Source organism: Bidens hawaiensis, unplaced genomic scaffold, assembly GCF_021521415.1.
Source record: "Bidens hawaiensis isolate Kalapana, Puna unplaced genomic scaffold, B.hawaiensis_p1.1 tig00016775_1, whole genome shotgun sequence".
In the NCBI taxonomy this organism is placed as follows: domain Eukaryota; kingdom Viridiplantae; phylum Streptophyta; class Magnoliopsida; order Asterales; family Asteraceae; genus Bidens; species Bidens hawaiensis.
Window position 1 is genome coordinate 109585 of NW_027492544.1, and position 143767 is coordinate 253351.

The 143767-nt window shown below is 35.7% G+C and overlaps 12 protein-coding genes and 4 pseudogenes across 16 annotated transcripts; 11 read left to right on the plus strand and 5 right to left on the minus strand.

The window, feature by feature from the left end:
- The first annotated feature begins 4353 nt into the window (after nucleotides 1-4353).
- LOC143552108 (eIF-2-alpha kinase GCN2-like) lies at nucleotides 4354-16103 on the plus strand. Of its 4 annotated transcripts, XM_077042400.1 has the most exons (29): nucleotides 4378-4599; nucleotides 5831-5899; nucleotides 5991-6050; nucleotides 6282-6387; nucleotides 6582-6680; nucleotides 7121-7459; nucleotides 7985-8125; nucleotides 8203-8289; nucleotides 8632-8718; nucleotides 8797-8911; nucleotides 9038-9155; nucleotides 9378-9432; nucleotides 9867-10033; nucleotides 10519-10703; nucleotides 11537-11682; nucleotides 12272-12521; nucleotides 12762-13044; nucleotides 13281-13374; nucleotides 13538-13618; nucleotides 13688-13744; nucleotides 13850-13981; nucleotides 14094-14177; nucleotides 14305-14413; nucleotides 14500-14636; nucleotides 14727-14834; nucleotides 14941-15029; nucleotides 15133-15235; nucleotides 15348-15470; nucleotides 15751-16103. In XM_077042400.1, the coding sequence occupies exons 1-29, from the start codon at nucleotides 4481-4483 to the stop codon at nucleotides 15868-15870; spliced, it is 3663 nt and encodes a 1220-aa protein (XP_076898515.1). In that variant the 5' UTR covers nucleotides 4378-4480; the 3' UTR covers nucleotides 15871-16103. The 4 variants fall into 4 exon arrangements, 1 of the variants encoding a protein (XP_076898515.1); XR_013138589.1 differs by lacking the exon at nucleotides 15751-16103 and having other exon boundaries at nucleotides 4354-4599; nucleotides 14727-14814; nucleotides 15348-15427; XR_013138590.1 differs by lacking the exons at nucleotides 15133-15235; nucleotides 15348-15470; nucleotides 15751-16103 and having other exon boundaries at nucleotides 4370-4599; nucleotides 14495-14636; nucleotides 14941-15028.
- Nucleotides 16104-17871: 1768 nt separating this feature from the next.
- LOC143552109 (serine/threonine-protein kinase-like protein ACR4) lies at nucleotides 17872-20835 on the minus strand (annotated as a pseudogene).
- A 9120-nt stretch (nucleotides 20836-29955) lies between these two features.
- Nucleotides 29956-35552, minus strand: LOC143552099 (uncharacterized). The gene is made up of 6 exons (XM_077042393.1): nucleotides 35532-35552; nucleotides 32974-33044; nucleotides 31738-32472; nucleotides 31565-31602; nucleotides 30496-30685; nucleotides 29956-30042 (listed from the first exon to the last, which is right to left on the minus strand). Exons 2-6 carry the CDS (start codon nucleotides 33016-33018, stop codon nucleotides 29956-29958), a joined length of 1095 nt encoding a protein of 364 aa, XP_076898508.1. The 5' UTR covers nucleotides 33019-33044; nucleotides 35532-35552.
- A 6706-nt stretch (nucleotides 35553-42258) lies between these two features.
- Nucleotides 42259-44772, plus strand: LOC143552091 (protein IQ-DOMAIN 5-like). Its single transcript, XM_077042389.1, has 6 exons — nucleotides 42259-42401; nucleotides 42498-42725; nucleotides 42810-43025; nucleotides 43097-43210; nucleotides 43277-43715; nucleotides 44494-44772. The coding sequence occupies exons 1-6, from the start codon at nucleotides 42318-42320 to the stop codon at nucleotides 44556-44558; spliced, it is 1146 nt and encodes a 381-aa protein (XP_076898504.1). The 5' UTR covers nucleotides 42259-42317; the 3' UTR covers nucleotides 44559-44772.
- A 4350-nt stretch (nucleotides 44773-49122) lies between these two features.
- LOC143552092 (small ribosomal subunit protein uS17-like) lies at nucleotides 49123-51722 on the plus strand (annotated as a pseudogene). Its single transcript, XR_013138587.1, has 6 exons — nucleotides 49123-49189; nucleotides 49290-49330; nucleotides 49429-49529; nucleotides 51146-51298; nucleotides 51369-51458; nucleotides 51541-51722. The product of XR_013138587.1 is annotated as a small ribosomal subunit protein uS17-like (transcript).
- A 1183-nt stretch (nucleotides 51723-52905) lies between these two features.
- Nucleotides 52906-57279, minus strand: LOC143552093 (J domain-containing protein spf31-like). The gene is made up of 9 exons (XM_077042390.1): nucleotides 57096-57279; nucleotides 55515-55605; nucleotides 55355-55415; nucleotides 55091-55168; nucleotides 54215-54288; nucleotides 53834-53947; nucleotides 53614-53721; nucleotides 53469-53507; nucleotides 52906-53168 (listed from the first exon to the last, which is right to left on the minus strand). Exons 1-9 carry the CDS (start codon nucleotides 57200-57202, stop codon nucleotides 53082-53084), a joined length of 759 nt encoding a protein of 252 aa, XP_076898505.1. The 5' UTR covers nucleotides 57203-57279; the 3' UTR covers nucleotides 52906-53081.
- Nucleotides 57280-65788: 8509 nt separating this feature from the next.
- LOC143552100 (uncharacterized) lies at nucleotides 65789-69248 on the plus strand. The gene is made up of 2 exons (XM_077042395.1): nucleotides 65789-67627; nucleotides 67972-69248. Exons 1-2 carry the CDS (start codon nucleotides 65793-65795, stop codon nucleotides 68855-68857), a joined length of 2721 nt encoding a protein of 906 aa, XP_076898510.1. The 5' UTR covers nucleotides 65789-65792; the 3' UTR covers nucleotides 68858-69248.
- A 4899-nt stretch (nucleotides 69249-74147) lies between these two features.
- Nucleotides 74148-76464, plus strand: LOC143552110 (uncharacterized). The gene has a single exon (XM_077042402.1). The coding sequence runs from the start codon at nucleotides 74200-74202 to the stop codon at nucleotides 76048-76050; it is 1851 nt and encodes a 616-aa protein (XP_076898517.1). The 5' UTR covers nucleotides 74148-74199; the 3' UTR covers nucleotides 76051-76464.
- A 4755-nt stretch (nucleotides 76465-81219) lies between these two features.
- On the plus strand, nucleotides 81220-82838 carry LOC143552094 (protein SHORT-ROOT pseudogene; annotated as a pseudogene).
- A 3342-nt stretch (nucleotides 82839-86180) lies between these two features.
- On the minus strand, nucleotides 86181-90554 carry LOC143552095 (prolyl 4-hydroxylase 1-like). Its single transcript, XM_077042391.1, has 12 exons — nucleotides 90398-90554; nucleotides 88863-88910; nucleotides 88719-88787; nucleotides 88402-88454; nucleotides 88009-88074; nucleotides 87820-87894; nucleotides 87650-87724; nucleotides 87486-87556; nucleotides 87342-87393; nucleotides 87164-87253; nucleotides 86981-87073; nucleotides 86181-86481 (listed from the first exon to the last, which is right to left on the minus strand). Exons 1-12 carry the CDS (start codon nucleotides 90459-90461, stop codon nucleotides 86374-86376), a joined length of 864 nt encoding a protein of 287 aa, XP_076898506.1. The 5' UTR covers nucleotides 90462-90554; the 3' UTR covers nucleotides 86181-86373.
- Nucleotides 90555-91489: 935 nt separating this feature from the next.
- LOC143552117 (pentatricopeptide repeat-containing protein At5g59600-like) lies at nucleotides 91490-93488 on the minus strand (annotated as a pseudogene).
- A 4415-nt stretch (nucleotides 93489-97903) lies between these two features.
- LOC143552122 (polyadenylate-binding protein-interacting protein 11-like) lies at nucleotides 97904-101102 on the plus strand. The gene is made up of 9 exons (XM_077042414.1): nucleotides 97904-98242; nucleotides 98936-99046; nucleotides 99124-99168; nucleotides 99245-99317; nucleotides 99416-99528; nucleotides 99635-99742; nucleotides 99837-99905; nucleotides 100379-100440; nucleotides 100663-101102. Exons 1-9 carry the CDS (start codon nucleotides 97967-97969, stop codon nucleotides 100718-100720), a joined length of 915 nt encoding a protein of 304 aa, XP_076898529.1. The 5' UTR covers nucleotides 97904-97966; the 3' UTR covers nucleotides 100721-101102.
- A 6479-nt stretch (nucleotides 101103-107581) lies between these two features.
- Nucleotides 107582-114838, plus strand: LOC143552111 (PH, RCC1 and FYVE domains-containing protein 1-like). The gene is made up of 9 exons (XM_077042403.1): nucleotides 107582-107940; nucleotides 109560-109646; nucleotides 109788-109877; nucleotides 110087-110167; nucleotides 110301-110492; nucleotides 111075-113216; nucleotides 113287-113433; nucleotides 113514-113878; nucleotides 113976-114838. Exons 1-9 carry the CDS (start codon nucleotides 107887-107889, stop codon nucleotides 114106-114108), a joined length of 3291 nt encoding a protein of 1096 aa, XP_076898518.1. The 5' UTR covers nucleotides 107582-107886; the 3' UTR covers nucleotides 114109-114838.
- Nucleotides 114839-127872: 13034 nt separating this feature from the next.
- LOC143552118 (eukaryotic peptide chain release factor subunit 1-3-like) lies at nucleotides 127873-130611 on the plus strand. Its single transcript, XM_077042409.1, has 3 exons — nucleotides 127873-128557; nucleotides 129872-130458; nucleotides 130555-130611. Exons 1-3 carry the CDS (start codon nucleotides 127873-127875, stop codon nucleotides 130609-130611), a joined length of 1329 nt encoding a protein of 442 aa, XP_076898524.1.
- A 3049-nt stretch (nucleotides 130612-133660) lies between these two features.
- Nucleotides 133661-137966, plus strand: LOC143552112 (uncharacterized). Its single transcript, XM_077042404.1, has 6 exons — nucleotides 133661-133898; nucleotides 135441-135598; nucleotides 135959-136436; nucleotides 136524-136671; nucleotides 136754-136864; nucleotides 136981-137966. The coding sequence occupies exons 1-6, from the start codon at nucleotides 133886-133888 to the stop codon at nucleotides 137942-137944; spliced, it is 1872 nt and encodes a 623-aa protein (XP_076898519.1). The 5' UTR covers nucleotides 133661-133885; the 3' UTR covers nucleotides 137945-137966.
- A 32-nt stretch (nucleotides 137967-137998) lies between these two features.
- Nucleotides 137999-140486, plus strand: LOC143552128 (uncharacterized). Its single transcript, XM_077042419.1, has 5 exons — nucleotides 137999-138264; nucleotides 138331-138403; nucleotides 138542-138720; nucleotides 139976-140042; nucleotides 140141-140486. The coding sequence occupies exons 2-5, from the start codon at nucleotides 138394-138396 to the stop codon at nucleotides 140296-140298; spliced, it is 414 nt and encodes a 137-aa protein (XP_076898534.1). The 5' UTR covers nucleotides 137999-138264; nucleotides 138331-138393; the 3' UTR covers nucleotides 140299-140486.
- Nucleotides 140487-143767: the final 3281 nt, after the last annotated feature.

Genomic DNA, 143767 nt, shown 5'->3' on the forward strand with positions numbered 1-143767 from the left:
TTGATTCTAGGACACTTGAGGCGTATAAGGTTCGTCGGTCTGGAGGGCATTGGGTATGGAGGAAGGTGTTCTCAATTTTCTCGAGCCATTGGAGCATTACGGTGGCTCCTTCAAGCCCTGTGAATTTCGGAGGGTTACCCGCATTAAAGGATTTAATATTGTATCCGGAGGGGTTGGTATTATTTTGGTTTAAGGCTTGGGCTATTGCGGCGGCCATTTCCTGGGAACGTTGCTGCCTACGTCTGCGCGCGGCTTCTCTCCTCTGATAACGAGCTGATAGCGGAGGCATTCTATAAAAGTTTTAATTTTTGTTAATATCTTGGTATGAGAAATCGTTTTAGCGCAAAGTATATTGTCGTAAAGCTTGTTTCGCGGAGTTAAATGCTATCAAATTTTGAAGTAAAATATGAATTTAAATGCAAACTTAATACAGGTAATGAATTCGAATTGAAAATCGACAATTCATGCATCACCATGACTTTCCGAATTCTCAATTTAAAATATCGAGTAAATGAATATTGGAGATTGACAATTCATGTATCACCATGACTTTTCAAATCTTCAATTTAAAACATAAAGTTAATGGGGATTGAAAATCAACTATTCATGTATTGTTGATTTTCGGATTTTCAATGCTAAATCCCAACAACAAACGAATATGTACGTAAAGAAATAAATTGAAATTTAACAATAAAAATCGAAAGATCGCGGATAAAACACGAAATCATGTGCTGCGTATGCGCAAGCATATTTTATAAATATCGAGTAATTAACAATTAGCGCGCAAACATGAGATATTTCTCATGCGCGAGAAGGGACTCTTAGGTATTCTAGGTTGTTACGTCTAACCACCTATCCTAAAGTCACGGAGCTCTGATACCAATCTGTAACACCCCGACCGATGGCGGATTATACATCGGGGCGCCACGTATTGTTTCATTACTCGTGACACTATTTGGGTGTCAATATTTAATAAATACATTTTCATTGCGCACGCGCAGAACACAAATCGTAAAGTAACATAAATCATATCATAACTTAAAATATTCGAATAACATAATTTGTCTTGTTACATTTTAATCTAGGTCCAAAGAAAAAGAAAACATCCTACGTGTCCTTGAGATTCCCAAAAGCAGCTACAGCAAACCTGAACATGCGTTAAAATAAAACGTCAACACTTGCGTGTCGGTGAGAAATCAAGTTTAATAGATATAAATAGATAATAATAAACACTGCGCGCAACATGTGCTTAACTGGGGTTTAACATAGGGTGTAATCAGATTGTGATCAAGCCTAAATAGATCATAGCTCATAGTTCAATCCGTGCTCCCAATCGAGCACAAAAACAAATAATCATACGTGCATGTGTAAACAAAACAAGAAAACCGTAAACGATAGGTCTCCCGTGTTCATCTAATGGATCCATGAAAACTTCGGAATAGGCCGAACAAAGCGGTTAATGATTCACACATACAAATAAACAGCCAAGTAAACGTCCATAACACATGGGGTTTTGCGCACATAAATTTCATAAACAAGTTTAAGACTCAAGTTGTACGAACACATGAACATCCCAAAACATTAAAAATAAAAGGGGATTAAGTACGAGATTACTCACTTGTAAACGGTGCGTTGAAAGATAATGCAAGGATCCAATTTTTAAACAAGCACAAGTTAACCTATAAATAAGAGGTTATTGGTTTAACGATTGGTTTTTATGTCTTGAATATATGCAGTAAGTATCGATTTTTTGTTAGTTAAACAAATTAAAACAAAATATATATATATTTATATTTACCGAGATTCTGGGCAGAACAGAAGAGAAGACGGAGGCAAAGAGAGGAGTTGGAGGCGTCGCTGAGGATCTACGGCAGAGAGCAAAGGGAGAGAGATTTGGGGAGTGTTGTAGTGTGTGTAGTGTTAATAAACAAGAAATTAGCTTAATTTATAGGAAAACCCAAGGGAACACAATCCCTTGAAAGGGGAAAAGATCATATCAAATCAAGCAAAAGATATTAAAAAGCACAAGAAAACAAAAGCAAAAGATATCAAAAGATATGCCGGCAGCTGCAGGGGATGGGGAAAAGCTGACAGGTTACAGATCAAAGCATGGGAGGTGTCAGATAAAGCACTGTTCAAGACATGCAAAAGAAGATTTCAAAAGATTATGTCAGTCACTTTTTCTGTCAACCAATAGGATTGGTGCGCACGCTGCGCCGAAAGTGGCTTTTCGGACAGATGTCGGAACTGACCTACAGTGCTCAAACAAAAGATAAGATATTTCAAAAGAATACAGGCTGACCTAAACTGAAGAAAAGACTTAAGGTCTAGCGCGAGAAGACTCGAGCGCGCGCGAGGGCGAAGGCAGACAGAGAACAATCCTTAGCGCGCCGCGGGAAGAACTACAATCCTTAGCGCGCCGCGGGAAGAACTATAATTCTTAGCGCGTCGCGGGAAGAACTACAATCCTTAGCGCGCCGCGGGAAGAACTATAATTCTTAGCGCGTCGCGGGAAGAACTACAATCCTTAGCGCGCCGCGGGAAGAACTACAATTCTTAGCGCGCCGCGGGAAGAACTACAATTCTTAGCGCGTCGCGAGAAGAACTACAATTCTTAGCGCGCTGCGGGAACAGTTCGCCTCACGTATCGCAGGAACAGCTGGTCTTCACGCAGGCTTCCTTGTAAGGAGTCTGGCGCGTGGAGCTGCGCAGACATTCTTAGGCGGGAAGAACCAAATGACAAGCAAAGAGTTAAGAGAAAAAGGGTTTCAAGGCTTGAGGGTTAAGCAGAGGGGCGGAACGGCGACAAGAGAGAAAAATGGGCGGGACGGCGACAAGAGAGAAAGGGGCGGGACGGCGGAGAGGAATTATTATTATTAGCAATATAAAAATATATATATATATATATGATTTATTTAATGTTAAGTTTACAAAGATTAATAATCAAATTTTAAATCATAAAAAGAATCGGATTCGAAAACGGGTACCTGGGTCGGGTCGGATTGGGCAGATGTTACAGAATTGATACTAGTATACTGGGTAGTTGAACTGCATAGGTTTGTCGGTCTCAATAGCTACTTTAACTAATTTCCAACACCATGTCTATACGTGGTGTCCAGTTAATTAAACGAGTTTTGTGCAAAACCTATAACCTGAAACTCGGCAGAGGTTACATTTTATTTAAATTGTTTTTAAAATAACTCTTTCAATTTTCGTTTGACATCATTTGTCCACATTAATTAGTTAAAAGTAGATTAATTAATCAAACGAATTTTGTAATACTGACCACATGATCCTCGTAGATACGATACCCTACTTACTCTGACTATTTAATTTAATTGAGTTTTTGAATAACTAAAACCTAAAACGACGGTTATCACCCACCCGCCGCGGTATGAATAATAGTTATTAACTTATATATATATATATATATATATATATATATAGGGTTAGAATAAAATAAAAACCCACTTAAGTTATGAAACTTTAGATACCTATACTCAGCCACATGTTTTTAATTAAAGTTTTAGGGGGTGTTTGAGATTCCTTATTTTCATCAACTTATAGGGGGTGTTTGGGGTTCCTTATTTTCATCAACCCATAACTTATAAACTTTTGGAAAAGTTAATAAAGTGTATAAGGTGTTTGGCAAACCATAAGGCCTTATGGGTTTTAACTTATGGACAAAGCAAAATAAAAGGGTCCTGAAAAGTTAGGAATCTCTAACTTATTAAATTCAATGAGTTTGATTTACCTATTACATCATTCTAACCCTCAAAACTCATTACACCCCCTTTAAAAAAGAGTGTCACTTTTAGTCATTTTGGTTTCCCCACTACATAAGCTAATCCAAACATTTTTTTACAAACTTCTTTTAAAAAATTCATAAGTTTATAAGTCCTTCTAACAATAAGTCCTTTTGCATTTAAATAAGCAATCCCAAACACACCCTTAATCTTATTGTTCATAATTAAAGTTAATAAAAAATGTAAAAGAAAAATTATCATTTTATCTTTCTTGAAAAAACTGTTTAAAAGTTAAAAAAATGTAAAAATAATAGAAAACAATTTTTTTTATTTTTCAATAGTTTGTATTACATGTAACAACATATTTTACAATGGATTTTCATTCTATACATTATCTGTATATAAGTTGATTAAACTTTAAAAAACTACTTACAGAATCGAGCTCAAGCTTTAAAAATAGAGCTCGAAGCGAGTCGACCTTGAGATTGAACTCTTTATAAATTAAACTAGCAAAACTCATAGATACAAGTAAAATATTTATAAACAGGCACATTTTGTGTAACGAACAAACGAGTCACACACGTAACATTCAAGTCGTACCAAGTATCTTTCGTCACACGCTTCACGAACTCTGTAATTTCAATTACTGTTTTCATAAACCCTTGCTTTACCCCCAATTACCAAAACAAACCACCATAAATCTGTTACTGATCTGTGTTCTATTGGCATGAAGCATGGGGCATAGCTCCAAGAAGAAGAAGAAGAAGCGCGGCGGCTCAGGCCGCCGTAGGACGCCGTCTAACGATCACGCTTCCATCGACGCCGAGCTTCTCTCGGAGGAGATTACGGCACTGTAAGTAGTAGTAGTAATAATAATAATAATATTAATACTGTTTTTCTGTATGTATTAGTTGCACATGTTTTGGAATGTTATGAATTAATTTCACATTGCACAGTCAAGCTCGAGCTGAGCTATGGCTAGTTTAAAGTATTATACGAGCTCGAGCTCGAGTAGAGATTATATTAGGCTCATATTAGGTTTTTCTTATAATATATAAGAGTAATTATAACAGATATAAATAAATAAATAGATTATTAATAGTTAATGAGCCGAGTTTGAAAAAAACGACTCAGGAGCCGAGCTTAAGCTTTAGAGAAAGAGCTCGAAAGGAGTGGAGCTTGAAATGAGCTCGAGTAAGTCAAAACGAGCTGAGTTTGAGCTGAGCTTTAGCTTGTTTAAGGTATTACACGAGCTGGAGCTGAGCTTGAGCTAGGCTTATTTAAGGTTTTTTTCTAAATATATAAAAATAATTAATTAAAACCACATATAAATGTATAAATGAGCCGAGATTGAGCTGAGATTTGGCTCGTTTAAGGTACTACACGAGCTGGAGCTGAGCTTAGGCCTATTAAAGGTTTTTCTCAAAATATATAAAAGTTATTAAAACGTATATAAATATATTAATTAATTATTAATGAACTAGTTGAGCACTTGAGCCTGAGCTTGAAAAGACAACACATGAGCTGAGCTCGAGCTTAGTTTTAAATGAGCTGAGCTCGAGCACTCGTAAGTCAAATTAGCCGAGTTGGCTTGGATCGTTTACACCACTATAGTACATATAAGAACCTTTTGCTGTTAAAGTTAGTATATAATCATCATTTTTGGATTGGAAGCATTATGCCATTATGTGATTGAATTGTGAAACTGAGAAGCCAGATTCCATTTAGTGAGAATTTTTTAGTACTGTCTAGGGTAATTATCAACTTATAGATGCATATTTGAACAATTGTAGCCATTCGTTAATGTCAATCAACAATTTCATTTGACTGTAGTTATATATACTTATGTGAGGAGAAGTTGGGACCACCGGACCACAAAATTGAGAAAACTGATGTTGTAATATGATAAATAGGCAGGGACCAACATTTTGTTAAATATGCATAAATTTGCTGACTAAGTCTTTGTCTTTATTGACCACTTTATGAAACAAAGACAATTTTTTCTTTTATGTTTTGGAAGATGAAACCAAGGGTGTGTTAGCGTTAATGTCGTCTAAACTCTAAACGTATATTTTTCTTTTTAGGCGTGCTATATTTCAAGACGATTGTGATGTTGTTTCAGAATCTCCACCCCAAATCAAGATCAAGCTAAGGTTTGTAAAGTTTTAACACCAGTTAGTAGCTAACCAACTCAAGACCACTTGTTGCATTTTTCATTTATATTTTCACCAAATAAATTAACAGGCCGTACTCGCAAGATTCAGGCTATGAGGATGTAGATGTTTCGGCTCTTCTTTCAGTAAGGTTAACTTGTTTATCCTTATGTTACGAACCTCGTTCGTTAATCAAATGGTCCAAAGAAAATAGAAAGGATCCAGATTAGAAATTTAGATAGAACATAGACTTGATTCTTAAATCATAATATTTTCATTCATAATCCATGTTAAGGCACATATCACCGTATTTTATTATTATTTTGTGATAACGTGGATATTCATTAAATCAGTTTTTGTTGTTTATGATCATGGTTATTAGGTTCTTACCTGGATACCCTTACAAGTGTCCAAAGCTTTTGATAATTCCAGAAACAGGGTTATCAAAATCTGATGCAGATAATCTTTTGTCCTTGCTTCATGACCAAGTATGATTTGATCAGTGTATTGTCAAAGTTATTTTTATTGCTTTTAGTATTTTATACATGAGATTGTTGTTTAATGCTTCTTTTCATCATCTTAAGTTCTACAAGTTGACATTGCAGTACACTATATGGATTTTTTTTATCTCCCAATTTATATCATTATTGGTTATTAAGAAGTCAGTTGACTGCTTATGCAGGCCAATTTAAATGCACGAGAAGGACGTGTGATGATTTATAACTTGGCAGAGGCTGCACAAGAGTTCTTGTCTGAAGTTGTCAAAACAGAGCAACCACATGTAAGTGTAAATACTGTTCATATTTACATATGCTTGTGTTTATTGCATCAAGTATTCAAATTATCAATCAAATCCCATTTCCTTATATAATATTAACATGTATTAAGTGTATTTTTAATCTCTATTTAGTCAAATCTGTTTAAAACAGGTATATGACAAGCTTATGATCGTGTCAACAGTCAACTTGGGTTATTTTTGATCTCAAACAAGTCAAATGTGTTTAAACAGGCTGAATGTCTCTTGAATTATATTTTTAGTGCATACAAATTACAATATTCTAAATCACTTTTATTCAAAGATAAAGATTATTATAGTAATATCATTTTTGCAATCACATATCTGATACATTAATTAACTGTTAAAACATGAATTTATGGACTCGGTTGACCTGGCCCACGCAAAAAAACGATCTGTTTTGATATTTCTTTTTTGTTTTTCAGTTGTCTCGAAAGAATGTTACGGTTTCATGTGATAGACCTTCCAAGGGGCCTTTTGTATACGGTTTTCTAGATCTTTTTATAGGCTCTGGGGAGTCATGGCACTGGGGACTTTCAGTCGAAGAGAGCAACAGTACAATCATTGCCTTAGATGACCTGAACAATAATGGTCAGCCTTCCTGGGAACAAGTCAACCCAACCATGAAGATGGGGGTGGTTGAAGGTGGTCAACCAAAAGTCAAATCTACTGAAAGACTCAATACTCTAGAAGAAGAGAGTAAGAGTACTGATTCTCTTGCATTACAATCTGTGGAATCAGTGGAGAATGTTAGCATTGGTGAGGTAAGATCACACCTAATGCTCTTTTGATGACATATATTTCTTTATTTATTATTACAGTTATAATAATAACTGTTATAATGCTGCTTTTACTATAATTTATTTTGGGCCGGCTGAAAGGCGGGTTGGGTGATGGGTCAAAACGGGTTTGGGTCAAAACATGTTATTTTTGTAGGGCTGGGTTGAGTGGAAACACTTTTTATTCATAAATAATAGTTTCTTATGAATAGTTAGCGTGTCAGAAAGATGACAACAAGTATATTATTTAGTAATAGACTAATAGCCTAATTTTTTAGTGAAATCATTTAGGAGCTATATACATTCAATTGAAACTTAAGGCGACTTTCAACTTTTTTAACCTATTTGACCCGCTTCTTTTGAAAATTGTTACTGCATTTGTCAAGTTATCATGTGCTTAGAATTTTACTCATAAATTTTAAGAATTTTATCATGGTTAATATGTTGTTATTCTTAAGTCGTACTTTTCTTTGTAATGATCATTAACATCACTACTGCAAATTTACACAGGATTATCCTCTGGCGGTGGATACAGAAGAAGAAACTGAATACGATGAGTCTGAAAGTGATAATTCAGAATCAGAATCAGCATCAGCTGTATCAATGAATCATCATCAAATTTCACATACTGTTGAGAGAGATTTGATTCTGGTTATTTTTCACTTTTTCTGTTACTAATTTTTATATGTTTAAACATTATATAAGAACTAACACTCCAAAACTTTTAGGCCCATTTACTGAGACTTGCTTGTGCTCCTAAAGGTCCACTTGCTGATGCCTTGACCGATGTAACATCAGAGTTGGTTAATTTAGGGGTATGTTGCTTACACTTTATATATTTATACAGGTGGCAAAGTGGGTAGATTTTAGTAAAGGTTAAATTAGGTCCGGCTGACCTGCCAACACATGTCAGTTCAGATTTGGTTTTGAGTTTTTAATGTTTTATAAGCACTTGGTGTATTAATTAAATAATTTTGATTAAAAAAACTATGTTGTGGATAAAGTGATTTAGGATGTAAATATTGAAGCCGGTGCAGATAATATATAATCCAAATTGACCCACCTTTACATAAATGGGCCAACATTGGCATTTCTATTTCTGGTTTCGTCACGTTAACGCTGACACGTTTCTGATTGGTAATTAATGGTGTTTTTAGATTGTGACAGACCGGGTGGCAGATTTAGCAACGGGTTCATCATCACTTTTTGACAGAAGTTTCAACCAAGCCTTTGGGGAGCGTATGGTTAGTGTCTTTTAGTTTTTTTGTTGGATTTTTTTTCAACTTTTTTATTGTAATGTAAAAGGACCTACTTCCAAATAGGTAGCCTCAAAGATATCTCATTTTTGGAAAACGGCCTCTGATTCCAAAGGGCAGAATACCTCACCTACATTAAGCTCTAGGTATTTAAATGATTTTGAGGAGCTTCGACCTATTGGTGAGTGCTTATTATGTCATCAATGTAATCTGCTTTTATACAGATTTTGCTTACATATTTATGAGCCTACCATTATCTATACAGGTATTACTCCATTTTGATGTATTTTGTTGTTTCACATGTCAGGCCATGGTGGATTTGGCCATGTTGTGCTATGCAAGAATAAGTTGGATGGAAGACAATACGCTGTTAAGAAGATTAGACTAAAGGACAAAAGTCAACCTTTAGATGATAGAATTTTGAGGTAGCGTTTTCTATTTACCATTTGAAAAAAGCAAACGAAAAGTACCTAATTCTCTTTAGGGACATGCATCATGTTTAATTTAGCTCAACATGGTTCTCCATTTCTCAAATGTGAATTGGAAACCTAGAATGGTAACATTCCATGAATTGTAAATATTAAATTCATCAAATTGGATTAATTAATGTTTATATTCTTCACTTGCCACTATTTTGAGGTACTTAGAGAAGTAGCCACTCTTTCTCGATTGCAGCATCAACACGTTGTGCGTTACTATCAGGTAAGTTTTTATGCCTTGTTTTTTTAATCCTGTTCACAATATACATTAGAGGTAGCAAAATGGTAATTTTTTGTTATGGGTCTGGTCACTTTTTTCTGTCCAAAGTTATTAAAATTTTCTATAAGTGTGTCAAGTATGATTACCAGAATTTTATTATTTCAATAATAATATGGTTTTTTGAATAAAACAATTTAGGTCGTTTTATGCGTTGAAATAATCTTTAGGCGACTTTCAGCCATCTTGACACATTTCTTTTTAAGCTACACTTTTTTTTACCTGTTTGATCCGTTAAAGATAAAACATATCTTGAAACAACACATTCATAAGTTAAGGGTCTAGAGATATACCATAGTAAGCAGAACATCTTGTAAATTATGATTGTGCCACATGCTTTTAAAAAGTAACTCATATTTATTTGATAAAATAAATTTCAGGCATGGTTTGAAACAGGAGATGCTGGTTGTTATAGTGATTCCACATGGGGTTCCAGGACTGCAGCTAGCTCTAGCTTCAGTTACATAGATCACAGTTCAACAGATGTCGTAGGGCAAGACAACAAAGTTGGAACATATCTCTATATTCAAATGGAATACTGCCCAAGGTTACCTCCAAATTTTTATTTATTTTTATACTAATAAAATTGCTTCATTGTTTTGTACTTCAGAAAATGAGTTTTACATTATTGCCTTATTGGATAATGTATGTGGAAGCCATTCAAGTATTCAGCTTTTTCATCAAGTCCACCCACGTATCAAAACTATCACATAGGGCACCTTAGTATGTGTTGTGTCATTTTTACCATTTTTTGTGTTTTGACTAGATCATGTCAAATGACGAATATGACCTTTTTCTCTATAAAATACGAAACTATCTTTAATGATGTAAAAGCTTTAAAAAAATAAAATTAAGTGAACTTCATTAATTGGCTTGTTTGTAATCGGTATGTCACGAGATGCATACTTAGGGGTGGCTTATATGATGATAATTTTAATACTTGGTCGTCCTCAACATACATTATACTTTATTTTTTATTGTTACCAATTATATAATGTACTTGTGGTTATATTATTGATTTTTTTTATAAAGGACTCTTCGGCAAATGTTTGAATCTTATACTCAATTTGATAAGAAATCGCCATGGCATCTGTTTCGTCAAATTGTTGAAGGCCTGGCCCACATACACAGTCAAGGAATTATTCACCGTGACCTGACTCCAAATAACATTTTCTTTGATGCTCGCAACGAAATTAAAATCGGGGATTTTGGTCTTGGTAAGTTACAATTCTTTGATTTCATATGTTATGAATAATAACAAGTTGATATATTCGGCGGGGTGGGTAGTGAGTCAAAAGGGTAATCTTACTAATCTGGTTATGGTCAAAAAGCGCCGGGTTGACTAAAAACACTTTTTGTTCAAAATCATAATCTCTATATTACACAAGCGGTCCTGTGGTTTATTAGAAGTCACAGAAATGGTCTCAGTATAAAAAAACACACCATTGGTTGCTAAAATTTTCAGGATGACCATTTGTTTTAATCCCTTAGGCCTTATTAAATGTAAAAATTTATTCCTAAAGTCTTTACTTATATCTTTATACTATTATTAATTATGAAACAAATTTTATACAATAGTTTTTTCTTTCTCTGGTGTTCTGCCAACCACCACCCTTAACCACCGTAATACCACCAATAACCAACTTCAACCGCCAATCTACCCACAATCACATTGTACCCACTAGTGTTATTTTTGATAATGACCATTTCTGTAACTTTATACGAACCATCGGGACCATTTGTGTAATTTACTGTTTTAGGTAGCTAGTGTGCCAAGTTGATTACAAATGTTATATGTCTATAATGATAATAATAATTTAGTTGCTTGAATAAAATGCTTTGAAGAGTTGTACGCATAAAAATATTGTCGAACTTTTTACGCAGTTAACCAGTTGACTCCATCTGGCTTGTTACCTTTTGAGCTTTTCTTCTCTTTTATCTGTTCGACCTACTAGTTATAAAATATAGCCGGGTTGACCCATTCATAGGTAAATAGGTTGAAATTATCACCTCTATGATTAGATTAATTTGTCTCAAACTTCTATATCAGCTAAGTTCCTGAAGCTGGAGCAGTTGGATCAAGATTTAGATCCTGCAGAAACAACTGGAGTGTCAGTTGATGGTACTGGCCAAATTGGTACTTATTTTTATACTGCACCAGAAATCGAGCAACGATGGCCGAAAATTAATGAGAAAGTACGTACATATTAGTTTATGCATACTTTTGGAGCCAAAGAAAAACACTTTCCGTTGTTCATTATTTTATTGATTCATCAGTTAAGCCTTTGAATCATTTTGTTAAAAAACTACATTACTGTTCATATTTATATTATCTTTTGTAATCACATTTGCACACTATTATGTATAAGAAAAATTAAAAAATTTGGACAAAAAGTGCTTTGGGTGATCCAATCCAATCTGCACCGTTTATCTGTTTTGACCCGAATCTTTTTCGAGCAACTCATTTTGCTGCCTTTACTTCTAAAGTGCAAAAACTTATATTACTATGCTCAGTTAAAGCTTTTAAATCATTCTGATCAAAGAGATATAGTACATATTTGACACACCGTTAGCTATATATTTTTTGATTTTTTGGACATTTCAGGTCTGTTGCCCAACAACTAGATTTGAATTAATTAAAAAAAATTACCTGTTTTCGCACAAATCTGTACCCAGAAAAACTGACCCATCACTTTTGCCATTTGTACTTATTACTTTGGTAGCCAAAGGTGCTGTTTTATGTAGATTGCAGCTCTTTGTTCATTTGCCTTTTGTTGCTCTTCAGGCTGATATGTATAGCTTAGGGATTGTATTTCTTGAGCTCTGGCATCCCTTTAGCACTGGAATGGAAAGACATGTTGTTCTTTCTGACTTAAAAAAGAAGGGAGAACTTCCGTCGGATTGGGTTGCTGAGTTCCCGGAACAGGCAGCTTTATTACGACAGATGATGTCATCAAGCCCATCAGACCGCCCCTCAGCTACCGAACTCCTCAAGCATGCTTTTCCTCCAAGAATGGAATCTGAGTTGTTAGACAGTAAGTAATTAGTACAGTAAAACCTGGATAAATGAATACTTCTAGACAATCATTTATTTTTTCCTATTAAGAAGTTTTTTTAATAATTTACACCTAAGGGATGGCAATCAGTAAAGCCCACACCTGTAAAAATGGGCGAATCTTTGGTTTTTTTTGAACAAAATTCCATGTGTGTCAGTTTACAGCTGTTTTTGTTGTAGGTCCTTCTTTAATAATCATAAGCTTGCTATTATGTTGCAGATATCTTAAGAACAATGCATAATTCCGAGGACACCAGCATTTATGATAAAGTTGTGAATGCTATTTTTAGTGAAGAGACATTGAGCACTAAAAACCAAGATAATGATACTGAAACACTAAAGTTATGTCGGAATGACGCCTCCTCTATACAACATACAGATTTAGACACTGATGTTCGTGATCTGGTTTGGGAGGCATCTGCTGCAGTGTTTAGGTTACATTGTGCAAAGCGTTTGGAAATAATCCCAATGCGTTTGCTAGGAGACTCAATACAGTTTAATAGGTATAATCATATTGATGCTCTCTCTCTCTCTCTCTCTCTCTGTTTTTTTTAATAAACATTTTTCAATTCCTAATTGCTTTCTTGTATGGCTAGAGGTGGCGATTATAACCTATTTACTTATGAATGGGTTGATTGGATAAACAATTTGTTTGTTTTGTGTTTTATGCATTATTTAGATTTTACTGAATTTAGTCACACCTGCTGGTATTTACTTGATTATTTTTTTATGTGTGAAGGAATACCGTTAAGCTTTTAACAAATGGTGGTGATATGTTAGAACTCTGCCATGAGCTGCGTTTGCCCTTTATTAATTGGGTTGTATTAAATCAGGTATGGATTATAACTTTTGTAAACTGCTATTTGAATAAGTTCAATATTTTCTGAGTACATGTGTGGGCAATGAAAGCATGCGTCTTTTATTTGGAAGATGAATTTGTTAACTTAGAAAAGACAATGAGGCTATTTTATTGTAATCTTTGTTTATATGTTGCAGAAATCTTCTTTCAAACGATTCGAAATATGCTATGTATATCGTAGACCAATTGGTCATTCCCCGCCAAATCGATATCTCCAGGTATTTTTTTTTTTATTTTCTATTTTTCATTTTTAGCCCTATGAAGTAATGCAATTTTCTCATATGCAGGGTGACTTTGATGTTATTGGAGGTGCTTCTGCACTCACAGAGGCCGAGGCTATCCAGGTATTGGGTTCTTTTAGAGAGAAATACTCACAAATTTCAAAATAAAAATCAAGGATAAAATTTAATTGAGATAGTAATTAAACTTATTCATTGGTTGATATGCAGGCTTCAATGGACATCATAACCCGCTTTTTTCATCCAGAATTATGTGATATACATCTGAATCACGGGGATTTATTAGAAGCAATTTGGTCATGGATTGGGATTAAAACAGACCATAGACAAAAAGTAGCAGAAGTATGTATACTTGTTCTTTTTCCGTATAACATAATTAATTAATTCTAAATTGTAACTAAATGTTATGATATGTTTTAGTACTGATGAATAACATATATCTTGTGCCATGAAGCTCTTGTCTCTCTTGAGCTCCTTGCGTCCCCAGTCCACCGAAAGGAAAACAAAGTGGGTGGTTATAAGACGACAACTTAGACAGGTTAGATTTGAATATTTTTTCACTTTCATGTTATATTTTAATATTTGATTCTAGAATATATAATTACTCTATTTGTTCACTTTTATTTTAAATTTAAGTCCTTAAGTTTTCTCATTTTATTTTCCAGGAACTTAATATTACTGAAGGCGCAGTCAATAAATTGCAGACAGTGGGTTTAAGGTTTTGTGGAATTGCAGATCAAGCCCTTCCTAGATTAAGGGGCGCACTTCCGGCTGGTATGTTTTTAAATCAACAATATTTCTTACAAATCTTTAATTATTTTTCCAAGAATTTTGATTCAATTTGTGTGATGGCAGTGCAGATACACTTACACGAAAGGCACTTGATGAACTTTCTCAGCTTTTCAATTATTTGCGGATATGGAAAATTGATACAAATGCTTACATCGATCCCCTTATGCCTCCCACTGAGAGTTATCACCGGAATTCGTTTTTCCAGGTTAGTATCTATTTATTTTTTAAAAAATTTTCGTTCCAGAATTATTTTTAAATACTTATGCTAGTGTATTTCTTTATGCTTTTTAAATAGATTTATTTGAGGAAGGATAATAGTCTCGGTTCACTCTCAGACGGGACTTTGCTTGCTGTTGGTGGTCGCTATGATTATCTCCTTCACCGTATGTGGCAATCTGAATATGTAAGCTCTGTTTTATTACATACTATTTTTTAATTTCTGGTTATCACTTTAGTTATAAAGTTTGTTTTAAATATATTGACCGAAAGTCTTGCTTTGATTCTTTTAGAAATCAAATCCTCCAGGAGCAGTGGGTACCAGTCTTGCTTTAGAAACCATTATTCAGCATTCTTCTGTCGATATTAACAGACCCTTTAGGTATGTTTATTAATTTCACAAACCTGCAGCTTCATCACTCATCAGTCATCATGATTGTCTTTTACATATATATTTTTAATTACCGTTGCACATTTTAATGCAGAAATGATTCTAGCAGAAGTGTTCTTGTTTGTTCAAGAGGGGGTGGGGGTTTACTGGAAAAACGTATGGAGTTAGTTGCCGAATTATGGGAAGACGATATTAAGGTTTGTGGTACAATTTATTAGAGATGACAAAATGGGCGGTTTGGTTTAATGTCAGTTTTTCTTTATTAAGATCGCTAATTATTTAACATTTGAATGATTGTGTTTTTGTCAGGCTGAGTTTGTTCCAAGTTTGGATCCGAGCCTTACGGAACAATACGAGTATGCCAACGAGCATGACATTAAATGTCTTATTATCATTTCTGACACCGATGTTTCCCAAAAAGGATCTGTCAAGGTAATTCCTGTTAAGCTTCAATAATGCAAATTAATGTCCAAAATACCCTTCAGTAAAGCTCTTTTCTTGAAGTTGGCTAATGGTTAAGGGTTAATACCATAATAAGTTGATAATTTAACAAACTAGAATTCAGGTGAATGAACTTTTTAGTTTAAATCGAGAAAATACGTTAGGTTTTTTGTAGTACTAAATAATTTGCTAATTGTACATTTATCTTTATAATTACTAACACAAACAAAAACAAAAGAAAAGTCTGAAAATGATTTTTTAATACATACAGATTCGTCATCTCGAGCTTAAGAGGGAAAAGGAAGTAAGCCGAGAATCCCTGGCCAAGTTTTTATCAGAAGCAATGGCATCACAGTTTAGAAATCTGGAACCAAATGCGAAAGTCAGATGATCCGCGTATACAACGTTAATGGTGCAATACAAGATGATCATGTGGATTGTGTTTTTGTTTTTTTTCGCAGTTAAGTTTTGGGACCGCCATTATTTTCTGTCACATGCACATAAATACAAAAGGAACGAGATTAGTTGGAAAGAGTTATTTAGGGAAATTAATAATGCACATGCATATAAAGAGGAAAAAAGTGTTGTAAAAACTAAAAATATATAGAAGAAAAAACTAGGTTGCATGAATGGTTCATATGGTATGCTTAAACTATTGTTTTGTCATATATGTAATTAAAATAGTCTTAGAAATATATGGAAGTTAGCTTTTGGTGTTTGGTTTTTGGCAAAATATGTACACACTCAAATTATTATTTTGGAAATCAATAACTTCATAGTTTTGTATTTTTCAAAACGCTTGTTTGGTTTATGTTGATTCTATTGTAACTCGTGTTTAAAAATTATTTCTTTAACAAGGGTGTTGTAAATATTGAAAATGGTTTATAAAGTTATAATAAAGTATTTCAGATATCACTTTGGAAGAATATCCATTTCACATTTCTGAAGCAATTTAGTCTTTAAAAATCGGCTTGTTGTCGGTTTTAAATGAAACAATGAGTTTAAACTTGCAAACGGGCATTTTTTCTAAATCCACCTATCCTTTAATTTTAATGTTTATAACTTATATTTCAACACCTTTTAACATTAAATGAAGAGTGATATTTACATAAATCAAGTGTGTTTAACTTTTGTATTTTTAACTCGATTTCGTTTTGATCATTTTTAAAATATTTACAAGAAAACATAACCGATATTTACATGAATCAAGAGTTAAAGTTTTTAAACGTAACTGATTTGTAAAATATTTACATGAAAATAGCATTTTTTTTACTATATATCATTCCTTCAATAATTAAAAGTTCAAAACTACCAATACTAGACACAATTATTACAAATTTAAAGAGAACCATCATAACTGAATTTAATTCTCCTTTAACATCACATATCATAACGCTGAGCTCCAAAAATGAAATACCCCTTATTATAGATATAAAATAAAGCAATATATAAACTTAACAAAAATATTATTTTACTAAGTTCATCAAATTTAGCAATTAGCATTGATTGGACCAACGAAGTGGTGGTAGAGTGGTAAGGCCGTAAAGATTAAAGAAGAGACTTTGTGTTTCATATGACCCATGTTCGTTTGAACGTTATAAACAATAAAGTGTAAAAGTTGATACATTTTTCTCTCTTTTGATAATTTTTGACTGATAACATCTTACCATGAAAAGTATGATCAACTGTTTTCATTTTGTATTTGATTTTTTTTCTACAGCTTATTATTAATATTAAAAAATATTATTATCATGTTACCATTGTTGTCATTGTTATATTGATGGTTACAAAGAAGCACAATTTGATTAAAAATTAGTCACGCAAGTCAAAACCAGTGTTGCAAAAATCCCGACTAGGCACTGATTAATCTTCGATTAGTCGTTAGTCCTTACCTCACTGATTAATTTTGGGCTAGTTGGCTAATTAATCGGTCAACGGTTAAATCTGGCCAAAATCGGCGGTTTCCGGCAAGATTCCGACCAAAATCGACGGTTTTCAGCGAGATTCCGACCAAAATAAGTGGTTTCCGGCGAGATTCCAGCAAAAACCACCGATTTTCAGTGAGATTCCATCCAATTTTCGGCCAAAATATGTTTGTGTTAACTGAAAATTACATATAAAATGTCTACGCGCATATATAAAACTGGAAAAGATGCATTAAAATCCGATCCGATTAATCGCTAGTCCCCACCTCACCGCCAACTACCGACTAGCAATTTTTACAACACTGGTCATAAGACATTGTTTTTACACTCCAACCATAGTACTTGTTATAGAATAATAATAAAAATGAATGACTAAATATGTTTGGAACACATTAAAAAACCCTTAGCAATATTCTCATCAAGATTTTGTTTGTGATTGAGATTAAATGCAATAAAATTTAACAAAAATCTTAGTTTTTTTCACAAACATTCATTCTTCATTAACCCATAATTATCACAAATGAATTTGTAGTATTCACCATTAACCATTAATTAACACAATCAAAAGTTATGCTGCAAGAACATATGTTGTTGTGGTGAAGCTGGTCCAATCTCTTCTTCCAATCTCCTTAACCCATCACCAACTGTTTTGTTCTCCAAAACCTTTGGTGGTTCTACAACATCCGCCTCCGAAACCGACGATTTTCGCCTCTGAGACGACGCCACGCTAGGAAACGTGATCCACGACGGAGCTCTAAACTCCGCCCGTTGATCCTCACTCTCCGCAGCCACTTCCCCTTCGAGTTCTGATCGGTTTGACGACCTTTGCGACGTCTTTTTATGCATTCGGCTGCTTCCTAACACAACCTCGGTTGGTAATATCGGTTGATCATTACTCGGACTCCCCATTAACACCGCTAACGCCCGTTCCAACTCCGTTGTCACCTTATCCATTGACGGGCGCTCTTTACCCCGCATTCTGACGCATTTACACGCTACATTCGCGATCCGTTTCAACGCCTCCGTATCTGACGGAGGCGGTAGGCCCGGGGCGAGAATAGCGTGTATTTCGCCAGCTTTTATTAACGGGACCGCCCATTCGACTATATTCCCTTCTTCAAACTGCATATCTATCGCTTTTCGACCACTTAAAATCTCGAGTAGCAAAACTCCAAAGCTATAAATATCGGATTTAGTCGTAAGATAATGAAGTCTATAATATTCGGGATCCAAATACCCAAGCGTCCCGGCTGGTAACTCGGCCAAAGGCGAGCTACTATTAGCCGGTCCTAACAACGATAACCCGAAATCAGCAACACGCGCATTATGCTCTTCGTCGATTAATATATTCGACGACTTAATATCCCGATGAATAACCGGTGGACATGCATACCCATGCAAGTATTCAATACCTCTCGCAGCCTGCACCGCAATAGTAACGCGTTTAACCCAATCCAACTGCGATTTCAACGAGTTCGGCTGTCCGTGAAGATGCTGATGCAATGAACCATTAGCCATAAACTCGTAAACCAATTGCCGTTGTTCGCCTTCCTCGCAATATCCCAACAAATTAAGCAAATGTGCATGGTTTAATCTCGATAACAAATCGAGCTCGTTATGAAACTCCATCGAATGTTTCTTCATATCGGGCGAAAGCAACGCTCGTTTAACCGCAACAACCACTCCGTCTTTTAATACTCCCTTGAATACACATGAAAAACTACCTTTACCAACTTGTGACTCTTCGGTAAACCCGTTCGTCGCGGTTTCAAGTTCGCTGTAACTGAAAACTTTAGCTCTTCGGATCTTTAACTCGTCCAAATCCGGTTGAATCTTACCTCCGTCTTTCGGGAACCCGTTGTTCTTCATGAACTTAACGTTTTTCGTTGAGCATTTACAGTTCCTTAACTTGTACCGAACGTAGAAAACAGCGGTTAACGACACTACGATAACTAACAACACCCCGAAAACTATCTCGCCTACGATCACGGGCAGCTGTAACGACCAAAACCGTTCGGTTTTCTTATCGGTGTATGTGCAGTTTGACGAACACTCGACCGAGGTGCAGTTCAAGCAGTTGTACTCGCAAACGCGGTCCGCATACTTCGTGCATTCGGTTTTTTCGTACATTTGAGGCGGGCAGTCGGTGCTGCACGGTAAACAGACCCGTGAACTTGTACTCTTGCATAATGAGGTCCCGTTAGCGTACTCGTAGAACCCGTTATCACACGCGTTTGATTGACACGCACCTGGTGGGACCGGTATTGGTAATTCGGTTGGAAAACCGGCGCCCCAACAAACCCGTGTAAGCGATTTATCAGCCCTCACGCCACACGAAAAGTAGTCGCCCGAGGCGATTTCGTATAGGCGGACGCCTTTTGGCGGTTGGGTGGAGGTATCGACCCGAAAGCCCCAGCATATCACTTCGTGCGTGTAGCTTTTGATGCCACACGCATGAAACCGCCCTCCGACTACCGAAAGCATTGGATCGAGTGGGGCCAAGTCAACGTTGACTTGGCCCTGTCGAGCCAATGCCATTGCGAGTTCCTCTTGGGACTCCCAACTCGCGCCCCAACACAAAACATTCGAATCAACGCCTTCGATTATCCCACAAACATGGTAACCACCCGCGGATATTCTCCTAAACTTAACATTTCTCGGCGCACGAGTAATCACGCCGCTACTCGTCTCGTCCCCCCAACAAAACGTGCTTCGGTTTTGCGAAAACAACCCGCAGTTAAACTCGGACCCGGCCGAAACCGACTGGATTCGACCATCAAAAACATGACTTTTAGTCATATTATAACCCCAACAATCGACAAGCGAAATGTCTCTTTGCCTTCCCATTAATGGTTTCCGGAGACCACACAGATGGTGGTCCCCAGCGCTGAGTTCAACGAACTCAGCGTAACTAGCCATGGGTGTCGGCTGTCCATGGCTATAAAACCGCTAGTCCCCCAACAAAAGGGCTGACTATTATTCATCAAAAGCCCACAAACAAATCCGTTGCCCGCGGTTAACCCCACGAACTGCGTCAACGAAGGGGTCGAACGGATAATAGCCGAATTCGTACCGAAACATGTCACAAAATGAGACCCATCTGATTTTAAATTACAAAATGCATTACCATATTCACCATAAGATATAGCAATTGATGACATTGAACCAAGGCCAATGACTAAACCATTTAAATCTGATGCAACTATAATGAACATTAACAGTAGGGTCATTTCTGTCATTTCCTCCATCATAAACCTTAAAATCCTCATTATAACACTTGTTCAATTCCCACTTCACAGTTGATAAACATCCACTAAAAACACTTGTTCCATTGACTAACAAAAAGTCAAACAAAGCTATATAACTCCATTATACCTCAAAACAAATCCAAGATAAAAACTACCCAGATGAAATCATACAAAACCCATATGGAATCTAGCAAAAAAAATTTTAATTTAAAAAAAAATGAAGAAAGAGAGGATGAACTTACAGATGAATGTAGAGATGGTAGTAGAGATGGAATTGAATGTTGTAGAGGTGTTAAGAGATCATCAAATGTTTTAGTTCAAAAGAAAGAGGGTGTGTAGGTGACTGCATTAAATGTTGGAGTTAATGCAATATTGATCTTTTCATGCCTGGATTTCTGCACACATGTCTACTACTTTGGTCCTTGTAATTTATATTTTTTTACTATATACCCCCCCCCCCCTACCCCACCACCACCACTTCCAATTTTCACTTTATTAAGGACTAATTAGTATTAATTAAAGTTTTAAACTTGTTCCATTTTAGTCATAATTTGATTAATTTCTATCTTTGACTGGTGAATGGAATAAGGTAAGGTTTTAATTAGGTGTAATTAATGTTTTTGAAATGACAAATCAAAATATTAAATTGTGTGTTATGGTGGTTTGGGAAATTTACCTTTTATAATAACTTAATAAATAATAATATATAAAACAAGTTGGATATTGACAGGTTTAACTTAGTTGGAAATCTGACCCAAAAGGGGAAAAACACGACATGAAATTTGAACTCAATTAAGCTCGATTCTTTTTCAGTTTTATTGTCATTTTTGACTCACAATTTATATAAACTCTAACCATCTATTTATATTAAAACTCTAACTTAGAGAACAAGAATTTTGATCCTAGGTTAGACACGAAGTTTTCTTATTTAACTCGATTTCCTGTCAATCAAAACAACATACCAAATAAAATTCCTAAAATACTTTCACTTAACTGTTTCAACTTTTTTAATAACCCGTAACTTCCAATATATCTTCCGTCTAAGGTCAAATAAAACAAGTAGAGTTCTTTTGACATTGGATCAGTTATAGAAAACCATGATGTAATTTCTATTATTGTTTAGTTTAATGGTGTTTTTATAGAAAACCTTATTAGTGTGTTTAATTTAGTATCATGAATGAAAAATAAACCTATGAGAACTAAATAACACTATTATATAGATAATAGGTTGAATCTTGTCGGGATTAAAGTCCGTTATATGTAAAAGATTTCACAAAACGTTGGTTCAACTAAGAAAATTCACTGTAGATCTAGGGTGTAATCTTTGTCTCTATCATTACTGTATGTTACTTGTTTTAGTATCATTTATTAAACCTAGATAAAGTAATTGTGAATACAAAACGTATGAAAACCGAAACAAGCATGTATAACGGTTAGATACAAACAATGCTAAAATCATACAAAAATTAATGCTTTAACTCAACATTTAATTTTTATTATTTTCCGTCGTTTGTTTATAAAAGTTTACCGGTAAAACGAATAAAAGATCAAGGATGCTACTCTTGGAATTATTTAACTTTATTATTTAATTTAGGAAAACTATATACAATTATCGTAAAATCTTTGTGTAATCTCTAATTAAATTATTGGTTTTAGCATTATATACAAATTTCAAACATATGTCATTATCTTTACTTTAATATAGCAACATAATTATTTTATTACGTCATGATTTCTCGTGTCACGTGGATTAATAAATCGATGGAACAGTACTTTAACTATCATGAGATTTTGACATATTTATAAAATATTTTAAAATTAATAAAAGAATAAAAAAATATTATATGTTGAATTGACAAAACATAATCGATTTTGAGCATTATTATCAACTATATTTATTACTTATTATTATTTTTCTGTCTCTTTTTGCTAATTATAAATAATTTGTTTTACAATTTTTATACAATCCTTGATTATTTAACTCCTTTGTATGCCCCCCTAGTTCACCAAACAATTTTTATCGTTATTTAACGTTGAAATCTAATTTAATGTCGAAAATTTCAATTATCGGATCATGAAATGACACGTCTATTTGTTAAATTGATGATGTTACTGTTCAACGTTTTTATAAGAAACGTATGTAAAGATTCAACTCTTTCTGTGTAAAGATTATTATGCATAACATTTTATGATTAAGTTTATTAATAATGGTTTATAATATATAAACAATAGTAGTAACAATATTTTATTTACTATTAATTGTATGATATACATATAACATTATTTATAATATTAAAATTCAAAATTTTCGGTTGCATTGAGTAAAAAACAAGAAATAAAACAAAGGCTATGCACAAGTCAAGTGCACAACCAAAATGTTTGACTTAGGTCAACATATTGGAAGTTTGGTCTTTGAACACATTGTTTGACTTTTGTCATGATTTTGTCTTCTTGTCACATGGATATAGTTGACACTTAATAGAATAATATAAAAATATATTTATGACAATTAGTTTAATCTACTGTAAGTTAACAAAAAAAAACTTTTTTATTTTTTATAACTAATATGCTTTTAAAACCATCAAACCTCTCTATTGTAGGATGTAACACCCCAGCCCTGTTAAGGCTGACGTGTCACTCGATATGATAATTAAAATCCAAATTTAAAAGTTTAAAATCATTCAAAACCCAAAAAGGGTCAATATCATTGACATCAAATAAATAAAGTTGTTTCACTCAAAGAAATTATTTAAGTTCCTCATTTTCCAACTTAAGACTTTTACTTTTACTCTCTTATCACACGTTCCCCGGATTCCCTTGAGTACCTGTAACAAATTAAAGGAAACACAAAACAAAAGAAACACGGATGAGCAAAAAAAAATGCCCAGTAACGGAGGAAAATAGCAGTAACAAACGGTGAAGAACAATGCAATACAATAAACGATCACAAGAGAAACAAGTACAGTCTATGAGCCGATAACACTAACAATACGCTGAACGATCAGTTATGAATCAGTACAATAACAATATATTGGAAATACCCATGTGAGCCAGTAACAGTAACAGTTCAGTAACAGTATGTACATTAGCTGTAGACTAATGCACAAGTAATTAAGTGAGATAGGAATGTGGACACACACACCTAACCATCTCACTTCAGTAACAGTTTACCTAGGATCGATCCATACGCCTCTCAGTAATCAGTAAGTGCTCTCATCGCACAATAAAATAGAGACGCTGTGGACTAATCGCTCCGCCACAGAAAGAGCACGTCAAAGGTGCCTCGATTGACGCCCTACGTCCCCATAGGTGGATAAATGCTCGGGTATTGAGGTCAAATAAAGACAATAACAATGGTCAATATCAATATAATATGTCTCAATAACAATCGGTCAATGTACAATGGTCTGTTAGGAACATGCGATAATGAGTGAAATAAAATATAATATATCGCATGCATGACAATTTCACTTATCAAATAAACAATGACCAATAAGACAATTAGCAATATGTAACAGTGACATGATACTATGAACCAACTGTAAGGCCCCGAACCCGGTGACCCTACTTTAGCGTCGGATTTACTCATAAACACAGTTCTTCAAATCAGAGTTTATTAAAACTTTTCGCGGAATATAAAACATCAATCATTTGTTACCAAACATTAAATCTTTTCTTTGATACCATAACACAAAACTTTATATTTAAAACATCTTTACTTCTTTCTTCAGATGCCAGCCGTTCAATCCATGCCGTGTGTCATCCTCATGCTAACTCTATAAACAGCTCACCTGCGTGCATACTAAAAGTCAGCTACGCTGAGTGAGTTCTAGTTAATCATACAATATCATGCAATACCTTCTTACATACATACGTACTTAACCTCATAACTTTCTTTCATACACACATAAGTACTCATACCATCATTCTTACTTACATACTTTCTTTCTTACTTACATACTTTCTTTACATTCATAATCATACGTTTTAAAGAGCCTTTCGCCCTATAACCTCACAGATATTATAAGGGTCTGGTCCCTAGTTTTCGAATATTAGAAGGGTTCGATTCCCTAACATCACAGATATTATAAGGGTCTGGTCCCTATCATCACAGATATTATAAGGGTCTGGTCCCTAACATCACAGATATTATAAGGGTCTGGTCCCTATCATCACAGATATTATAAGGGTCTGGTCCCTAACATCACAGATATTATAAGGGTCTGGTCCCTAACATCACAGATATTATAAGGGTCTGGTCCCTAACATCACAGATATTATAAGGGTCTGGTCCCTAACATCACAGATATTATAAGGGTCTGGTCCTTAACATCACAGATATTATAAAGGTCTGGTCCCTTGGTTTTCGAATATTAGTAGGGTTCGATTCCCTCTTCATTACCATACAACCATACATCCTACCTCGAGTATTATTAGGGCTCGGTACCCTTTTCGTAACCATACAACCATACAACCGTCATTTCCTTCTTTTATTAACTTTATTACGTTCATATACATAAACATACATATCATACTTACCATATTTATAACGTTACAACCTGACAGTACGTACAATATCCGAAGATCGTTCACGTACCATCAAGCAATCATTCATACATATCACACATATCACATACCATTCATGTACCTATACACACATACTTACATTATAACATAAGAACACTCTAGGCATTCTTTACCTCATTCATTAACAACCATACCCCTTGTCGTTACGTGCAATATCCGAAGATCGTTCACGCCCCGACAAGTATTCATTTGAACATTCATACATCTACGATATATAATATTCGTACCTTTATTTTTAACCTGACAGTACGCGCATTATCCGAAGATCGTTCGCGTACCGACAAACAATCATTCATATCTATCACACATTTCACATATGACATACACTTATCACTTAGGATAAATGTATTAACAACACATCGAGTATGCACACAGCCCCGAAAACATAACAAGGAATGGGGCTAGAAACTCACCTGAATTCTGCTTCTTTCTCTGGTAGCTGTAAATCCCTTCTTTAACTGAGCTCGGCTAACTGTACAAGTTACACGTATCAATACTCGCCTGACCTAATCTGGTGGCCTAGTATTAGCTTACTTTAACTAATCGCTTTATAATTTATTTTCTAATCAAACTTGGCTTTAGGCGAAGTTAACCCTTCGGGCGAACTTAGCTTCAGGCGAAGTTAAACCTTAGGCGAACTTGGCTTCAGGCGAAGTTAAACCTTAGGCGAACTTGGCTTCAGGCGAAGTTAAACCTCAGGCGAACTTGGCTTTTAGGCGAAGTTAAACCTCAGGCGAACTTGGCTTCAGGCGAAGTTAAACCTTAGGCGAACTTGGCTTCAGGCGAAGTTAAACCTTAGGCGAACTTGGCTTTTAGGCGAAGTTACCATTTAGGCGAAGTTGCCATCAGGCGAACTTGGCTTCAGGCGAACTTATCAGGCGAACTTGGCTTGCAGGCGAAGTTCATCAGGCGAACTTAGCTTGCAGGCGAAGTTCATCGCTTGAAGGCGAAGTTGCCCAGATGAAGGCGAAGTTGTCGCGCTGCAGATCTGTTTGCCCATAACTCCTTCGTTTCTTAGCCAAATAACTCGATTTTGGTACCCACGGAATCGTATGGTCGGCGCCTACAAATCCCAACCATCAAATCGGCCTAAAATCGACGTTTTAGGGGTCCGATTTGGGCAGTTTGGGTTTCGGGTCCGGTTAACCCATCCAATCCTAACCATTTTCAGTAATATTAGCTTTGGAGGATATGTTCTTACCTTACCAACGCAAATCTATCAACAAAACCTCGGGTCTCGGCTCCGAATCTTGATCGGTTAGAATGTGTGTGTTTTGAGGGTGTAAGGAGTGTGTGTTAGGGAGTTTGGTGAGAAAATGAGATATTTTGGGATTTTGGGGGTATTTATATCCCTGAAATCCCATTCTCATTTAACCTATCTCAATTAACCCAAGTCCATAACCCACTTCCATTACCCGACATTAGCCCGACCCATACCAACTCCTATTCTTTTATTTATTCCCTGATAACCCGAGTAAACTTCCCATCTATTAATAAGTAATGTAATTAATATTACCTTTGAAATTTCGGGATGTTACACCAACTCAATAATTATAATACGATTAACGACTCAAGAACTCATATGCTACGATAGCGAAGACACGGTATGACGCTACAAGTGAAAGACCACGAAGTCCGTACACCATGAGATTGATGAAAACAATATTTACGCTACAAGTGAAAGAACACAGAATCCGTACCTTATAAGCGAATGGCAATAACCGTAAAAGACTTAAACTTGATTAAACGTCTCGATATCCTACAATTATTGTCATTACTTAGATTATATTTTCATATTTCATATATTATTACTATATGAAGATTTGATGTTACTTATTAATTATAAAACTGTTCATAATGCGTACGTATTTTCCATGAAGTATATTAATATTAGATTTTATATTCATTCCTTCACAGCTTTTATACAAATTCCAAAATAACCCAATAAGTGTATTAACACATCTTCATAGCTATGTGTCTCTCTGTTAAGTTCGTAAACTTCTAAAATATGTAATATGAACATGATAACAAATAATAACTTATAAGACATTATTTAAGCTATATGTGAGATTATGGGTGTTACAGTGAAGTTCACAACATGGTTTACAAAGGAACATTATATAGTTTGCAAAACAATGGTGAACTTTTAATTGGAATAGTGAATTAACCGACTAGATTCGATCTCTTCTTTAGTTTTAATCGATAAGTTCTAGATTATGTTAACCCAACCTTTGCTTATTATTAATAATAATAATAATAATAATAAAAGTAAAATAGATGAAGGGCTATTCTTGGCATGGAAGGGAACTTGGCAACGGATCCGAATATTAAAACGCAAATATGCAAACACATCATAGCGAATAATACTTCGGCACAACAAAATAAAAGTTTATCTAACTATCAAAAGAACTTAGTTGGTATTGATTCGGCTTATTACGTGATTGATGTGGTACCGACACTCGGTATATGGTTTACAATAAAAAAAATAATATTGCGAATAAAAATCCGTTGTCATCGCTACTTATATAACTTATTGTGAGTACAACTTCGTTTTAATAGCATGACGTAGATAAAAATAGGAGCATGTCGTAATGGTATACTAAAAAGTTTTAAAAATATTGTATGTTAAATGTTACAAAAGAATCAATAACTTAAATGTATAAGTAATAACAAAAAAACTACGTGGGAAGAAAATCACATGTTAAGGCACATACTAAAGCCATAAAAACTTTGGGATGCTAATGAAAAGTAAAAAGAGTTTAGCAAATAAAATGTTATAACTCAAAGCTGAAACAATTTAGAGCTTTGAGGGGCTAAATTGTAACAATATAAAATTTAAAGACTAAAGTTGCAAAGCCTAAAAATAAATTGTAGCAGTTCTTTTTCCTTTATAGTCTAAAAAGTAGAAAAGGAAGTTGCAGGGGTCAAAAGAGTCAACATATGTTTTTACATGGGTTAACTATGCAAGTATGAAACTTATACTGTAGCTGTACGTTTTCCTTTAATATATAGTTAATTATTATTATTATTATTATTATTATTATTATTATTATTATTATTATCATTTTATATTTTAGTGTTTTTTTTGCGTATATTACATAGGATGTGAATCTCGATCTCTAAAGGGAGGGAGGACCTAACACACCCTAATATCATTGGTCTAAATGTCGGTTAGTTAATAAAGAGATTATTTAAACGTGTCAACTAAATATTGAGCACAAGTAATCAACTATTATTGGTTTTATGTTATAAAAGTCACAGTGGTTTACTTAATGTGTCACGTGTACGCTGTAGGTTCTACTTGTCTTCCAACATTGTTAATCGCATAGTTATAATCATATAACTACACAATTACGATGGTATAACGATGGTATTACTGTAAAATTATATGATATAACAATCCAATTATATTGATATAAGAACACATGGTTGAATGACTAGGGTTTGAAGTTATAAATTTTCTTCAGACTTTTTTTTTAAAAAACTTTTATATCTTTTTTGGAAATTTGCTTATAACTTATAACTATCCATTGTATAGACCGATCCAACTAGTGAACAAATAGAGTTGTCGTCCACTTTAAACATTGTTGAAACTTGAAAACTATATAAATCAACATAATTAGTTTACTTGTTACTAAATATATGGCTTTAGATATAAGTTATGTTTCATAGGTAGTGATCTCATTGCAAGTATCAACTAAATTTGACTAGGACCCATTTGAAATTAATTGACTTTAATGGTTTTAAGTGTTACTTTTTGTTATTAATTTGGTCACATGGGTATTAATGGAAATTAAAACTGGGACTAAAACTGTATATGACATTCCTTGCTTATCATGCAGTTTTGTTGTCTTAATAATACTATTCTTGGTTAAGAGTTGTAGAAAACTGTCTTAACAAAACCTAAAGAGTAGACCTGCTACATTTGGTTTGGTTTGGTTTGGTTCGATTCGGTTTCTAAATTTGATGATTAGGGTTGTGTAAAACTTTAGGCGTTAAACCAAAATCAGTACACTATTAAATAGTGTACTGATTTTGGTTTAACGCCTAAAGTTTTACACAACCCTAATCATCAAATTTAGAAAACAGTTTTACACAACCCTAATCATTAAATAGTGACTATTTAGTACTATATTTTCCTAAAAACTGTTTTCTAGTTCCGTAAGTTGTCATAAATGTTGTCACTGTTGACTCTGTTACCCGTATTTTTGCCTTCATCCCACCCTGCAAACCTTAACAATAGCTCTGCTATATCTGATAACTTACTAAACCGATATTTTTTGTTTTCAACCATTAAATGATACAGGCTTGAAAATTCGTCACATATGACAACAATTTGTGTTACCGTTACGTGTGTTACATTTCAATACAATTCGCCCTACCTCGATCGTGTCACATTACTATACAACTATAATAAAAGTTTATATACATTTAGCCAACAATATTTGTTTCTCTAATTACAAAACATGTATCATTTGTTTTCAAAACAAAATGTTCAAGAAAATTGAATCAAAGTCGAATAAAATCTAAACTGGAATCAGATACGACACGAGAATACGAACGAATGTAGTTCTCTTAATGATCATATGAAGTTCATCCTTCTACTCCTACCAACCAACCAAAACATTAATGTCGAAAAGGTACCGATAGTACGTCAAAACAGATTGCCAGGAAAAGTGATGAAACATTCAATTATTATTGCTGTAAAAAAGAAAATTAATCAAAAAAGTTAACCAGTTTAATAATTCCCTCCGGTAAGTAATCTAACAGCCTGCACAGAAACAAAATATCAAGATTCAAAAGCTGACATGAAGTACAAAAAAATATAAATGACAAGTAAAAAAAAGAAATATGAAATCAAATATTTAATTAAGCAATTGATGAATAAATCACTGTTTATACCTATCATAATCATCAAGCCTAATTATGGAGCATAAGTCAAAATATGTAAAAGTCATTACTTGTAAATGTATCATGTAGTTACTTCTTCACTGAGAGAAAAACAAAAGATAAAAATTAATCAGCAAACATATACAAGTAAAATGTAATTAGTGTAACGCAAATATTATTTTCAAATACAAATTTTCAAAAAAAGACCACTTTGTTAAGTTTGTGAATAAATTTCTTTTTTTTACATACGCATTTTCTTCATATGTGGAATCTTGTGTGTACTAGTGCGACATTAGCAGTACAGAATCGGTAATAGATATCATGATGAAGAAGCTAGTGAGATTATCAAGAAAGTAGAGAGAGAACCTTAGATTGCAAACGCGAGGAACACCGAATCTTAACTCCATCACGTTCAATAATTTTCCCACCAAAAACCGGTGTGCTTCTTAAAATTCTTTCATGAGATTGGCCATGAACCGAATCACTATTGTGGTAACGTTTCTTTCTCTTAGCCCCGTCATCAGATGCTGATTTAGCAAATGTATTCTCTTCACTTCTGTTAAATTACATATATAACATAATTACCAAATCCATATATATATATAGGGGCGGGATATGCTAAAAAGCCTTAAGTGTCTAACAAGCATCTCGGTCCCACGTATCGGAGGACGAGGGGGGCAGACCTCCAACTTTTTTATATTTTTTAGTTTAAAATCTGGACGCCCTGTTGTAAAAATCCGAACTCCGTGTTTTATTTTTATATATAGCAATACTATACTCAAATTAAAGATTAAAAAAATGCTTGATTTTATGGTGTCATTTATAAACATATATATAGCTGCATAAAAAAATTATTAACGTCTTTTTTTTAAGAGAAAGTTGATAAAAGGTCAACAATGATGGGCTTTTCCCATTTTGCCCCTTCATCCCCTTTTAAAACGCCCACATCATATTCAAGTCATCTCAACCATTGATTTGTTTTGATCTAAGACCAAGAATTCTTCTCAAACTTTTTAGACACATACTTAGGAAAATCAATAAAATGTAAATAACTGCAAGAACCGCACTAAATTTGTACTATTTATTATATAAATTGACTGGAATGCAATCATGCATGTAGATTTCAATATTCTTACAATTTATTTTTTAAATATATAATACTGATAAGTCTTTAATCAAAATGCATATATGGCATGTGCACAATTTTACATTTTTTTAAAAAAAATTCAGGAGAGGAGATAAAATCAAAGAAAGAGTGGCGATAGATAAATAAACATTTGCTCTCAGTTTGCCTTTTTTGTTGAAGCATTATGTACATGCATTATGCGGTTCTCGTATACTATGGTTCTGAAAAGAACGTGCGTGTGTGTGTATGTCTAACTGTCCATACAGACACACGTATTAATAACAAAGATTATTATGACAAGAATGTTACCCTGAAACTTCCATTCCTTCTGCAGACTTGATTCTTTCCTGCAAATGTAAGCAGTATTGATGTTAAAAGGGGGTGTTCGGAATCACGGATGTGTGTATTTTGTAAACAACTATGTGGTTTTCAAGAAAGGTAACATAAGGCGAGAATAGTAACCTTTAACAAAGTCAACATACCTCGTTTACAACAGTTGACTGACTATGGTTACCACCAGCTTCTTGATTAACCTCAGTAGTGCTATTTAACAAACTTTCAGTGCAAACTTTTCCAGTTCTTGAGCATAATGAACCTTTTTGGAGACTCGACAAATCTGACAATGGAGCTTCCTCAGAATTTTCAAAACTTTTAACTACATGTTCTGAGTTCTGGTCAACCTTTGACCTACACTGCTTAGAACCACTTACCGTAATTACTTCCTTTTCTACCACCAAAGGAAGAGTTTTCCCAATTTCTCTACTCAATGATTGAAGTGAAAATTTATTTTGCACACAAGATTTCATGCTGGCATCTGAACCAGAAGTTTTGTCAGTTGAACCAACTGTAAGGTTATGATTTTTGCATATACAAATTTGTTTCTCCATACGTTTCAGCCAATCAGATCGTTTCATATTCAAATCAACAACAACACCGGTCCCGTCTTTGACTCGCACATGATATTCAAAAGATGGAGATACTGTAGAAGATTTCATGGATGCAGTATTTGCTGAATCTTGGTGCTTTTTTTCTTCTTCAATCTTGCTTCCAGAACTTGAAGTATCTTTACATACGCTTTCTTTTAAAGATTTCATTGTATTTTTGGAATTTCTGTGGTGAGATTTAAATACATATTTTGAACATGATGATAAATCTTTCTTGCTTTGCAACCGTGTTGACTTTCGGTTAGAAGATTTAATAACTTCAGCATCTGGAGCCTGCATTTACATTCCTGGAGTTAATAAAAGCAGGGTTTTTTATAAATAACATATGTGTTGAATTTGATTACAAAGATTGTACTATTTCAATGATACTTTATTACTTTATTTTTTTTTATAAATAAAAAATATGGCAAATATGTTTCTTCAAAACTAGTGCATTGCTGCATTCACCATTCACGTGTACAAGGTAATAACAACCAAATATAGAAATGTGTATTGATGGCTTGATCATAAACTTCTAAAAGTATAATTGCATAAAGAAACAAAGAAAGGCATTAATAGAGGGAAGTCATACTAAATAATATCATAGATAGGTTTAAATTTTAATAAAATTAGGCTTGAAACTGCACTGCACTGCTATTATGTCTATTTACGTAATTAAACTACTATTTATAAAGATAATCTTTCAATTCCTGCTTTAAACAACATTAGGCGTAAGTCGTAACAGCCGTCATAACATTAAGAAAGCATGAGCAATGGCCAATGAAAGAGAAATACCTCAACTCCTTCCTTTTCCATTGCTTTCAAGTGATCATTATCCATAAGTTGGCTGATATTCCAGACGATTCCTGAACCAATATACAACAAAATCAGAAGTGCCACACAGCCACTTTGAACATTTTATGTGGTGTTACAGCTCAAATGCATAAGTTATGGTTATCATAATTTATGAATTCTGTTGTAAACTTAAAGAAATTGGTAGTTCAACAATGTTTGTGGCAGACATCACAATCAGTAATTAGACAAACAACTTCTGATTAATCTCTAGGGTTAATATAATGCATTTAGTGGAAGGGACATCCTAATTTAGTAATATTGCACTATATACTCATAGGTGATGGTGAACCTATGGAATTATAAGCAGCTTTTTTTCAGAAATAGAAAACATAAGACCATAAGGGTAATATTGTAATAAATCTTTAAACAACCAATACGGCAATAGTGCAATACTTTTTAGAGTACTTCCTACTTTCTTTCATGTTAACTCACTTTCACTTCAAACTTCAAAACTAGCATCACCTTACCATTAAACTCCTTCCAAAAGGGAAACAAGTAATTCAAATTTCTAACACTACGGCCCAAGCATAATGCCAAAATGAGGATGAAATGGCATTTTGAGATCCAGTCAAGTCATTAACAAACAAACAAACATAGTTAACCTTTTAAGCATAGCTACTAAATAATACACAATGTAAAGGTGAACATGGAGAAAATCACAAAGGAAGATAGAATAAAGAAAGAAATAAGCAACAACAAAAGCTAGCCAACGCAGGTAACCTGCATTGTAAAAGTGAATAATTTGTGTACAAAAACATTTATCATGAAAGATATTTTCCTATAAAAGTCATCAGTAGGATATAAAGGTCATTTGAGTTCTTCACAATTTATGTATTTTGGTTATGTTGGCCACAAGTGATCTTAGAAACATGGCAATACATACTCATAGGTAACCGTGGACCTATCACCTATGGATTTGTAACCAAATTTATTTCACAAATCGCAAACACAAAGTAATAATATTGATCATGTCAAAGATGTTTATCTAGTTTTAGAGTATTTCCTATTTTCTTTCATGTGTTACTCGCTTTCACTCACAAAACCAGCATCACACTATCATCAAACACCTTCCAATAGGTCAATACTAATTAACACAATATATTCTTCATAATAATGTAGGCCTGAACATATGATGCATACTGACTCTTATTACCAAGTGTTACACATAATCTTAACTTATGAATTCTAACTCCAACATTATCCTTTAACACAATGAACACGTGAACAACTTCACAATTTACACACCTATCTCCAAGGTTAACAAATAAACTACTCGATGCGATTCAAAACCTATCACAAATCGGATCCAGTTCACAAATAGCAACTTCACATTCAATAATACCCAAATCTACGAAACTCGTATGCGATTTGACGTTACAATCTAACGAAGGTATGAAGCTCGGTGACTCATACCAGAAATAATTCTCGATTAATATCCAAAGCCTCCAACCCTAACTTGATTACTGATACATTACCATACTAATCCTATTAGAATTAGGAAACCAAACCTCCTTAGCCGAATCGTCAACTTAAGTCCTTCCATATTTCCCGACTTGTGATTATGGTCCGGAAATAAGACAACTTATAATTCCTAACTCAATATTATACCCTTACACAAACTAACACATGAACAACTTCATAATTCACATTACAATCCACAATGTTACCAAATAAACTTAACTCAGTTTGATTCAAAACCTATCACAAATCGGATCCAGTTCACAAATAGCAACTTCACATTCAATAATACCAAAATCTACAATCCTCATAAGCAAGTTGACGTTACAACCTAACAAATGTATGAAGTTCGGTGACTCATACCAGAAATAATTCTCTACTGACCACACATTCAAAGCCACTAACCCTAACTCGTTGACCAAGACATTACTATACTAATCCTACTACAATGTCAGCTTAAGTCCTTCCATATTCAACGAACTGTGATTACGAACCGGAATTACCGACAGATTATAAATTCTAACTCCAATATTATGCCCTAACACTGACAACACATGAACTGCTTCACAGTTCACATTGCAATCCGCAATGTTAACAAATAAACTAACTCGATGTGACTCAAAACCTATCACAAATCGGATCCGTCCACAAATAGCAAATCACATTCAATAATACCAAAATCTACGATACTCGCATTACAATCTAACAAATGTATGAAGTTTGGTGACTCATACCAGAAATAATCTACTTGACCGACTCATCAACTAAAGTCCTTCCACATTCACCGACTCCTGATTTCCAACCGCAATTACCAACACCTTATAACTCCTAACTCCAATATTATGCCCTAACACAAACTAAACAACTTCACAGTTCACATTATTACAATCCGCAATGTTAACAAATAAACTAACACGAATCGGATCCGGTTCGCACATATCAACTCACATACAATAATAATAATAATAATAATAATAATATATCAAAACCTAAGCTATAGTCGTGTGCAATTAGAAGTTATGAGGTTCGGTGAATCGTACCTGAACCGATGGTGACGTGGCCGTGGACGGGAAGAGTGGACGGAGATGGACGGCGGTCGGTGGCGGTGAAAGTGAAAGAGAAGAGAAGTGAGTGTTAAGTGTTAACGGCTCAAAAGACGATGACCAATCAGAGGGTTTTGATTAATAAGACGGAGGAGCCAAAACTTAGATTAACTTATTTTCATTTCAAATCCAAAAACAAACCATTATTACTTATTTTATTTTTTTTAACGACCAACTAAGTAACGTCGGGTACTTCGTACGCGGCCCCCATTGACTAAAGGTAGCCCGAGCTGGCCACTAGTCCGGACGGACGAAGCCCCTAGCGGTCCACCTATTGAGGGATTCCCCGGATAAAACCCGATCCCTACGCCCGCCAAACGGCACGACAGCGAGGGGCCGGTAAAACCGGGTGAGATCAGGACTCGAACCCTGGCAAGTCAGGGTCATCCCTCATATCTCCCATATAATTTGGTGATAGTAAGGTTTGAACCTCCTACCTCTCACTTATAAAGTAAGTGCTCTACCATTGACCACACATCCAATTTATACAAACCATTATTATTATTTACATTTTTTTAATTATTAATCCGTACGAGATGATCCAATGGTAAAAGGTTACCGTTAGCTGGTCTAACCTAGTCATGCGGAGCCCTTAAGCGTCTCCAAGTTATCTCCGGTTCTGAGAAAACCCACCACCCAAAGGTCCAATGTTGGTAAAACCCGAATAGCTTCAGGATCGAACTGGATATCAGTCTTTTTCTATTGAGCCACTCATGTGTCCCTCCAAAGTGTTATTTACATTAATATTTTTTCTTCTATTTTATGGGTGTATTTTACAACAACTTTACCAAAAGTAATAATATATCCTCTCTTTTTATTTTTTTTATAGAATCATGTACACATTTAATTTTTATTAGCTTAGATGATGAATTGATGTTAGTTTTCTTTATAGATTCACAATCTTTTATTTTGACTTCTTTTAAAATATAAATACAAACTAGTCTTACTAATCTATGTATTTTAGAAAACTACTTTATTTATATATTATGAATCCATAAGATTTGTTATTATGTTTATTACTAAATTTAACTTTTTTTCACACGGGCACTATCCTAGTTTTAAGTATTACACAACTTGACTAAATGCAATGTTATATATATACTAGTTTTAGAGCCCGTGTAAGACATGGAATGATCCAAATTATAAAATTACATAACGTATATGAAAAAATGTATTACATCTATATTATATTAATATGTACATAAATTGACTCTATTTATATCACAAAATGATTTTTTTTTAAATGAACTTAATAGAAAAAATGCATGTGCAAAAACGTACCCGATAACGCTCCCTACCCGAGAAGGCTCCTTCTATTGAAAATTTCATTCTCAATATCATATATGTATAATTGAAAGAAATTTCGTTATGAACCAATTTTGGAAAGAAAACTTCTCATACAATAGTAGTTCTGACCACTCAGCCTATATACAGATGACGTGTTACCTTTATTAATATATGTATCAATTTACCACCAATATAAGGAAAAGATAACATTAAATTGTAATGATGGATGTTCTTCAAGAACTATGTTTTTACGAGCTACACCATGAAAAAGATTTTGTTGTGTTTCAAGGGACTTATAGACTTTGCCATAATGTTAAATTAAAAACTAACATGTTAACCCTTTCAATTTTGTGAATATTTTATTTCACTTGAGCAAACTTTTGCATGACATGTTTCCCATACAACGTTCCGATCACCATTGAAGGAAAGTTAACGCTGACACAGAGGTTTCAAATTTGATAAAAGTTTGAATCATTGATAGGCTAGGTTGGCATGTCAGAAGTGTTCACTATCTTTTTTTTAAAATTTAATATTATAGGGAAAATAGTCAATTTGCCAAATCCCGAACCTTTTGATTATTTCCAAAAAAGCCTTGTTCAGTGAAAACAGAACCGACACTTTTCACACGAACAAATGAATGCCCTAACAAACAACTGATGGCCATGACGAGTAAATGAAGACTTTAATGGGGAACTCAACCCCTTAATCATCCCACGAGACCATAACATACCCTATCACTGAAAACAAAGGCCCACAAGTCGTTGCGAGCCCCATTCGGTGAAAATAGAAGCGACACTTTTCAAACGAACAACTGAATGCCCTAACGAACAGCTGATGACCACGACGAGTAAATGAAGACTTTAATGGGGAACTCAACCCCTTAATCATCTCACGAGACCATAACATACCCTATCACTGAAAACAAAGGCCCACAAGTCGTTACGAGCCCCGTTCAGTGAAAACAGAAGCGACACTTTTCAAGCGAACAAATGAATGCTTTAGCGAACAAATGATGACCATGACGAGTAAATGGAGACTTGAATGGGGAAATCAAACCCTTAATCATCTCACGAGACCATAATATCCCCGTTCAGTGAAAATAAAGGCCCATGATTCGTTGCGAGCCCCGTTCAGTGAAAACAGAAACGACACTTTTCAAACAAACAAATAAATGCCCTATCGAACAAATGATGACCACGACGAGTAAATGGAGACTTGAATGGGGAAATCAACCCCTTAATCATCCCACGAGACCATAACATACCCTATCACTGAATAAACAAAGGCCCACAAGTCGTTGCGAGCCCCGTTCAGTGAAAACAGAAGCGACACTTTTCAACGAACAAATGAATGTCCTAACGAACAAATGATGACCACGACGAGTAAATGGAGACTTGAATGGGGAAATGATGTATATATAAAATATACATCTTTTTAGCATCAAATAATCTCTAAAAACTGCAACTTCTATCGTATAATATAGTTAAAATAACTACTTATCATGTTAAAATGTATTTTCAGGTAAATCCAAGCCTCAAACGAAGAAACGAATGAAAAGCCAAAGAAAAAACCAAAGAAAACAACAAAACATGGGGCTGTGCTTCAGGAAACATGGGGCTGTACTTTCAGGAAACATGAGGCTGTGCTTTTGGAAACACGAGGCTGTGCTTTCAGGAAACACGAGGCTGTGCTTTCAGGAAACACAGGGCCGTGCTTTTGGAAGCACGGGGCCGTGCTCACCTTTCAGAAACGACAAAAAGAATTAGCACATGTCACTAAAAAGCACGGGGGCGTGCCTCAGGAAGCACGGGGTCGTGCTTACCTTACAGAAACGACAAAAAGAATTAGCACATGTCACTAAAAAGCACGGGGCCGTGCCTCTCAACCACGGGGCCGTGGCCACGTCACAAAAAAGACAAAACAAATCTGGCACATGTCTAAAAAATGCACGGGGCCGTGCCTCACTATCCAGATTGCCTATAAATAGTGGCTCATGTAGTCATGTTGCACTCATTTGGTGTGCCTTGAAAAGAATTCTATCCGGTTTTCTCTTATAAAAACCCACACCAACACTCACATAGAAGATTTAGTGAAGAGTTTGAAGGCTTGGAGGTCATCACCATCAACCATCATCACCATCATTAAGAAGGAAGATTCATCTACATGTGGTTAGATCATTCCAAGTTTAATCATGTATTTGTTATTATCATTCATCTTAATGTTTATCATCATGCTCATTATGAGCTAAACTCCTTTTACCATCTAAAATCTATGAAGAAGCTTTGTTTTACTTGATAATTATATAAAACATGTGGTGTAGTCTAGTAAAGTACATGGTTATATTACAATTATCATTTGATGATAAATGTTTCACCGTCTTAAATCACTAATTCAAAGTTGGCGGTTGTCAATTATATTGGCAATCGTTCATGATCAATTCATGTTCTTGAAATATAGAAATACTTTGATACATTATCGAAACATGGATCCTTATATTGTACTTAGAAATGATGAGATACAAGTTATGATGTATTTCTCTAAGTCTTGGTAATCCGAAAATGGCTTTGCTTAGGATATCATGCTAGTTAAAGAAATCGTATGTTAACGGAATGTGTAATTATAACCTACATAAATCAACCAAGGGGAGGTTGTGTGAGTTAACTACAACCACCCGAAGTTGTTAGAATTGGTATTTAAGAAATCGAAGTCAATCCTAATCTTTCTGCTTTACGAAACTACTTGCCAACTTAAATTGACATCATTGAGATGGCATGACATTAGGAAATGATGGACTTTAAAATGCGCATGTTATCTCCTTAGTGCCAAAGATGCTCACTTAAGGTTTAAGGAGCTATCTATCATATATTGCTACGTCAAGTTACCACATGTTTAAATATTAACTGTCAATGCTAAAATGGAGTGGATTCTTGATCTTAGATGGTAACCTTCGCATAATTGAACAACTCGTTTAGAATCTCTTGTCTTGGTCACCTATATATTATATATACGTATTTATATTTTACGAATTGCTTGAAAATTAACCCCAAAATGATTAAAACCTCCGATTAAAGTAAAACAACGATTTATCATTAGAAACATTTGTGTCCACGGATCGATACTTGGTTCTTACCAATACTATTCTACATATACGATAGGTACACTTGCCTATTTTGTGTGTGTTTAGTCTTTGTAGAAATCACTTTTATAAATTTAAAACACGATCTTGTGCAAAAGCAAATCATTCCATCTCTTTCATATTTACTACCACACGCAGAGCACATCAAGTTTTTGGTGCCGTTGCCGGGGACACGCTACGTTTCTAAGAACGATCCAAGTTTTAATTTAATCATTGTTTATAATTGTACAAATTTTTAACTTCTATTTTATTTTATCTTTATTTTTTTACTAAATACTAAAATACATAATTTTACGGCTAGCCTACTTTTTACCTTTAGTTACCTTACTTTACTTTAGCTTAATTAAATTAGAACATAGTTAGTTTAAAATAGCTTAGCCTAACTTATAGTTCAACTTAGACTAACCTATAATTCAACTTTAGCTAACTTTTAGTGAGGCTGGCGTGTATATCTCCACACATCGACGACAGCCAAAATAGGAAGAAGATGAGCGACAATTAATGAAGAATCGGGAACCATACTCGTGTTGTAGTGAAAATGCAGTGAGCGATGGACAACACCCGTTTTTGTAAATCTTAAAAGTCATTTCCTAATTTCTCATCTAACCTAACTATACTATTAAAAAAAATCTATTGTCCGAATGACATTTAACTAGGCAATCCACATATGATATCAAGTAGATGTAATGTCAGCTATTTCCTATTATATAACGACTAATGATCCGTTTTCTTATTATAACCAATGACTGGTTTTACATGGTAGTTTACCAACTTCACTTAAGTGATTTATTAATTCGATTTTTGACTTAACACACACACACATATATATACATTCTCTTCACATATAAAACCAAAATTTATAGTATTTAATTATTGACATTTTCATAATTTACAAATTTATATATTTTTTTCTTTTATTCTTACCAACCAAAATCGAATAACTATTATGTTTTAATTAAATTTAATTATGTAAATTATCCGTTTCTGTAAAAATGTCATTTACAATTCATTAAAATATATAACATAGTCGTATATTTTGTTTCTTTATTTTCCACCCGTTACGTTTTCTTTATTTTCCACCCGCGAGGAAAACCGGTAACATTTAACTAGCCTCTTTTTCACACTACAGACTCCAATCCACCGTCTCACATTCTCACCACTCCACTGATACTTCCCACTCCATACATTCATCCACATGAATCCATTCATATTCAGCACTCTGTTAATTCTTCAGGTTATTATTATTCTTCTTCTGCTTATTATTCTGACTCAATTTTTTAGGGTTTATATATATACGCGATACGCTATTCATTACATTACATTACATTTTTGTGTAATTTCGTGTAATTTGTCAATTGATTAAGTTTGCATGCTACAAATTCTCAATTCTGTTAAGAGTTAGTTAAATTGATGATGACAATTGGTCAATTGGCATTGTATTAACTAGTGTACGGTACTCCAAATAATGTTGGCGTGAAGTAGAACATTAGCTAGGGTTTAGTGAATTTGAATAATAATTATAATTATAATTAGGAAATAAACAAAATCGCTAGCTACTTAAGATCCGATATCGAGTCTTGTATCGGAAGCTTGGTTAGGCTTGTGGAGCATTTACGAGGCTAGTGTAATTTTAGTTTCACACCGCATAGTCGAGTAGGGGTGTAAACGAGCTGAGCTCGAGCTCGGCTAGGCTCGTTTTGACTAACGAGAGCTCGAGTTCAGTTTGTTTATTATTTATTAATTAATTTGTACATGTTTGTAGTTGTTTTTATATATTTTGAGAAAGATCTTAAATGTGCCTAAGCTTGACTCGAGCTTGTGCAGTACCTTAAACGAGCCAAAGCTCAGCTCAAGTTAGGCTGTGTAGTGTGGAATCGGTACATAGAAGTCCAAAAGTAGTAGAACTTCAAAACACACAAGTTCGTTAAGGCTCGACGAGCCTAAACGAGCTTCTTATAAAAGGCTCAAGCTTGGGCTTGATAACTATAAGAACTTTATTTGAGGCTTGGGCTCGTTTCAAGCTTTTTTTATCGAGCCGAGCTTTGGCTTGTTTAAGGGTAATACACTAGCTCGAACCGAGCTTAGGCTCATTTAGTTTTTTGTTTTTTTTTTTCAATAAATATAAAAATAATTAAAACCATATATAAGTTAATAAACGAGCCATAGACGACGAAATGTACTCTTTAAGCAGATAGCATTCATTGAAAACTGGAATTCCTACTGCCGTTTAGTATGTCTAACTATTGCAGTAACATTTTGACTACAGGCTTGAAGGTGGTAAAGTTTTACTGAGTACAAACATGGGGGGTTCTGGAAAATGGATTAGAGCACTTGTTGGATTGAAGAAACAAGAAAAATCACAAACTTCAGGAGAAAGTGGACATGTTAGTATTTACATCACCTTTTTTTTTTTTTGTTTCAATGCAATTTTTATCCATCATATGCATGTTTTTCTCTCTAATTTTGTTTGTCAATTTCAGAAAGTGAATACCGGAAGGTTTCGTCACAGAAGGAAAAGTTCTGTAGAGATAAACAGTGATATTTTTCTGAATACTCTTAATGTTGAAGATGTGAATAGCAGTGCAATTCAAGATGTTATAAATTCACCTTCTACCGCACAGCGTTTGCAAGATTCATCTCAGATTGAACAACAAGTGAGAGAATACTGGGCAGCCACGCAAATCCAAACCGCTTTTCGTGGATTTTTGGTATTTTATTTGTTTTACTATTATGGTTTTATGTTCTTTGCATTTGTATATTACCACTTTTATGATAATATTGATAACATTCAGGCTAGGCGGGCTCTAAGAGCTCTAAAAGGGTTGGTTAGACTACAGGCTCTAGTGAGAGGTCATGCTGTGAGAAAACAAGCTGCAATTACTCTTAGGTGTATGCAAGCATTGGTTAGGGTTCAGGCTCGGGTTCGAGCGAGACGGGTCCGCGTGGCATTGGAAGGTCAGTCAGAACAACATAAACTTCAACATGAGGCTCATGTTCGTGAAATAGAGGTCAGCATTTAAACAGTCATTTATATGTTTATATTTGTAACGGAAAATTGAATTATTGATATTATTGACAGCAAGGATGGTGTGATACTGTTGGATCTGTTGAAGAAATTCAAGCAAAGTTGATAAAGAGACAGGAAGCAGCTGCTAAACGTGAACGAGCCATGGCATATGCTCTTGCTCACCAGGTAATGTTAAAATATCATGTTTTTGCTTGTAAGGGCAATATAGTCATAAACAATATTTTGTTGCAGTGGCAAGCAGGATCGAAACAGCAGGTAACTACCTCAGGATTTGAACCGTATCTAAGTAACTGGGGTTGGAATTGGTTAGAAAGATGGATGGCGGTTCGTCCATGGGAAAACCGTTTGCTTGACATCAGTACAATTGATGAAGTTAAGGCTCAGGAAAACGATATCATTAATCAGTTAACGCCAGTTTACAAGAAACCTGTTGGTTCGAATCTGAATTCACATTTGGGAAATGAGAAAGTGGGCCAGTCTCAATATGATGGCTTTGATTCTTACCCTGCTATATCTACTAGCACCCAAGAAGTTACTGCATCGTTGTCTGTCAAGTCAAAGTCAAAGCCATTAAGAGATTCGGGTCAATCAAGATCCCATAGCAATCCTAAAGAAAGGTCCTCGGCTTTGGGTAATCAGGGAAAGAAACGACTATCACTTCCCAGTAATGGTTAGTCCATCTCTCTATACACACACACGCATTGATATACTACTTCTAAAGAACACTTGGTGCACTATCGTGCTATTTTTATAACAATATTGTATATTGTTAAATTCATTGATATTGGAGTTTTTATGCATAAAAAGTACTTAAAGTACAGTTGTACACATAGGATGGGTTTTAAACCGTTCACCTTGAACTTGAACGGTTTAAAGGCGTCTTATGCGAACTTTTTTTTTTTTTTTTTTTTTTTTTTTTTTTTTTTTTGCATAAAAGCTCCTATATCAACAGATTCCAAGGGTGCAAATGAGCTAAGTCACTCACGAGCTACTCGAGTTCGGATCGATAAAAAGCTCGAAATGAGCCCGAGTTCCAAATAAAGCTCATTTAGTTACCGAGCCCGAGAGCAAGCCTTGCATGGGAAGCTCGTTGAGGCTTGTCAATCCTTAACTAGCCTTGTGTATTTTTAAATTTTACCCCTTTTGGACTTCTATGTATTAATTTATCACATTGCAGTATTGCACAGCCAAGCTTAAGCTCGTTTAAGGTTTTTCTCAAAATATATACAAATAATTAAAAACGTGTGTAAATTAGTTAATAAATAATAAACGATCCGAGGCTGAGGTTGAATTAACAACTCAGGAGCCGAGCTCGAGCTTTAGAAAAAGAGCTCGAAACCTATTTGACCCGTTGCCTTCTAAGCTATTTTTTTATTTGGCCCACTAGAGATAAGAACATAATCTAAATCAACGCGCTCATATTTTAATGGGTAAAAATCATTTGGCAGGCAAGACGAATAAAGGCGTCGGGAGCTCATACAGCAAGGTTTTCCAACAGACAAAAGCCAATTAAGATATTTTCAGTTCAAGCTCAAGTCAACAAGATCATACAAACAGCTGCTGATAGATGCTTGTATATACATGAGTTATTTTGTGCATCAAGTTGGAAGCGAGAAGTTGAGTATGTTGTGATTGTCGATGTTGTGTCATTAATTTGTAACTACCGGTGTGTATGTTTATTTACTCGAGATCTGTTTTAAGTTATTGTTTGGTGTATGCTGATGAACTTCATTTGCAGTTTTGTGTCATTCTCATTCTATAGTCTTTTTTTAGACCATGGAACGAGGTCGGGCGGGTATGGGAAGAGGGGTCCGACCGTCTTCCTTAAGATACCGAGGAGCATATTTACCTCCATGTTTTTATTTGAATGGAGTCAGTGTAGGCTAACAGGAGACTGACATGAGTTATGATGTACCCTAACAAGTATTATTACTAAGAAATATTGGATTTTAATGATACAAACACAACTGCACAAGGCCAATAATAATTCATATTTCATTTTAACCAATGACGGTTTTAAGTTTCACTTTCGTTATCACAGATAATCCCTGTAGTATAAGCGTCGTAGATTTTGTATTTAATTTCAACTCGATTTCACTCGCAATGATGATTATGTTTTTAAACGGGGAAATGTATAGTGAAATCAAGTGTAAATTATGATGATTATGTTAGTGAGATTGTTCTTGTAACATCCTAAAATATCCTAATATTAAATAAAGTCGTATTAAGTTGTCGTGTGTTAATGATTAATTAATATTAAACAAGAAAGGATCATGGACTTGGATTAATTAAGATGGATTAAGGGTAATGGGTCTTAGGTCCATGGGCCTTAAGGAGTATAAATACCTCCTTAAACCACCCTAAAACCCTAAATCCTCATTTCCTTTCATCCTAATCTCTACACACTCCAAACACACACATACCACCTTACATACGGCCGTGAGAATGAAACGGGATTCGAGTCCAAAAATCAAGCCAACCATTATTAGATCTTCAATATACGAGCTAGATACGAGATAACCAAGCAAACCAAACACATAAAGATATGATTTCGATCTTAAAGTTCATGTTTTTTATAGACGGTTTGCCATGAAACTTGAAACTATAATTGATCGGGTCTAAACGAAACGTAAAGTAGCGAACTTGATGCTAGGACGAACCTAATGAAACCGTGAACATAAACGGCTCGTTTAAGATAAACCTTAGAACCAATATTGAACGTTTTGAGCCTAAATACCCAAACTTTATGTCTTTCCGGGCCAAGTTTTACCCAAACAAGACCATGGGAATGATCACGCGTTCGGTTAACATCATATCCATGAATTTCTCGGTAAAACGATGATGATTTTGGGGATTTAGGGACGAACAGCGGCGGCTACTGAACAACTTCGCCTACAAGCGAACTTCGCCTGCAAGTAAGTTCGCTTGCAAGCAAGTTCGCTTAACTTATCAACTTCGATGTTGATTAAGTCCGCTACTGGTTAAGTTCGCCAGATACTAAGTGCTGGCTATAACTTCGCCACTCTAAGTTCGCTCACGTATAAGTTCGCCTATGAATATGTTCGCTTGTAGTTAACTTCGCTTAATGCTAAGTTCGCTTGTATATAACTTCGCTTGTATACAAGTTCGCTTACAATTAAGTTCGCGTAAGTTAAGTTCGGTAACGAATCAGATAGCGAATCAGACTTAATTCGTTATGAGGAATGAGCTAACGAATTAGGAAATAAATTAAAATCCTAGTGAAAAATGTGCTAAGACAGTTAACGAAAATAAAATTCGTTATGAGGAATGAGCTAACGAATTAGGAATTAGAAGTTTAACAGAATGACAGAATGGTCCCTGGACTTAGAAAAGAATGATTTAATTACAAAGAAGCCCTTGGACTTTTAAGTAGCAAATTATTTAATGATTCAAAATGCTAATGGAAAATGTGTTAAGGCAGATAATGAAAATAAAATTTTTCCAAGCTGACCTGGCAGCTTAACCCCAGCCAGGGGCTCTGTCCCTTGGACCCCGCTAGGGGCTGCCGCCCCTAGAACCCCGCTGCCAGGGGCGCTGCCCCCGGACCCCCGTTCGTTATGGGTCATATAAAGATAGAAATACGATACGAGTAGTAATAGTTAATTGATATGTGTAATTGTTATACAGTTAGTCGTGCACAGCTCAAGAAAGGGATTACGATTAACGGTGAACGTAACCGCATTCAGGTAAGTTTCTAGCCCCATTTCCTTGTTATGTTTTCGGGGCTGTGTGCATACTCGATGTGATAGTTAATACACTTACCTTAAATGGTAAGTGTATGCCATGTATGATTTATGTGATAGATATTATGTTAAGATTGGGAATGAAAGCTTGTCGATACGTGAACGATCTTCGGATATTGCATGAGTCGAAAAGGGAGGTATGTATATGAAAGTTGAATGTGTATGATATAAATATATGTACGATATATGAGTATGTAATGACGAATAAAGAAAGTATATGTATGAGTATGTAAAGATAGTACGAATGAAGATGAAGAAAGAGAGATCATACCCTTATAATATCTGAGATTAAGAAGACGGGATCAGACCCTTATAATATCTGAGATAGACAAGTAAAAAGGGATCAGACCCTAATAATATCTTAGATAGACAAGAAAGGGATCAGGCCCTAATAATATCTTAGATAGACAAGAAAGGGGGATCAGATCCTAATAATATCTGAGATAGACAAAGGATAGAGGGATCAGGCCCTAATAATATCTGAGATAGAATGGACAGTAAAGATAAAGTATGAACTTAATAAAGTATGTACGTATGTATGAAAGTATGAAATAAAAGTAAATTAGTAAGTAATTATTATGTATCTACGGATGCATGGTTGAAGGTAAGTGAATGTATTGTATGATGTATGATTAACTAGAACTCACTCAGCGTAGCTGACTTTTAGTATGCACGCAGGTGAGTAGGATGCGACAGCTGGCGTGAGCGGGACACATGGCGAAAGAATATCAGGGGAGTGTTGATATCTATAAACTTTTATGCTTGTAGCATTAGTTGATACCCTAAACTTAAAAGTATATATATTTTTTTCAACTCATTTGAAAAATGTTGGTGCAAAAATCAAGATATTTGTATGAATAAATGGTGATCCATGGTTTCATAATTAATGATAAGAAATTTGGATTTTAATAATTTATATTAATAGTTTTAACATTTGCTTTTGTTGGTAAGAACTGTAAGGTCCCGTTGTCGGTAAGAACTGTTGTGTAGGAATGAGCATTTAATACTGAGTACCGATATCAACACTCCCCTGATAGTTTAGATACATTATTCATGACCCACCTTTCCATTAAATCAGTATCAATATTTTTATGTACATGTATTGGTACAATACCAATACTATGTAGATATGAACATTTTGTAATGAGTACTGGTACCGTGTTAATCGATTCGATTCAATATTCGATACCACTTTTCAAGAAGTTTGGTATCAATACTTTAGTACCGATACCGGTACGGTACTGATCTCATCCATACGGAGAACACAATTTAGTACAAATAATTCCACAAATCATGTCGTTATTATATCTTAAAATATTAAAAAGAAAATAGAGGTGCACAAACCATATATTTTTATGAACTGGAACCGGGTATGGTCCGGTTTTGGATATGGTCAACAAAAGTCAAAATCGGGTCGGGTAGAACCGATTCCGGGTATAGTCGGGTATTTGTTCGGGATTTCCAGGTTTTTTCGGGGTTTCGAGTAGGGTTGGGTTTTGACCAGGTATTTCCGGTTCTAACGGGTTCGGTCGGTTCCGGTTCTGGGTACAAGTTTGGGAAGAAACCCAATAGGCCAATACGATGTCATACTCGCGGGTCGGGTACGGGTAGGAACCACTTCTGGAGCGATTCCAAAATCGGGTATTTTGCGCACCTTTACCAAGAGGTGCACAAATCGGGTTTTTCAAATAGGGGGTTTCGGGTGTGACCGGGTACTGGCAATACCCGGGTCGGATTCGGGTCCGGATATTGTCTCTAAAAACCATACCCTGTGCATAGGGTTCGGGTCAGGTATGAACTAGGAATTCTAAAACCGGGTATGTTTTTGGATTTTTTTTCGGGTATTTATCGGATATAGATTGAATATTTTAAGGGTTGCACTTTTTAGGGGTATTTTCGGGTATGTTTCAGGTATTTTTCGGGTATAGATAGTGTATTTGAAAAACCCGGTTCCGGGTATGGAACCAGCTTCGGTTTTCAGATATTACCGGGTATAAACCGGGCCTGGTTCTGGGTACGGGTTTTGGTCTTGAAATGCATGCCGTATCCGTACCCTACGAGTAGGGTCGGGTACGGGTTCATGTATTAAAAACACGAGTATTTTTTTCAGGTCCGGTTCCGAGTTCTGGTTTTATTTGCACCTCTACCCAATAACAAATATGCAAAGTTTTAACTGTTTTTGTGAGTTAGGCCCAGCCCAAACAACAAGGTTAGTAAAACCAACAAAACCCATCTTCTTCTTTATAAACAGAAAGCTAAATAATAATATCATCCATCCATCCATCCATCCATCCAGGGTTTATTAGTATTATTATTACTTCTGCTATTCTGTAACCGCCGCTACCAACCTCCTAATTTCCAATCAACCATGGCTGAACAAGTATACTGTTTACTTTCACATTATTATTATTATTATTATTATCATTTCTCATATTCTAATATGTTATTATTAATATTATTATACATGTAATTAATTGCAGACCGAGAAGGCGTTTTTGAAGCAACCGAAGGTGTTCCTCTGGTTAGAAAACGAGCCCTAAGCCTTTAAGTTTACGTAATTGTTGATTATTTGTTAATTTTATTGTATAAACTGTGGATATGTGTAATTGTTAATTAAAGTTCGAAGAAGAGTGGTAAAGGAAAGAGGCCTGGAAAAGGCGGGAACAGGTTTTGGAAGAGTATTGGATTAGGGTTTAAGACTCCACGTGAAGCTATTGAAGGTATTTTATTATTATTATTATTATTATTATTATTATTATTATTATTATTATTATTATATATGCTTTTAGTTATATATGTTTATATGTTTAGTGTGGTTGTTATGTTATGTTATTGGATTGATTCAAGTGTGGTGGTTGTTACTGTGGAGTTGGATCATTTTGACTGAGAATGTTGTATACTATAGGCCTGTAAATTAGCCGAATGAACACAAAAACTTAATCGAATATTACGTACGTTTGTTTAACTTCTAAATGAACAGTTCACAAGCATATATGAACCTACTTAAATGAAAACAAACAAACATAAGTGAACACAAAGAGAATGATAAATGAACATATATGAACAAACGTATACGAATGTTCATGGACATAAATGAACGAACGAAACGTGTGTTTGTGTTCGTTTGTTCAATTAAACTAACACAAACTTTTTGTTTATGTTTGTTTATTAAATAAACAAACATAAACGAACTTCCTGCTGGACATTTCGTTAACAGGTGTACTATTTGTTAATTTGCTGGTTAAGTACTTGCATTTTGGATTAAGTTTCTGTTTATTGAGGTTGTGTTTGCTGCTATTGGATATACATTTCTTACTCATAGTGGTGAATATTAGACTGACTGTAACAATGTCTTGCCCCACATCAGCATTTTGGGACACTTGAATTACTTCAATCTAGGTTTATTTTGGTTTAACTTAGTACTCTAGCGTGAGCCATTCTTAGGCTCATTTTTTTATTCAAAATATATCAAAATAATTTAAAACGAAAATATTTGAAAATAATAAAAAATGTGTATATAAATTAATAATAAACGAGCCTAACTCAAGCTTTAGAAAAAAAATACGCAAGGAGCCAAGCCTGAGCCTAGTCGAGCTCAGGGTCGGCTCGTTAACACTCCAGCCGATGATGAAATTAAAAACGAAAATATTTGAAAATAATTAAAAATGTTTATAAATTAATAATAAACGAGCCTAACTCAAGGTTTAGAAAAAATATACGTAAGGAGCCAAGCTTGAGCCTAGTTGAGCTCAGGGTCGGCTCGTTAACACTCCAGCCGATGATGAAATTAAAAACGAAAATATTTGAAAATAATTAAAAATGTGTATAAATTAATAATAAACGAGCCTAACTCAAGGTTTAGAAAAAATACACGTAAGGAGCCAAGCTTGAGCCTAGTCGAGCTCAGAGTCGGCTTGTTAACACTCCAGCCAATGATGAAATTTTGCACTCTTTTAGCAGATTTAACATTTAGCGACTGTAATGGCTTAATGCCTTGCCTGACATCAGCATTTTGGGGCGCTAAACACCATTATTGAGGGGGAGTTAATGGGCGTGTGAAAGATGTATGGATATGCGTGTGAGATTAATCTTTTAACTAATGGAAAACACGTGTTATGGGGCACCAACCCATAACACTCAAGTTTTGTAGCATTTTGAGTATTTGAATCGCCAAGTATAAATTGTTTTATCGTTTTTGTGGATTTTTGCTTGATAAGAGTTTTTAAGTTGAATTACAACATAGTGAATTTAAATGATGCTTTATGATCTTAAATTTGATTACCACATGGTTTTGTATATCACTCTTTAACCTTTATTTTATTTTATTTTATTTTAGGGACATACATTGACAAGAAATGCCCATTTACTGGTGATGTTTCCATTAGAGGCCGTATTATAGCCTTATAGCCGGTACTTGTCACAGTGCTAAGATGGTGAGGACCATCATTGTACGTAGGGACTATCTTCATTATGTGAAGAAGTACCAAAGGTAAGATCCAAACTGATGATATTTGTTTCTTGAATATAAGATTCAAACCTTACGATTCTTTATGTTACAGGTACGAAAAGAGGCACTCTAACATTCCTGCTCACATCTCACCATGCCTTCGTGTGAAAGAAGGAGATCATGTTACCATCGGACGATGCAGGTCTGTTCATCTTTCTTAATATTATATTTTATTAAGTTGAGATTGTTTTTTTAATTTTTAGTCTCAATGTTTATGTTTGCAGGCCGTTGTCAAAGACGGTGAGGTTCAATGTCTTGAAGGTGATTCCAGCAGGATCTTCAAGTGGTGGAAAGAAAGCATTCACAGGCATATAGGCAGCTAAACGTGTGCTGAGCTTTTTTTGCTTATCTATGTAAAAGATTTTGAGAAGAATATTGGAGTTGTATGCTTTTACTGACATTATTATTTTGTTGTTTTTTCGGTTATCCTTGCACTTTTCATAGTTCTTTTTTTACGAAAGTTTGTGATGATTTAGCTTCTACGGTTTTTTTTAGTTAATTAAGTTAAAACGTGTACGCTTTTAATTATAATATTAGTTTGAAACTAAAAGTTAATCTCTTATTATAACTTCTGAGTGTTTTGAACTAAAGATGACCTCTGTATTGTATTGAATATGATCTTTTTTTATCATGAACTTTCTGATCCCGATTTTCTTAAAAACTCAACTTAAATTAATAAACCAAAAAAGCTCAAGATGGTATCGAAGACAAAAGTTTGATTGAATGTTGGTTGTACACTTGTACTGGATTGAGACAAAAGTTTGATTGAATGTTGGTTGTACACTTGTACTGGATTGATACCGATGGTATCTAATTTTCAGTACCGGTACTAGTTTTGTACCGGATGTCGGTACAATTGGTTTAGCTCTATATTCAACACAATATTTTTTAATTACTATTTACTATAACTAATTAAAAAATATTGGATAATTTCATATAAGAAAACATGTGTTTTCAATAGTAGAAATATGAATGAAGATGCTTTAAATTTTTTTTAACATTTTATTGCTTTAATAACTAACACTAGCTTAAAATAGGAAACAATTCCAAAACGAGGAAAGATCTACAAAGATGGCAAAAGACCAACGTCAGGCTTATGTTTTTATGGTAATGAGTCCCACACAAGGCTTATGGTTTTTTTTTTTAATTTGATGGGCACTTTAATTTTTTGTATCATCAATCATGAATTCTGTTGATAGCTAGTTTATTGAGTCTCCAGATTCCATCGAAGAAGCTTTGACTTATTCGCATACCAAGTTAGGGTTCGACAAATTTATTGAGTGGATGAGGGCGCTTTTGATTCCTAAGAAATAAAAAAAATCATTTATTCTTTTCAACAACGCTCATTTTTAATTTTTTTTTGGACTGAGAAGATGAAAAGAGATACTTAAATGGGTCAACAGGTCAACCCAGTCGAAATACTAATTCTCTTCGGTAACACATGTTAAATTGTTATGCATTATATCCAAATGCTAAATCTCTTCACTGATACATGTTTAACACGACCTTTTAACCCGTACGGAATATTACTCGTATTGACCCAAACATATTTTGATAGCATGCTATAAATAAGTTGGAAACTAAAAAGGTTATAAAACTAATGTGTAGGAGTTTTAAGTTTATACTACAAAGTAACAAAATGCAATTATACAATGCTCTTATACGGACCGCTAAAGGTAGACAATATAAAGCTGCAGTATTAAACCACTAAATGAACTGTGATGTTGCATATTTCGGTACAACTCGGTATTTGTAGGGAGCCTGACTAACCTCGCTTCACTGGCCTTTGAACGTATGACTTGTTAGGGTCTTCTGTCTTCAGTTTTGGTGGTCTAAGTTCACCTTTCTTCACCTACACACATTATTAATTGCAGCATCTGTTAAGTCACTTTTAATTACAGATGGCCCTATTCGTTTACGTACAGAGGGGTTAAATAGGTAAAAAAAAAGTTTTTAGAAAAGGGTTCAAATAGACATAAAATCACCCAACGTGTATATCAATTCTAATGAAAAAATGGTTTTATCGTCTATATATATATTTTTTTTGTGATTGATTCGGGCAACATTAGATTCACACTAAAATAATATAACGTTTTGAAATTTTATTTTACACGCTACTTATTCGTAGAAAAGTTCAAATGAAGTAGCTTACCTTTTTTCCACCTTTCATAAAGTCCCTCCAGCTAGAAACCTGATTAAATAAGGGATTTAGAGGGATTAGTAATTTGATACGAGTAATTTATAACTGCATGTTGAACATAAAATAAGAACAAAAATAAAGAAGTAAAAATACGAACCCTGTTTTCCCTCGTTCCTTCCCATTGCTCCTCGTGTTCACGCTTTCGTTTCCACGTCTCTTTGGATTCTTCCTCGTCTTTTTTCAATCTACCTTCCTCCTCAGAAATCTACACAAAATTCAGTAAAGTTTGAAAAAAAATTGTGCTGCTTTTTATTCCTTTTTTGAATAACAAAATGGAAACTGAAAACTACAATTAAGTGGGTTCTATTCAAGCATACCCTCATCTGCATTTTCCTCCTTCGCCATTCTTGGTCGGTTAGTATTTCCCGCACTTTCAACTTTAGCTGAGCCTGAAATTCATCTGATTTTTCATATTCTTGCTCATATTTTCCCTGTAAAAAAGAAGTTTTAAAGAGCAAAAGTGATATTATAATCTGCATGATAATAATCCCCATAAGGATTTCAAAAAGTAAAAATTCTAATATGAATGATAATTAATAATGGAAAAACCAGTATTAGAAAGAAACCAACTTGCCACAAAAGTTAGAAATCTTAATATAAATGAAAAACACCTTCATAAACTGAATTGACAAAACGCTTCTTTTCAGATTCACATCAATGTTGATAATACAAGAAAATGAATCATGCAATAACACTACCTCATCGACTAGTGACTTCAGCTTAGATGCAGTGTCTTTCTTCAGCTGTTTTTTCCTCTTTGCTCGAAGTTCTTCTGCAAATGAGTCAAGTGCATTTGTTATTATCATACATAACGAATCAATCAATCAATCAATCAATCATACCCAGTGGAGTCCCACCAATAGTAAAACTATAGTAGGGTCTGGGAAGGGTGGGATGTAGGCACACCGTACCTCTATCCAATGGGATAGAGAGGTGGCTTTCAGAGAGACCCTTAGCTCTTGATTACATAAGTATGCGGCAATATAAAAGGAAATCAAAGTTCAACTATAGTATCATTGATAGTAGCACGTAGTAAAAATGATAATACTATATATATATATATATGGAAAGAAAATACCATAATGGTGTGTGACCAAAAATAAGGTAAATAGAGGCCCCTAAGGTATTCATTTCTCTCTAAAAATCCTTAACTTTAATTCTACTTCTCCAAGAAATCCTATCCCTAACCATGTCCTCTGAGAGATTTAGGTCTATCAAATCATGCCTAATCCTCTCATCCCACGTCAATTTAGGTCGTCCTCTACCCCTCCTCCCCTCTATAGTAATGTTTTCTACGGATCTAACCGGGTTCGTCGTCTGTCTTCTCTTCACATGTCTAACCGGGTTCGTCGTTATGTATTATCATACATAACGAATCATGACCTGATAATCTATTGAATCTTTCAAAAAATAGTCTTTCCAACATTAGTAGTTATCTATTCATAATACATATATGCTAGAACCACCATTATAGTATGGTATGCCATGAAAAAGTAGATATGACACAACATGAAAACATTAAGTTTGGTAAATAACCTACTGCAGTGGAAACAGAAAGTAGCTTTTGTACAAACCTCTTGCTGCATTAATTTGGTTTACAAGATACTCTCTTTCTTGAGGATCAAGCAGTAGTTGTTGAGCTTTTGCTAGGGCTGCAAAAAAAGAAAGCCAAATCCTGTTATTTCAGATTTGCAGTGCAAATGTGATAGCATGAAATACAAAAAGATTTAGCAAATTATGTGTGCAGTTAGGACCTTCGTAGACCCTTAGTTTTTATTTAACTAACTAAACATCTAAACACTAATAGGACTCAAAAGTCAAAAATACATTGTGCATACCAGAAAATGCTTCCTTTGCCTGGGGATGCTTGCATTTGTCAGGATGGACCAACAATGATAACTGTTATATCACCATTAATACATTAGAGGTGTCGTATAAAATATTAAACACCAATATAGGAATCCTAGATGGCATACACTACAAAAACAAAGACATTACCTTACGATATTGCCTTTTCACATCTTCTGGAGATGAATCGAATGGCAGATTAAGATACTCGAATGCGTTTAGCTTAAAGCATGAAAGAATCCTGTGAAATTGTTATTCCAAACACATATTAGATAATGCTATAAATTATAAAACCTCAATTTATATAGCACATACATAACTTGGGAAGAAACACGATTGACACAGCAAGTCAAACATACATTATTTAAATTTATCTTTAAAATAAAGGAACTAGATGTGTCCGCTTAAATCATGGGATTAAGCGCTACAATATGACAATACTACCTAGCTCTGCTTAGTTCTTTTTAACCAAAAAATTAACTGCATCAACCAAAGTAACTTATATAGTTTAGAAGTAAATTTCAGTTTGGGGTTCTGATTAAAACTTCAAGCTTAGAAAACTTTGTTAGGGTGTTCATGAAAGCTTGTAGGTAGGTCTGTCACTATATATTTATAACATTGTTATCATGTTCCTCTCCATAAGTTATAAAAAACAAAATCATAAGACCACTGAAACTAACTGTATATAATCTCCTTTAAAGAGAACTGCTTTTAAAGTTGTGAAACCTGTAACGGTGGCTACGTTCAAATAAACTAGAATCTTGACTGTGTCACAAACTCAGACGTGCTGAAGCTCAAGGGTATAGTCATCTGATACAAAAAGCTACCTTATTTTTAACTATTGTAATGAAAAAATAAAGAAAATTGAATTTTAATAATCCTAGCCATGACCTGTTAGCCGATAATAACCCATACTAACATATTGACCACGATAATCCTAACTTTCATTTTTGTTGCCAAGAGCAATCCCGGTAGCCATTATCATAAACTTATACTTGATTTCCACTCAATTTCTCTCACAAGAATGATTATGAATGAACTGGAGAAACGTACTTGGAAACAAACGTGAAAGCTTGCATTATTTTCAGTCAATATATGACAATTTGAATTATAAAAATCCAATTTTCCTAATAAAACATATACTGTTTGCTTTCTTCCTTCTGTCCTCTTGGGATAAAATCATCACTGTCATGATTCTAATCTCAAAATACTTGATTCATGCTCTTTACTTTTAACATTTGATAACTATGATCTCAAATGTAACCAAGTGTTCGTTGAAGCTACATTGTCACAAGATCAAACAAAAGAAAGTACTACACAGTCAATATCGGTTATCTCTCGTCATGTGAAATACCAGTGTTTTAAGTCTTAATTAATTGTCAACTGTTAGTGTTTGGCAATTTGTTGATAGTAGGAGAGTATCAGTATACTGAACTGTTTAAATAGCTATAAAATTACCGACGCGATAACCGATATCACAATCCGATATTTTTCCGCGCTAACTGCTTAGCGAAAGTTCAATATATATGTGACCTAGGGTTATTACCGTCCAATCTAGGGTTCAAGATGAAGCTTCCATGAAAACTTAACATATAAACAAAATCTCACAATAATTCATACACATTTAACAATTAAACAACAAATTAATGTAAATAATAACAAATTCATATAAATGAAGCAATCAGTAACAATAAGTAACAATAAGACATACGATAACGGTAAAACGGTTACCTAACGACTTCGTTATCGCGTTCAACCTCGCTGACTTCAGCGTAAAACTTCTTCAGCAGCAAATCGTCGTCAATATTATTATTATTATTATTATTGGCTTCTCCCATCGTTCGTCCGATTTGTTAAGTTTCCGGCGATATTATTATTATTATTCGCCGGCGTTCCGTACAAGCTGAACAATATTATTATTATTGTTAATATAAACCTTTTGTAATCGAAAGTGTCATAATTAGACCTTAATATCATAGAAGAATTACGTATTTTACCTTCTGAATTTGGAAAGCCGAGCCCCGTTGCCGCACTCTGGCCCGACTATGTTGTCTTAACCGGGTGCACGCTAGTTTTCAGAGTTTGACTTGGGTGTTCTTCCAGGAAACGATACATCGAGTTGCCACTTGATAGTCGTGCCACCACAAGAGGAGAACTATCTGATTTAACATGCGGTGGGACAAACACAGGTAGGCTCAGAGTTCGAACTGACAACATTTACACAAGGCCTAACTCAAATCCTTCGTTGTCAATATCCACCCAAAGTGGCGCAACCGGAATTAAACTTGGGTTATACTTTTTATTATATTTTTTTTTGAATGATCAACAGAAGAATTATATTCATTTTATTCATGTAACTAGACAATCGAACTAACAGGTTACTAGGCCTACCGACGACAATCACACTCGGATACATATGCTTCCAGACCCCACTTCCTCCTTTTACAACATTTCAATAGCAAAATCATACCACATTTCACATGAAATATTCGCCCTTTTCGATCTATTATGTACTCATATGAAACTTAACGCTTTGATTTCTCCAAACATACTGTCCGAACGGGCCAATTTACCTTCGATGCTACTGAGTTTGGCGCTTTCCAAATACACCAAAGTGTAGTTAAAACAAACAGCATGAAAGATTTTGTACCCGTATAGAGAGTCGTATACATGTGTAACTCCAACAAATCCCAAATCAAAAATGCGAAAATATCCAAAATTTTACACCAACCTGCCACCTTTCCCAAACGTCATGTGCGAAAATATACGGTATCGTAAACTTAGCTATGCTCGATCCATAATTTAAATTACATATATTTTCTTTCTAGATCAGTTCGGTTACATGTATGTCCCAATAAACTTTTAATTACATATATTCTTTAATATAAATATAATTTAATATTTACCCATTTTAATTTATATATTTTTATTGTAAATAGCTAATAATATGACGATTTTATCTTTAGTTTTACTAAAACAACAAAATTGCATATTTATTAGTTAGATATGAATAAAATTACATATTTTATCCTTAGCTATGTTTTGGGTTGTATTGTATGCATTTATGAATTCATCATACAATACCTAGTGAAATAAAATTAGTTACACATGAATAATAATACTAAAAAGACAATTCTAATAGTAGTGACTACATGTTGAACAATTTCAAGAGCAAGAAATTACCTTATATTATCAAATAAGAAGGCTTTGGCTTCGAACCTCATTGGTGAGGCTAGACATGTGGGGTTTGGTTAGGTGAAGAGTAGGTCAGAGTTAAACTATAAGGCTAAACGTAGTGGGCGATTTTAGGAGGAACACCCCCCCCCCCCTGGGCGATATTGGGGTGAAATGGGGCGGGAGGGTATTGTCGCCGGAAGAAGGAAAAGTTTTATTATTATTATTATATTACTATGTGTGTGTTTTACACAAACACACACACACATATATATAATATTGCTATTTGTAGCCCCTACACCATTACACACTAAAAACAAATTCCTACCATTTACTGACTGGACGTCACGTGTGGCAATTCACCCCTCCACTACACAGAGCCTAAGTGAAGTTGTTATGCAATTCTAATTTTGACAATGTACAAAATGGATAAGGTTTGTAATTTATATCCTGTTATAGCTCATAGCTATAACATTGGTTTGTTTATAATATATCATCTTTGTTAAAAGATAATTATCAATATCTCACTTACTTGGATACGTTAGAACTTATGTATAAAAAAACTAACAGATTTTTGATATTGTTCATCAGTGGCTAACTTTTTATGCACGTGATACAGCTAAGTATTGCATGAATCATCACAACACGTGCATCGTGTCTTTCTCGTTCACAACAGTCTAGTAAACATGCTCTCTCTTTCTCTTGATCACTCATCACTCCCATCTCGCTTGTTGGTGGCCTCCTCTTTCTTGATCTTCCATCATCAACAACTCAATTTATTCTGACCTTTGTAAAGTTAGTTATAAGACCATGTGTACTGCTAGCGTTTTGGCTAGCGTTTTGGGTGAAAACGCGGGGGGTACACCGCCCCCCTGAGTTATGATAATTTTTTTTTTGTTGCGTTGTATACAAAACGCGCATGGTGGCACAGAAATCAAAAAAACTAGCCGTTGGAGCCGTTGAGATTTAAATATATATATATATATATATATATATATTAATTATATTTATACTATATAAACAAACCAAACTCAATTTTTTTAACACACTCCTTCTACTTCTATACCAATTTATATCCTTTACACAAATATTTCTACCAAAATGTTTCCAAACAACAACCAAAATATTCTCGGCTTCGGCCAATATGCCCGTCAAGGCAACCAAAATCCACAACCGAACCAATCTACCGCCCCGACGCCAACCGTACCCGTCCCGCAAATGTATGACCCGCAAATGGCCGCGTACATTGCACGGCGCCACGTGGAAGTTTAATGTAATTTTTAATTTAGTTTAATGTATTTTTTATTTGGAAGTTTAATGTAATTTTTAATTTTATGTTAATTTATTTAAATGATTTAGTATTTAAAAAAACAAATAAAATTAATAATGACTGGGCGCCACGTGGCGCATAACCCCTGGTAGTGGGGAGTTATGACTACAGCCTGCTTTTGTACAAAACCATAACTCTGACTGGGCGCCACATAGCGCATAACCCCTGGTAGTGGAGCTTTATGACTACACATGGTCTAATACAAATGTTTCGAGAGATGGCCGGAAAAGGTTTAAACCCCAATGTGGTCACTTACAGCACCATGTTACAAGGATTGTTTCAGGTTGGGCGTTATGTGGAGGCAAGCAAACTCTTTGATGAGATGCATGCAAAAGGCCAAATTCCAGACGAGTGCACTTATGCAATAGTTTTAGAGGGTCTTTGCAACAACAATCTAGTAGAAGATGCGCTCTCTTTGTTCCGGCTGATGGGTGATAGCATGCTAAATTCTAATATTGTTGTTTACACTATCCTCATTGACGGAGCAGGAAAAGGTGGGAAATTCTAATATTGTTGTTTACACTATCCTCATTGATGTTACTTATCGTGTTCTTCTCCAGGGATACCTAAGGAACAAACATTATGATGATGTGGAGATGCTTTTGCAAGAAATGGATGGAAGAGGTTACTCTCTTGATGCTACAACCGTGTCGTTGTTAATAGATGGAGTTGCAGCTGGTTCATTAAGTAGAAGCATGCTTAAGTTGTTAGGTAAGCTTGTGCCAAAAGAATTATTGGACAACCCTAGCTTGCGCTCCTTGAAGAGATCCTGAAATGGTAATTGTGGGTTCTGAAATAAAGATTGTAACTTACATATTGTAGAATCGGTCTTCACCTGTTTGGTCTAATTAGACATTTTTCATTTAATGAATTCACAACGCTTACACATTTGTGTTTGTTGTAGGTTAATGATGTTTTGGTAGTTTCATGAATACTAGCGGTAACATCTTTGTGTTTTACTTTATGCTTCATGAGACATGACCTTATATGCTAGTTTTTGTAAGATAGCAACAATGTGGATATCATAGCTTGATCACAGTTTTTTTTTCCTAAAGTCAACCCTTCATATCCAGATCGCTATCCTTTTCACTTCTTCAATCAACCACTAGAGTTCTGCATACAGATCACTATATTTTTACTGTTTCATTGATTTATAGCCATAGCGGAATTACAATAGACGAACCCCTGCTTTGTGATTAGAGGGTTTCCATGTGTATTTCTGTCCTTTTGCCATCAGCATTTATAAGTCGTAATATAACCATTTTGTATGTTAAATGCCAAGAGTTTGCTTTTATATTTTATATGTTATGATCTTGTGGAATCACTTAAAAGTAATGATCTTGTTAAGTTAAGGCTTTTCATATATCTTGAAATCGAGTTTGTTGTAAAAACATATCAATTTGATTCGGGTCAAAACGTGTTCGAGTCAAACTGGGTTGGACGGGGTAACAGGTCAAAAGGTTCGAGTCAAACTGAATTTGGGTCAAAACTCAAAACAGGTAATGAGCAGTCAACATCATTACGGGAAACTAAAAAAATGGTGCTAGTTGGAATTCGATCACAAGTCAAAATTACCGGCCTGGGTTCAGATCAATGCACCCTAGAATTGCAGATGCATACATTGGTTTGTCATTTGTTAAGTAAAAATTCATTTGATATTTAGATCGAAAATCGGATTTCCGAAACCTATATTTTTAAAGAGCTCACTAATTAATATGCCAACAAAAGGGTGGGTTGGAATGGTCTTGGCATGAAGGGCAACTTGGGAATTTCTGAAAATATGACCCGGTGCTTGAAATCGCTGGTCAAAGTTAAAGTCAACGTCTGGTTTGAACAGATACGTGTAACTGATGTCGCTGGAATGTTAACAGGTAGTATTTAGGACAATAAATGTGGGAAAAAATTGCTAAATAAAGAGGTGGTCAAACTGGTAAAGTTAATGTATGGTCAAATGCAGATCATTCGTTGATTAATAAAGTCAAAGTTGCTAAATATCGTAAGTAATTTGAAATGCTAATGCGAATGATCAAATTCAAAGTGTGGTGGTACTTAAGCAGACTGATTTTTAAAGATGAAAATGAAGTGTATGGATGATACCTTCTTGTCAAAATTGATGATGATTTTGATTTTGATTTTGACTTTGACTTTGACTAACTGGTTCAACCTAGCCAAGTCAAAAGCTCATTTAAAGAGACAATTGATGAGGCATACACGTATTTGTTCATTTGAATTACGTATCTGGTATCCGGAATACCCGCTGATTTATTAAAAAAACTTGTCGAGTATCTACCCGTGGATATCAGTTACCGCGCAAGAACACCACACCCACCTCTACGTACAACATGATCTTAGCCAAAGCGGGATAGCGACGTATGTAAAATATGGCAATTGATAATTCCTTATGTTAGTGAAACGAAGCATACCACTAAATTACGACACTGTAAACAAGCCATGCCGCTCGTGAACTACTCGAACTCGGATTGCTTAAAATTTGAATCAAGCAGGCAGGCTTAAACGAGCACGGCCTAAAACTAAGCTCATTTTATAAATGAACTCGTACTTCACTAATTTTGCTCAAGCTGGCTTGCAAGCTTAAACGAGCATGTTATTTGTATAATTATTTATATATGTGGTATATATATTTTTATGATTTTTTTTTGGCTCAATTTGATATAGAAACATAGATATTACATCAACATAGCAGGTAGGCGGACAACAAGCTGCGCCGCCACCCCTTTCTGAATTGCAAACCCTAACCTGCTAAAGACATACCCCTGCCCTTTTGGAGTCGACACATTGCTATGCACAACCCGTTGGACCCTGGTTAGGAAACGGATAGCTTCCGGTGCCAAGGAGCCAAAGGTATCGAAAGCCAGAGGGACAAAAACATGTTGGTTCTCTTCGCAGGCTTTAGCATGTTTCTCCACCTTCTTCGTTTCAACCCTTTTCATTTCTTGCCCAGCTACAAACCCATTATCCCTCAAACCAGCTAAGGGAGATACCCCTGTGAGGTCAACACAAGCGTGTTTTCCCCCGGCCCAACCAAAGACGAGCAAATCTGTCGGTCGTAGAGTGGATCTCCCTTCCGTGGGGTCTGTAAGGAAGTTTACGGGGGCTTCCTTTTTAGCTGATATCCCAGCTCGCCTTAAGATGTCCCAAAGAACGTCCCGCACCCAATCATGTCGGTATTTGAACCCAGGCATCTCCTTGCAATGTACGCATGCTCTCCGAATTTATCCAGGCAAGCCTTACGACAGATCGGACATGTTTCGTCTTCTGGGTACATTGGGACCATCAAACGGTACTTAAGAATGGCCTTATACTCGACCGCGGACATGCTTTGGCCCAAGCCATCAATCGGGATAACGGTCATAAAATCTTGGGCATGAGGACCTTGTAAGCATTCAATAACCACCTTCTGTCGGGGGGACAATCCAAAAACTTCTCCCATGCTCTGAGCGATTTTGCCGGCATTCGCCAAAGTTTTATGAGGCTTTGGTGGGGCGGTGTCCTTATTAGAGAAACCGCCAATGTCAAAGTCTGGGAGAGCGCCATTTAGGCGTTCCAGGGCCTGCACGTAGTCTGAGTCTAGGTCGACAACTCCGCTATTCCTTAAGATGTGATTCTGTAGCTTCCAAGACTGAGCCCTCGACGCTACAAAAGCGTAAACCCCAACATCATGAACCGAAAGAAGGCCTAAACCCCCCAAGCGCATCGGTAAAGATGCAAGTCGCCACTGAAGATCACCAAAGAACGGGCCTCCACATACAACTATGTCTTCGATGGCTTCTCGAAGCCCCTTATCAAAACAGGATACCGCATCATCCATCATATGGGGGTGACATGTTCGTAACCCAAAAAGCAACTTAGCAACCCCATGCAAGACCTAAGCAGGAGGAGTTCGATCTGGGGATCCCTAAGGCAAGGTAAGAGTTTCATAAAATCAACCGCACGAGATGCTCTCCGCCTCGCCAACTCCTTAATAAAGTGGGGATCTCGACTAACAGCCCCTCCAAGGAGCTTTACCCCTCTCTCTGGTCTACCAATCCCACTAGGGAAAAGCCCATCTTTGACTTTCACCTCATTACACGATGGCCAAAAAATCTCGGTTTTCTTAATATTAAGTTGCAGCCCCAATGATGGCCTTCCGAGCTGATAATGTCTAGGGCTTTAGCGACTTCGTTGGCACCACTAATAATAGTCCCATCATCCAAGTACCAAGCATGAAATGGGAGGTTACAGTCATTTTGTACCTGGAGAACAAGAGGGTGTAATGCTAAGGCAAAGAGAAGGGGCCCAAGGGGGTCTCCCTGCTGAACCCCAGTAGTAGCCCCTATACAGTCATCACCAACGTACAACCTAGCTGGCTATGATGAAAATAGCAAAATAATATATATTATTTTTGTAGTAAATACAAATTTTGTCATTTATATTTGTACAAAATTTTAACGCATGTCCCTTAACTTTAAAATTGACTGGATTCGTACTGCTATGTCTTATAGCCATAACCCACTTAAAGTTTTTCTTTAAATCAAGTCACATAAATAAGAGTAGTTTGTCTTTCTACCCATCCCACACCACATGCCACCGCCAACCTTAGTCACCACTGTCTCACCTAAGAGAGTTAATCGTGTCGGGTTGGCAGGTTGTATTTCGGGTCAACCCATTTTACATTCATATACAACTATGAATAATATTTATTGACTCAGTAATAAATTAAACAATTAATTACTTTTATTCATATAAAACTAGTTAATAATTTGTGATAAATTTAATTGTTTTTGTATTTTTATCTCTCATTCTCAATTAACAAACTTATGTGCACATATTTAACTTAAGATAAGAACAAAACAAATGAAATAACCAGAGAATAGATAGTTAGAATTAATAAAATGAAAATGTTGGAAGTAAAAAGTAGATAAAAATATTGTAAAAAGAAATGGAATATTGGATTTTAATAATCCCTATTGAATGATATTGGCCGATAATAATCCTCCATTCATTTTACGCCGCTGACGGTCCCAAATTAAAAAAAATTGGCCCTCGATGGTCCCTCGTTAAATATGACTTAACGGCGCTATAGTTTTTTCTGAATTTCAAACCAATGTTTTAGGGCTTTTGATCGTTAGGGAGGATACGAGTCGATTGGTGTAAAACTTAGTTCGAAACAGTGCTTCAAAATGACGAAGCAATGCTTCAATTCGGGTGTTTGAACTTACAATTAACCAAAATCAAGTCATTTAGATAATTGTTTGGAGCTAAGTTTTATATCATTCGACTCGTATCTTTCTTCCGATTAATAGCCCTAAAAGGTTAGTTTAAAACTCATAAAAAAGTATAACGCCGTTAAGTCCTTTTTAACCGAGGGGGGGGGGGGGGCAACTTTTTTGAATTTGGGACCGCAAGTGACGATCAATTCAATGGGGATTATTATCGGCTAATACCATTCAATATATATTATTAAAACCCAATATTCCAAAAGAAATTAGTTTACTTTTAAAAGGTAATTAATATATGAAAAAAATTAAAAATCTAATAACTATCTAACTGTACAATTTAATATTTTTCATCTCTAAAATCAAAATATTAACTTCTATAAAATTGTTAAATGGGTTAATAGGTCAACCCACTTTTTAATGAGTCGGGTCGGGTTGATCTGTTTTTTTAAACGAGTCTAGTTCATGTTAACCTGTTTAAGAAAACGAGCCCTGTTGTAATTTACCAAACCCAAACCAACAAACCAGTTAGCGTTTGGTTTACAAACAAACTGAGTGAGTGATAGGTTGAAGAAATAATAATAATAATAATAAAGCTTGTTGTAGAGACATACATTCATACATGCTTTCTGCATTTCCATTTCATAGTTGTTTGAATCATTCATTACACATACAACATTCATTCTCTCTGTTTCTCTTCTATGCTGGATGATGATGATGATGATGATTATGAATCGTTCAAAATCTGCTGTTGTTGATGCTTTCAGAGGTACCCATTTCTCATCTTTCAAGTTAGGGTTTGAATTAGGGCCTCACATTATTATTAAACCTGCTTCCATTCACTCGGATAATAGTCCCCGGTCTAAGCTCGATAAAGTTAGGAACTTGAATGATGCCCTCTACCTGTTCGATGAAATGTCTCAAACACGCCCGCTGCCCTCGGTTGTTAAGTTCAATCAGCTGTTGACTGCCGTTACCAAAATGAAACATTTTTCATGTTCCCTTGACCTTTTCAACCAAATATGTGCAATTGGTGTTCCTCTTAGTGAAGTTACCATTAGCATCGCAATTAAATGTTGCTGTCAGCTGCATCGCACCAAAGACGGTTTTGCACTCCTTGGATCTTGCTTTAGGCGAGCTATTGCACCAGATGTGGTCATATTTAATGCACTCTTAGACGGACTCGTCATTGAAGACAAGATTCTTCAAGCAGAAATGTTTTTCAAGAAGCTCATTAAACTAAAGCTTTGTGAACCTAGTGTGGTTACATACAACACAATGATTAAAGGGCTTTGCAAGTTTGGTAATAACGTTACCGCAATTGCTCTGCTCAGGCTAATGGAACAAGAAAACTGCAAGCCTAGTATTGTTACATATAGCACCATCATTGATAGTCTTTGCAAGGATCAAATGGTAGATGATGCTTTCAACCTCTTCAAAGAAATGACATTTAACAAACACATTCTACCAGATGTCATCACCTACACCTCTTTGATATGTGGTCTTTGTAAGTTAGGTTGCTGGGATGAGGTCTTAAAGTTGCTAAAAGAAATGGAGGTTGAAAAGATTACTCCAGATGTGCATACCTTTAATGCATTAGTTGATGCGTTTTGCAAGGAAGGTAGAGTAGATGAAGCTGAGGCTGTTATAGACATCATGGTTGAGAGAGGTGAGGTTCCAAACATAGTGACATACAATTCACTTATAGATGGATACTGTCTGCGAGGGGAAATGATCAAAGCAAGGGAAATATTTGATTCGATAACACTTAGAGGTCTTGTACCTGATGTTGTTACTTACAATAGTTTATTAAATGGGTATTGCAAAAGTCAGAATATAGAAAAGGGTATGCAGATATTTCGTGCAATGACTGACCAAGGTTTAAAACCTAATGTGGTCACTTACAACACCATGTTACATGGATTGTTTCTGGTTGGGCGTTGTGTAGAGGCACGCAAACTCTTTGATGAGATGCATGTGCAAGGCCAAATTCCAAACGAGTGCACTTATGGAATAATATTAGAGGGTCTTTGCAACAACAATCTAGTGGAAGATGCGCTCTCTTTGTTCCGGTTGATGGGTGATAGCAAGCTAAATTCTAATATTGTTTTCTACAATATCCTCATTGATGGTTTAGGCAAATTTGGGAAAGTTGATGTTGCAAGGGTTTTTTTCCATGGGCTAAGTGATAAAGGTTTGCAACCTGATGTTAGGACATATAATGTGATGATTAGTGGTTTTTGTCGGGAAGGTCTATTGCAGGATGCAAAAGACTTGTTTGTTAGAATGGAAGAGTGTCCGTGCCCGCCAGATAATGTTACTTATCGTGTTCTTCTCCAAGGATATCTAAAGAACAAGCATTATGATGATGTCGAGATGCTTTTGCAAGAAATGGATGGAAAAGGTTACTCTCTTGATGCTACCACTTTATCGTTGTTAATTGATGGAATTGCAGCTGGTTCATTAAGTAGAAGTTTGCTTAAGCTGTTAGGTAAGCTTGTGCCAAAAGAATTATTGGATGGCCCTAGCTTACGCTTCTTTAAGTGATTCTAAATAAGTAATTTTGGGATGAGAAACGAAGATTGTAACTTACAAATTGTAGAAAGCAGGAGATCTCTACGAATTTCCACTTGGTCTTCACATGTTTGGCTGTTAAGACATTTTCCATTTGATAAATTCACAGCACTTACAATTTGTGTTTGTTGCAGTTTATTTATGCTTTGGTAGTTTTATGAATAGTGGCTGTAATATGTAGTATCCGAGCATCTGCAGACATGTTTGTTTCTTCTCGGTTTTGACTTGCAGGGACATCTTGACTATGTTGACTTCCTACTGGGTGGTAATGTCTATTGGATTATCGGGCTGTTATACACATCATGTTCGAGAGGGGTACGGTTCCAAACATTGTGACATGCAGTACACTTATCGATGGTTACTGTCTGCGAGGTGAAATGACCAAAGCAAGGAAAATATTTGATTCAATGACACTTAGAGGTCTTGCACCTGAGGTTGTTACTTACAATAGTTTATTGAATGGGTATTGCAAAAGTCAGAATATAGAAAAGGTTATGCAGATATTTTGTGAGATGACGGATAAAGGTTTAAAACCCGATGTGATTACTTACAACACCATGTTACATGGATTGTTTAAGGTTGGGCGTTGTGTAGCCGCACGGAAACTCTTTGATGAGATGCATTCACAAGGCCAAATTCCAGACCAATGCACTTATCGAATAGTTTTAGAGGGCCTTTGCAACAACCATCAGGTAGAAGAGGTGCTCTCTATGTTCCAGTTGATGGGTGATAGCAAGCTTAATTATGATATTGTTGTCTACAATATCCTCATTGATGGGGCAGGAAAAGGTGGGAAATTTCGCATTGCAAGGAATCTTTTCTGTAACCTAATTGATAAAGGTTTGCAACCTGATGTTAGGACATATAATGTGATGATTAGTGGCTTTTGTCGGGAAGGTCTATTGCAAGATGCAAAAAACTTGTTTCTTAAAATGGAAGAGAGTGGGTGCCTGCCAGATAATGTTACTTATTGTATTCTTCTCCAAGGATATTTAAAGAACAAACATTATGATGATGTTGAGATGCTTTTAAAGGAAATGGATGGTAGAGGTTACTCTCTTGATGCTACAACCGTATCGTTGTTAATTGATGGAATCGCAGCTGGTTCATTAAGTAGAAATATGCTTAAGTTAATAGGTAAGCTTGTGCCAAAAGAATTATTGGACAACCCTAGCTTGCGCTCCTTGAAGAGAAACTGAAATGGTAATTGTGGGATCTAAAATGAAGATTGTAACTTGTATATTGCAGAAATCAGGAAATCTCCAGTCTTGTTTGGTCTAATTAGACATATTCCATTCAATGTATTCACAACACTTAGACGTTTGTGTTTGTTGTAGGTTAATGATATTTTGGTAGTTTCATGAATACTAGCAGTAACATCTTCTGTATGTTTTACTTTTTGTATGTTATGATCTTGTAAAATCAATCTGTGGAATCACTTAAAGTATTGATCTTGTTGAGTTAAGGCTTTTAAAATATCTAGAAATCGGCTTTGTTTTAAATAACCGAGCTTGAGCTGCTTGGTTCGGTTCGGCTTGTGAACAGCTGTACCTGTGACTGCCATTTTATTTTTAATAATAAGAAGAAATATAAAGTGATTGAAAGCTTTGTTCTAAACAGTTAATAAACTGTGCTTACGAAAATGACGTAATGAGCAGTCAACGTCATTACGAGAAACTAAAAAAATGATGCTAGTTGGAATTCAATCATAAGTCAAAATTACCAGCTGGGGTTCAGATCAGTGCACCCTAGAATTGCATATGCATACATTGGTTTGTCATTTGTTAAGTAAACCCTCATTTGTTATTTAGTTCGGAAATCGGATTTCCGAAACCTATATTTTTAAAGAGCTCACTAATTAATATGCCAACAAAAGGGTGGGTAATGTGCTGTTGGAATGGTCTTGGCATGAAGGGCAACTTGGGAATTTCTGAAAATAAGATGCAGTGCTTGAAATTGCTGGTCAAAGTTAAAGTCAGCATCGGGTTTGAACAGATACGTGTAGCTGATGTCGCTGGAATGCTAACAGGTAGTATTTAGGACAATAAATGTGGGAAAAATAAATTGCTAAATATAAGAGGTGGTCAGACTGGTAAAGTTAATGTATGGTCAAATGCAGATCATTCATTGATTAATAAAGTCAAAGTTGCTTGAAATCTCATTCACTAGGAGATTTCCATTCTTTTAAAGAGGCCTTTTTTCACCCTATTTGGAACGGTGGACATATAAAACCGCTCCATAAAAGATATTAAAAAGATCTAAATTTAAAAACGCTCTGTAATACATAGAACTGCCTCAAAAATTCGATCTATAGTATTTTTTATGCGAATTTACTTAACTGCTCTATAAATATGTTGATATAAAAATGTGTTTGAGCTTAATATCGCGCTCTAGGCAAACGGGTTATAAGCAAGATAAAGAAACAGATTATGAGTTCTAAGCTAAATTACAGGTAATGGTTAAATGGGTTACGGGCCAGAACTGGGCGGATCGGGCTATGCGCGAAATGGGTTCGTTTTGGATGGGTTACGTGTAAGAACGGGCAGAAATTGGCGGGTTTGGGTTCGGGTATGTAGTATTTACACTTTTTTTGAAGTGTTGGCTTGTTTTGCATATTGAAACAGGTTCGGTTCGGGTTCTGGGTCTTGATTATAGATTTGACTAAATGCTGCTGCAAAGGAACAATGGATGACTAGATATTTAAAATTGCAGGTTTTAACATAAAGGGCATTCCAGGAATATTTTGGACAAGATTAAAAAGATCTGGTACAAGGGTAACGGTTTGCACCATTTCCGGGTCAGGTATTGTACTAATCTGAATCGAGTTAATTTTAATTTTAGCTACGGGTCAACTCTGAAAGTCAAATACGGAAATTTATGGTACCAATTCTATTTTTTCTTCTATTTTGGTGTTTGTTTACGCGCAAGTTCTTATTTGTTTTGAATCCTAAGATTTTTTTGTCTTTTTTTTTGTTTTTCAAATTATTTACTATAATTTTTATTTTGTTACCATCAATAGGCATAAACTAAATGGGAATAAGGGGGTGTTTGGTAGAGGGATTTGATTGGGGAGAAATGGAATTAGAAATATTTCTTTTGTTTGTTTTCCACTTTTCATTTCTATTTCTCTTTCTATTTCTCTAAAACTAGAGAATTCCATTTCTCTTTAAAACAAAGAGAAATCCATTTATCAGCAGCCTTCTCATAGCATGTCACCACCTCGTCTCCGACCACCACCCGTCTCCGGCCACCACCCCGTCTCCAAGTCTGCAACCGCCACCTCGTCTCCAAGTCTGCAACCACCACCCCGTCTCCGCCGTTCGCAGTGGTGAACACAGAGATGGTCACCGGTTGTAGGTTGCAGGTGGTACGGGTGAACGGAGATTAGGGTTTCAAGTGGTGGTTCGTGGTAGGTTAGGGTTTTCAGATGGTCGGGTGATTGTGGTCGCAGGTGGGTGACAGTGGTGGTGGAAATCGGCGGTGGTCGCAGGTGGCTTTTGATTATCATCATCATCATCGCCACCACAACCACCACCACAAAATCTCCAAAGAGGCAGTGATGACAGATCTGAGCCTCCTTTTTCTATATCTTATGTTCCAAAAATTTGAATCTTTTTAATTTCTTGTGTACTGTGGTTGAAGAAGGGGATTTGGTGGCGGCAGCCGGTGGTGGTGGGCTGTGGTTGAAGAAAGGGCTGTGGTGGTGGTGCTGGTGGTGTGGGGCTGTGGTGGTGGTGGGGCTGTGGTGGTGGTGCTGGTGGTGGTGGGGCTACGGTGGTGAGTGGTGTCAGGTTGGGTGGAGGTGGGGTTGGGTATGGAAGAGTTCTCTGTTTATTTTCTCGTGTACCAAACAAGAGAAATGATTCTCATTCTCCATACCAATTCTCTTTCTCTACAATTCCATTTCCATTTCTATTTCTATTTTCTCTCCTTTTCCATTCTCTGTACCAAACACCCCCTAACAGTTATATATGCATGGTAAAGTAATTAAAGATCTCAATGAGATTATTTTATAAAAAATCAAGACAAAATGGCAAAACAGATCCTTTATGTTTTCATTGTTTTTCAATAGTCATCCTTTGGAAAACTTAATGACTGAAATCATATTCTGTGTTTCCAAAGTGTTTCAGATTACGTCCTTTCCCACTAACCCAGTTTAAGTTTTTCGTTAACTCTGATCACATGACCTGCACATGAGAGTAAATCCGTAATTTCATGGTCCAGCTCATTTCCCCCTTTTTACTCTCTCTCTCTCTCTATATACTCCCAATCTATACGTACACTTTAATTCCGATCACTATTCTTCAATATCTTCACCAAATTAATATTATAATTTTATATTATTTATTATTAAGATCATCTTCATCCGATCTAGACTCCCACTAGCTTCCCCTCTATCCCATCCAAACTCCCCAAATTAATTCCACCATCATTTCCCTCCAACGACGTCGTTTCACCACCAACATTATTATTATTATTACTACTCTCATCAACAATCACGGCACAGGAGAAGCACCAGACTGTGTAGAATTTGTACACGGTTTACACAAACGTGGCGATGAGGAATAATAAAGAGATCTTAAGAGGGAGAGAGAGTAATATATTATGGTGGTCCGGCGGCGTTACGGCGTGTGGTGAGATCACCGGCGCCGGAGACGGAGATGTGGGTTGGTACGGGCGGCAGAAGTTAGGGCAGTAGAGAGTGCAGTCGGCGGAGCAGATACTGGAGGGGTTGAGTTCCGGGTTGCAGTCGATGAGGCTAAAAGGGTATGTGGCGGTGGCGGTGGCGGTGGCGGTGGCGGTGGGTTAATAATATATTTATTTCTAATTAATAAATAAATATGTAAATTTACAACACTACCCTCACATGCTTTGCACATGACCAAAGTTAACGAAAAATTTTAACTGTGTTAGTGGAAAAGGACGTAATGTGAAACATTTTGGAACATAGAATATGATTTCAGATATTAAGTTTTCCAAAGGCGACTATTGAAAAACCATGACAACATAAAGGACCTGTTTTGCCATTTTGTCAAGAATCAAATTGAAGCACATGATTGCATCTGTATGTTTTTTTTCTATTGATAATATGGTCAAATTTATGCCTATAGATACAGCACAAAGTTTTTAAGCATTCTTCATGATGATGTGTTGAATGATGCTGATACAAGTGGGACTGACTCTCTTAACTTTGAGGTTTTAATATTATAAAAGTTTGAATATTGGGTTTGGGAAGATAGTTTGATGTATTTATTTATACAGATGATGTTTGAATTATATACATTTGGGTGATTTATTGAGACTACGTTTATGGAGCGGGTGAATATGCGCATATATCTTGATAAAAATGCACTTTGTCCGTTCCCGCCAATTCAATTCCCTTAACCTCTCTTACCACTTCATGTTTTCTCAGTTGATTTGAAATGTTTGTCTCTCGTAATTGATAAATATAATAATGAGTATGTGTTGTATTTGTTAGAATTCGTACATATAGTATGCCCTAATGATGCTAATTTAAGGTTAATTGAAAATTTTGATTAAGAACACGACTTAAATTTGGGTTGTCTGTGTAATCATGACGACTTGTTTTATTAGAATTATTATTCTAATAATTCTATAAAAACATAAAGACGTCATGATAGGTTACAAAAAGTTGTGTTCATGTGTGATTATCAACTGTTTATTTCAACGATTGGTAGCTATGACTCGAGAAGATCATAGGGATATTTGATGCTTTAAAATTTGTGATTATGGTGTTGTGCTTGAGGACAGTGGTGGTGGTGCCGTGGTGGGCCTGAGAATTCATGTACTCGGCCGAGGTGGAAAAATATGCCCTTTTGGTAGGGGAGCAAATGAGTCGAGCTTAGCCCGAGCTTGTCTCATTTTGAATTACAATCGCTCAAACTCTTTTTCTAAAGCTCGAGCTTGACTTATGAATTGTTTTTTTCAGGGGCTCAACTCATTTATTATTTATTAAATAATTTATGTACATTTTAATTATTTTTTACATATTTGAAGAAAAACCTTAAACGAGCCTAAGTTCGGCTCGAGTTTATTTAGAACCTCAAGCGAATCTAAATATGTAACTTCTCAAATCTATGAACAAAATAATGTATGGCAAAAAGTGTTAATACTATCGAATTTTAATTTTGACATTATTCAAATTTAAACCGTTGGTTATTTGTTAGTTATAGTGACAGTGATAATAATAGAAATAAACAAAATGTAATAAATACATATGCCAAGTAAGTGATCTCATCTAAGAAAATATTTACATAAAATCTGCAATTACATTTAGGTAGAAAATAATATCATTTTCTAATACTAAATTAAATAAAATGAAGTCATTTTTTATTAGTTACTTAAAATGCAGAATAAGACAAAATAGCAGATTCCACTTGATTCTTTTAGAAATACAAATCACAAGATACATACATACATACAAACATTCTTACATGCTTTCTGCATTTCCATTTCATAGTTGGTTGAATCATTCATTACACATACAACATTCATTAGCTCTGTTTCTCTTCTCTGCTGGATGATGATGATGATGAATCTTTCAAAATCTGCTGCTGTTGATTATGCTTTCAGAGGTACCCATTTCTCATATTACAAGTTCTTAGGTTTACAATTTGGTACTCACATTATTATTAAACCTGCTTCCATTCACTCGGATAATAGTGACCGCAGCCATCGGTCTAAGCTCGATAAAGTTAGGAACTTGAATGATGCACTGAACCTGTTCGACGAAATGTCACACAAACGCCCCCTGCCCTCGGTTGTTATGTTTAATCAGCTGTTAACTGCTCTTACCAAAATGAAACATTTTTCATGTTCCCTTGACCTTTTCAACCAAATGTGTTCCCTTGGTGTCCCTGTTAGTGAAGTTACCATGAGCATTGCAATCAGGTGTTGTTGCCAGTTGCATCGCACCAAAGACGGTTTTGCACTCCTTGGATCTTGCTTCAGGCGGGCTATTGCACCCAATGTGTACATATTCAGTGCGCTCTTAGACGGATTCGTCGTTGAAGATAGGATTCTTCAAGCAGAAATGTTTTTTAAGAAGCTCATCAAACAAAAACTTTGTGAACCTAATGCGGTTATGTACAACACAATGATTAAAGGGCTTTGCGGGTCCAGTAATAATGTTACAGCTCTTGCTCTGCTCAGGCTAATGGAACAAAAAAACTGCAAGCCTGATATCGTTACATATAGCACCATTATTGATAGTCTTTGCAAGGATCAAATGATAGATGATGCTTTCAACCTCTTTCAAGAAATGGTATTTAACAAACACATTCTACCAGATGTCATCACCTACACTTCTTTAATATGTGGTCTTTGTAAGTTAGGTCGTTGGGATGAGGTCTTAAAGGTGCTAAAAGAGATGGAGGATGAAAAGATTACTCCAGATGTGCAAACCTTTACTGCATTAGTTGATGCGTTTTGCAAGGAAGGCAAAGTTGAAGAAGCCGAGGCTGTAATAAACATCATGGTCGAGAGGGGTAAGGTTCCAGACATAGTGACATACTGTTCACTTATTGATGGTTATTGTCTGCGAGGTGAAATGATCAAAGCAAGGGAAATGTTTGATTCAATGACGCTTAGAGGTCTCGTTCCTAATGTTGTCACTTACAGTAGCTTATTAAACGGGTATTGCAAGAATCGGAATATAGAAAAAGCCATGCAAGTGTTTCGAGAAATGGCCGGAAAAGGATTAAAACCCAATGTGGTCACTTACAGCACCATGTTACAAGGATTGTTTCAGGTTGGGCGTTGTGTAGAGGCACGCAAACTCTTTGATGAGATGCATGCGCAAGGCCAAATTCCAAACGAGTGCACTTATGGAATAATATTAGAGGGTCTTTGCAACAACAATCTAGTAGAAGATGCGCTTTCTTTATTCCAGTTGATGGGTGATAGCAAGCTAAATTCTAATATTGTTGTCTACAATATCCTCATTGATGGTTTAGGCAAATTTGGGAAAGTTGATGTTGCAAGGGTTTTTTTCCATGGGCTAAGTGATAAAGGTTTGCAACCTAATGTTAGGACACATAATGTGATGATCAGTTCTTTTTGTCGGGAAGGTCTGTTGCGGGATGCAAAAGACTTGTTTCTTAGAATGGAAGAGAGTGGGTGCCCGCCTGATAATCTTACTTATCGTCTTCTTCTCCAAGGATACCTAAGGAACAAATATTATGATGATGTGGAGATGCTTTTACAGGAAATGGTTGGAAGAGGTTACTCTCTTGATGCTACCACTGTATCGTTGTTAATTGATGGAATCGCAGCTGGTTCATTAAGTAGAAACATGCTTAAGTTAATTGGTAAGCTTGTGCCAAAAGAATTATTGGATGACCCTAGCTTGTGCACCCAAGACGAAAACTGAAATCGTAATTGTGGGACGTGAAATGAAGATTGTAACTTACATCTCTCTCCGATTTGACATTTTTCATTTAATGAATTCACAACGCTTACACATTTGTGTTTGTTGTAGGTTAATGGTGTTTTGGTAGTTACATGAATACTAGCAGTCTCATCTTCTATGTGTTTTACTTTTTGCTTCATGAGACATGACCTTATATGCCAGTTCCTATAAGTCGTAAACGAACCATATGTTAATTCAAATAGAATCATTATGCCTAAAGTATTCCTTTTATATTTTCTATGTTATGATCTTGTAAAATCAATTTGTGGAATCTCTTAAAGTATTGATCTTGTTGAGTTAAGGCTTTTCAAATATCTTGAAATCGAGTCTGTTGTAAATAAGCCAAGTTCGAGCTGCTTGGTTCAGTTCGGCTTGTTAACAGCCATACTTGTGACTGCCATTTTATTTTCAATAATAAGAAGAAATATATGTAGTAGTGGTGTACCTTAACAAGCAAACGGCTCGAACTCGGCTATGGAGTGTGAAATTAATACATAGAGGTCAACAAGCAAATTATGCTTTGGTAGTTTTGTGAATACTGGCTGTAATATGCTCTTTGTATTTTACCTTTTGCTTCTCGAGACATGAGATTTTGCATTTATATGATAGCTTGATCATAATTTTGCTTTTCTAAAATCAGCCTTTAGTTAACAATCCACCATGGATTATTCACACACTTAGAATTTGTGTCATATTTGAAATGGATGGTGCCTTTTCACTTCATCCGAAAACAGTGCTTTTATCAAAGTTATTACTTATTAGCAATCCTGTTTTTTTATGTAGTATCCGAGCATCTGCAGACATGTTTGTTTCTTCTCGGTTTTGACTTGCAGGGACATCTTGACCATGTTGACTTCCTACTGGGTGGTAATGTCTATTGGTTTATTGATCTGCGTGGGTTATCGGACTTTCAAAATCGTTAATGAACCAAGTTGTATATTTCTTCAAATTATTCCATCGAATATATTAGGTTTCTGTTATTTTGCCAACCTATTTTTGCCTTAGTTATATGCATGGCTGTATATTGTGGATAGCATAAGTGGCAAGATGGGTCGGTTGGGTAATGGTTCAATCATGTTGAAATGAGCTGAGCTTAAACGAGCTCGAGCCGAGCGTAAAAAATGTTTGTTTACTAAACGAGTCCGAGCGCAAGCTTCATTTATCGAGCTAGCTCACGAGCCCAAACGCGCCTATCATCTTTATAATTTTTATTAATATTTTTATATATTAATTATTATATATAAAATGAAAAAAAAAACTAAATTATATACATTACGTCATATTAGTTTTGTAAATAAAAAATATATAAAAAGTTACTATAAATGTATAAGCTGATTAATAGTTAATAAATGAGTCGAGTCAAGCCGAAATTAAACTCAAGCTTGAAATACTACTCACGAACTGAGCTCGAGCTTTCAAAATATAGCTCGAAACGAGCTCTTTTAAATTAAACGAGACGAGCTCGAGTCTAATCGAGCTATGCTGGGCTCTATAAACACTCCATGCTGGACCGGGCTTCTATATCTCGGCATGCCATGACACATTTTATTTCATAGTTTATTGGATATCTTGAAAATGTGTGGAGAAGAGTATTGTTATGCAAAACCGGTTTAACTGAACAACTGGTTCTGGTTATAAACCGAACTGGTTAGTCAAAAGGTTATAAAATCAGTTTGTAAAAAACCGGTTCTAGTTATAAACTAGCCTTAGGAAGAAAAATGTTTGGACTCATTAAACCGGTATAGTTCCGGTTATAACCCGATATTTTTTTTGCATGTTTTTAAAGGCGGTTTGGATTCAAAACCGGTTTCAGTAAAAGCGGCTACAAAAATGTATCGATGTATGGTCGGCTCCAAACAGGTTTTTTTTTAAGTGGGCCTAACATGAGAAATTAAACAAGAAATTAGTTTGTATAATTTCATAATATGAATGGTCAATGTCTTGTGTGAGGATCAGTTAGTTAATGTTTTAAGGTTTTTGGAATGATGTTTCAGAGGATTCTCCAAAAGGCCGTATAACAGCTATGTATGACAACTATTTATTTTATAAAGTTAATTTGAAGACCAACAACAATGTGGTCTGAGACTTCTATTTTGATTTTTGCCTTTTAAGAATTCATACTACTTTTATATCTCTCCCTAGATTTTATATTTAACTCATTTTATAACATAGATTTTAATAGTTTTTACTTTTTTACATATTATATTAATAATATTAATACATAATTGAAAAAGGTATGTGAATAAATCCATATTCCATTCTATCGGTCAACTCAGACTCCTACTTGGTTAACTATTTTCGTTTCGGCTAATGAAAATTACGTAAAACAAAGAGAAGGCTTATATGAAATATAAGACGCAAATAGACCTCATATGAGGTTTAAAGGAGTCTTAAGTCTTAACTTCAACATATGGAGCATTTTTACGCTTGAATGGTAATATATAATAGTGTATAAGAACATTTTTATGATTTATTGAATGTGTTTGATAAATGATATAATATATATAACTAAAACAATATACAAACCTTTAATTAACTTATATACTTTTATAACTAAAAATAAGTGATATAAACGTTCAAAGTAACAAAGTGGTTTTCTCTTTAACATTGATATAAAAAGGTGTTTTCATGAATAACAAAATAAATTCACATAAGTAATTTATGTAAAAACAGCTTGTTCAGGATTTTGTGTTTTTGCCATGTTTAATTCTTTTCTGAGTAAAGTGTCATTTTCGTCCTTGTGGTTTGGCAAATAATGCGAATTTAGTCCAAGAAGTTTATTTTTTGCATATGGACCCTCCACGATTCCCAGTTCTTGCCAATTACATCCAAATCACTAACTCCGTTAAATTTAATCGTTAAGTCAGGGGTAGACATGTCTTTTCACTATTTCTTTATTATAATACTTATTTTAGTAAACTGCGTTTTTCGTCCTTGTGGTTTGTCTTAATCTGCAGTTTTAGTCCAATAGTTTCAAGTTTGCAATTTTCGTACTTGTAGTTTCATTTCACTTGCAATCAAACCCGAATTTATTAACCTCGTTAATTTGGGTAGTTAATCCATTTGTGTGCCCCTCACGTGACGACTAGTTTTGTCGTTTCTCTCCCTAAATAAACTTTAGTCATAATTCGCAAGCCCCCTCACGTGAGGGGCTGGGGTGTATTTGGGGAAGAAAACAAGGAACAAAACTGCCCCTCGCGTGAAGAGCACACTGATGGGTTTAACGACCAGACTTAACGATATTAGGGAATTCATGTTTAATTGCAAGTGAAATGAAACCATAGGAAAGAAAACTGCAAATCTGAAACTATTAGACTAAAACTGCAGATTTGGACAAACTAGAGGGACGAAAACCGCAGTTCACTAAAATAAGTATTATAATAAAGAAATGGTGAAAAGACATGTCTACCCCTGACTTAACGATTAAATTTAACGGGGTTAGTAATTTGGATGTAATTGGCAAGAACTGGGAAACGTGGAGGGTCCATATGCAAAACATAAACTTTTTTGACTAAATTTGCATTATTTGCCAAACCACAAGGACGAAAATGGCACTTTACTCTTCTTTTCTTTTGTAGAAAAAACAGATTTTACAAAAAGTTAGACAAATAAATAAATATGTGTTTTAATGATTTATAATAACCGGTCTACTTTTGAACCTTTAGGCTTTCGGCCTTTTAAGGCTAAAGCTTGGCCCGACCCATCCCCAGTTCTGAATGAAACATTTGTTTGTTTTAGGAATTTTATATCACAATATTAGTCACTTAGAGCATCCACAACGGAGGTCCATTGTGGAAGTCCAGAGTCGGACCCGAAGAAGGTGGACAAGCTTAATTGGTCTCCAAGTCTGAAACTGCAAATCATAGACGGACGCAAAAGGTGATACACTCCTCCTCACATACTCATAGAAGGTTTAATCGGTGTACATAGATGGTTTACAATTTAAACGTTTAATTGTAGTGGATAAACTAGAGTTGCAAATTTTCACTTATGTGAATCATTATTGGACATTTGGCAATTTAAACATCCTCTTAAATCTAGTTAGCAAAATTTTGTTGAAATATTACTAAAATATATAGTATATTATTATTCTTATAGTACAACCTTATAGTATATTATTATACTTAGTTGGCCGTTCAAAAAAAACAACCTTATAGCTCAGAAACGACATGTTCCAATAGTAGGAAGTTATTGTCATCTTGTGCAAATTTAATATTGAAGATCAACTCGATTTGATGCTTCCAAATTTTGGTTTTTTCACCAACTTTATTTCTCATTTTTTATTATCAAATATATTATGTTGCCGGTCCTAGTCATTAGAATCCAACATTTATAATCTTACTACCATTTTGAAATAAACTTAATTTTAAATCAACTACGTATATAGATCATAAAAAGCCTTAGGCGTAGTTTCTTGTGAAGAATGAAATAATTATAACAATATCATCAATAATAATATTAATATTAATGACAGTAGCAAAATGTTTTAATAAATTGCAACAATAGTAAAATGTTGTAATTAAAAATAAAACATAATTATAAACAAACAATAATATTTAATTTTCATATTCCATAGATTTCTTTTATGATAATTTATTTGATAAATCATTATCATTAATTCATTTATTTATTTATAAATTTATCATGGGATGTGACATGCATAAATAAAGTGTCGCATAATTATTCAAATAGGACTGGCCCCATAACATAAAGAGGCACCTACAAATAACAAAATACATGCACCATCCACAAGTTTTAATCAACATTTATTTTTTAGAAAGATAAACAAGTTCAATATCGAGTTATAAGAAGAGGAGATAATAAAAGTAATAGCATGCAATTTTTAACATGCATTTATAGTTAGAAAAAAGAACATGTACAACTCTTATATTTATTTTTGAATAATAGCATGCTATTTTTAACAATTACATAACTTATAACTTCATTAATGCTTTGTTATATATGAAATCTTATGTTTGTTTGTTTATCACAAAGTGTCAAACTAATCAAATAAAAAAAAGGTCGATATAAATCCAACAATTTTTGAAAATTTAGGAACCTACATATTTGATGAAAAGTGTTGATCACACAGCAATATACAATTCATCATTATTCACACACAAATCTTCAATGAAGAAAACACCCCTCTCTCCCTACACAAACCACCCCCAAAGCACCACCACCACCCACACATATTCGGATTCTAGTGGCGGTCTTGCCACCACCGACGAGGATAAATGGGCTTCCAAACTTCTCCTAGAGTGTGCTCAATCCATTTCAAACAAAGATTCTTGCAAGATCAACCACCTTTTATGGATGTTAAATGAGCTTTCTTCACCCTATGGTGATTGTGAACAAAAAATTGCTTATTACTTCATGCAAGCACTCTTTTGCAAAGCTACCCAATCCGGCCATCGATGCTACAAAACATTAACATCGATCGCGGATAAAATCCATTGCTTTGATACTGCTAGAACACTTATACTTAAATTCCAAGAGGTTTCCCCTTGGACTACCTTTGGTCATGTTGCATCAAATGGTGTTATTTTGGAAGCCTTTGATGGTGAGTCCAAACTTCATATTATAGATATTAGCAACACACTTTGCACCCAATGGCCTGCTTTGCTAGAAGCTTTAGCCACAAGAAGTGATGAGACACCTAGCTTAAAGTTAATCGTGGTTGTCACGGATTCCTTGGCACGATCCATCATGAAAGAGATCACTCAAAGAATGGAGAAATTCGCACGATTGATGGGTGTCCCGTTTGAGTTTAACATGATTAGTATTGGATCAAATCGGCCATTATGTCAACTTACTAAACAAGAGTTACGTGTGCAAGAAGATGAAGCTATTGTTGTGAATTTCATGGGAGGTTTAAAAAGAGTTGAGGTTGAAGAAAGGGGAGATGTTATTCGGCATTTTCATTCGTTAAAGCCTCGAGTGGTGACCGTGGTCGAAGAAGAAGCCGATTTTACCAATACAAGAAGTGATTTTATGAAGTGTTTTGAAGAGTGTTTAAGGCTCTACACTTTGTACTTTGAGATGTTGGAACAAAGCTTTACTCACACGAGTAACGAACGGTTAACGAGAGTGTTCGAGGAGTATCGTTAGGGTTTTGTCATGTGATGATAAAGAGAATATTGGTATGGAGATTCTGAAAGAAGGGAGAAAGGAAAACAATGGTGTGGGAGGCCCAAAGAGCATTTTTCACCTGTCGGTTTTAGTGATGATGTGGTGGATGATGTAAAAGTGTTGCTCAAGAGATACCGAACTGGATGGTCGCTTGCACTCGATCACACCAATTCGCACGCAGATCACTCGGGTATTTTGTTAGCTTGGAAAGATAAACCCGTTGTTTGGGCTTCTGCTTGGAAACCGCAATAATAATACATTATACTTTACAAGTTTTTATTTTTATAAAGCTCGGTACTCAGTTAGCTCATATCATGTCGCCTGTAACTTAAATACATCAAATCTTACGTGCATTTGATGTGTTTAAGGTTGTGGTCACATGATAGAAGCTAATTATAAGGTATAAGCATGCACTCCAAATTTCATTGTAGAAACTAGGTGCATTCTTTATAGGCAAAACCCTAATTTTTAGATTTGTTGAACTCGATTATAGGTCATGAAGATTGAAGATAGAAGAAGATGGTCATTTTTTTATAGATAGCAATTTCATCAAGATATTCAATTATTCATGTGTATATTTGGAGGTCCTTTAGTGTGTGTACTTGATTCGTTTAATGCTTCTTTTTTTAAGCTTTATTCAGTTCTTGTCCTAAAGTGTTTCGCACTTGTGTTTTATGTATTATCTTGTGTTGGAAATGGCATTAATTTTTAAGTTTAACATTGGTAGGCTTTTGTTTATGTATCTTAATAATTTCATTCACTTCATTTTCAAATACAAATTTCAGCAATATATGTGTTTTTAAAATAGTAAACCTTCTTTAAATACATTACATAAATTAATATTTAATAATTTTGAGTAAACTACTATCATATTACACATGTTACATAATTTGAAATTAATAAAGTATATTACTAAGCATTCATAAATGAAATAATATAAATTTGAAAACATCGAATCATGTTAGGGTAAACTTCTGTTTTATGTAAATTAAATTATTTGTATTACCTTTTACATGGTATTGATTCAGTATGCGGGCATCAATTCTTATTTATTTTGAAAATGAAATAGCTAGGGTTTATTCTACAAGTTGAATGAAATTAAACAATATATAAAGAAGCTTATCTTATGAAATGAAACTCATTATTAAAGGTTATTTAACAAACAATTATGTGTAAATAGTTACCAAAAAGTAAAGCTAAATCAACCAAACAATTATATATAAATATTTACCTTACAATAAAGTTAAAAAGTTAAATTAACAAAACAGTTTCTATTTTTTTTATAATAAGCCTCATATTTCATAAAGTTATTTAACAAACTATAAATTAACAAAACATATACATATAAATATTTGCCTTAAAACAAAGTTAAAGTAACAAAACAATGTCAGACCATGCGTAGTGGTAGGAGGAATGGAGGAGAAGTGTGTCACGTGACGTACAGTCGATAAGAAGATGGATTGCATTTTAAGGTTGTATTGTGTGTCATGTGTGAGAGAGATTGGGGAATATGTGTGTCACAATCTTAGTGATTATGTAAATAAAAATTAATAAAATTAAGGTGGTCCCCAACATTTTGAACGAGAAATATTTCTCGTCCCTCATTCTCAGTCACTTCTCAAAGGGGGCGGTGTTCCTCTCCAATCTCTCCCACTATGGGTGGTCTCACCAAGGGGTATCCTTGTTACAAAAGTAAAGAATAGACCCTAGACACATCTTTATGTAACAAAATTGACAAAGGCTTTAGAAAGGTTGTAACAACAAAATAAAAGTGGTTGGCATATTGAAAGAAATAGTTGTCGACCAATCAGTTGTATATCTTGGAATGTCTCTTTTACTTGATCGATCCATGACACATGGATAAATCCATATAGATACATACACATATATAGTCCATGCTCACATAGATGTCATACATATGTACATATGTAACATCGCATTCTCTTAGATTTCACAAATGGCACGGCGCTACCATCTCTTTGTCGTGTACCAGAACTTTGTAATCAAGCATAGGTAACCAGTAACCCTAGCGCAACAAAATAAAAATAAAATACATAGCTAAATATTGCAAATCTCTAACGTTAGACTCTATATAATTAATATAGATGTTGCGTAAACAATGTGTGACTCTACATAATGTTTTTCCTACTAACGCAATATGTAGCAATATGTAGTTCACGAAGAGAGAGTGAGAAAGAAAAGAGTGACGATTAGGTGGTTACATTCCATCTTATGTATCACATATGCATACGTGTTGTGATTCTCATAGCATTCAACTAAATTTTGACGATCGTGTGTGTATATATATATATATCATTTTAGCTAGGTATATGCTTGATAAAACTAGAAATAATCTTTTAAACTATTCATGAATTTACTTTCCAACCTACACTTTTTTTATATTTGAACAACTTAGAACATGAGTCGGCAAATAATTTCTAAAACAACAAAACATTTTCAATGTTTTGGATTTGACGACAATAATGTCGATTGTGCTTGCACTACAACACATAGTAACAAAGCATGTATTCAATTAAAACAAAAGAAAAGGTACAACCATTTTGTTAACTTTATCACCAAAACCATATAATGGGCTTGTTATCTTATAAACATGTTTTCAGTTAAAACAAAAACAAACTTTACTCTAGTTACATAACTGACTTAAACTTTAAACCATTGAGTAAATCAATGTGTTAGAGTACTTGTTACGGATCGATTCAGGTTTATATATAGATCAACTTATAGGATTACTATCAACGAATAAATGTTAAGAATTTCATCTATCTGAATATAATTTATCCTTTGAAAGTAAGTAGCATGCTACAAACATGTACTTTAATTATCAGCTTTTAACTTATAAGTTATAAGGTTTCCAGCCGCGTGTAGCTGGGATATCTATTCATATCATATTATCATCAATATATGATCATGTAAGTAAAGTTTGGAAAAAGAAAAGAATGGTGGGAAATATAAGATACCAACCAAAACCCATGGTTGCCTTTTGTCTGGTGACTTGAATAGCAATGCAGGTATATATGCCTCTCACAACAATATTACCTAGTGGAAAACACAACTTTTTTTTTTTTTTTTGTAAAGTAGAATCAGTTTAGTCCACTATCATGTCTATTTTCACGAAAAAGACAATATGATATATAATTTATCAATGCATGTATAGAATATTCTTTATAAATTTGGTGTTGCTTGCACTTCTATCAAATATAATATTTATTAACAAAATAAAAACACTTAATAAATTTATGTATGCAGATTATTATTTTGCTAATAAATAAATTAATAAAGTGGAAACTGGAAACACCAAAATAGCAGCCTAGCGGTCACTTACTAAGGTTGTGGGTATAAGTGTATAACCCATTTTTCCTCACGCGTAAAGTGAGGTGGATATTGGGTCGTCCACTCGTCCCACATGCGGTTTGATGTGGCAGATGGTGACGCGTGATCATCTTTGGAATACCCCCCCCCCCCCCCCCTTCTTCCCTTTTGATGGTCACGCATGACATGGGCTTGGTGACTATGGCCTTTTATTCACCATTTGAAGAACGTTTAGTTTACATGAATGAAATTAAGATTTAAATATCTAAAAAGTCTACTAAACAAAACAAAGATAAGAACATTAATACACACACATTAGTTTCCAGCATGACTATCACCATGTGACAATTCTTTTAGTTAAATGTTTCATTTTTTGTTTTGGGTCACTTAAATAAGAATAGCTTATTTAAAATCTGTTCAAACTTCAAATGGATTAGAGCCATCAGTTGTTAATGTTTGTCATGTCTGCCGTCACCAGTTCACCGCCTACCCATTGCCCCCCTAACCATCATCAACTCCTTCGCCCATCGTCAAAACCAACCGCCATAAATGATATTACCTGCTACCAACCCCACTAACACGATGAATAATATCATCACAGAAACTACTACGCTCCTTCAAGTAACCATGCTAAAACAAAATTTGGCATCTATTATACGAGTTTTGCATGATATAAAGTGTCCAAATTCGACGCTAAATTTGACAGTGTCTCAATTTACTTGTTTGTATTGGCTTTCATAAATTCAAAAAAAAAAACAAAAAAACTAGACACTATATTTGTAAATATCACAGATAAATTTAGCATACTGATAATAATAATCTTCAGGAAGTAGCTCTCTGTCTCATCCATTTTGTCGCAGACCATTTCTCTCCGGAGAGAACCTCACAACCTCCATGAATGCTGTCCTGGTCCGATTGCCCGTCAAGCCCCTGCATTGTTTCACAAATCTTTAGGCTTTTACAAAACCACAAAACAATACATCACTCAACATTATAGTTAGGGGTGCAAATGAGTCAAGCTGGTCGCAAGCTACTCGAGCTTGGATCGATAAAAAGCTCGAAGAGAGCCGACCCCGAGCCTCAAATAAAGCTAGTTTAGTTATCGAGCCCAATCTCAAGCTTTATGTATTTTTAAATTTGAACTCTTTATGACTTCTATGTATTAATTTCACCTGAACAACCGAGCGTTGGCTCGTTTAAGATATTGCACGAGCTCGAGCCAAGTTCATGCTCGCTTAAGGTTTTTTTCTCAAATATATAATAATAATTAAATACGTAATTAACCAATAATACGAATCGGGCCTGAGCTTAAAAAAAACTCACGAGACGAGCTCAAGCCTAAACGAGCTTGGGCTCAGCTTGTTTACACCCTAGTCAATAATATTTTAGTATTATGAAAGGGTAAATAAGCAATTTTAAAAGAACAAACCATGCTCCAGAAAAGCACAGCATCTCCTTTATTCGGTTTAACACAAAGTCCCTTCACCATCTTTCCACCACAACTGCATTCACCTGAACCAGCCTGATATTTTAAACAAGTTAAACTACAAGAAAATAATATAATAATAATAATATTCACAGCAGATTTAAAAGGTGAGCATGCAACTCTTACCATAGGAAAAAAAGTTTCTCCGCCTTCGACATTATCAGTCAGATACATCAACATTGTAGCTACTCTTTGACCACCACGCTTCAAGTTAAACTACAAGAAAATAATATAATATTAAGTTTAAAAAGGGTTAAAGAGCAAATTAGGTAAGACTAAAAGATGGATATATAATTTTGTTTACCGTGTCAGAAAAGTAGTCGTGATGGGGTCTGTAAAACTGATTTGGTTCATACCTGTGCTTCTGTAGATGTTAGTTTTAATGCTGAAAATGTATTAGTATTCCTGTAAATTAATGCCGATTAAAAGCATCAAGTAAAACACTCACCTCAACACTTGAATCAGCTCTCCGTTTTCAATGGGAATTTGAGAAAATGTAGAGATTCGTTTTTCAATTGCCTGATTTTGCAAATAAAAAGAATATATTACAATATTTAACTGTACATGTCAAATGATAAATGTGTGTACATAATACAAGGAAAGCATACTCACATGTATCATTGGATACTTCCGCTCTTCATGGTTTAAAAACATGCCTGAACTTGTTCGAACGTTACTCTTAATTCCCTATTGATGACAAAAAAGATTTTTAAATTAGAATTCCTGTTTTACTAAAACTCTAAATCACAATCATTCACATTCTATATATACTTTTAACGTACCTTCCCGGTTTTTGCATCCACAACGGTTGAGACCTGAAGGCGAGGCTTGGCTATTTCTCTTAAATAATCACATTCCTATAACAAACATACCAAAGGGTAAAGAGTAAAGTTGATGTAAACTAGAAAAAATCTGTTCAACATGAAGCATAATATTGGTTAACCAAGAATAACATAGTGAATATTGTGTACCTCTGCGCTTAAAAAGTTATGAAACAAAACAATTCGTGGGGACCAGCTAATTACTTCAGGTTTAACCTGCAAAATACAGAAAATGAAAACAAAAAACATGGATATAAAGTAATATGTGATAGTGAGTGTGTGTGTGTGTGTGTGTGTGTTGTTTCTTTTCATCCTTCTGAGCTATGGATTATTTTCATATGAACGGTCATCTATTCAACTGTATATGTAAACCACTAAACTTCTTTATCTACAGTTTTCTGCATAGATATGAAGGTGTATTTCTTTCATGTGGTTCTCAATGATTTTAATTTAACATCTGAAATTCCAAATAAGTTAAAAGTTGTGCTTGATATAAGGTTGCAATATAAAACTAGCAAAAATGGATTTAGATGAAAAACATACATATCCGATGCGTAAAATTGCAGCGTCTTTGTCATTCCCCCAGCTAGATACGACTGAAACCATAAGAGAAAAAAAGACAAAGTTAGAAACAGAATAATTGCATCACACTTTTCTTTTTTGCTTATAATTTTTCTTATTAAACATACACAAAGAACAGACTGTTATAATTCTTAATTGTCTCGAGGATCGAACTAAGAAATTATTGGCCGTGCTTAAGCTAACTATAAAATTCTGAAATATCAAATGATTCATTTATCATGATATTATTAAGTCACAAAAAGTAGATTGTTGCGAAATATAAAATGTAACATACCGACCTGCAGGCGACTGATTTCCACCAACATTCCGACCGACAAGTGTTCTTCTAAAGGAAGGAAACGCAGAGCCTACAAATACACATAATAAAAATAAAAACACCTACATGCAAAATCTGAAATCTAATAAAGTAGATAATATTATACCATGTGAATCTTCCAAATTCCAAATAAACGCCAACTGAAGCAAAGCTCCTGCATTGTGATTAGCACAGCAAGATTAAATACACGCTGATTTACATCTTATAAAGTATTTATCTTATAGTGTTTAACATTCAGCCCATTGGCTAACTTGTATTCTTCATTTCCCAGCTCTGACAAATCGTGTAAATACACATTAAGATACACATGAAAAAGGGTTAAATTTGTATATTAGTGTAAAACGGAATTTGATAACTGCAATTTGGAGTTACGAAAATATTTCTATAGAAGATGGCTATGTTAACCAAATTTTTAGGCTCATATCACTAATCATCAACTATGACCTTTACCAACAAATGAACATTTATGAAAATCACTCTCAACAACAGCAGAATAATATAGGTGTGTTCACCATTCGGTTTGAAAACGTGAAACTGCACAAACCGGCCATCTATTTGGTTTCACTGTCGAGTTTTTTTTTCTTCTTAAGTTTCTGTCGGTCAGTCTCAATTTTCAACTCGTATAAAACCGAACCGGACCTTTAGATTATGATACGCTATATATATATTATCTAATACATTTTTATTATAAATGCCACACTTAAATGAACACTTTTATTATATATATCACACTTAAATGAAATTAAGTGTGCTAATTTTGATCTTACATTTCGTCCAAACCGTGAAACTAACTGAAACCAAACCGTTATTCACGGCTCTGTTTGGTTTGGTTTTATCTTTCGACGTTCGGTTTTGGTTTCGATAATCAACGACCGTACCGGAATTGACCGAACATCAATCATTGGTTACCTTTTGTACCTGTGGTTAACCAAATAAACTGAACCGAACCATTCATATTTTCATATACTTCTATCTTTTATACCCCATTTCATGCATATATTTATCTCCATTTCATGTATTTATGCATCCATTTAAGGTCTTTTTCAGTAAAAATCTTAGCCCAAATTTGATTTTGGTTATTAACCGAACCTAAAACCAATTGGTTAATTTGATTGAAGCTAACGACTGAACCGAAACCAAAAACTGACGAAACCATACCAGAATTACAGAAAATCAATTATCGGTTACCTTTTGTACCTGCGGTTAACCCAACTGAACCATTCATATTTTCATATACTTCTAGCTTTTATACCACCATTTGTTTCATCTATTTATACTATTTCAGTAAAAAAAACTAGCCTAATTTTGATTTTGGTTATTAACCGAAATTAACCAAACCGAAAGAACTAACCAAAAACCGACAATTGGTTCATTTGATTGAAACTAATAACCAAACCAAACCGTGCACGTCCCACTACCAACGGTTTGGCTCACGATTTGACCTAAAAACTTTGGTACCAACCAACAAAATAAAATATCGTAAAATAAATATGAACAGACAAACGCAGGCAATATGAGGAAGTAACTTATTACTATTAGCATAATCCACATTATTAATCTTACTACCATTTACTTATATCAATAGAATGATTAGTGAGAAATGAATATAATAATAATAATAATAATAAATGAATGAATTACCGAGAATCATTCCAGCAGTGACAAGTGTGAGTAAACCGATTACGATTTTCATTGCAGATGCCATCGCCGGTTATTCCGTTGCCGATCGAACCGCTTGCTGTTGACAACCGATGACTCTCTCTCTCTCTCTCTCTCTCTCTCTTCCACCTGTTTTTTAACGCTTGCTTATATTATTATTATTATTATTATTATTATGACTTTATTATCGCCCACCGTTTTTAACACTCTATATTTATAACCAAGAAACTAGTTTTAAACTCAATTTTGCGTCTTTATCACTACCAAATCGAGTTATTAAACTTCAAGTTACTGCGTCGTAACGCAAGTATATTTAGCAAAACTAGCTGGTAGTTGTAACTTTTTAAATATATTTAGGTAAAAGAGTTCAAAGTTTAAGAGGTGTTTGGGATAGTGGTGCACAAACCGGTTTAAAACTCAAAACCTGTTTAGATTGAAACCAATTCGGTTTGTTCAGCAAAAGTAAAAAACCAGTTTATGATCGGTTTCGATTTGGATTGAAACCAGTTTCTTGACCAAGTAACGATCAGTTTCAGTTCAGGTTTTGATCGGTTTTGGTTTGGTAAACCTTTGGCTTCAGTCTGTTCCAAACCGGTTTTTACATAATGGGTTTCAAACCAATTCGGTTTCGGTTTGATTTTTGGGTCAGTTTGGTTAGCCGGTTTTTTGGCCCACCTCTAGTTTGTGATCCTTATTCTTATCTCCTTATATCTTATGAAAAGTTTAAAAAAATGTTTGGGATCACACAATTACTCTACTTGTATGTATAATCTGCTACTTGATTATCACAATTAGCACTTTAATTTCATTTATACGTTAACTTTTCTCTAGTCTTGTATATCAAATACTAAAAACCCAACCCGAATAATCCAAACCTGAGAGAGATTGCGTTCGGGTTTCGGTTATAGCATTAAAATTCTCAAACCCGAAAATACAACCGAACACCCTACCTCAGTTGGCTTTGTTAGAGTCAAATTATAACTCAAATCAAACCAATTACCCAACCATTTTAACCTAAAACTCATATCATTATTCAAAGGAGCACAACCTTTAATAACTAACCCATTGATCATCTCTATAAAAATAAGTAAACAATTAAACTACAAAAATTAATCTAAAACAACAAAATCACAAATCCAAAAACTCTAAAAATCACATCACATTAACACAAAATAGGGTTGCTCACGAGTCGAGCCAGGGTGGTTTCGAGCTCGGGCTCGAAATTAAACAGGGCAACTCAACTAAAGCTCTAGCTCGATTTTGAAGTTAAACGAGATTAAGATCGAGCCAACGAGCCGAGCCTAGGTCGATTTTGGCTCGGTTACAAAAATGAGTCAACTCAGCTCAGGATGTTTCAAATCAAGTTTTTTTAGCTAGTTTTATTCGAGCTTTTATCAAGCGAGCCACAAGCCCGAGCTTATAGCCTCGAGCTTTTTGAACAACCCTAACACAAAACCTATATATTATTGTACACAGAACTAAACCCAGGTTGCTTTTGAACCCCTTGCAACTTCATCACATCTCTCAACTCTTCAACTTTAGCCCACTCACCTTCACCAGCATAAACATTACTGAAAGTAACAAACCCACCTGGTCTTTTAACCTCCATATTCATCACAACTTCACCAACCCTTTTCGCCAAATCGGGCCGGTTATAAACCACACACCCGTTCAAAAACGCACCAATCATCGAATCACTCACTCCCACACCCAACTCTCGAACCAAATCATACGCTTCTTCAACTTCACCGCCCCGACAAAGAATGTCAATCACACACGCGTAATGCTCGGCCCGTATCTCGACCCGTTGACTTTCTCGCATTGACTTGAACAAAGTCAACCCCTTGTTGACCAACCCACCATGACTACAAGAAGCAAGAACACATGTTAATGTAACTTGATTCGGCTCCACGTTTTCGACTTCCATTTTATCCAATAACTCTATAGCCGAATCAACCATCCCGTGTTTCCCGTAACACCCAATCATAGCATTCCATGAAGCAATGTGCTTAACCGGCGTAATGTCAAAAACTGTTCTCGCGTGTTTAACGTACCCACATTTCGAATACATATCAATAACTCACTACAAAAACGTTAGCATACATGTGTGTTCGATAAACAAGCCCGTGAATTTCTTTCCCGTTGTTAACCGAGCCCGTTGACCCAAACACAGGGAGCAAACCCGTGATCGTTATAGGATTGGGCTTAACCCGGGCTGCCAACATGTCTTTAAACAACTCAACCGCTTCGGTCACTCGTTGACTTTGAACAAACCCGGAAATCATCGCATTCCATGTAACCACATCCGGGATCAACCCGGTTCTACTCATTTTACCAAACAAATCACTCGCACCGTCACAATCACCAACTCTAGCCTACCCGGTTATCAACGCATTCCACGTAAACTCATTCGGTTCCAACCCGTCCGCCTTCATCCTCTCAAACAAAAACCTCGAATCCTGAACCTGCCAGGAATTCGAATACGCCGAAATCATATTCGTCCACGACACGACATCCGGTTCAGGCATTTTATCAAACACCTGGCGTGCATAACCCAAACACCCACATTTACAATACATATCAATCAACCCATTAACTGTTACCAAATCAAACCCTAACCCAAACTTATTAACCATACAATGGACCTCTTTACCCTTACCCAAATCCCTCATACCCACACAACACTTTAACAAAAACGAAAAGGTATAGCTATTGGGCACTAGGGTTTGTGACGTTTGGAGTAAATTAAAGAACTTTATTGCTTCTTTGAACCTGCCGTTGAATGTTAATGAGAATATGATCCAATTGTATGCGAATATGTTTAGATTTTGGGTGATTTGAAACATTTGGTATGCGGAATTGAAGCAATTGCAGGTTGAGTAAACAGCTACTAGTTTTGAATGTAGAGAGTATGAATTCATGTTGGTGTTTGATGTTAGGATTAAAGCATGGATTTGTTTGCATGGGTTTAATGATTTTGATTTTAAACATTTTTGTAATAAGTTGGCAAAGTAATGAGATGAAAGGTGTTTTTGGTAGTTCATAGTTTGATGATAATTGTTTCAATAAGAAGGATATATATTATTATTATTATTATTATTATTATTATTATTGAAAAATGACGGAAATGTTCATTGTTTAACGGGTTAAAGTTATCATTTGTTGACTGAAATATGTTTTTTTAGGATGTTTCTCATATCCAGTCGACTTTATTGCTCACTATTTAACGGGTAGTTCATAGATTATACTTTAATGTTCACTGCTTCAATCAAAAGGACATACGAGTGGAATGGACATCCTTGGGTATGGTAGTAGTCACTGTGTAGTAACAGTGTAACTCTGACGTCGGTGTCATTGGTAGGGTTTGCGGGTATGTTTGCCGAAGAATGGAGGTGAGGTTTGTGTGTGTTTGATTGGTAAACAATGCGGGTGGTGGGTATGTTTAGGAAAGCCGATGCCGATGCCTGCTGGTTGTGACTTATGACGAGTTGAGAGCGGGGAGGTGAGTTGTAAACGGATGATTAGTAGCGTGGAGGGTTTGACGGGTTGCAGCTTGTTCATTCTAAGGGAAAATGATCAAAATGTCAATTTGAACGGCCAAAGTTAAGAAAATATCTATTTGACCAGCTTATTTCCTATAAGGTCTACCATAAATCTTGTCGACCAATATACTTTTCGATCATTACTTGACAGAAGTTTTAACCAACCATATTGTGCCACTTAGCCAGAAAATCTCATCAGAAGCAAAACAAAAAATAAAATAAAAATTGTTGACTGCTTGGCTCCAGTGATCTTTTTTATGACGCGTGGCAGAAACTTATCTGTTGAAAATCTTGTTGGCTAATGATTTAAAAGTGTGCGGATTGACGAGGTTGAGGGTGGGCATTATTGATAAAAGTTGAGTTTTCTACCAAAATGGGGTGAAAGGAATAAATATTTACCAAAATAGGAAATTTGAAACTTATTTACTAAAATAGGTGATTTTAGATAGATTTTTCATTTTTCACTCATAATCTTATTGGGTAAAAATCATCTCAATTATTTTTATTTTTATTTTTTAAAAAGATAATTGAAAAATGAACTAAAATATTGAAATATATTTTTATCTTCAATTTTGTTTCCATCTAAATAAAAAACCTTTTTAAAATTGTTTTCTAAAATTTAATTTTTTATTATTATTTTACAAACTTATTAAAATCTACTGATTTTAAGTCTTTGTTCTTTTTTTTTATTGATTTATAATTGTTTTCAACAATATGTTTTTTCTTATATTAAGAGCATTCAAAAAGAGAACTAGATTTAATACTGATACAAATATCGACGTTGCTTAGTAGATATTTTATCATATATCATATATGAACATTTTATTTACTTTGACTAGCCGAATGAACATTTTATTTACTTTGACTGGTCAAGTAGACATTTTGGATTAACTTAAAGATAAATTTATTAAGTATATGATTGTATGTGTCTACAAGTCCAGGGTGTTAGGGGTGTCTACTTATACCCATTTACTTAAGATAATGTTTGTGTCTCATCTTCAACATGTCCGGTTAATAGAGTATCTACCCTATGCCATGGAAGAAGGTTAAGATTTATCCATCTATAAGTGTTTTCGAATAATTAAACATCATAATTCCCTTCTTAGCAAAAGTAGAGCAAATTATTTACCTCATAATTTTCAAACAAATTTGTACTTTACAATGTCTCACCAAACAATCTTTCCTATGAACACAGGCATTGCATAAGTTACTTTATCATATAAAAACACAATAGAAACTTTTAATTTTCAAGAAATGTGAACTCACCTACTATAATACTTTATAAAAAATATTTTCTAAAAAGTATACGGGGTTATTCTAGGAAACTTTTCTCTTTTTAGACAATGAATAAAGATACATATCGACAAAAATGGTTTCACTTAAAGATAACTAAAGTCGGATGTACGATTACAACTAAATATATTATGAATTGGTATATAGAATTATTGGTATATAGAATTATTGGTAAAACGCCCAAAACGTTTATTATATTAAGGAATATCACAAAACTTAATTACAATAATTTAACTTTACACGATTTATATAGACTATACTAAGACACGTTAGACTATAATTTAAGATTCCTAAACAATAGGATCTAATTTTAAATAAACCTTATCCTAACAACTTAAACCCTTGACTTGTTTAAAAAGTAATAGCTTTCCGTTCAACTTGTGCTTTACTCGCCAAATTATATTGCCTTGCACACCAATGCACTAATTCGAAATTGCCAACATAAAACATGCTATGCAATTGCCGACAATTTATAAACTTGTCATCTTTAATCCCCTATTAACAATGGTTAGCTTTTTATTAAAAACAGGATAACATATTAATTGTTAACATTACATTTCCTCTTTTGTTTCCTCACATATTGTTTGGTAGCTTAAAATATAAAATCTCATGTTTCATCTATGGTAATATATTGGAGTCAAATTGTTAACAAGAAAATCTAAGATCTTGATATATACTGTGTTGAAGCTTTTGTGCTAATATTTGAAATATACTAAAAATGTATGCAACGTGGTAACTCATTCTCTCTATATACAGGTCTAAGTCAACATAATACAACAACTTCTTATCTGAACACATTTTTTTATCCCTAACATTACCATTTTACCATATATACTTATTCTTTTCACATATAACACAACAACTTTTTATCTAGAACCCACATTATATTTATAAAATTTAATTGTATGAAAAAAACCAAAATAACAGAAAAAATAATACGTATGTAAACCGCACGTAGACAAGACGTGTACTCATGAATTAAGGGTGCCTCAATGTTGCACGCCCCACATGCGCACGTCACCTCACCACGAATGGCGTACGAATAATTGCGTTGTTAATAGTCTAACCATCTTTAAATCGTCTGTTTCTAAACAAATTGTTTTAAGACTTCTTCTAAAATATATTTTTCATTTTAATAGAAACTCTAGTTATTAAAAAACATAATTCACAAGAACTATACAAAACCAATTTCAAACAGAATAACTACAAAAGTCTTAACAAGGAAAACAATCATTATTGATACTTTTTTCTCTCTTTGTTACTTACATTTAGACCTCAAAATAATAATATCAATTGTAGTCACAATATAAGAAAAAACAAAAGTCATAAGAGAACAAGACATTAATCACATGGAAAGCTACATATGTAGAAAACTTTTAAATGAAAATTATAGTGTCACTTTAGTCAAGAAACATATGTCAAAAAAGTAAATAATTAACAATAGCAATAAATTCTTTTAATCAGTCTTTGGAGCTATCCTAATATTCAAATGAGTTTTTATGAAACTGGTTATTGACTGTCTATATTAATTTTGATGTGTTAAGTCTAACTTACTTAGAAATCATCATCATCATCGTACTCAGTATATCCCACCAATAGCAAAGCTAACTTACTTAGAAACATTATATAAAAAACATGTTACTTTGAGAATTCTTTATTAAGTCAGGTTTTAAACATGAGACCATAAAGATCCCAAAATGTAACCAATATCCCTAGAGATGGGCAAAAAACCTAGTTTCGGATCTGACCCGAAACCGAACCAGACTCGAACCTTTCGTAACCATTCCATCTCTACTAGGTCAAAACCTAGACCTGACCCAACCCCGACACACCCAGTCAAAACCCGACCATACTTGAAACCGATTCCTACCCGAACCGGTATCTGATTTTTGACTATGCCTAGAACTCCTTGTCACTAGACCGGAAGACCTCATTAAGTTAGGTTTCGAACCTGAGACCATAAAGATCCCAAATTGTAAACAATATCCCTATACGTGGGCAAAAAACCTAGTTCCGGATCTGACCGGAACCAGTCCTACCCAACCCGACCCGCGCGTACAAACCGAGTTTTGGTTCCTCAGAATAAATCGTACCTAGAACCGAACGAAACTCGAACCGTTCCACCTCTACCAGGTTAAAACCCATACTCGACCCAAACCTAGCACACCCGGTCAAAACCCGACCATACTCAAAATTGATTCCTATCCGACCCGATTTCTAAAAATACTCGATTTTTGCACCTCAAAACATCTCGTTGTCACTAAACTAGAAGACCAATTATACAATAAAATATAATAAGTAATAATAATAATAATAATAATAATAAATACTACTCATCTTGTACCTTGTGCCATATCAAAGACGTACCATACGAAGAACATCACATACACACCCAGCTCCTCTTTTTCTCAGGTTCGTTATTTCTCCTTCAAATCTCTAATCATAATAATAATAATTTATTATTATTAATCTGATTCTCATAAATAATAATCAATCAATCAATCAATCGCTTAACAATTGCAGTTTCCGATCAATGACCAACACTCATTTCTAGACTCTTCTTCTAACAGGTAATCAATCAATCAATCAATCAATTCAAATTAGGTTTCACTTTCAATTCAATTTAATAACCTTTTGATCGCTATACTAACAGGCTCAATTATAATAATAATAATATCAGTCAATCAGTCAGTCAATTGATTAATTAATCGATCTCATGGCGGTTGTTGAGAACGGTGTCAATAATAATAATAATAATAATAATAATAATCAATTGGACGAGTCACCGATTGTGAATGGGAATGGAGATCATAAGAAGGAGGTTAGGGATCTGAAACTGAATCCTTTGGCTGAGGAATTTGTCCCGAAAAGTTACGTTAGGGTTCCGCTGCAGTCGCCGCCTGCTCTGTTTGGTTATGGTGGTGGGAATGAGTTTATGGTGCAGAGTAATCATGTAGGGTTTGGAAACATCAATGCTGGTTCCAATGGAAGGGTATGGTTTCGTGAAAACCTAAGTTTTAGGGGTGTGCGCGGTTTGGTTTGGGATAAAACAGAAGCGAAAACCGGAACTTCGGTTTTCGAGTGTTTAAAATTGTTTGGTTTAGGTTCGGTTTGGGTCGGTTTTGAGCTAAAACCGAACCAAAAATCAAAACTTTGGTTCTTGAGTTTTTGAAAACTATTCAGTTTTTTCAGTTTGGGCTAAAAAACCGAACTGAAAACCGAAACTTTGGTTTTTGAATTTTTGAATTTTGAAAATCGTTGAAAAAACTGTTTTTTTTGGTTCAGTGTTTTGGTTTTCCGTGTAGGCTCAGTTTGGCTTTGGTTTTGTCATTTGAGCTTAAAAGTTTTGCACGAAATAATGAATTTCAGCTTAAATCATTTTATTAATAAGTAATTGATTATAATAGATTTGGGCAAATGTTTTCAAGTTACATATTTATACAAAGTTTTATAAGTTACTTAAATATAAAATTAATAAATAGATAATTCTTTCAATCCGGTTCGGTTTTTATTACATGCAAAACTAAAACCGATGCCTAAGTTTGATTTTACAAAAACATAAAACTAAACCGTCGGCTTTTGTTTCAGTTTGTTTTTTGGGTTTCGTGCACACCCCTACCTAATTTTGATTTACAGTTTTTTGTTGTTTAACATTTTTTTTTTGTTTCTGAATTATGATCATCAGAAGAAAGGTAATTATAGTAATGGAAAGAGGAGGTTGAATAGCCGAACTAATATGGCACAACAAGAAGATGCCATTAAGAGAACAGTTCATGTATCTGACATTGATCAGCAGGTAAAGAGTCATATAATGTAATAAGTTTTTTTAACAACGTTTAAATGTTTCTTTGGTTGGTCATGGTTTGAGTTTAGGTTACTGAAGAACAACTTGCGGGACTTTTTCTTAGCTGTGGGCAGGTAACTTTTGTTATCCGTATCATATTATCATGGACTCGTAGTCTTCAAAATCTAAATTTTCTTGCTGTCACTACAGGTTATTGATTGTCGGGTATGCGGTGACCCTAATTCCGTTCTTCGTTTTGCTTTTATTGAGTTTACTGATGAGGGTATGCATATCGCACACTTAGCTTTCTCTACTTCTAGTAAGTTTTGTTTGTGATTTTGTGCTTTGTATAATGTCAGTTTTTATGTTGGTTACTTGCAGAAGGGGCAAAGACTGCATTGAATCTTGCTGGAACAATGCTCGGGTTCTACCCGCTTAGGGTCTTGCCTTCAAAAACTGCAATCGCACCCGTCAATCCAACTTTTCTGCCTCGAGTGAGATTCTTGATACATTTACTACAATTTGTGAAGATCTAATAAGTTATGTATGTGCTTTAGCAGCCTAGTGCTAACTTTTATCTTTTCCGTTATTTGTGTTTAGTCTGAGGACGAAAGGGAAATGTGTGCAAGGACTATTTATTGTACCAACATAGATAAAAAGGTTACTCAGGCTGATGTCAAACTCTTCTTTGAATCATTTTGCGGAGAGGTTTATATCTTTTTTTTTTTAAAAAAAAAATTTGATACCTTTGTTTTGATCTGGATTGTTAACCGTATGCTATTGAATTTGTTACTTTTTTTAGGTTTACAGGTTGAGATTGCTTGGAGACTACCATCATTCGTCTCGTATTGCATTTGTGGAGTTTGTGATGGTTATTTCTTTTAACCTTTTTAGCTTGTTTTGTTTCCTTAAAAGGCATTATATTTGTTAAACGGGATCGTGTAGCATGATGAGAAGTTACTTTTAAATTTTAATAGAGTGCATTCAGTTCTAGTGTAAGTTACTAAGAAAATTAAAACTAGTGTTTTAAAGTGTATATTTTAGATTGTGCTAAAATGGAATAATAGCTTGAAAAATTTCGCTACTTTCCCTTTGTCACCCAAATTTTTGCCTTTTGGTAATCATATCTTCAGTATTTTCCAATAATGGTTATTATCATTAAATGGTTTTATTGAATATAGATCGTTTTGCACTTTTTCATATTTTAAACGAGTTCTAAATCAATTTCCAACATCAAGTTAAACTTGATATTTCTTGATTTTCGTTAGCTAAAAGAGTTACACGTGACAGTTATAATCCATTTATATGGTTAAGTATTTTCTGATAATGTTTTATATATTTCAGGCTGAGAGTGCAATTGCAGCTCTGAACTGTAGCGGTGCAGTATTGGGCTCATTGCCAATAAGGTACTTTTATCTCGTTATAAACACTTACATGTGACGGTTATAACCCATTTATGATAACCGTTAAAATGGGTAATGTGTTGAAAATTAGCTAAAATTGAAACATGACAAATGGGCGTGATGGGTCGAACACGTTCAACGTCAACTAATTTATTTAAGTGTTTACGAGCTACGACAACCTGTCCTTCCGAATTTCTTGTTTGATGATACTTTATTAATATGCAGGGTAAGCCCTTCAAAGACACCTGTCCGTTCCCGTTCAACTCGCCCCACAGTGAACTGAGACATGTCGACACGTCCTGACAATAGCTATATTTAAATATACGTACGTAGATACACAGTAACTGTTTAAAATTATGTTTTTCATTGAGTGTTTGATGCATTTTGGAGCCCAAGTATATCTATCTATCTATCTATCTATCTATCTATCTATAGATTTGTTTTAATTTAGAACCATAAATTTTGGATGTTATTTTCATGGAAAGCATGGTTTGTAGCATGCTATTATTATTCATTCCCTTTAGTTCTGGTTTTATATAGTTGTAGTAGACAAGTACTTAGTTTAGGAATGATATCATGAAATCTATATTAAAAAGGTTTAGTTGGGGGTCTAACTTAGCTGGTCGGTCGGGTAACTGGTCAAAACGAGTCATTTTAGAATCCTAAAACGGGTTTTGATTGTAATGGAGTTGGGTTGAAATAGGTCGATTTAGGTGAAAAAAAGTATTATACATGTTCACCCAATTTGTTATTTATGGTTGTTAGTGGCGGTGACCGGCAAAGGTGTTGGCGACAGTGGTGGCAGACGTATCGGCAGGGACAAAAGGTGTTGGCGACAGTGGTGGCAGACGTATCGGCAGGGACAATGGTGGTCAGGCGTGTCAATCGTGTTGGGTTTAGTTCGTTGACGAGTTTGTTGGGTTGAGTCCGTTGACGAGTTTTAAGTTGGCGACTGGGCGGGTTGAAATGTTCGACCCAAGCACTACCCTTGTTTTTCTATTCGTGTCTAAAACATTAACCCTAAATCACAAACATTTAAGATCATGTAACTGGAAGTCTTGAAAATGATTCGCTTGTCATTTTATCTAAACATGTCAAATTGACTGGTAGGTATTAATCAAGTTGTAAACGTGTTAATCAGAATGATGTGTGGTAAAAAATGGTTCAGCGGGTTATAAACGGGTTAGATGTTGACTCGTTTAATTAAATAGGTTGGCATGTCAACATATTTGATTTAATCAAATTACAAAAACTCTTTTAACAACGTACTGTAACGCACATGGGTTCAATACCTAGTTAGTTTACAAAAAAAAGTCGTTTTTTTTAATATTTCATGTAACATATAAGATTTGTAGTAATGTAAGTATCGAACGAGCATGTATCGGTGTATCTAGCTATCAACAGATTATGTCGTTAAACATACGACACTCAAGAATGAGCGTCATGCACATGAACAATTCTAGCAAATTTTTGTATGTTACACATAAAACTCGGTTTACTTGCAAGTAAAAACATTTTTCCTTTTTAAGTATATTATAAAATTATGTAATACAATGCGTAGTTAGTAGTTACACTAACCGTTAACTGTTTCCATTTCAAAAGACAAAAGTCATGGTGTGCTTCAACGAAATTGAAGAGCTCAAATTGTTTGTGTAACGTCATTTATTTCAACTTGTTATGTTTGTTTGTATTTTAGTTTCATAGGGAGTTTTATTTGTGAAGGGATGTTGTCACCATTTATATGAATATTATAAAAAAGTTATTGGTACTATATTATTATTATTATTATTATTATTATTATTACCTGTACATATTTTTAATTTTTATTTTTTTTATTATTACTCGTACATGTTATCATTACTTTGATGGGGCGGTCATTGGTTATTTGGGTTTTCCTAAAGAGATTCATTCAGGTGGGTAGTCAAGGGTTCGAGTTCTAGAATACTCTCTCCGTCCTATTTTAAATGTTCATTTTTTCATTTTTGGTTGTTCCAATTTAAATGTCATTTCTATACATATAAATTTAATTTTCAATTGTGCCCTTACTATTACATATAGTTGTAAGGCCCCGAACCCGGTAGCCCTACTTTAGCGTCGGATTTACTCATAAACACAGTTCTTACAAATCAGAGTTCATTAAAACTTTCGCGGAATATAAAAACTTTCATGAAACGTTACAGCAATCCAAAACTTGCCTTAATTAAACATTCTTGTCTTTCAAAATAAACGTCAATTACATTAAAACATCTTGAGTCTTCAGATGCCAGTCTCCTATTCGCCCACCATGTTCCCGCTCAAGCTAGCTGTCTCATTCTACTCACCTGCGTGCATACTAAAAGTCAGCTACGCTGAGTGAGTTCTAGTTAATCGGACGCCATACAATACATACACATACATACATATCCGAAGATACATATCCATACTTAACTAGTTACCCTTCTGTTCTACATACATACTTACTACCATACATACATACATATCTACAATCACTAACCTCAGTCTACCGAGAGTACGTTCATAGTCCGCCGTCTACACCTGTACTCAAGGTCGTGAACACGTAAAAGGTCCGCAGTCCTTACCTATGTTCACCATTTAGGGTACGCGCAAGGTCCGCAGTCCTTCCCTATACCATCCTACATCCACAACACGTACAAGGTCCACAGTCCTTCCCTATGTTGCAACCTAACTCATAGCACGTACGAGGTCCGCAGTCCTCCCCTATGCCATCCTACATCCACAACACGTACAAGGTCCACAGTCCTTCCCTATGTTGCAACCTAATTCATAGCACGTACGAGGTCCGCAGTCCTCCCCTATGCCATCCTACATCCACAACACGTACAAGGTCCACAGTCCTTCTCTATGTTGCAACCTAATTCATAGCACGTACGAGGTCTGCAGTCCTCCCCTATGCTACCACAACACAAATACAGCACGTATAAGGTCCACAGTCCTTTCCTATGCTGATGCCTATCTTTAATACGTATAAGGTCCGCAGTCCTTAACTACGTTGTCGTCTATTATCTGTAACACGTATAAGGCCCACCGTCCCTATCTACGTTTACATCTATCATCTACATTACGTATAAGGCCCGCAGTCCTTAACTACGCCATCACCAGCCGAGTCTATGTCCGACAGAAGCTAGAGAGACTTGTCATCCTAACTTACTATGTCGAACGTAGAACTCACATACCATTCGTGTACCTGTATACACATACTTCACATATACAATAATTACATTATAGCATAAGAACACTCTAGGCGTTCTTTACATCATTCATTTAACAACCATACCCCTTGTCGATACGTGCAATATCCGAAGATCGTTCACGCCCCGACAAGTATTTATTTGTAATGTTCATAGATCTTCGATATATAATATTCGTATCTCTATTTTCAACCTGACAGTACGCGCAATATCCGAAGATCGTTCGCATACCGACAAGTAATCATTCATATCCATCACATATATCACATATGGCATACACTTATCGCTTAGGATAAATGTATTAACAACACATCGAGTATGCACACAGCCCCGAAAACATAACAAGGAATGGGGCTAGAAACTCACCTGAACTCTGCTTCTTCCTCCGATAGTTGTAAATCCCTTCTTTAACTGAGCTCGGCTGACTGTATAAGTTACACGTATTAATACTCGCCTGATCTAATCTGGTGGCCTAGTATTAGCTTACTTTTACTTATCGTTTTTAATTTATTTTCTAATCGAACTTGACTTTAGGCGAAGTTAAACCTTAGGCGAACTTAGCTTTAGGCGAAGTTAAACCTTAGGCGAACTTAGCTTTAGGCGAAGTTGAACCTTAGGCGAACTTAGCTTTGCAGGCGAAGTTGTCATCAGGCGAACTTAGCTTTTAGGCGAAGTTGTCATCAGGCGAACTTAGCTTTGCAGGCGAAGTTCATCAGGCGAACTTAGCTTGCAGGCGAAGTTCATCAGGCGAACTTAGCTTGCAGGCGAAGTTGTCGGCTGCAGCTACTGTTCGTCCTTAATCATCTTCGTTTCTTAACCAAATAACTCGATTTAGGTATCCACGGAATCGTCTGACCAGCGCCTACAAACCCCAACCATCAAATCGACCTAACATCGATGTTTAAAGGGTGCGATTTAGGCATATAGGTTACGGGTTCTTTTATCAATCGATTAACCCATCAAATCATAACCATTTTCAGTAAGTTTAGCTTTGTTAGATTCGTTTTTACCATACAAACACAGATCTATCATTTCTATACTAATCCAAACCTAAACGAACAAGTTCTCGATATAAACGTACCGTAAATGAGTCGAACTATGAACACGAGCTGGTCTTGTTGCTTTGGTTCGTCACGACGATCTAGCACCAACGAGCTCGGGTCCTCGCCTTTGGATCTTGGTTCGGGTTGTGTGTGTTTTGGTGGTGTATGGAATATGTGAGAATGAGGATTAAATGGTGATTAATGGTATTTATATTTAGGGATCATGGGCTTAAGCCCATGGACTCTCCTTCCTTCTTTCATAACCCAAGTCCATAACCCATGTCCATTACCCAACACTAGCCCGATCCATACCAACTCCTACTCTATTTATTTATTTCCCGATAACCCGAGTAAACTTTCCCTCTATTATTAAGTAATACAATTAATATTATTTTAGAAATTTCGGGATGTTACAATAGTAGATGTTTCATTTTTCAAAACAAGTGACATTTAAAGAAAATTATTGTCATTTTACAGCTCATAGAATAAAATGATCAAACATTTTTTAATTTGTGTATTTTGGGTCTCATGACATTTATAATGGGACGGAGGGAGTATATTTTTTTTTAAATGTACTTTTTAATAACACAAATGTATTAGCTATTTAAAAATAATAATTTATAAAAACATGGTTGTCTAGTACATAAATTATAATAAATATTTTTGACTGGTTGCCTTATATACAAATTTATAAATGTGTATAAAAGGATACTGTTATACTAATATCAAAGCTTAATAAAGGGAGTTAAAACTTAAAAGTTAAAATGTACAAAAAAAAAGTTTAAATAAAAAAAAAGTTAGGCAACTTTAAGAACCTATTAGAGATGTTCAACGAAACCGGTTCCTGGAACCGAACCGGTGGACCCGAACCGGACCCGAACCGGACCCGAACCGGTTCCTACCCGTTTTTTGTAGGAACCGGACCCTATCTGATTCAACCCGATGATCCGTGACCGGTTCTTGCATTTCTGAGTGGGGGCGGGTAGGAACCGGAACCGAACCGGAACCGGTTCTGGAACCGAACCATCCGGAACCGGTTTTTTTTGGCCGTTTTTTGACCGGTTACGGTATAGGAACCGGGTTAGGAACCGGTAAGAACCGGTTAGATAGGTTAGGGGTCCGAGGGTGGGAGAACCGGTTCGGTTCCCTAACCGGTTCGAGCCTGGAACCGGTTTAAAAGGGGATTTTGAATATAGGAACCGGTTCCGGTTCCTAGTCCCAAACCGTTTTGAACATCTCTAGAACCTATTACAGATATATTTTATAACCCATGAAAATCATTTAAAAAAACTTGTGACTAATAATTCTTCACGACTTATCAGATTTATAGCACATGACATACTTTTTACTTTTTTGAGACCACAAACTTTACCTAAAGTATATATTTTTTTGTAATTTAATAAAATCCAAATTCTAACTTTTATTTTTATTTTTTCAAACAATTCATACAATTCGTGAAAAAGCTAAATTAGAAAACTAATTTATTATTTATATGAATAATTTATAGATTTTTAACGTGTCATGCTTGCAGATTGACACTATATGATATGAACTTGAAAATCATGTCAAACACATAAATTCAAACACGATCTTGGTATTTATTAGTTGACATGGACGTTACTCGTTTAATCTCAGTATAAAATATTAATACTTTAAAACTTATACCGCAAAAACAATACAATTTTGTATAAAATAAGAAATTAAGGTTTCTTAGCTTAAATATAAGTACGAGAAAACTGCGGTTTTCATCCTTATGGTTTCTTCAACAAATTTTGTTATTTCAATTCAAAATTTTAAAATTTGCTATTTCTGTCTCTAGAGTTTAGTTTTCGTCTATCTCGTTAACATATTTTGGACTAAAATAGCATATTTTAACACACCTATTGGACGAAAATTGCAATAAAGATCAAAATTTATGGATGAATATAACAAATTTTAAACTTTTGAAATGAAATAGTAAATTTAAACAAAACACATGAACAAAAACTGTATTTTGTGGTTTATTGAAATTTGCTATCTCAGATTAATGAATTTAGAGCCTTCTCAGCCAATCCCTTAAATTTATATCAGAGGATTCTATAAATTTTAGAATGGGTTTGTGAGTAGGGCAGAGAGAATATCATTAGTGATTTTTGGTAAATTTAGACATAGTTTGTTTGTCTCAATTTATTTTATAATATTTGTTGAAATTGGTTGCGAGTGAGATAGAAAATGTAGTAATAAATATATAAAAAATATCATTTAATTGAAAAATTAGAGAGAAATGTAGTGTTTTTTTTCTTTTAGTAATAATAGAGATGAGGATGCGAAACAGGCTGAGAATGCTCTCACACACAATCCCGTAAGTCAACTCAAACAACGACCAGCTTATTTAAACGTGCATATACTTTTGTATTTTTAATCATCTATTTACGGTGTATAATGATAATAATAATAATAATAATAATAATAATAATAATAATTAGTTAATTACACATGTATCCCTCACTTGTAGTCTGATAGGAGGCTCTAGTTCTCCATTGAAGACTCAAGTTTAAATCTCACCTATGTCACTTTGGGTGAATATTGATAATCAAGGATTTGAGCTAGCCCTTGTGCAAATGCGGGCAGTTTGAATCTTGAGCGCATCCGAGTTTTCGTCCCACCGAATATTACGTCAGAAAGTTCTTCTTTATGATGACACAAGACTGTTAAATGACAGTCGACGATATGATTTATCAGGGAACGCCCCACCGTTCGGAAAAAAAAGTAAATTACACACAAAATGGATTTAACTTTATTATTATTATTATTAGCTCGACTCCCCTTTTGATTACTATTACTTTCAGTCCACCACCACTTTCTCTCTCCTCTTCCGGTCTAAACACCTGCTTATCAGATCAATCAATCAATCAATCAATCGATCATCATTTACACCTAGGTTTTGATCTGCAATCACACAATTTCACATTCATTCGCCTACAGATTCACCTCAATTTTCACACACTCGAATTTGTTCGGTTAATTAGGGCAATTCATTCATTGACTCTCACTTGTTCCTGCTAATTCGGTGTTCAATTAGGTTAATGAGCTACGCGGATTGTGCTATCGGTTAATTTGATTAAATTTGATGAATGAGGTTAGGTTAATTTTTGCAATTGAGAACGAAGAGGATGTTAATTGTTGTTGTTACTTGAGATTGCTGGTTCAAATAGAGGATGAGTTCAGATGTTAGTAGGACTGGTGGACAAGTTGAACGGGATATTGAGCAGGTATAAATGATGATGATGTTTTTTACCTTTAGATGTTATTCTAGGGTTTTATATCATGTTATTATGTTAGATTTAGATTTGGATTTAGATAGAAGGTTAGTGATTAATTACCTGTAATAATGAGATAGTTATGTTTTGAAATGTAGTTAGGTGTGTTTGTGCTGTTACGGAATTGTAAACTTATGACTATTGCGTAATGGTGCGAGAAAATGGAAGTTTTGGGGCTACCTTTACATAGGGGCGAAATGTGTGTGTGTGTGTGTGGGGGGGGGGGGAGGTATTGTCGCCCATTTTGTTTGTTGTTATATTATTATTATTATTATTATTATTATAAGGCTATCTGTAGTGGGAGACAATTGAGGGGCGACGAGGGCGACAAAAAGGTGGAACACCGCCCCCATGCGATTTGTGGGGGTTTTTTTGGGGGGGGGGACTAGTTTTTGTCCCTGGATTTGTTTGTTGGTTTATTATTATTATTATTATTATTATTATTATTATTATAATAATATGTGTGTGTGTATATATTGGGTTACAACACCATTACACCCCTAAAACAAAAACCCACTCTTTGCTGACTGGGCGCCACATGGCGCAAATCGCCCCATTTTGTAGCCCCTCCACTACACATAGCCTAAGTTTGTGTGTGTGTGTGATATATATATATATATATATATATATATATATATATATATATATATATATATATATATGGGGCTACAACACCATTACACCCCTAAAACAAAAACTCACCCTTTCCTTTGGCGACTGGGCGTCACATGGTGCAAGTCGCCCTGTTTTGTAGCCCCTCCACAACACATAACCTTACAGATATCGTATCTCTGTGCTGTTTTATCATTTGCTGTGGTTTTATAGTTGGACTTATACGATGTTATACATTTTAGAGTGATTTAAGTATGTTTTGAGATACAAGGATAATGCAAAGAAGGTGAATGATACGTAATTGGGACTTTATGTTTCTATGCTTATTGACAAAATGCATTATGTGACCATGCTTAAGTGTTAGTTGCAACTGTTATGAGCATTGCACCGGTTCTTTAGGCTGTATGTTTTGCTGTCTTTTAGCTCATTGGGTGTAGATGGGTGATCATCTGCTTTATTACGCTCAGCATTTTCAAACATATGATAATTGGCAAACAAATTATTTTTTACCTCCTTGTCACATTTTAAAGTGTAAACCCCTAATTACCAATTTACAAATTATTTCTAATCCATGTGATAGCATTCCCTGTTTTCTCATTGTTTAAACCATCGTAAAACTGGAAAAATAGTAATTTCCACTTATTGCTATCTAGAATTAGATGCTAATATGATTGTAACTTTTTTCTATGACATAACATTTCTTAGAACTATCCAGTTACCAGAAGATTATTAATATATGTAATGTTGTACCTGTTCTGTTAAATATCAACATCTGGTTGTGGTTGATAAAGTACACCTTTTGTCTTCTGTAAGTTTTCATAACAAGTGGTATCACTTCCCTAATAAATAACAGAATTTCTGTTTAGGCTGTTTAGATGCATGGTTTATCATCCCTCTTTTTTAACAGAAATTTGGTGAATTATGTTTAACTTAAGTGTCTTTGATTATATTTATCGCAGGCCATTACTGCTCTTAAAAAGGGGGCTTATCTTCTCAAGTATGGAAGAAGGGGGAAACCTAAGTTTTGTCCCTTCAGGTTGGCTAATGTAAGTTTGACTTTTATTTTTTATGTAAAGTTATATAATATAATCCTTTAATATGTTTTGTTATTGTCATAACTTTTGTTAGATTTACATTAATTTGTGTATATCTTCTAATATTTCCAGTTATTTTGTTTGCTATTTCAGGATGAGTCTATTCTCATATGGTTTTCTGGGAAAGAGGAAAAACAGCTAAGACTGAGTCATGTCACCAGAATTGTATCAGGGCAACGAACTGTAAGTTGTTTGCTTTGCACATTTATATTAAAAGGTTAGTTATGATAATTTGAAGGGAAGATCATAACTCTGTTTAGTTCATAATAATTTGAAAATTTGGTGTTCATTGTGAGGTTGTTTTATTAAAATGAAAAATGAATATAGTTATATATAGTGCATACTTTTCTAATTGTCATGAATATTTACCATGATATCATTTTGTTCTGTAGCCAATCTTTCAAAGGTACCCACGGCCCGAGAAGGAGTATCAATCATTTTCGCTGATATACAATGATAGGTCTCTGGATTTGGTACGACTGTCAATTCTTAATGCCCTTGATTTCTTTATACATTTTGTACTATTTCCAGCCTTTAATTGACCAATTTAGCAATAAGTTATGAGGATTCCTATTTATATTCTTGCAATTCATTTTGGTTACTTAGATCTGTAAGGATAAAGATGAAGCTGAGGTATGGTTTAGTGGCCTTAAAGCATTAATATCACGTGGTCATCAGAGAAATTGGAGAAGTGAATCAAGAAGTGATGAAATCCCATCTGAAGCTAGTCCCAGAACATACACACAAAGAAGCTCCCCTTTACATTCTCCATTTGGTAGTGGCAGTAGCTCACAGAAGGTACAACTTCTTACATGGCTGATTTGTAAAAATTGGTAACATTTTTTGTACATGTCTAAACGGGTCAGATTGGTGACTTGGAACACTTGTACAATTTTTTTTGGCCTTATTTTAGTTATAAATAGTTGTTAGATATGATTAAAAACTTATATTATTTCACTAGTATGATTGTTTAACAATACTATTTAGGAGGTTTGATTTATCATAAGTACACTGCAGGTGACTTTCTACCCGTTTTGTTTCAAGTTTTTTATTTTTATTTGTACCCTTTAAACCTGTTTTGAGGTAAAACATAACCCGAATTGATCGATTGATAAGTGAATTGAATGCGTAAGTGATCAAAACTGATAGTTTTTTTTACAATTGTTGCTATAGGTCAGGCAGTTGTTTTGACATGCCTATGTAATGATGTAGGTGTTTTCAACAAAAAACATTTAAAAAGTTTGATCCATTAATAGTACACACTTTAGAAGTTTTTCTACCCGTTTCCTTTTAAGTATTGTTTCCTTTAAAAGATTTATAAAGGTAAAAGACAACCCAAAATTTACAATGGTTAAATGGCATGTTATGCTACATTTTCAGGACACTATGGATCAGCTGAGCCTAAATAGTCCATTCGGAAGCCCTCCAAAAAACGGTCTAGACAAAACATTTTCAGAGGAGGTGTTATACAAGCTACCTCCCAAGGGTTTCTTTCCACCCATTCCCACAAACGGGTCAACCTATTCACTGTCATCGGGCGGGTCAGACAGCATGCACAACCACATAAGGGGAATGGGAGTAGACGCCTTCAGAGTCAGCTTATCAAGTGCTGTCAGCTCATCAAGTCAAGGCTCTGGTCATGATGATGGAGATGCATTAGGTGATGTTTTCATTTGGGGTGAGTGCACCGGTGATGGAGTTATAGGTGGTGGACCCCACAAAGCCAACAATTGTTCAGGTACCAAAATTGATTCTTTGTTACCTAAAGCCTTAGAATCTGCAGTTGTCCTTGATGTTCAAAACGTTGCTTGCGGTGGAAGGCACGCAGCATTAGTTACAAAACAAGGAGAAATGTTTTCTTGGGGTGAAGAGTTAGGTGGTAGGCTAGGGCATGGTATAGATTCAGATGTTTTACATCCAAAGTTAATAGATTCCCTTAGCAATACAAACATCGAGCTTATAGCATGTGGTGAGTATCACACGTGTGCGGTTACCTTATCTGGCGATCTCTACACGTGGGGCGAAGGACATTTTGGTATTTTGGGACACGGGAATGAGGTTAGCCATTGGGTTCCAAAACGAGTAAATGGCCCGTTAGAAGGTATCCATGTTTCCTTTATATCATGTGGGCCATGGCATACAGCTGTTGTGACATCATCTGGTCAGCTTTTTACTTTTGGTGACGGGACGTTTGGTGTTTTAGGACACGGTGATCGGAAAAGCGTTTCGATACCAAGAGAAGTCGAGTCGTTAAAGGGACTTAGAACGGTTAGAGCCGCCTGTGGCGTGTGGCATACTGCTGCGGTTGTTGAAGTTATGGTTGGTAATTCGAGTTCCAGTAATTGTTCGTCGGGTAAACTATTTACTTGGGGTGATGGTGATAAATGTCGGTTAGGGCATGGTGATAAAGAAACAAAGTTAGTACCTACTTGTGTTGCTGCACTCGTGGACCCAAATTTTTGCCAGGTGGCATGTGGCCATAGCATGACTATTGCACTTGACACTAAAGGTCACGTGTATACTATGGGGAGTCCAGTTTATGGTCAACTTGGAAACCCGAAAGCGGACGGGAAGGTCCCGTATTGTGTTGAAGGTAGACTTTCAAAGAATTTTGTGGAGGAAGTAGCTTGTGGGGCCCATCATGTTGCGGTTTTAACTTCAAAAACAGAAGTATATACATGGGGAAAAGGAGCTAATGGTCGATTAGGTCATGGAGATATAGATGACAAAAGTTATCCAACTTTAGTAGAAGCGTTAAAAGATAAACAAGTTAAAGGTATTGCTTGTGGTACTAATTTTACTGCAGCTATATGTCTTCATAAATGGGTTTCGGGAATCGATCAGTCAATGTGTTCGGGGTGTCGGTTACCGTTTAATTTCAAAAGAAAACGACACAATTGTTACAATTGTGGTCTTGTTTTCTGTCATTCATGCAGTAGCAAGAAGTCACTCAGAGCATCTATGGCACCAAATCCAAACAAACCGTATCGCGTTTGTGATAATTGTTTTAATAAACTGAAAAAAGCTAGTGGAAATGATGGATCCTCACACTCATCCGTGAGTCGAAGAGGAAGTGGAAGTATTAATCAAGGTTTGAACGAACAAAATGAAAAAACCGATAATTTGGAATCACGGTCGCGTCCTCGCCTCGATAGATTAGCTTCAATGGAATCGTTGAGACCAATCGAAAACTATTCTTCTAGAAGAAACAAGAAGCTAGAGTTTAACAGCAGCCGTGTGTCGCCTATTCCTTCCGGAAGCTCCCAGTGGGGAGGTTTAAGTATTTCCAAATCTTTTAATCCGGTTTTCGGCTCCTCTAAAAAGTTTTTCTCGGCTTCAGTCCCGGGCTCGAGAATCGTTTCTCGTGCCACGTCACCCGTATCTAGGCGGCCCAGCCCGCCACCTCGGTCCACCACTCCGACGCCAACTTTGGCGGGACTATCTTCACCCAAGATCGTTGTGGATGATGCTAAAAGGACAAATGATAACCTCAATCAAGAAGCTACCACACTAAGAACACAGGTATATTACTTTTATCAATCTTTTTATCTATGTAAATAGATTAATATATTCTATTCATTTTGTTCTTCAGGTTGACAATCTGACCCGTAAAGTCAAACTGCAAGAACTTGAGTTGGAAAGAACTTCTAAACAGTTAAAGGAAGCGATGTCAATTGCAAGCGAGGAAGCCTCGAAATGCAAGGCTGCAAAAGAAGTAATCAAATCCCTTACTGCACAAGTAAGATTAATCTTGTTAACTTTTTGACTTTTTGACCGATGATGTTTGACCTTTTGACTGATGATGTTTTTATTCAAAAGCTGAAAGACATGGCTGAAAGGCTGCCAGTGGGAGCCGCACGGGACCTTAAATCTCCTTCCTTCACATCTTTCGGTTCCAATCTTTCTTCAAGTGACGTGTTGTTAAACGCTTTAATTGACCAGCCTAATGGTCAAACACCATCGTTTAAAGAACCTGATTCAAGTGGCTCAAACACCCCGTTAGCATTAAACGGATCAAGCTCCATGATAAACCGTGGCTCAGGCCCGAACAAAGCAGTTCAATCAAATGGTACTAAAAGCAAAGACGGTGAAGAGGAATGGGTTGAACAAGATGAACCTGGTGTTTATATCACACTCACATCTTTACCTGGTGGTATTATAGATCTTAAACGGGTCCGCTTCAGGTATGCTTTTTTAGCTTCTCTTATTACTCTAGGGGCATAACTGTCTTTTCTGTCACCCGTGTATAATTTCTACATTTTTAACTTGTCGAATGCACAGCCGGAAGCGTTTCAGTGAGAAACAAGCCGAGCAGTGGTGGGCTGAGAATCGTGCAAGAGTTTACCAACGTTATAATGTTCGAGTGGTTGATAAATCAAGCGTAGGCGTTGCAAGTGATGACCTGGCACAGTGACATGTCATATATGTAAATGGGTATTTTTTCTTTACCGGTACTTGATATTCTTCAGTGTCGTGTTGATTTGAAGAAAAGGCTTTCTATAACAAGAGATCGATTTGGTTGTGATTCCGTCTTCCATTGTTTCGTGTTTTTTTAGCGGTGATGAATATGTAAATTCATTGTAGGTTTTCCAGAAAGCTGTTACAGTGTATATTTTGACTTTTTTTTTCTTAGCTTCTAAAGTTGTCACATATCTCCAAATATTTCTGATTGCTTGTAGTTTGCTATCATCTAATATTCACTGGGTTTTTCCTTTTTTTTACCTGTATTTGCATTTGGATTAATCCGTTTTTATATCGGTTCGGACTGTAAAATGCAATTTGTCGAATTGTTAAAACAGGTTGTGGTGTGACCAAAGTTTGTGTTAAAACTGGTCGAACCGAACCATGAGCACAACTACATGTAGATTTGTGTTTTAGTTTCTATTATTGTATCGTGAACTGAATTGGTAACATGAATGGTGGGCAAACACCAAAAGTTAATTACAACGATAAAACTCTATACCGTTTATATAGAATTATAGATCAAAACTAAACACGTTTGTATCTAACTAGGATGCCTAAACAATAATTAAATTAATTAAAACATTTAAATAAACTTAACATCCTAAACCGATACACATTAGAAAGTATTATAATCCTTATATTCTATTAATTTACAAACATTGTATTTATGGCATTTATTCTCACACATTTTCGTTTTTATACCATATATATTTGTTTTTGTGAAAAGTTTATTATAAAATTGAGAATTATTTTCTCTTTAATTTGATTATGTTATTATACTATATATAATAGGAAACCTATGTTGTTACAATATAATTTTAATATTGACATATTTGATCTGAAGAGGTAGGTCCCAGCAGAGCCCAGTTGGACCCGCAAGACTCACCTTAAACAGGGACGTCTGCGCAGAGACCAACTGGATCCGCAGGACCAACCGTGCTCAGAGAAGTGACGTCCTTACGCGCAGTATGCAAGCTGGTCCCGCAGGAAATGCCTCCCATGGTGAAGGACTCCGCCTGTTCCCGCAGCCTCGGATACAAGCCATGAGTGAAGGCCACCCGCGCAGCATGGCTACACGCACTAGGCACTTAACTCTCCCCAGTGTCACCTGAAGGAATGAGCAAAGGCGGGAGGGGGAAAACTCCCGCCTAAATGAGCCAGTCCGTATGATGGAGGATCTTTTGTGTGATACCTGACGAGGTACAGACAAAAGATCTGACCAAGAATGCGACAGCTCACTGACAGCAGCATGGCAGACAGCACGCCACAGCACTGTGACCAATAGCCGCCGCCTACCCACCAACTCCTGCCATACCACGTGCCTAGCCTGTTGTTGGCAGAAGAGGAAGAGTGCACGACACGCCTGCTCTGTGTCAGCCGCTACCTATCCACCACTCACAGGCAGGGCACGTGCATAGGTTACAGTTGGTAGCGTGTTGGGCCGGCTAAACCCCTTGGAAACCTACCTTCGGCTATAAATACCCCAAATGGTATGACCATCTCATCTTATCATATTATCATCATATATACCTGATATCTGCTCTAGCAATCTCTTAATATACTTTTATATTTAAAGAGCAATCTAGTCTGATTCTCACGCCGGAGGGTGGTCACAAGGAGGAACCCCCCCTTCTCAGTGACGAGCTCACGGTGTCTGTTTTGCAGGTTATCAGAAGAACCATCTTCCAAGGGTCTAACCCCTCGTGGGAAACAGCTCTCCAACCCCCAGGTTACCAGTAATCTGCCCGGGGTCCGGTTAGTGTTTCTTCATTGGCGCCATCCGTGCATAAAGCTAGAACTACAATTTTCTCCAGTTTTTTCAAAACTTTATACAAAAGATGGTTAGAGAAATTCCGGTAACCACAACCCCAGCTATTGGGGGGAATACCGGCAACACAGTTTTTACAAACACTACTCCGGCTACCGAAGCCGGAGCAAGTGAAGTAAATTTTACGAACACTACCCCACTTACTAAAGCAGGGGCAAGTGCAGTAAATGACCGCCTACTGGGATCCACCGATACCCAGTTTGAAAAACGAAGACTCCCCCGCCAGACTCTCGACGAAGTCAAGGCATGGGCGGAGGCACGACAAAAGGAATTCCAGGCTGAGTTAAATGAACGCTTGCGTTCCGTGCAACAGGCCGACGAATTCGAATACTGGGAGGATGACTCGGAGGAATCCGACTCCGACGCGAACCCTCGTCATAAAGCAAAAGGGAAGCGTAAAGAAACGGAAACCCAACCGAAAAGGCATTTTGGACAAGCCTTCAAACCAAAAAGCATAGATGGAAGTCCACGAGACTTCTCTAAAACGTTCAGACCAAACGTTACAAATGCAGGAACGTCCAAATTTGCAAGGGACATTGCTGAAGCAATTGCCCCGAAAAGTGCTAAACAAATGCCTAACATAGGCACATATGACGGCCTATCTGATCCAGACGATCATTTGAACAGGTTCATAGCGGGGGCAACCGTTAGCAATTGGACGGAACCCACGTGGTGTTACATGTTCCAAATGACGCTGGTGGGGGCTGCTAGGGCTTGGTTTGATCGTTTACCGGTTAACCACATTTACGACTGGGCAGACTTCCAGCAGAAGTTTAGCCAACACTTCAGCCAGCAGCGAAAGTATACCGAGGAGCAATGGACAATCCTCAAATGCACACGGGAAGAAGATGAATCTCTGCCAAACTTCATCACTCGCTTCAACTCAAAGAAGTTAAGTTTGGGCAATATCAGCGAGGATCTTGTTCGCGCAGCCTTCATCCAGGGCGCGCAAGACCCAGAGCTTATCCGCACCCTAACGGGTAAAGATGGAATGCCATCCACATGGGATGGCATCATGACAGCAGCCAAACGCTATGCGGAAACGGAGAAGCAACTGGGTAGAGACCTTCCGCAGAACACAAACCTTTACACCCAGAGGACGAGAGAGGACAACGTCCTCACCGCCCGATTGAACAAAAAACGGAAGCAAGGCATTTGGCAGTCAAGGGTAAACTTTGACACCTCATCCGGCTTACAGCACCGATTGGGTGAAAGGGATAATGTAAAGCCGCACCGGAACTCCAGATGGACGCCACTTACCAAAAGCGTCACTGACATATTTGCTACTGAGGAGCTCCCATGGCCAAAGCCTCCAGTAATCCGGCATCGTCACGATGCTGATCGGAGCAAGTACTGTGACTATCACAGAACAAAAGGCCACAACACTGAAGAATGCATAGACGTAAAAGACATGGTCGAAACATTCGTCAGAGATGGGACGCTCGCGCACCTCGTGGCGAAATAAAAGCTAGGCAGGCGAGTGCGTATAGAACCCCAGCTGGGGAAAACACGAACCAATTCCAGCTTCAAAAACGAGACTACATGCTGCGTAAAGAACGAGATCCCGAACCAGGTGCGTATCGGCTCGATGGCACTCCCATCCCAACATGGAAGGGAGTTCAATTACACAGTTTGCATGTAATCAATTCCAATTTGTAAAGAGAAGGCCAAGAGCCACTTCTAATGGAAATGATTCTCTTTAAGAATATCGAAGCTGATGATTTTACATTTATACTTTTCTGGACACTAATATGCCGGTTTTCACCGCATAATTACGTGAAGTCATTGCATGGGAAGGCGGTCCTACCCGCACGAACCCAATAACGTGACAAACCTTCACGCAGGTCAGTTGAAGGGGAAAAAGTTCAGCACCCAAAAATGAAAGTGCCGGTCTATCCGCATGAATCATTAAGGAAACTGAATAATAACCTGTCAACAACCGCGCGTCGAACGGTTAAAACTATCCAACACTGGACGACATTCACATTACGTGAAGTCGTTGCGTGGGAAGGCGGTCTTACCCGCACGAACACAATAACGTGGCAAACCTTCACGCAGGTCAGTTGAAAGAGTTCATCCCATTAAATGAAAGTGCCGGTCTATCCGCATGAATCATGAAAGGAAAATGAACACTAACCTATCGACAACCGCGCGTCGAACGGTTCAAAACAAAATTCTTAAAAAGATGAGAAAAACCTACACGCAGGTCAGATAAGGGTAAAGTTCTGCCATCCTACTAAGTGCAAGTGACGGTTCTACCCGCACAATCACGAAAGAGGAAGCAAAACTTCACCTATTATCAACCGCGTTCAAAGGTTAACTTATCCTCAAAAGATGAGAAAAACCTACACGCAGGTCAGATAAGGGTAAAGTTCTGCCATCCTACTAAGTGCAAGTGACGGTTCTACCCGCACAATCACGAAAGAGGAAGCAAAACTTCACACCTATTATCAACCACGTTCAAAGGTTAACTTATCCTAAAAAAGTAAGAAAAACCAGCACGCAGGTTAGATAAAAGTTAAAGTTTAGCCATCCTACCAAGTGCAAGTGACGGTTCTACCCGCACAATCACGAAGGAGGAAGCGAAACTTTAACCCACTATCAACCACGTTCAAAGGTTCTTATTCTGAACACTTGGAAAATTGCTAATTTAAACTAAGTATGCAAGTCATAAGTTTATAAAGCAAGGAACCCAAAGAAGGAAATAACAGTCTTATACGCAAAAAGATTAATATTTCAATGATGTATTACAACAGTGGCCGGGTAACTACCCGCCTAAAAGAAATCTATACAAAGCTAAGTCTATCCTAGCGGTGGGAAGAGATCTTCAGGATCAGGCTTCAGGGCCACCTCCGCTTGGACCAGCACCGTCTGAGCGTGGCTGCCCAAGGAAAGCCTTAAGGATGTTTAGCCCATCATCAGCAGCAGCAGCCTCATTCACCTTCTCCACCACTGGATGCGGGAAGGCAGCGTACTGGTTCACAGCTTGGTCATAAGCAGCTTCAGTATTAACATTGAATAAAGGGAAGTTGGAGGGCGGAAAGCCTCTCTCAGCAAACCCTAGACCAAGCAGGAAGCCAGTCTTCTCCCCATCCTCATGAGAAGCGTTGAGGGCTGCGCTCATCGCATCGTCATAAGAGGTCTCTGAAAGGACCCGACGCGCAACCTACAAAAGAATACAAGTTAGAACATTTTCTAATTACGAGCGGAAAGCGTAAAGAAAAAGATAAAGATACCTGAGGCAACGCTTCTCGAAGCAGCCATTGGAGGGTAGCTTGACTTTCTTTGTAAGCACGTTCGGCTCCGTTTTTATCAAGGTTGGCAAGTTGAACTTCCTTGGCGGCAGCCTCTTCGACGCTTTTGAGTTTCCTTTCAGTGCGGTCAAGCACCCCCCTCTGGTCAAGGATCTCCTGCAGCTTCTTGGCATCTTCCATTGCCAAGGCGTCATGAGCATGCTGAAGAGCCTTTAATTTGCATTTAAGCTGCTCATTCTCTTCGCGAAGCGGCTCAACAACAGCTTCAGCCTTGGCAGCCCTCTCAGTTGAGTTTCGCGCAGTCTCCTTGGCCAGCCGAAGCTGTTCATTCACAGCTTGGGCAGCCTTGGAGCGGGCCTCGAGTCGCGCCTGGACTTCAACCTCGAGGGCCTTGAATGCCTTCTCCTTCTCGGCTGCGGCAGCGGCCAACTGCCGGTTCTCCTCCCGAAGAGCCCGCGCTTCAGATACATCTTTGGCGCGAGCTGCTTTTAACTTGTCGTTTTCACGACAAAGCAGCTCGACGCGGGGCTGCGTCCGGGCCTGGAGAACCCGAAGCTCATTGGTTAGCCTACCCTCTTGGTAGCTAGCCATGGCTTCCCCCAACGCACCATGAGGAGCAGCGTGGCGAGCCCAGTCCACGCACTCCACAGGGGTACGAAGGGTTGTTCCTCGGCGTATGTTCCATCTTGGAACATACACTTCATTGGAATCCGACACTGCAAAAGAAACAAAGGCAGTTAGGAAAAGATGATAAAAATATATAAGGGAAAAAGAACCCTACGTACCTGTAGGGTCAATAACAGGCCGATAGCCGCCAAACCCATCACCTGAACCTAAAGGAAATCCATCCAACAGGTCAGGCAGACGGGAAGGTGGCATAGATCGGCGGGAAGCCTGGCGCATACCTGATGGTCCGGCCGTCGGTGCCGGTGGCGCAGGTATAGTGGCAGCCGCTGTGGTAGCCATGTTTGGCGCCACCTCCTCAGCAACAGTAACCGCCGGCTCCGTGAAAGATGCTGTAAAAATTGCACTCACGGCCGGCGGAGACACCTTCTCAGCTGGAACAGCCTCAGGAAGGCTGGAACCAGCGGAAGCAGGCGTAGACGCCTGGGTCGACGCCTCGGGAAGGCTGACCGAGCCTACCGTCATTGGCGGGGGAATACTTGCTCCAACTCCACCCTGGAATGCGTCAACATCCACACCTGCACAAGCAAAAGTGTTAGAAAAATTTATTTGAAACAACAAATCTAGACAAGAATTATGGGGGTACTCACGGGGTTTCTTGAGCTTGAACGCACGGACGAGCGGGGGCGAACCCGATGGAGCCGGCCTCTTGACACCGGTAACCATCGTCGTCGCTGCCTCCCCGGAGGTAACACCTGCAGCCTCCGGAGCGGTGGTCTCCTCACCACCGGGCTTCCCCGCCACCTCTGCATTATCTGACTCCGAGTCAGATAGGACTACCGGGTCGGCCGTAGAGGCCACCTTCTCCTTGCCCTTCCCGACGGCAGCCTTTTTCTTCCGCACCAGTGGAGGACCTTCTGCGGATTCCTCAGAAGAAGAAATGTCATGAACTCCAGCAGCAGGCACAGCATTGAGAGGTTCAGGGTAGAAGATAGGCTTACCTGGCCGTCGGTGGCTCAGGATCTCTTGGCCTGGCGGGTAAACCTCCACGAACCGACCCGCGGTCTGCTCTAAGATGGGCAACTCGTTCTCGTCCAGAGCACGAGTACCCATCCGCGCGGGACCATCTTCCTCCCGCGGGTTCAGGAGCGACTGAAGATCGTTCCCCTCTGAAATCAACAAGAAAGTTAGTAAAAATCGAAGTCAGCAAAATGAAACAAGACGTACCATAAGGGACAGAGTTCGAACCATATTCAAGGACGATCGGAACCTTATCCGCATTCGCCGCCTTCCACACCCGGCTCATCCCCAACATCACCATCGCCGACTCCGGAAAACGGAAAACCGGGGACTGGACCCGGGAAATCTTCGAGAACCATTCCGCCTCCTCGTAGTTGAGGGCGGGAAGGTTCGGAAGCGCCTGGCCATTCTTGAACTTCATGGCGATGGGGATGGCGCGAGCGGATATGAAGAAGAACTCTCTTCTCCATGAGCGAAGACTCCGCTCGGTGGTACAAATCTTTAAACCCTTGATACGGGTTGTAAGAGTGTACCACCCTTGGATGCACATCCATGTATAGAAGGTCATCAGGCGATCAACGAGGGGCTCAAGGCCCAGTATCCGGCACACCCACTCAAAGTGCCGGACCTTGGCAATGGCCATGGGGTGCACCTCTGTCAGGTGCACACCGTGCCTCTCCAGGACACGGTACACAAACTTTGTCAACGGAAACCTAAGGTTTCCGTAGACAAAGAATGCAGCATAAACCCCGATCTTGCCACTAGGGGCATCGTACACAGTATGGTGGGGTTCAGGAAACTCAGGCTCGAGAGACTCGAGCATGAACTTCCTGACGATATACTGGTACAGATCGACAGGAAGAGAGCACTGGCATTCGCCAGCAGTCTTCTGGTCATCAGCATCATGAGAAGACATGGTGGAAGAAAGATGAAAAGAGATTTCAGGGTAATGCTTTACTGAACAGAAAAATTCGCCGGAAATTACTTGAGAAGAAGAGATGAAAGTGAAAAGTGTGAATTGCAAATAACCTTCTCCCCCTTTATATAGTAATCGCAATTAATGCGATGAATTTAATAACGGAAGAGAGAGAAATCAAAGGTGCAATGAAACTAGGACGCGTGGCAAAAGCAAGCTGGCAACATCTGTCACAAGGACGTATGCCAGAGATTTCGCGGCTACGCGCCCGAAATCCCGTGCCCACGCGCCTGAAAAAGCAACTGGAATGACCATGTTCTGTCACGTCACCATAACTCCCTGCACGTCCTGACACAGTCAGAAGAAACCGTCGCACGACGTTTCAGAGGTTTGGACTTATCTTTTCACCAACTCTTCGAATTTCAAAATTCAAAATTCGAAAATATTAAAAAGTAAGCGGGAAAATACCCCTTACCCCTTGGCAAGCAAGTAACCGTAAGACGGATGCGGGTACAGTGTTAAGGCAAAACCCTTCACATACCTAGCACCCGCAGGGAATTGAAGCCAAGAAAACCTTGGCGAACAAGTAACCATAAGACGGATGCGGGTACAGTGTTAAGGCAAAACCCTTCACATACCTAGCACCCGCAGGGAATTGAAGCCAAGTACCTCGGCAACCAAGTAACTATAAGACAGGTGCGGGTACAGTGTAAAGGCAAAACCCTTCACATACCTAGCACCCGCAGGGAATTGACGCCAGGAATACCTTGGAAGTAAAGTAACCGTAAGACGAGCGCAGGTACAGTGTTAAGGCAAAACCCTTCACATACCTAGCGCTCCGCTGGGAATTGAAACCAAGAAGGATCTTCTGGGCAGTGCTTGCGGAAAAGGAAATAACATCCCCGCATAGCGGGAACGTCGAGAACTACGTTGTTTAAAGCTCCAGGATGGAATTGGTGGTTTTAACATAATTGATCACTATGTTCAAAACTACCAAAACCTCATGGAGAATCCACACAACTGGGACTCAATGCTCCTGACTTGCGAGGAGGTTACAGACCTACCCGCATCATACCCAAAGACCAAGCAGGAAACTCGGGCATTTCTGCAAGTGACAAGGACTTCCCATGGAAAACCTTACGAAACCCTTTTCAAAAACCCCTTTTAAGTCCAAAAGTTCACCTCACTTTATTAAACACGCATGAGAAGAACATTGGACTGGGGGGACTTGAAGAGGTAGGTCCCAGCAGAGCCCAGTTGGACCCGCAAGACTCACCTTAAACAGGGACGTCTGCGCAGAGACCAACTGGATCCGCAGGACCAACCGTGCTCAGAGAAGTGACGTCCTTACGCGCAGTATGCAAGCTGGTCCCGCAGGAAATGCCTCCCATGGTGGACTCCGCCTGTTCCCGCAGCCTCGGATACAAGCCATGAGTGAAGGCCACCCGCGCAGCATGGCTACACGCACTAGGCACTTAACTCTCCCCAGTGTCACCTGAAGGAATGAGCAAAGGCGGGAGGGGGAAAACTCCCGCCTAAATGAGCCAGTCCGTATGATGGAGGATCTTTTGTGTGATACCTGACGAGGTACAGACAAAAGATCTGACCAAGAATGCGACAGCTCACTGACAGCAGCATGGCAGACAGCACGCCACAGCACTGTGACCAATAGCCGCCGCCTACCCACCAACTCCTGCCATACCACGTGCCTAGCCTGTTGTTGGCAGAAGAGGAAGAGTGCACGACACGCCTGCTCTGTGTCAGCCGCTACCTATCCACCACTCACAGGCAGGGCACGTGCATAGGTTACAGTTGGTAGCGTGTTGGGCCGGCTAAACCCCTTGGAAACCTACCTTCGGCTATAAATACCCCAAATGGTATGACCATCTCATCTTATCATATTATCATCATATATACCTGATATCTGCTCTAGCAATCTCTTAATATACTTTTATATTTAAAGAGCAATCTAGTCTGATTCTCACGCCGGAGGGTGGTCACAAGGAGGAACCCCCCCTTCTCAGTGACGAGCTCACGGTGTCTGTTTTGCAGGTTATCAGAAGAACCATCTTCCAAGGGTCTAACCCCTCGTGGGAAACAGCTCTCCAACCCCCAGGTTACCAGTAATCTGCCCGGGGTCCGGTTAGTGTTTCTTCATGATCCTTATAGTTTGCATTTAAGTTCCTTTAGTGTTGGATAATTTTTTTTTTACAGTGCAAGCCATAACAAAGATGTTAAAATATTTGAATTTGACATTAATATATCTTATTTAACAAAACAATTTTTAGAATGGTGAAATTAATATTATATTTTGTTATTAAATTTAAAATTTTTGTTAATTAAAATATTTAACTAATTAAATTCCGAAATGTTACGCTACAACATCATATGTAAATTTACGTGATTTATGTGCATATCTCAACGTGTTTTCTATCTACGTTTTGACCTAAGCTTATACCAATCAAATGTCAGCTGCGAAGCGCGGGATAATTCCACTAGTTGTATATTTTAAAAGATAAATCATTAATTAAGCTAACGTGTCTAGACATGTTACAATGGTACATCCAAACATGCTACATTGGTGTATCTAACTTAATTATGTGCTTATAAATACAACAGTGCGTCTAATTATGTTTTAAATAACCTTTTAGTTTCTACTACACAGGCACTCCTCCATGTAACAATGATGCATCTAAACTATTATAGCGATGCGTCTAACCATTTTAATAGTGATTATTCCGAAAAGACTAATATCCGTAAAAAATATAATGAAAAGTAATCTAGAGGCAACTCGTGCATGGGCTTTTATGTAACATTCGTCAACTTTGAACCCGAAAAACCCGACCCATTTTATATTTTGGTGTAATTGAAACATTTTTTTACGAAGCGTTGGAATTTTATGTTAGTATTCTTCATTGTTTTATTTCATATATGAAAATGGTTATGGGAATATTGAAAAGTTATTCAGTTACAATATTAATTTAGGGAAACGAATTTATAGGGTCCAAATAATTAATCGAATATAATATTTTTTTCAGAAGGATTTTGTGCCTTTAACACTAATTTAATGACGTCGAAAATTACGGGATTCTCTATAAATAGAAAACGTGTCTGTAAATCCTATAAATTGGGATGACCCTTCTCGTATTTGACACACCAATCGGCCCCCTTCACTTTACATCTCGCTCTTCTGTTAGTGATTAGTCGTTTGCCGTCACCGACGAACCCCTCCACCGCTTGTTTAAGTAACGAATTATTATTATTATTCAAAACTTTATGTCGTTTATATTTGTGAACTGTTCGTGTAGATTTTCAGATTCTTCACAATGGTGGAACCTCAAGATACTGATGAAAACAATAAAACATCATGATAATCTCTCATCATGCCACCCGGTGATCAAATAACCCGGGTTACAAAAATGCTCAACGACGAATATGGAACCGCTTCGAGCATTAAAAGCCGAGTGAACCGTCAATGCGTGTTGGGTGCAATCACATTAGCCAAACAAAGACACAAAATCAACAACATAAGTTGACCCTTTGGCAATCTCATCATGGTTAATCGGTATACATCTAAAAAAAACCCGAATGTTGACTTTAACCTCCATAAGCTCATTTTATAAATGGCACAAAGAGTGTTCGTTTATACAATGAACTTATCGAGCTTAAAGGCAACGTTTGGGTTTTTTGTAGATGTAGACCGATTAACCATGATAAGTTGCCAATGCGTTCATGATTGTTCAAGTTCGTTCATTTATTAAATAAGCGAACATAAACCAGGCTTTATTTTAACTGTACTGGTTGTTTAAGATATGATATAGAATATTATTTTTATGGTTGATGACTTGATGGTGTGTTTGTACTTTTTTATTTATTCTCTTGTATTGAGGCAATGCACATAGTTTATAATAACAAAAAGTTACTTTGTTAAAAATAATATCTATTAGTTAGTTATTGAAATTGTAGTTTACGGTTTATAATGGTGTTTAGTTTCAATAGGGTTTGGTTAAAAGTAACTTCATATGATGTATATAATATAAAAAAAAGTAGTGAATTAAAATGTTCGAAATTAGTTAAGAAAGTTTGAGACTTTATTAGCGTTTTGGGAAGGAAAGCTCTGCCTTTTGCTTTCTTCTTCTTGGTTCTTCTTTTTACATTTTTGGGCACCAGAGAAGTATAACGGGAGGCAATATTTCTAGACAAATAAAAAAAATATTCAAAGTTTTAAACATTAAATTTCACCTTGCAAAAGCTAAACATCAAACAAACATACAAACACCAAGTATAAAATAATAAAATTAATAAGATCGTAATCAATTTATACTAACTTTGTACCGTCTTCTACTTCTTTTGGTTTTACCTCAATTACTTCCCGATTCCCTTTTTAGAACATTTCTTTGTTTATAAAATCACAAATCATTATGGACTATATCAAGCAAGTTATAAAGAGTTTGGGGCCAAAAATCTTATTATCATTTATATTTTAAATCTTATTATAAAGCAGGTTATTACGAACTAAAATTTTTGATTCTATCGATTCCCAAATCCTATAAGTGTATAAAATTTTTAAATTTGGAGGCCTTCACAAGTCAACTGGTGGCCCAAAACAATTATAAAAGTTTAGTTTGAGCCTACATATATACAAAACAATTAATCAGTTATAAAACATTTTGGCCCTTTGATATTTTTGGGCCTCGTGCCACTTCACGGTTTGCACAGCCTAAAAACCGGGCCTGATTATTATTGTTATTATTATTATTATAGCGAAATACTTACCCTAATTCTACAATATTTACGGAATAGTATATATGGCATATATATTCTTTTTTAGATTAAACATTATATCTATATTTTTTTTATCACACATCATATAATCTGTATCAAATAAATATCAACATATATAATATTATAAATATATTAATATTTGAATACATGATTCTGTTTATTAAAAACTAGCCATAATGATCGGGATTATATTACTTGATCCCCAAGTTATTATAATATACATATATATATATATATACACCTCTTTCTTTCTCTTCCTTATATCTATCAAAATCAAAAAACCATAATATCTTTCGTCGCAAACTTTACTCTCTTTCAGGAAACTCAACTCATTATTATTGTTAATAGTTTGTTTCCGTCGATCATATAAATATATAATATATATGCAACTTGAAATATTAATATATCGTGTCGAATTCGTTGTTGTTCCTTTAGTTTACTCGATCACTAGGTTTTTCTTTTCTGCATGCATGTTTTATTAACTTAATTAATAGTAATTTCTCTTCTGTTTTTTATATATATATATGACGATTTGTATATGCACTCTAGGTTTTCAATTTTGGTGTAAAACTAATGTGTACGTGAACTGTTTGGCTGGAAGTTTTATTCAATTAATAAACGAATGAACATGAACATTATTTAGTTTTTTCTAGTTAAACTATCAGCTTATTTATGTTTGTTTCATTAAATTTTAATAAATATTAGTATATTGCTTGGTTAATAACTTAATATTATTATTGGTATGGGCTTTAGGTTTTCAATATTTTTGTGTAAAATTATTAGCAGTATTAATATTTTTTTTTTCTAAACTTGTTTTTTGGAATTGTACGTTGATTTAGATTTGTTTTTAATGGTTTCGTGTTTGGATTAGTTTCCGCTTTAACTAAACATTCATTAACTGTTCATGAACTGTTTGGCTGGAAGTTGTATGTTCGTTTATTTATTAAACGAAGTAACATTAGCACAATTTTTTTTTGTTCTTACATGTTAAACTAATGAACATGAATACACGTTTTATTCATTCATTCTTGTTCGTGAACGTTCGTTTATCGTTGTTTATTTGTTCATTTGAATTTAATAAATGTTTATATATATATATATATATATATATTCACTTGGTTATTATTATTATTGTTGGAAAAATCATCCACTAGAGTTTGTATTCGTGATCAACATTTATGTTCATTTGTGTTCGTATACGTCTGTTCAATTATGTTCGTTTAAATTTGTTTGTTTATGTTCATTTATGTTTGTGAACTGTTCGTGTAGATTTTGAGATACTTCACAATGGTGGAACTTCAAGATACTGATGAAAACATCAAAACATGGAAAATGAAGAATCTTATTAAGTCCTTAGAATCCGCTCGTGGCAACGGTACCAGCATGATATCTCTCATCATGCCACCCGGTGATCAAATATGCCGTGTTACAAAAATGCTCAACGACGAATATGGAACCGCTTCAAACATTAAAAGCCGAGTGAACCGACAATCTGTGTTGGGTGCAATCACATCAGCCAAACAAAGACTCAAACTGTACAACAAAGTTCCTGCAAACGGGCTCGTGCTTTACACAGGGACCGTTGTGACAGAAGATGGCAAGGAGAAAAAGATCACCGTTGATTTTGAGCCTTTTCGGGCCATTAATGTTTCGTTGTATCTTTGTGATAACAAGTTTCACACAGAGGCTTTGAATGCATTGTTGGAATGTGATGATAAGTTTGGTTTTATTATTATGGATGGACATGGGACACTGTTTGGGACAATTTGTGGGAATACTCGAGAAATTGTTCATAGATTCGGTGTTGATCTTCCAAAGAAACACGGAAGAGGAGGTCAGTCGGCTCCAAGATTCGATCGTTTGAGAACGGAAAAGAGGCATAATTATGTGAGTAAGGTTGCTGAGCTGGCAACACAGTTTTATATCAATCCTTCAACTAACCAGCCCAATGTTGCAGGACTCATACTTGCAGGTACACTTAAAAACTTAAAACAAAGCGTGGTTTATGTTCGTTTATTTAATAAACCGTTTATTTAATAAACGAACGAAAATGAACAAAACTTTTTTATTATTTAGTTCAGTCATGTTCATTAGTATGCGTTTGTTTATGTTTGGTCGTTTACGTTTTTTAAGGCCGTTACAATATAGTCTAGTTTTGGTAACTTTTTAAGCCGAACACATTGTCATTTACATGTAATTGGTTTTAGCTCTTTAATTTATCAATATTCAGTAGCCCAGTAGGGGTGTGCAAAAAACCGAAAAAACCAATCCGGAACCGAAAAACCAATAAATCCAAACAGAAACAAAAACCGATGGTTTGGTTTTATGTTTTTGTAAAAACCGAACTAACGGTTCGGTTTTGGTTTTGCACATAATAAAAATCCGAAAAACCCGAACCGAACCGAAATCCTAAATTGTTGTTTTTTTGTTTTTATATTTTATATTAAGTCATCATCATCGTACTCAGTATATCCCACCAATAGCAAAGCTATGGTAGGGTCTGAGGAGGGTAAGATGTAGACAGCCTTACCTCTACCCCATAAGGATAGAGAGGCTGCTTCCGGTGAGACCCCCGGCTCGATAGTAGTTTTGCATCAAGCCTTGGACATAAGGCACATAGCACTCAATCATCGGGACACCGGCTGATCGGTGCATGTACCCTTGTCTTTCGGCTATCAATGCCACTACATGATGCCTGATTAGCCGTCCGTCACTTTTAACGTTATTTTCACGAGATTAGTAAAATAACGTCAAAATTAGTGCAATTTCACTTTTGCCCACCCGAGGGTTCACACATATATACATCATATGTGCGCACCGCAAGCAGGGCATTATTTTCACGATGATGATGATGATGATGATGATGATGATTTTATATTAAGTAATTTATAAGAATTTAATAAACATGTAACTCAAATATTTTTGGTAAAATGTTTAATACTCTATTATTTTACAATTAACAAAATTATTTTTTGAAAACTTTTTTTTGACCAAAAGTTTTCAAGATCAAATGACAAAAACCGAATAAACCAAAACCAAAAACCGAACAATTTCAAAAACTCCAAAAACCGAAGTTTTGGTTTTTCGGTTCGGTTTTAACCAAAAACCGCACCGAACCGCACCACGCACACCCCTAAATTATTCATTTATGTTCGTTCGTTTACATTCTTGAACCGTTTGTTTATACTGTTAACGAATGGACATAAACGAACACAAACATACTTGGTCATATTCGTTCGGTTCGTTTACAGGCCGCCTATTCTTATTATTAATTCTCTACTTGCAGGGTCTGCTGACTTCAAGACTGAACTTAGTCACTCTAAGACGTTTGACCCGCGCCTGCAGAGGAAAATCTTGAATATCGTTGATGTTTCAAACGGGGGCGAAGACGGGTTTAATCAAGCAATAAATTCATCAGCTGAGATTCTTTCAAATGTTAAGTTCATGCAAGTGAAACAGTTGCTAGGAAAATATTTTGCACAAGTAAATCAAGATACTCATAAAGTTGTTAATGGTTTAAATGACACATTAAAGGCTTTAGAGTTAGGTGCTGTTGATAAACTAATAGTTTGGGAGAGTCTTGATATTGTTAGATATAGTTTACAGAATATCGCGACCGGTGAAGTGATTGTTAAGCATTTAAACAAGGATCAAGAGGGTGATCAAGAACACTTTAGGGGTTTGGAAGTTGTGGAAAAAACGTCGTTGCTTGAATGGTTTGCGAATAGTTATAAGGGGTTCGGTTGCACGCTTGAGTTTGTTACTGATAAATCGCAAGAGGGAAATATGTTTTGTAAAGGCTTTGGTGGGATCGGTGGGATTCTTCGTTATCAGTTGGATATTCGTTTGTTTGATGAAGCGTCTGATGATGACGTGGCGTCTGATGATGACGTGGCGGATGACGATGACGTGGCTGATGATGACGTGTCTGATGATGAGGTGTCTGATGATGAGGCGTCCGATGATGAGGTGTCTGATGATGAGGTGTCTGATTCTGATGATGAGGTGTCTGAAGATTCTGAATAGCAATCATTGATCAACTACACGCCGGTGCAGGCGAATGAGGTACGCCTGCACCAGGCGCGAGTTCTCAAGCATGACGCTGCTCGCGTTGAGGTACATTATATAAACATCTTTTTATCTTTATAAAAATAATCATGAAACTGGTCTAATGTTTGATTTTTTATTTTTAGGAACTAATATTGGAGAAAAGTTATGTGAACACAAGTGGTGCTGATCGCGTGCGTATCAAGCCGACGAGTCAAGCTGGATCGGGTTTACCATTACAAACCGTTCGTGTAACCAAAGTTGAAGGATGCTTTGCTTAAGCATATTTTGATGGCTGTCTAAAGGTTTCTTGCAGTGGTTAAGAAGGTTAAACTTTTGCATGTTTTTGGTTAATAATATTATGGACATGTATGGCATTTAAGTTTATTGTGTTTGCTTACGTGGATTGATATCATTGTGTTTCCTTTTTACTGGTTGTTTCAAGTTATGATATATAAGATTTTTATGGTTGATGGTTTTTTTGTACTTGTTCTCTTTAATTGTTTTGAGTGGCAATGCACATGGTTTATAATTATAGAAGTTTCTTTGTTATATAATAGTTATTGCTTATAATAGGGCTAGTAATTTAGACACGATATCAGGTATGACTTTGACAAGTTTCGTGTGCTAAATAGGTAGACACGAATCAATTTGTTAAATTTTAGTGTTTAAACAAGTAAAATACATGTTTACCTATTAAATACCTGTTTGTACCTTATTAGAATTATAAATAAAAATATACGCTAAAGTTAAACACGACGCACAAACCCTTATCCGAATCTTCTTCTCCGAATCTCCGGTAGTTCGGTGGTTTTCCTCCACATCTCCGGTAGTTGCAACTCTTCAATTCCCCGGTCTACCTTCCACATATCCGATTCTCCAACAGTCCAACCTCCTCACAGTTGCAGCGGCGCCACCAGCCACCGAACGGCCGAGCTCTTCTAAACAGGTTGCTATATATGTGTTTCTAAACAACTCTTGATATTAACAAGTTCATATTCGGGTTTTGGATACAGGTGATTTCGTGTCGTTTATATGTATACATGTTTCGTGTTTGTGTCTTATCGTGTACGGGTATACACGATATGCCAACACTAGTTTATAATAGTGTTTAGTTTTATCAGGGTTTGGTTAAATGTAACTTCATATGATGTACATCCGATTATGTTTATATGGGTGTGGGACAAGATATATGGGCATATACGATCATGATATAAAGTGATTTACAAAGATGAAATGATTGATGTACTATTGGTGAATAACTAAATATAGTAATAAGAGGTGGCGAGAGAAAATCTAGAGTGAATACGATGCATGGAGGAGAGAGAAAATCTAGAGAAACGATGCATGAAGACGATAGATTTCATGTTTTAGTTTGGACCGTAAGGGTACACTTAATTTCATGATACAAAAGATGTTTACCACGTCCTTGATTTTAAGAATTTAAAGTTTGAACTTAACAACGTTGTCCCGTGACCTTCAACCTTTCATAACAACTCACTATCAAGTCTTGATACATCAAAGCTCTTTGATATTACTAAAACAGTTGAAATTTACCAACAAACTTTGAAACATTATCCAATAAAACAGTTGATGTAAAAATACACACGATAATAATTAATAACGTGACCGAGTTGTACAATTATTACAACACTTACCGCTTTTATATGATCAATGTATCACCCCATGTAACATTTTCTTCTTGTAGTCAATATACGTATAGAAGTCTTTGAGTATTCGCTTTAGATAGGTGTTTAATAAATACTTTATCACTAATCCAATTAAAGTAGTTTGAACAAACACATAGACATATTTGTTGGACTTAATTTGATCGAGCAACACGAACAACACCGATAGTTTGTGAGAACTCCTCACGACTCTTTCAATATTATTAATAACGAAAACCACACAAAATACAATAACCCTAAACCATCTATTTATACTAAAACCTTAACTTGCTCACCAAGAAACCTAATTACACTCAAACTAGGAAACTAAATAAATTAATAATAACAACCAAAACTTATTCCTAATATAATAAACTAAACTGACTCAAACTCAAACTCTTTAAACTTTAAACCTTTATCAAGATTAATCCTTCAATATTTAAGTCTTTTGTAATGATTATTTAATTTAAATTTGATTTTTAAATTATTGTGTGTGTATGGTGGATACAGCCCGTTAACATTTTAACATACCTTCATTTAACGCCCTTAACTTATGAAGGGAGTGGTATCAGGTATGTCACTCGTCAACCCTTGTCAACTCAATTTTAACGCCTCAGGCGTTAAGGTATACCTCTGGGCCTTATATAAGTAACTCTATCTTTATAATTATCATAGATCATAAGGGCGTGCATAGTTGTCTAAAAACGTCGACACAACACATCAGCCAAAAACACCCCAATACCGTTACGGTGAGGGGGGTGGGGGGGTTGCTTTGGAAACTTTTCAGAAAGTAAACATTTTTTAAATTTGTAGCCATCGAGCATTAACCACATTATTTATTTTTTCTTAATATATTTAATTGTTCCAATTAACAATTATTTTAACTAAAGTAAATGAATAAAACCATTACACACCTTGACAGATAAAGTTTTTTAACGGTAACATGATATTGACGTTTTTCACCGTGTTGTGGATCTATTATAGATGCCCTAATTAATTTATAGTTGAGGAATCATATATAATAATTACGTTTATTTTCACCATTTTTTAAATTTATAATTTTTTAACGCCTTTAAAAAAATATATTGTCAACGGCATAGTTTTCTTGGAAAACGCCAAAGTCAAACTTTGAAGCCAGCATAGACTCAATTAAGATAATATAGTTAGAAAATTCTCAAAATTTGAAATACACGATAACCTAAACACAAGAAAATCGTACTTCTAAAAAATAAAAAATTTACCAGGTTTTAAAAATAACAATAAAATAAATAAAGTTATACCATACCTTAAAGAACATAAATAGAAAAATATTATTGTCACATTATGACACAATCTTCCAAAATCCCAAATATCATTCCGAATGATACATCTTATATTATAAGATATTTTATTAATATTATATCATAGACTCCTACACCTAAATAAAATAAATTATTCAAAGACAAAAGTACTACTACTGTCCTGTCCTTTGAATGTCTAAACACCAAACTGAGTTGATTAATAATCTCAAGTCTTCAAAATTCCACTTGAAAATCTTGTTTCTGTGTTCTGCTTCAAACATAGTACTTGTTTTCTTGATCTAACTCATGGGTTGTAAAGGTATGTTTGTGGGTCCTAAATCTTAACGCCTTTTAGGGTTTTTCTTGAATCAAAGATTACAACTTTTTCTTGATTTTTTTTATAATTTTGGTTTTTTTTTTAAATTGTTTTAGTTAGGACAGTGCATAATGTAGGTTGATTTGGGTATGAAGAGGTGCAATTTTGTAGGGGTTTGTGTTTGAATTGTGGAATTGAGACTGATTAATGGATTATTGTTATTATTATTATTAATTTGTTTAGTTAAAAGTTTATGAGTTTGTTTGAAAACCCTAGATAGTTGTGTATAATTTTTATTTTACCTTTTTTTAATAATTTTTGTCAGCATAGAATGTATATTTTTATGCATTTAGATTTGCATGTCAAGAAATTTGGGTGTAAATTGTTTTTGTAATGATTTTTTGAGTATTGAATTTTGGAAGTGAAAAGTGAGATGAAAACAAAAGGGATTTTTGAGTTAAGTTGTTATGATTGCTTTAATGGTGGAAATTGTGTAAATTTATAAATTCATACTCTTGTTGTCTTTCAGTTCGTGTTCGGGTTTAGGTTATAAAATGCATTTTTTTTATAGGTTAGAACTTAAATTTTAAGGATGGTACTATGTAGGGGAAGGTTCATGTACATTTTAATCTTAACATGAGAACGTAGGAAATAATATCAATTTATTCAAAAATGAGAACGTAAGAAACAATACCAACTACAATATCAATCTACATAAACAATAATTTATAATAACAAAGAAAAGAACCTAAAAATTACAATAAAAGAATCAAAATCAAGAACAAAATAATAACAGCAAATACCAACAAATACTTATAACAGCAAAAGAAAACATCTAATAATAACAACAAAATACAAATCAGCAAATACTTATAACGTCTCATAATCGAAAATTAGCAAATACGAACAATAAATAACAACAAACACCTATAAAAATAAACCTAATAATAACAACAAATTGGTTCTCACCGTTTACATGTTAAGAGTAAAATGTATTTGATCATGTTTCCTAATATTATAATCTTAAAAATTTAGTTCCTTGTATATATAGTTGTTCTTTCTTGTACTAATATCTAGTTTGGTTTTATCTTTGATTCAAGAACTTAGATTGTTCGAATCGATCAAAGATTCGGGAAATTTGGTTTCATACATTTAAGGGTTGTAAATGTATTTAAGCGGTTTTCTTGTACCACATGCTTGTGTTTCCGTTTCGGTGGCATAGCGTGTAATGTGTATGTATAGTAATAACAGTCTTAGATCTTACATCTTACATCTTTCCAACTGTTTGTTTTTGTTTGTTTTTTTGTATCTTGACTCGATTAGTTTCATTAAATATCATAAATAAGGTCAATCTGCGTAAATGAATGCTTTAAAACTTAGCCCTTGTCCTATTTGGCGCGATGACTAGATAATATTCAATAAAACATTGTTTAAGTATTTAAAGTTCCAAACTTTCTTGTTCATCACATTTCAATGTATGATACATGATCTTTCTTTTAATATATATTTTTTAAAATTTATTTCTTTGATGCTGATGAAATGCAGGGGCGATGGACATAGATATGTCCAAAGAGGTCGGTCCAACCGAGGAGACCGTTGAAGCACTAATGGAGTATTTAGTTGGCCCATTGCTACCTCTGAAGCATACAGACTTTGCAAAGGAAACACCGTCTGAAGCAAAACAAAAATCCGTTGCTAAACAGGTAAAATAGTTAATGTTTCATCCGTGTTTTCGTTTTAAGACATTTTTTTCATCAAGATCGTTTGTTCATCACTTGAATGAGTTTTAGTGGTTTTAATGTTTCATAATATGGATAAAGGTGGCAACTTTGATCCATTTGGTTATACATGGATCGATTTAGGTTACACTAGACCTTAAAAAGATTTTATTTCGTCGAAAGTCAACCAAAGTTCATTTCAAAATTTTGTATTATGAATTTATGTTTATAATAATATGAATATACGATTGGTAAACGTGAAGGCATTCTATATAAATCAAGATTTTTTATGTTTGCTGGCTTATGTTCATACGGGCTTAAATACTATTATTGATTGACTTTCAGGTTCATGCTGCTGTAGTACTTTACAACTATTATCATCATCTAAACCACCACCGAGAAAGCCGAATCTTAAAGTTTGATCAGTTCTGTAAGCTGGCTCTAATGTTCAAACCAAGCATTTTCCACCACATGAAACACACGTGTCAACCTAATGATACCGTTTTAAGCGACCCTGAAAATCAGCTTTCACTAACGGAAAAAGCAATAAAGGATGCATGCACCGTATCCGAGACTTTGCTAAACGCTTCTGACAATATCTTAAACGTTATAAAAGAATGGCAAGTAACCAAAGTGGCGGTTTTGTTAATAGACTCGAAGAAAGAAAATTGCTTCCTGCAGTTTAACAATGGAGTGTGGTCGGTTATTGAAAAGGAACTTTTTTCCGAAAGTAAAAAACGAAAGAAGATAATGATGGAATACGATGAAGAAGGTGAAGTGGGGTATCAAAAGCTTGCGTTTTTAGCGTGTAAAGAAGTCGCAGGTAATATTAATTTTGTATTTTGCTAGTTGAATAGTTTTGGTAATGAAATTAAAGTGTAGTTTTGATATGATTGTTACAATGAAACAGGAATCCCGTATCGCGATCTTAGGATTTTGGAAAGCCATGTGGTTTATTCATTGAGTCAAGCGAAGACCGCCAATCGGTTTTACATAGTGCAGAGCACTAAAGGAATCAGTGAAGATAATTTGGTTCCTATTCAAGATGTTATTGCTAGGTTAGTATTACTTTATATCTATATCTATATATATAATATGCGTTTTTCTAAGAATCAAATTAATGTAGTGTTATTTGTGTAGCTTACAGGGGCCGGTGGTAAAAAAATGTTTAGGCAGTTGGGTAATTACTCCGGTTGTTGAGTATTACTACCTGCTTCCGTATGCTGACATTATATCAAAGTTGTTAAATAGGTAACTTATTCATGATTCAAAACTTGATCATAATGAAACATATTTTATTTATTTTTATATTATTAAGATTATTAGAGGAACACAATCTTTTCATAACCCTTTCAATATGTTTGCAGAGAATCAAATAGCTTACAAAAGTCAACTGAAGGTGGTCAAAGTAAGAAAGCCTCTAATAACTTGCAAAAAAAGTCAAAGGCGGACCCGCAAAATGTGCACGATAGTCATTCAACTAAAGAAGAACCTCAAGACAGCAAAGTTGGCAAAAACACATATCTGGTCAACCAATGCAGTGAGAAAGAAAATGGTCAAAGTAAGGTCTCTGTTGACTTGCAGAAGAAGTCAAAGTTGGACCCTGAAAACGTGCACAGCGGTAATCCAAGTAAAGTTAGCAATAACACTTATGAATTCAACCAATCGAGTGAGAAAGAAAGCGGTGAAAGTATGATCGTCTCCGATAACTTGCAAAAAAAGTCAAAGTTGGACTCTGAAAACATGCACATCAGTTCTTCAACTAACGAAGAATCTCACGACAGCAAAGTTAGCAAAAACGGATATGAGTCAAACCAATGCAGTTTTACTTTGGAACCCGTTAGCAAGGTGGCACATGATGTCACGACTTCTCAAGCTACTGCAAGCCCGGTTGACCAAAAAGTCAAAGATAACGAAACTTCTGTTGGAAACGGTATCACGGTTTCTAATATTACTTCTCAAGTTACAGGAAGCCCGGTTGACCAAAAAGTCAAAGATAATAACAGTATCACTTCTGTTAGCAAGGTGGCAGATGATGTCGTTACTTCTCAAGTTACTGCAAGCCTGGTTGACCAAAAAGTCAAAGATAATAAAACTTCTGTTGGAAACAGTATCACGGCTTCTAATATTAAGCAGGAAGATATGAATAATTCTTGCAGAACTGAAGTATATAATTCATCGAGTGGGACCAATAAGAGTATAGACGTCGATAAGCTGTTGATTTGCTTTCAAAAAGAAAATCGATTTAATAAAGTCCAAACGCCACTGAAGGTTTATCGTCATGCAAAACGATCATCTTCAACAACTTCTGCCAACAGCAAGGTGAATTGACTTAATTGTGATTTTAAATATGTATTTATGTGACATAACTTTTCGGCTTGTTTCAGGCGAATCCGAAGATTTTCAATAATGCGTCAACCGTTACTCAAACTAAAGATGAAAAGGCTGAGATTGAAAAACTGTCTTGCTTGGTCCCACCTAATGAGGATGTAAAAAGTCAGCCACTAGTCAAAGTGAATAACAATAATAATAATAATAATAATAATAATAATAATAATATCCTTGAAGACTTTAATTCGACAGTGGATGCAAAGAAATCTGAATTATCAGATGCTGCGCTTCGAGCTCTTTTGAATAAAAGACAGAAACTGGTATGCTTTTTATATTAAAAGTTTTAACTGTCATGCTAAATATTAATACACGAGTTTTTCTAGCAGTATGATCAACAACGAGACATAGAAGGCGAGTTGGCTTTATGTGATAAAAAGATTCAGGCAATCATGAATGGCGGTATGCCTGCATTATGTTTATTTTATTTGTTGGCACTTGATAAATATTAATGTTAAAGAAAAAAAGATAATAATAATAGTAAAAAAAGAGAAAAATATGAATGATGACTGTTTATTATTTTGTTTTCCATTTTAAAAGGTGTTGGAGATTGCTTGGGTTTAAAGCTAGAAGCTGTTATTGAGTGTTGCAATGAGATTTGTAAGCAAGATGAGACGCAAACTCGACAACAAACAAACATGCTTGTTTCTAGAAGCTTTCCCGTGCTGTCGGGAAAGAGCTTGTCTGAAGCCCAACTCACTTTGAGAAAAGCATGCCAGGTAAGTCTTTTAAGTTATTTGATTCACATAGGAAGAATATGAACGGGCTGTAGGGCTGAAAACGCAGGCTCGGCGCGTTTACAAACCGAGCTGAAATGTCGAGCTCGAGCTGGCACATTTATCTTTAATTTTTGTGAACTTTTTTATATTTTACACATACTCATATATAAAACCTAAAACTAATATCTGTAACATACACTTAAATGCAGAATTTATAATAAACTACATAATCTGTATATACCAAAATTTGGGTTATAATTTATATTTTATTAAAATTTGTGCTTTACTTTTAAATGAACGAACGGATATTTTCAATACTTATTTTTTATTTTTTTTACACTAAAAGAAGTCATATGGCTTTAAGTTATATATATATATATATAGGTGAGGATCCTAAGAGAATCCTTTGAAAATTGAGAACTTTGAGAACCATTTTGAGTCGCAAAAAAACCCTTAAAAAATTATAAAACAAAAAAAACCGAAAATTTTTTAAAAAGTAAAAAAACAATTTTTTATTATTTTTCATCTCGGTTTCATTAAAAAAAACCTTAATTATACACATATGTATATTTTTATTTAATCTCGATTTACATAATGTACACATATATACATTATCATTTATCTTAGGTGTACATATGATATGTGTATAAAGAATAACTTGTATAAAATCAAAAAATATGTATTATACATATATGTATAATTTTGCTAAACCGATATATTTTTTTATGAAACCGAAATGAAAAATAAAATTTTTTTGTTCTTTTTTTTATTTTCGCTTTTTTTTTGTTTTATAATTTTTTTTAAAAAGGGTTTTTTTTGTGGTCCAAAATGGTTCTCAAAGTTCTCAATTTCAAAATAGTTCTCACATGATCCTAATTCTAATCCTATATATATATATACAGTGTGTGTGTGTAGACATGTCACATGTAGATGTATACATTTTAAACGAGCGAACTTCAAGAGAGTCACAAGTTTTTAAAACAGCCCTACCAGGTTGGATAACGAGTCAAAATGTATAATTTTTGGTATGCGTTGACCGAAATACTTTTTTTTTTCTTTCAAAAATGATTATTATTTTAAAAAAATATTTGTGTGAAATATGATTCCTGAAAGTAATACCATCTCAATAATAATAATCTATTTTTTAGTACAACACTATGGTAGATTTTTATTATTAAGCTAGTTTTATCATATAATCTGAATTTACCAATTTTAACTAAATTAAGCATTACCTTATATGCTATATTAACACCAGGAGTTGGATGATATCTGTCTATCAAACAACTGGACGTTACCGGCATACCACACGTCACATTCTGATGGTAACATAGTTAACTTTTTTTAAAAATTTACGTATTTCCAAAACTAGCCCGTACTAAAAATGACCCATTTGTCCGTTTTAACTCGTTTCCTGTTGTAGGGGGGTTTGTGGTTAATGTGACTGTGAAAGGAGCTAACTTTGAATGCTCGGGTGCGAGTGGCAATAAACAAAGTATTCATGAAGCAAGAAACTCGGCTGCAACGAATGTGATCATGAGGCTGCAGCAAATGGCAGGTGGGACGGAAACCGCAGCTTGAGTTTAATAATGCTAATGTCAGTATTTAATGATGTCAGTTTAAGATATTATACAGAGGTTGTGTGTACACTGTACAGCAATCATTTACTATTCCCATTGTATTTCATTGCTGGTAGAGATTTAACTTAAAAGTGTGCTAGTTATGGAACTTAGTTGCTTATTTTTCATAACTTGTTATTGTGTTGTACTTTGGTTGTTTGGCTAGTTGAGTGGTCACGTAAGTAGTTAAAACGGTTGGTTTGGTAACTTAACGTTAGCGTTGGCAGTCGGACTTAGAGGTGCACAAATCGGGTATTAGAAAAACCCGGGTTCGGGTATGATCGGGATTGGAAAATCAGGTATTAGCAATACCCCGGTCGGGTTCGGGTATAGAATCGAGTATTTGAATACCCTACTTCCATGTATTGAAAAAACCATATTTTCGGGTTTTCTCGGGTTTTTTTCCGGTTATTTTTAGGGTATAGATTGGGATTTTTTAGGGTTGCACTTTTTATGGGTACTTTTCAGGTATTTTCCAGTTATTTTTTGGGTAATTTCGGGTATAAACGGGTATTTGAAAAACCTGGTTTCGGGTGTTGGAAAAACCCGTTTCCGGGTATGGAACCGGTTCGGGTTTTCGGGTATTACCGGGTACAAATCGGGTACGGGTTTTGGTACTAAAATGCATACCCTATCTGTACCATACGGGTAGAGTTGGGTATTAAAACCCCGAGAATAAAAAAATGGTTCGGGTTTTTTTTTCTAGTTCGGTTCCTGGTTCGGGTTTTTGTGCACCTCTAGTCGGACTTAACTAATTTAGTTAGGTAGATATTGGCCTTAAATAACCTCCTAGCAATAATGTAACGGATACATAACTTTTTAATCAGAGGGTCATCACAAGGTTATTTTCTCACTGTACTCCAACTCATGATTCGTTTTAAAAAGGTAAAATAAAAAACTGACTTTCGTATGTAAATATTTAACAAAATCCACTTCTGTCATAATGCATAATCTTGTTACTTTTAGAAGGTTATACTTGTCTAGGTTGTTACTAGTATTAATGTACACGATGGATGCGAACACAACATTTATGATATATAAGGTTAATGTGTACCATATCTACGAGTAGCATATGCTGAGTATAAAACGTGTTATCAGATTTTCCTTTTCTTTGTCACACGCCATGGCAGACGAAACATCCCTACCCTAGTAGCTGAACCACAATCACGGCTACTATTAGCCATTACTAAGGCTATGTGGTTTTACCATATGAAGTATGTTAAAGCGTCACATGATTGTCACGTAGACAATGAGGTTTTAACTAATCACCGTTTCACTTTGACATAAATTGAATTTAGGAGAAAGCTTTGGCGGATCCACTTTTGGCGCCCACTGTCAACACACACGTAGCAGTGTTTGGGGTGTTAAAAGTGTAACATATCATGCCTTTGACGTTCCAACAATCCTCCACCACATTGTCTAATATGACTGGTTTATTGTATGTATCGAATATACATGTCAATACATCATTTCCAACATATGTCAATTATACTTTGAATCAGGGGTTATGCCTGTCATTTCATCTTTATCATCTTTACATAAAAATAAAATAAAATATTAGCCTAGACCATAATAGAAATATAACCTGAAAGCAAATCTTGGTTATTATGAACCATGTTGCATATAAAAGTAGAAAAGAAATGTTTTAACTTTTAAAGTTTATTAGTATTACTATTTGTTATTATTGTTATCAATTGCCTTGTAATTAAGAAAAGTATGAATGAAAATATAAAATGCAAAGTTAAAATTTGTATATTTCATAAGGAAGTACCAATTAACGAGAGACAGTCACCTTATATTTAACAATTTCATGAAGATCATTAAACCAACTTGATAAACGACATATATGAAGATTATATATTAAAAAACTAGATAAAATAAATAAAAATAATACATTTCATTAAGTTAGAAAAAAAACTATCGTAAAATACATAAATTTCATTAATTCAATATAAAAAAGTTTACATAAAACTAGGGTACAGTTACTGTACGCTAATGCCTTAACGTACGGTAGGTACGCGAGACGCTCAAAGGCAAAATACAAAGGCAAAAACCTAAAACGCTCAGCAAACGCTCACAAAAACTTAAACGCTCAAAAACGGTCTTTGGGGAAAAAAGTGAAAATTGATCGATTAACCATCTAAAACTGTTTTTTCGGTGAACCAATGATTGATTGGATATGTATTGACGATTCCGAGATGTTTGGATGTGATTTCATAGATCGATTCGAGAAAAAATAGATTCGCGTACGTAATGTACGTTAAGACATTATTGTATTGGATCTTTTCCTCGTAAAACTAAATAAAATAAAAAACATATAGATTTTTGAAATTATGATTCAATCCATAGTTCCGGTTGTGGGTAAATCCAAGGATCCTGACAGACAGAATCCTCAGTAAGTATTGATATTTATTGATATTATCCTTTCGCCCTTGCAATATTTGTTATTTCGTTTACATTATCAAGCATCATACCTCACAATCAAAATTTGGTTACTTGATTATTCTTGTATAATTTTTGACCAAAACAGTTCCAAACCAGTTCACTAATTCCCGCCTTCGTTTAAGGGCTAATTCCAGCATCGATCCGGTCAAATGCTCGTGCAGACCCGTAAACATATTTAAGTCCCGGTTCATACGATCCTCTATGATAGCCTCCTATTGCGCATCCACAATGTTCATGATTCTTTAATCTTTTTTGTTTCTCGTGTCAACCGTCTCTCCTAAATGATCCTCCTTCAACACTACTACTTTGATGGTCTACAACGACTAGGTGAATACATGTGAGATGAAGACTAAGTCGTCAATTAATCATGGCGGCTAGGGTTCCCGAATTTATAGGAATTATTGTTATTTTCATTTCCTATATAAATGAGGCTATTGAGAACGTTATAGGACACACTCTACACTCACAATACTCACACTTGTACTAAGCTTTCGTTCTCATCTAGTTCTTGAGCTTAATCACCATTTTACATTAATAAATTAAGGCAGGAGATAATTTTCCTCTCCCGAGTTTTTTTTCCAAGGATCCTCACCAGGATTTAAGGTTTTTCCTCGCTACATCGCCGTGTTCACATTTACTTTCACTGCATTCGTTTACCACATCACTACCTCACTATTGAAAAACGCACTACCTCACTTAACGAATGTGTTCAATTATTGCTTCCGTAATTTTTGACCAAAATAATGTTAGTGACGCGATAATCTCGTTTTCAATTTTAACTAAACTTACAATGCACCTTTATTAGTAAGAAAAAAGCCATAGGACTCGTCTCTTTGCAAATTGACCGGATTCAAAAAGACAACAAAAGTTAGAAGCTGAAAAAAGAAAAAGAAAAAAATAAAGACTAGAATGGAATACAATAAACTCCATGATTGTAACTCAACTTAAGGCTAAATTTTATGAGTAGAATCAAACAATTATTAACC

Bases quoted from the DNA above. Each gene is read 5' to 3' on its own strand.
- LOC143552110 (XM_077042402.1), top strand. From the start codon at position 74,200: ATGATGATGATGATGAATCTTTCAAAATCTGCTGCTGTTGATTATGCT.
- LOC143552093 (XM_077042390.1), bottom strand. From the start codon at position 57,202: ATGGGAGAAGCCAATAATAATAATAATAATAATATTGACGACGATTTG. The intron at 55,606-57,095 runs GTAACCGTTTTA...ACAATTTCACAG, and splicing joins CGCGATAACGAAGTCGTTAG to GATTCTTTCATGCTTTAAGC. The intron at 53,948-54,214 runs GTAGTGTTATTG...TCTTTTTTACAG, and splicing joins TGAAGTCACTAGTCGATGAG to GGAAAATATGAGCAAGAATA.
- LOC143552108 (XM_077042400.1), top strand. From the start codon at position 4,481: ATGGGGCATAGCTCCAAGAAGAAGAAGAAGAAGCGCGGCGGCTCAGGC. The intron at 9,433-9,866 runs GTAAGTTTTTAT...AATAAATTTCAG, and splicing joins ACGTTGTGCGTTACTATCAG to GCATGGTTTGAAACAGGAGA. The intron at 13,045-13,280 runs GTATAATCATAT...TTATGTGTGAAG, and splicing joins GACTCAATACAGTTTAATAG to GAATACCGTTAAGCTTTTAA.
- LOC143552128 (XM_077042419.1), top strand. The intron at 138,721-139,975 runs GTAAGTCTTTTA...TATTAACACCAG, and splicing joins CTTTGAGAAAAGCATGCCAG to GAGTTGGATGATATCTGTCT. The intron at 140,043-140,140 runs GTAACATAGTTA...TTCCTGTTGTAG, and splicing joins CCACACGTCACATTCTGATG to GGGGGTTTGTGGTTAATGTG.
- LOC143552111 (XM_077042403.1), top strand. From the start codon at position 107,887: ATGAGTTCAGATGTTAGTAGGACTGGTGGACAAGTTGAACGGGATATT. The intron at 110,168-110,300 runs GTACGACTGTCA...TTGGTTACTTAG, and splicing joins ATGATAGGTCTCTGGATTTG to ATCTGTAAGGATAAAGATGA. The intron at 113,879-113,975 runs GTATGCTTTTTT...TCGAATGCACAG, and splicing joins CTTAAACGGGTCCGCTTCAG to CCGGAAGCGTTTCAGTGAGA.
- LOC143552112 (XM_077042404.1), top strand. The intron at 135,599-135,958 runs GTAAAATAGTTA...ATTGACTTTCAG, and splicing joins AAAAATCCGTTGCTAAACAG to GTTCATGCTGCTGTAGTACT. The intron at 136,865-136,980 runs GTAACTTATTCA...ATATGTTTGCAG, and splicing joins ATATCAAAGTTGTTAAATAG to AGAATCAAATAGCTTACAAA.
- LOC143552100 (XM_077042395.1), top strand. From the start codon at position 65,793: ATGATGATGATGATGATGATTATGAATCGTTCAAAATCTGCTGTTGTT. The intron at 67,628-67,971 runs GTGATTCTAAAT...CATGTTCGAGAG, and splicing joins CCTAGCTTACGCTTCTTTAA to GGGTACGGTTCCAAACATTG.
- LOC143552099 (XM_077042393.1), bottom strand. From the start codon at position 33,018: ATGGATAATGATCACTTGAAAGCAATGGAAAAGGAAGGAGTTGAG. The intron at 30,686-31,564 runs GTAACATTCTTG...GTAATTTAACAG, and splicing joins GAAGGAATGGAAGTTTCAGG to AAGTGAAGAGAATACATTTG. The intron at 30,043-30,495 runs GTTCTCTCTCTA...ACTTCATGTCAG, and splicing joins CCTCGCGTTTGCAATCTAAG to CTTTTGAATCTTGATATTTT.
- LOC143552095 (XM_077042391.1), bottom strand. From the start codon at position 90,461: ATGGCATCTGCAATGAAAATCGTAATCGGTTTACTCACACTTGTCACT. The intron at 88,788-88,862 runs GTATAATATTAT...GTGTATTTGTAG, and splicing joins GAATTTGGAAGATTCACATG to GCTCTGCGTTTCCTTCCTTT. The intron at 87,557-87,649 runs GTGAGTATGCTT...TTGCAAAATCAG, and splicing joins GGAAGTATCCAATGATACAT to GCAATTGAAAAACGAATCTC.
- LOC143552118 (XM_077042409.1), top strand. From the start codon at position 127,873: ATGGTGGAACTTCAAGATACTGATGAAAACATCAAAACATGGAAAATG. The intron at 128,558-129,871 runs GTACACTTAAAA...CTCTACTTGCAG, and splicing joins TGCAGGACTCATACTTGCAG to GGTCTGCTGACTTCAAGACT. The intron at 130,459-130,554 runs GTGGCGTCTGAT...TCCGATGATGAG, and splicing joins ATGAAGCGTCTGATGATGAC to GTGTCTGATGATGAGGTGTC.
- LOC143552122 (XM_077042414.1), top strand. From the start codon at position 97,967: ATGGCGGTTGTTGAGAACGGTGTCAATAATAATAATAATAATAATAAT. The intron at 98,243-98,935 runs GTATGGTTTCGT...TATGATCATCAG, and splicing joins ATGCTGGTTCCAATGGAAGG to AAGAAAGGTAATTATAGTAA. The intron at 99,047-99,123 runs GTAAAGAGTCAT...GTTTGAGTTTAG, and splicing joins TATCTGACATTGATCAGCAG to GTTACTGAAGAACAACTTGC.
- LOC143552091 (XM_077042389.1), top strand. From the start codon at position 42,318: ATGGGGGGTTCTGGAAAATGGATTAGAGCACTTGTTGGATTGAAGAAA. The intron at 43,211-43,276 runs GTAATGTTAAAA...ATTTTGTTGCAG, and splicing joins CATATGCTCTTGCTCACCAG to TGGCAAGCAGGATCGAAACA. The intron at 43,716-44,493 runs GTTAGTCCATCT...ATCATTTGGCAG, and splicing joins ACTATCACTTCCCAGTAATG to GCAAGACGAATAAAGGCGTC.